The sequence below is a fragment of the Akebia trifoliata genome, chromosome 9, assembly GCF_017979445.1.
Source record: "Akebia trifoliata isolate Shusen 1 chromosome 9, ASM1797944v1, whole genome shotgun sequence".
Classification (NCBI taxonomy): domain Eukaryota; kingdom Viridiplantae; phylum Streptophyta; class Magnoliopsida; order Ranunculales; family Lardizabalaceae; genus Akebia; species Akebia trifoliata.
The window spans coordinates 23,080,257-23,224,435 of NC_141383.1; the positions used below are offsets into that span (position 1 = coordinate 23,080,257).

At 34.5% G+C, this 144,179-nt stretch overlaps 11 protein-coding genes and 2 pseudogenes across 18 annotated transcripts; 9 read left to right on the forward strand and 4 right to left on the reverse strand.

Moving 5' to 3' along the window:
* Positions 1-5,676: 5,676 nt before the first annotated feature.
* On the reverse strand, positions 5,677-6,708 carry LOC147394781 (RAF-like serine/threonine-protein kinase PRAF). The gene is made up of 2 exons (XM_086453563.1): positions 6,419-6,708; positions 5,677-6,291 (listed from the first exon to the last, which is right to left on the reverse strand). Exons 1-2 carry the CDS (start codon positions 6,579-6,581, stop codon positions 5,876-5,878), a joined length of 579 nt encoding a protein of 192 aa, XP_086309689.1. The 5' UTR covers positions 6,582-6,708; the 3' UTR covers positions 5,677-5,875.
* A 7,863-nt stretch (positions 6,709-14,571) lies between these two features.
* On the forward strand, positions 14,572-17,103 carry LOC147394782 (Concanavalin A-like lectin protein kinase family protein). The gene is given in 3 exon segments (XM_086453427.1): positions 14,572-15,819; positions 15,822-16,605; positions 16,608-17,103. Coding segments are annotated over 3 exon segments (1,959 nt in total). The 5' UTR covers positions 14,572-14,994; the 3' UTR covers positions 16,958-17,103.
* Positions 17,104-17,238: 135 nt separating this feature from the next.
* On the forward strand, positions 17,239-20,884 carry LOC147394783 (inorganic phosphate transporter 2-1, chloroplastic-like). The gene is made up of 3 exons (XM_086453428.1): positions 17,239-18,694; positions 19,491-19,682; positions 19,767-20,884. Exons 1-3 carry the CDS (start codon positions 17,966-17,968, stop codon positions 20,589-20,591), a joined length of 1,746 nt encoding a protein of 581 aa, XP_086309554.1. The 5' UTR covers positions 17,239-17,965; the 3' UTR covers positions 20,592-20,884.
* Positions 20,885-21,465: 581 nt separating this feature from the next.
* On the reverse strand, positions 21,466-26,935 carry LOC147394784 (Nucleotide-diphospho-sugar transferase family protein). The gene is given in 7 exon segments (XM_086453213.1): positions 21,466-22,450; positions 23,384-23,630; positions 24,415-25,203; positions 25,331-25,446; positions 25,449-25,501; positions 26,306-26,646; positions 26,780-26,935. Coding segments are annotated over 7 exon segments (2,034 nt in total). The 5' UTR covers positions 26,822-26,935; the 3' UTR covers positions 21,466-22,004.
* A 1,972-nt stretch (positions 26,936-28,907) lies between these two features.
* Positions 28,908-38,141, reverse strand: LOC147394785 (uncharacterized). Its single transcript, XM_086453212.1, has 9 exons — positions 37,683-38,141; positions 36,783-36,828; positions 35,572-35,991; positions 32,878-33,404; positions 31,971-32,030; positions 31,823-31,889; positions 30,703-31,741; positions 30,567-30,623; positions 28,908-29,226 (listed from the first exon to the last, which is right to left on the reverse strand). The coding sequence occupies exons 1-9, from the start codon at positions 37,977-37,979 to the stop codon at positions 29,181-29,183; spliced, it is 2,559 nt and encodes an 852-aa protein (XP_086309338.1). The 5' UTR covers positions 37,980-38,141; the 3' UTR covers positions 28,908-29,180.
* Positions 38,142-48,394: 10,253 nt separating this feature from the next.
* On the forward strand, positions 48,395-51,596 carry LOC147394786 (U-box domain-containing protein 52-like). The gene is made up of 4 exons (XM_086454245.1): positions 48,395-49,086; positions 50,304-50,422; positions 50,525-50,646; positions 51,210-51,596. The coding sequence occupies exons 1-4, from the start codon at positions 48,831-48,833 to the stop codon at positions 51,427-51,429; spliced, it is 717 nt and encodes a 238-aa protein (XP_086310371.1). The 5' UTR covers positions 48,395-48,830; the 3' UTR covers positions 51,430-51,596.
* Positions 51,597-54,994: 3,398 nt separating this feature from the next.
* Positions 54,995-60,461, forward strand: LOC147394787 (Tetratricopeptide repeat (TPR)-like superfamily protein). Of its 2 annotated transcripts, none has more exons than XM_086453660.1 (4): positions 54,995-55,547; positions 56,243-56,395; positions 56,522-56,727; positions 59,741-59,995. In XM_086453660.1, exons 1-4 carry the CDS (start codon positions 55,050-55,052, stop codon positions 59,826-59,828), a joined length of 945 nt encoding a protein of 314 aa, XP_086309786.1. In that variant the 5' UTR covers positions 54,995-55,049; the 3' UTR covers positions 59,829-59,995. The 2 variants fall into 2 exon arrangements, with proteins under 2 accessions (XP_086309786.1, XP_086309785.1); XM_086453659.1 differs by lacking the exon at positions 59,741-59,995 and adding an exon at positions 60,057-60,461 and having other exon boundaries at positions 54,997-55,547.
* An 18,091-nt stretch (positions 60,462-78,552) lies between these two features.
* LOC147394788 (Copper amine oxidase family protein) lies at positions 78,553-88,262 on the forward strand. Its single transcript, XM_086453565.1, has 12 exons — positions 78,553-79,132; positions 80,780-80,889; positions 80,982-81,287; positions 81,876-81,988; positions 82,107-82,437; positions 84,234-84,449; positions 84,557-84,793; positions 85,150-85,335; positions 86,172-86,312; positions 87,247-87,515; positions 87,720-87,801; positions 87,938-88,262. Exons 1-12 carry the CDS (start codon positions 78,901-78,903, stop codon positions 88,067-88,069), a joined length of 2,355 nt encoding a protein of 784 aa, XP_086309691.1. The 5' UTR covers positions 78,553-78,900; the 3' UTR covers positions 88,070-88,262.
* Positions 88,263-91,799: 3,537 nt separating this feature from the next.
* Positions 91,800-93,924, forward strand: LOC147394789 (uncharacterized). Its single transcript, XM_086454427.1, has one exon. It carries the CDS (start codon positions 91,975-91,977, stop codon positions 93,820-93,822), a length of 1,848 nt encoding a protein of 615 aa, XP_086310553.1. The 5' UTR covers positions 91,800-91,974; the 3' UTR covers positions 93,823-93,924.
* A 10,919-nt stretch (positions 93,925-104,843) lies between these two features.
* Positions 104,844-106,817, reverse strand: LOC147394790 (putative disease resistance protein At1g58400). The gene has a single exon (XM_086453331.1). The coding sequence runs from the start codon at positions 106,815-106,817 to the stop codon at positions 104,844-104,846; it is 1,974 nt and encodes a 657-aa protein (XP_086309457.1).
* Positions 106,818-117,752: 10,935 nt separating this feature from the next.
* LOC147394791 (putative disease resistance RPP8-like protein 2) lies at positions 117,753-119,730 on the forward strand (annotated as a pseudogene).
* Positions 119,731-124,692: 4,962 nt separating this feature from the next.
* On the forward strand, positions 124,693-131,895 carry LOC147394792 (ribose-phosphate pyrophosphokinase 4-like). Of its 4 annotated transcripts, none has more exons than XM_086453743.1 (7): positions 124,693-125,137; positions 127,257-127,572; positions 127,666-127,761; positions 128,322-128,441; positions 129,063-129,191; positions 129,900-129,999; positions 131,384-131,895. In XM_086453743.1, the coding sequence occupies exons 1-7, from the start codon at positions 124,773-124,775 to the stop codon at positions 131,515-131,517; spliced, it is 1,260 nt and encodes a 419-aa protein (XP_086309869.1). In that variant the 5' UTR covers positions 124,693-124,772; the 3' UTR covers positions 131,518-131,895. The 4 variants fall into 4 exon arrangements, with proteins under 4 accessions (XP_086309869.1, XP_086309870.1, XP_086309871.1 ...); XM_086453744.1 differs by having other exon boundaries at positions 128,322-128,390; XM_086453745.1 differs by lacking the exon at positions 129,900-129,999.
* Positions 131,896-142,078: 10,183 nt separating this feature from the next.
* Positions 142,079-144,113, forward strand: LOC147394793 (LOB domain-containing protein 25 pseudogene; annotated as a pseudogene). 3 transcript variants are annotated; one of them, XR_015181830.1, is made up of 2 exons: positions 142,079-142,408; positions 143,293-144,111. The product of XR_015181830.1 is annotated as an LOB domain-containing protein 25 pseudogene, transcript variant X2 (transcript). The 3 variants fall into 3 exon arrangements; XR_015181829.1 differs by having other exon boundaries at positions 142,080-142,408; positions 143,288-144,107; XR_015181831.1 differs by lacking the exon at positions 142,079-142,408 and adding an exon at positions 142,445-142,953 and having other exon boundaries at positions 143,288-144,113.
* Positions 144,114-144,179: the final 66 nt, after the last annotated feature.

The window sequence follows — 144,179 nt, forward strand, 5'->3', positions numbered from 1 at the left end:
TGATGTGTCAAGGGCACATTACCATAGATCTTTTTCCTGTGTATCCTAAAGAAAAAGATCTATGGTTATGTGCCCTTGCCACATCAGCAGCGTAAAGACCAGATATGATTTGCATTCATCACAACTCATAATTTATATAAGAGCAAAAGGATTTAAATCTCGCATAGACCACTAAGAAAATATTTCAATACTTTGGTGGACCTAACTAGGGCTGCAATTTGGGCAGGTTAACCCAAACTAAACCTAATTGATGGGCGAGATTGGCTTGGGTTATATGAAAAATGAGTTGAGCTTGGACTAGGAAATTTCTACCCAAATTGAATTCGGGTTGATGTTCGAAGCAACCCAACTCAACCTGAATCCGATGCTATATATTTTCATATAAATATTTTTATTTATTTTAAATAAAAAAAATTTCACTTCCTAAATATATTTGTAAAGTTAAGGGAAAAAATATTTTTAATGATTTTTCTTTTTATATTTAAATTTATTATTATATATGTTTAAGTATAATATTTTATATATTTTCGAAGGTGATGAGTAGTTTTTACAAAAAATTTGAAGAGAGAAAAATAAGTTCAACTTGTCTAAAATTGCCTAATTTGAAAATGAAATTAGGTTTGCTCAATAAGGTCTAATTCGCCCAAATTATCAAATTTGGGCTAATCCAAGCTCAATCTGATTTTAGAAGTTCAATCTCTGGTTGTAGGGTTGAGTTGAATTCGGATTGAGGGTTTTACAACTTGGGTTTAGCCTGGGTTGACCCTCCAACCCGTCCAAATCAGGTTGCAACCCTATACCTAACCTCAAGATGTGTATCCACTCAAAAAAGTCATTTTAAATTAAGATTCCGAAGATGAGAGGTGGAGGTAGTAATGGCTGACATTGTCATGCACGTCGTGTGGGTGTGGATGTGGATGTGGATGTGGATGTGGGTGTGGATGTTTCCTTGGAAGAGGTAAAACCCGCAATCATCAAAGACACCTACTGATTCCATTTCAAAATTTATCTATTTCTGCGCTAACAATATGTTAGGCTTGTGTCGCCCAATACAACAGTGCTCATTATTTTATGCTTAATGAATTTATTTATTTAATGTATTAAAAATTTATTAAAAGATTAATCTATAAAAATAAAAAAAAATTATATAAATTAGGGAAGGAAATGAATACTTACATATAAAATATTTTATTGTTTTAAATTTCTATATAATAAAACACAATGATGACCACTTGTAAAGGGATAAACATCCTATCTAATTACATTGACCTACTTTATTACTCCCCCCACTCCCCCCCCCCCCCCCCCCTCCTCTTTTTTTAATTTTATTGTCTTTACTCTCCTCCTCCTCATTTTTCTTCTTTTTCTTTTTTGATGGTAATCTTAAAATTTTACTATTTTTCCTTTTTTACCCATTTAATTTCAAAGTTTTTTTTTTTAATAAATTCATATAATTTTATTGTTTTTCCTCTTTTACCCCCTTAACCCTTGAAGAGGATGTCCATGCACTCTAGTTATAGATAAGTAGGGCTGGAAATGGGTCAGGTGTGGGTCGGATGAAGTTATTTTCATATCCTTATCCAACTCTATATCCGATTTTTTACCCACTTATTCTAAGGATATCCACATTTGGTTATTTATCCATTTTTTTAAAGGATATCCACATCCGACTTTTACCCAAAGTTCAAGCGGATATCCAAGTCAGATATATATACCTCATTGTGAAGATAATGAAAAAAATCTTAATTTTAATTTATACATATATTTTATTGTGAATTTATTGTATTAAATTCGGATAAACAGATATTTGGTTGGGTAGGACGTATATCTATATCTGACTTTAAAATGTTTAGATAAAAATAATTGGAGATGAATTTATTCAAATTCTTAATTAGATAATAAATTTGTACCCATATCCCAATATCTCGAATAAAATGGGTCAGGTAAGTAGATATAATAGATTAGGTAGCATTGGTCCAAAGGACAGTGGAATATATTCATTGCAAAATTACAATATTATTCTTAGTTGTTGTACTTGTATCATATTTTTTTACTTTTTGAAGAAGTTATTAGGTCAAAATTTCAACACTAGCATATCCGAATATTAAAAAATCTTTTATTTATAGAAGTCAGATTAAAGATGTTTAAGTGGGTGCTTACGTCTCATAGGTACAAATCAAGTGCTATTAAATATTGAATGATGATGAAATCAGCTGTGAAATGAAGTTCAAATGTCAAATACGGTGTATGAGAGGAGAAGATATTGTTAGGGATTCTTACCTTACCTAGAAGTTACCATTTGAATAATGCTGAAGTGAGATCATGCAAAATCTCATATTGCATTTCTTGACATGAAAGTGTACGAGAATCATAGGTGCTTTTCATCTTGATACGAGTGAAAAAGAATCTATGATTCTCATATACTTTCACGTCAAGGTGTGTGACATGAGGTTCCAGCTTGAAGGTCACTCCAGCACGACATTAATTCACAAAAAAGTATTAATTTAGTAAATTTTTTTTATAAGAATCCGTTTTGACCTTTTAAATGATGAAAATTTGTTTTAAATTTTTTTAAAAAAATTACGAATAAAAAATTCTAATTTTCTATCTTTAAAGGGCCGAATTTATTTTATATTATAATAATTCAATTTTCAACCGTTAAAGGGTTGAAATTTTGCGAAAAAAAATTAGAATCTCTTCAAGCAACTCTTTCTCTCTCTTTGAGGTTTATAGCAACCATGGCGTTTAAGCTTCTGTTTCTTCATCTCTGTCTGTTTCAGCTCATCTTCTCTTCTTTTCTTTTCATTTCAACTCAAAATGAAGAAAAAACAGACATAGAATCGCTTCTCTCCTTCAAAGAATTCTCTGAAAAACCCTCAAATTCTCTCTTCATGGGTACCTTCTCTTTCTCATAATCAATGGGATGGAGTACTTTGTAAAAATGATCGAGTCATCTCACTTGTTCTTCCAAGTCAATCTCTTGAAGGGACTCTTATCTACCTCTCTGTTCTCTCTTTCTAATCTCATTCTCCTTTATATGTCTAGGAATTGTCTCGATGGAGTGATTTTTGATCTTAAGTTGATAAAGACGCTAACTTTGGGTGATAACTAGTTGTCTGATGAAATATCAAGTGAACTCGATGAGTTAACTCAGTTGAACTCTAAAACTTGGACCCAAAATTGAAGGACGCAAAATTTCAACTCTTTAAAGGTCGAAAATTAAAATTTTTTATTCACAATTTTTTTTTTTATTTAAAATAATTTTTGGACCCTTAAAGGACCGGAATGGATTCCCATAGACAATTTCTACAAAATTGATATTTTTTAAGAATTAATTTTTTTATTAGGTTTTTGTTGATAATTTTCCATTTTTTTTTTATTTATCCCTTTTGAGATTAGAATTGTCGTTCATAAGACAAGGTTCTTCAAGCCAAGTCAATTGCATAGCGCATATACAACAAACAATAAAGATTTCAGTTCACTTCTGTTACAATCTAGAACGGTATCCACTTCCTATGGGAACAAACGGTGTCTAAGTGGCACTTTATAATTGGAGGTTCAATGCATTGGGTTGCGTGCTTAGTAAAAAATAGCTTGCTTGGGAGTTTTAGAAGTTCTTATTTTAATAGGAACGAAACTGGATCCTGATCCTCCTTTCAGTTTTCCTATTCATTTTCTACACGTATCTCGATAAAAATATCTATGGTGCCCATAAACTTGCACGTCAGGAAGTGTGATATGAGGTTCTAGCTCGAATCACTTTAACATTATTTTTTTTAGTACATATATATTTTTTAAAGTTCATAAAAATATGAATTTATAAAGTGAAAGTGTCTCTTTGAACAAATATAATGATTGTTGCTTCGACAATCATCTAAAGGATTCTATGCTTGTGTGGACACCAGAATCCAATTTTGACCAACTGAATATTTACACTCGGATGATCAAACTTTGTTTGGATTGACCAGACTTTGACCCAAAAAGTCTGATCATCCGATGAACAAGTGAAAAATATGTGAGAAAATATCCACTTTACGGGTTCAATCGATCGAGTTATGTCGATCGCACGACCCTATGTGAAGAAATTTTAAAGCAACTAAACAGATAAATTAAATTTTAAATTATAATTTTTTATAAATAAAAATTAAAAATATATTTTTTTTAACTCCAATCAGAAAGGGACAAATAATGTTTAAAGAAGTCTTTTCATTTATTTTATTCCTTCCACACTCTTCTCATTTGTTTTGTTGCTTCTATTATATACACCCAAAAAAAAATCAAAATGTAACTACAGTACACCATTTTATGGCCATGGAATTAAAAATATTAATATCTTAAAAAAATATATAATTTTTACCATTAAATTTTAATTTTAAATTTGAAAATTTGATGGTCATCCACTTTTAAAGGGATCAAATCCGAAAAAGTTACTTCTTTAAATTTATATTGTTGTTAAATATGATCAAAAAAAGAATTGCCTAAGGTAGTCAAATTATTTAAATCATTTTTTTAAACCTGAATGTTTTTAAAGGGTGGCCAACTTGGAGGGTGGCCTTACTCATTGAGCCCAACCATGGTTGATGAACTTTATCTAAACTTTAGTTTTTTCTCTTTCAATCATCCTTTCATTTTCAATTTTTCATCAAAAGATTGTTCAATTAGATCTTGGTTTTCCCATATTTTATACTTGTACGCTTTTTCTTTCCCATTATAATATATGAGAATTTGGCATCTCAATTACTTTCATCAATGGAACAGCACCTCAAAGACCATGGATATCTCCCAAAATGTATTAAGGTCATCCTAAAAGAGCTAATAAGTCCCTCTATTTGTCCAAGAATTCTACCCAAATTGGGTCACCTCAAGTCCGAAATTTAGATTACGACCCACCAACAATCAGTGGGAGCTTAACTTCTCATCCACGTCTCCAACTTAACTTGAATCTGGTCAAGAAAATAAAAACCACTCAACCAAAAGTTAGTCATGGACCCCCTAAATAATAAAACAGAATTATTCTACTAAATAATACGTATGAAACTATGAAAATATTACCTTACTTTCCTGGACCATGGCCCACACATGGTCATCTTTTTAAAACTCGTCCGAGACCGAGACAACTTGTCTAATTCGTCTACGTATCTTCCAGAAGCGACGGATTGACATATTGTCCCAAATCTGACGTGTCTCTCAAAAGTCAGTAGATTGTGTCATACTCTTGAACGAGACGACTCTGAGAAAACTTGGTCTCGTTCATGTCCGAACGGACTGATATGTGAAAACGAGTTTTAAAATCATACGCATAGTCGGCCATACATATTTAATCCTCCCAACTTTTATCATCAAACCTGCAAATTATTTCAAAAAAAAAAAGGAACAAAGAAATTAGAATATTAGTTAAATAATTAAATAATTAAAAAATTAAGGACACGTGTCAGCTCACACTAAAGAAAAAGCACTTATACGCAGTTAAACGGAAGGACCATCGATGAACATTGTAACAAAGGAACTAACGAATGACACGGGTACACGGCCCACTTGGCGCGCAATACACGCAACAGACAATGGTAACGAAAATGGAACACTTATCGTCAAGCCAATGAATGATAAACGGCGGCATTTAACGGAACCCTAACGGCGATTTGGCGCAAATTAGAAAGCAATACGAAGAAGGTGATATATTGCTCTAAAAAATTTGAGCGCCAAAATGAAACTGGATAATATTGGGATGAAATCCATTAATGGACACATCGATGCTCTGGAATCATTTTTTTCAACGATTTACAGTCCGAAATACATAAAATAATGATCTGTTCTTTTCTTACTTTTTTTTACTTAATTCTCCATATATTCTAAAATTATAAGTTTAGATCTTGAATTAGGGTTCTTGCCAGTGTTTCCCGTTGCTTGCAACGTAGACATATCTAGGGCTTATCTGAGGAAGATACGTGTAGTAAGGGAGCTTTGATCCGGACGATTTCTCAAAACTGATGGGAAATCTCACAGGTTTTGAGATCTGACCGACGGATCCATTGGCTGCCATGCCTGAAGGCGTCATATATCCAACGGCTGATGATGGAGGAGAGGTTTTTTTGAGTGATTTTGGAGGCGAAAGAAAAGCTCTGATCTTTAATGAAATCGATTTCACTCGGCTTACTCGATCGTACTCCTCAATGAGAATGGAGAGATCCTCATCAGAGGTGATCGAAACCAAGGCGTCTAGATCTTCTGTTGGCAACTGACACCTCAGACTCACAGACGATCCACACAACTCTCCAAGCTTCAACAAAAGCTCTGTTTCAAATCCAAACAATCTACACTCTTAAGTCCTTCCGAAACCCAAAAACAAAATCGAATCCAAGTAATCCTAAATCGAAACAGAACAACTTCAACAAAAAAAAAACATAATCGATGAACAAACCTGAAAACGAGATGGAACGATCCACAGCGAGGACTCTGGTTTCTCCACCAACGTAACGGAGCTTGCCGTCAGTTCGACGGGGAAGAATCTTGCCTCCATAGCTACAGAGAAACTTAACGGTTTTGACGGAGACGTCATTGGAGTCAAACGAAGATCCCACCATGCTTTTGGATACAAGAGATTTGGAATCAAATCGAAGTTGAAGATAAGAGAGGGAACTGGGAAGAGAGAGGAGAGAGGAGAGAGGAGAGAGATTTTACTCGAGTTCCTCCTTCAAGCCTCTTCTTGGTAAACTCGTCGCTTATTTATAGAGTTTCGTGAAGAGAGGACTGTAGATCCTATACTCCGGAGTTGTATAACGTTAACGTACATCACAAGTCACTAACCAATTTGACCCATAAACTTAAATAGAAAGTTTGATTGGTATATGCTAGCCATTCGATTTTTCGATAAAAAAAGTCGTAGAAATATAGGTGGGCCCAGCTTAGGTCACAGTGAGCCCCACGCGCATTGTTGGTTCATCTCCTCGAAGTAACCGCCATATGAGAACACGCATTACAAGTTTACCCTCTATGCTCCTAACGTGTACTGAGGATTATGCTCTCTACCACTATATGTCAGACAGCTGGCCTATCATAGAGATTAAGTTTGTTCAAACTTTAGGCCCACCTATTTATATGATATTTTGATGATCGTTTACTCACCAAAGTTTGTTCTGGAAAGAGGGTTTCTATGTAGGGAATTTTTGTCGTTTATGGCTTTCTACAAAGAGTCAAGATTTACGGACTCGAAAATTTTCACTCCATCTGTACGTGGTTGACGTGGAAAGGCAGAGAACCAAAGATCTTTTTCTTAGGGATACACGAGTCAAACGATCAACGATCCTATACGTTGCCTGCTTGCCACGCCATCCGAGTACACACCGAGGGAAACTTTAGAGTCAGTAATTATTAGCGTTCTACAAATTTCTTCTTCGATAGTTTAAACCGAGTTCAGCGATATTCAATAACTGAAGGCGCGGAAAAGGTAGTCCGTGGACCTCACTCTTGGAATCAAACCTTTCGTCTCTATGAAGAAATAGTTTTAGGGTTATTTAGAAATATACCCCTCTACGATTTGGTCAAAATTTGAGATACTCCCTGTAATTTCAAACTGATTATATACCCAGTTTGACCTTTGTTTTGCCTGAGAGATTAACATAAAATAACCAAAATGCCCTTGCTTCAACTTCCAGCAGAAACCCTCTCATCATATTGAAGCTCTGTAATCCTTACAAGAAAATGTTTCTAATATATTCACCCTTGATTTCAATTGGATGTTTTTAACCTTACATTAACCTCTAGTAGAAATAGTAAAAGAATACTAGAAATCTTAACAAAAGATACTCTAAGATCTTTGAATTTTAATTACAATTATATTTTAAATCAAATTAGGAAGAGACCAATAAGAATAGCTAACATGTAAAGAAGAAGATAATGATAAAAAGTTCCTAATCTAGGATTCTTCGAATTTATAAATAAAAAATTAAACACAAGTAAATGACTTTTGACTCGTTCTCTAATTCAACTGTTCTTTGTCTTCTTGCTATCTTTATCATCAGAGAATTTTGATTTGGAAAAATCTCTTATATTTGAGATTTTTTGCAAGAATCAGGTGAGAGATCTTTATCGAGATATGAGTCTAAGGGTGAGGTAATTCTTTTTTTCTTACACTCTATGCATAACAACATAAATAATAGGAAAATCCCAAGGGACTTTGTTTTCCAGTGCATTGATGTGATAGCCATAGATATGTTTTCTCGAGATACAAGTAAAAACTATCTACAATTATGTGTGCACCTCCACATTAAAAATGTGAGAATCACAATAAATCCTAATGTCACCCCAACAATGCTCTAAATAATTCTCTCGCACATTCTCATGATGTTCATTTGTATTTGTATTGGTAATGTGAAGTTGTGAACTATTACCAATCATATACTCTATATGTTAAGTTCTATTCATGATCACTTGCATTGATGTCATCACTTGAATTATTATATTCTTCATCTTCTTTTATTTCTTTTCATTTTATTCCATCCACATCTAATGGTTTTTTGACTTGTTCTTATTTTATTTCGTCATCATGTTCTATCTATGAGCCCTGACTATTTTAGGCCTTGCTCGTATGAACTAATTTCTCATGTTTCATGTCCAAACATGACCTATTCAATTTGGGAAAGGTTAGGTCCCTTTTAAACATTGGCTCATATGTTATGTCAATAACTTGCGAATGATTTGCTTTTACTTCATTAATTAAAATGGGATCTTATAATCCTATCTTTTCTCACCTCTATGGAATCCTTCGTCCAACCTTCAATTTTATCAAACGAACATCAAGTCATTAACAGGGGCGGAGCAAGGATTTTGCCCATGTGGGGACAACAAGAGTAGACAATTTTTTGTGGGGACAACTAAGAGTGAAAAAAAATAGTTTTGAGAGCAACTAAGAGTGAATTTTCACCCCTTGTCATTAAATTTCTTTTGTTCAAGTTGATTCATCATCTTGGTAAGACTTTGCATAACATTTAAAAATTCAAAATATGTTGAGTTATTTATTTATTTTCCAAAATGTTAGATTTTCAACAAAGACCAATTATTGCTTGTTTAAAAGAAGGGAAAATTATCTAAAGGACCTTGGTGGAGGGACTTTTTTCTAAATAATCCTTAAGTTTTGGGCAATTTCTTAATAGTTTATGTAGTAAACTTTTCCTTTCTTAAGAGTCCTTGGACTCATCTCCCACATTTCTCACGATTGAATGCTCTAACCGTTTGAATTCATCATTTCATTCAAAAAATTAAAATTTTCGCATCTCAATCGAGTTTCGAAGACTCCATTCCATCGGAAAGGGTTTAAGAAAGAAGACAAAGTCATTTTCAAAGAATTTTCCAAACATTTTTAAGATGCATGTAAAAAACTAGTTTTTGGAAGAAAATCAATTAAGAATGGCTCTTTTGGATTGAAGTCATTTAAATAGGTTATCTTAAGTTTTCAGTCAATCTTTCCATGTATTTTAGTTTTAAAAAACTCGAAAATTGAAAATAGGTGGATTTTATTAGTGTCGAATTCACCACTTTTTATTTTAAAAGTGGTGAACTCGATAGTAAATAAAAAACATCAAGTTCAACAATAAATAATGGTGAGTTCGACAATAAAAATTGTGAACTCGACACTAAATAAAAAAGCGTTAAGTTTCACAATAAATAAAAAGTGGTGAACTCGACAATAAATAAAAAAGCGGTGAGTTCGCCAATAATGTGGGACTATTAAGAAATAAAAAATTTACTAAATGTCCTATCAAGCCATCATGCAAAAGTTATAGACTATTTATAGATAAATCCCTTTACCAGGGTCCTTCAAGTAATTTTCTTAAGAAAAATGTATAAGTTGAAGGCCTAGAATATTCAAAAGAACATAGATAGAGAATGTGAAAGGGCATCTATCTCAATCCATGTGAAAACTTTTTCAATAAATAAATATGTGAATCTAGACATTATTAGTGTATGAACATGACTCACGCGTTCAACCAACCCCAAATCCTTGGTATAAAAACTTTGATTTCTATGATTGATTAGCATTTCATTAAAAGTCATGATAATATGATGCCCCTCTTTGACATATGCCCCTATCACAGAATCATAGATCATTTACCTTGGGATGCACAATAAAAAAGATTTATGATGAGGCATATATGAGAGAGGGGCGTCAGAAAATCAATACATTTCCATTAAAAGAGAATGCAGGAAAAAAAATATATTAGTCGTGATAATCTGACTTAGGCACGTGACATACTCAACTGACTTACCTGACGTGACAGGCTCGAAAATCATAGATGTGCTCTCTTTGAGATACAAAATTGCATCTTTTCATGGGGTACCGTAGTTTTGTATCTCGAGAAGAGCACATCTACAATTCTCAAGCCTGTCACGCCATATAAGTTGATTGAGTTGCCACGTGGCTAAGTCAGATTATCAATACTCAAAAATCATATATGCACCCCCATATATAAATTAAACAATCTTAATTTGATAAGTAAAAATTACATTTAAATACAATAATCAATCTCATCTCTTATATTTGGAGTCGACCTCATTATATGGATACCCACCCCTTACTTTTTATCTCCTTATCCCTTTGAAGAGGGAACAAATCAACTATTGGTTCACGTGGCACTCATTATTATCCTAATGTATTTAAAACAAGATTTAAAGTTTTTTATTTTAAATCTGAATTTCTTTTCTTTTCTATATTAGATTATTAAAGATAAAAGAAGGTATATGGTGCATTGGGGCCAAGAAAAGGACTCTTTGTCATCAATGATGTTATTTCATTTGGCAACAGCACTAATGACATGGTGTGAGGTCCTCCTTTTATCCACTTTCTTCATGTTTAAATATCAAAATCTTATCGAAAACATTTGAGGTCAACTAAACAAATCCTCTTGTTCATCTATTTAATTATATCTAAAATCTTTAATTAAATTATTAAAAGTGTGCTCATCATGTTTAATATCTCTCGTTAAAATTAGCCTTATTTTGATTTGCACAAGAATGCACCATCATCTAACACTTTTGTGTCTAAGTTGGGATGTTGGGGCGCTCTTATTTTGTGAAAATGATAGTCTCAAACGAGGTTTGCAGCTTTCCTGAATATGAGCGATTGGGATCAGAGGATATTCTCAGGGATTCGAATGAAAATCTATATTGATCCTTAGAAGTATTTCCAACCGATCTTCAAAACTCCTAATATAGACGTCGAAACCTCAAAATATAACTTCAACTAATCTTTATTTTTAAGAGATGACTTAAATTATAGAGAAAATAAATTTTAAAAGATCTGTCTAAATCAATATTTATCTATTTTAATTATTTATTTTGTTTGTTGTTTTTTTTTAAATAAATGTTATTTTTGGTCTTCTCTTTTTATGGATAATATTTTAAATGTCATTTTTGTCTTCGATCAATTTCAATTTTTTTAAGTGAATGAATAGTGATTTAAAGAGGGGGTTGGTTGGAGTTCAAAGTGGTTTGGAGGGAATCTCCATCTTCTAAAATATACGTTCATCTGGACCGTTTCTATGGAAATCGCTAGTAATCCCTTTCATCTCATCCATTGGATCATTGGCCACTAGAACTTTTTAGAGAAACTCTTTCCTTACTAAGATAGTAAGGAAAAAGGTCTTACTAAGCCTCATCCATCAAAAAAATGATATGAGATATGTAAAACAAGACCTTTAGATTTGTTACAAATCTCGATGACCTAATCTTTAGGCCTTCTATGATGGATGAGGCTTAGTAAAGCCTTTTTTTTCCTTAGTATCTTAGTAAGGCTAGTCGAACTCATCTTTTTACACGGGTCTTGTTAACGTGTGCCTCTCGTCAAAGTGTAATAAACTTTGAAAATTTAATTTTGTATCGTAAATGCCCTTTAAAAAACTATTTTTTATCAAAATACCCTTAGATTCCAATTTTCAAACTGTATTTATTGCACTTTATTAACAAAATCCTTTTATTACTTATGATATAGGGTGGGGTCCAACAATTAATATTTAAAAAAAAAATTGATGGGTAAGCTAGACTTGAACCCATGATCTTAAAATTGCTCTGCAATGTGTCAAAGCCCTTGTTAGCAATTTGGAATACGACAAAAATTTGATTCGTGAAAAATTCAAACGCTATTTGATTTTGAATTGTAAAAATTCAGTCTAAAATTTGGTCAAAAATTCGATAAATGAAAAATATGCGGCATATGCTTCATGCGTGTATTATTCGTTTCATTTAAAAAATTTGAGAACAAAAAATTCGGCCATATGATTGTGATGTTAATAGTGATGATGATGATGATGAAATAAGTGATGTTAATAGTGATGGTAATAACGATGATGGTGATAATGAGGACATTAAAGTTATTGTTCCATTGATTTTTAAAAAAAACTAAAGTCAAGAGACAAATCATCAATTTAAAAAATGAAGGTGTAATCTCAAATAAATGTAAAGAGTCGTGTTATTATTTTTTTATAGATAAAAGGAACATTTGTCACGTAAAAATATAGATTCCTCCAAAATTTTGAAACATGGCCGTTTCAAAGTCGACTTGTGTTACACATCACAACTTACAAGTTTACATTGTGCAACATACAACAAGTTAAAGTAGTATTTATTTCCACCCAATTTTATAAAAATTTGTAAAAATCATGTTTTATTCTTTTCAAACTTTAATTTCGTGAATCATTCAATATAGTTTAATAATCCAGAGAATAATACTTTCGTTGAAAAAAAAAAAGAAATCGTGAATTTTTCAAGAATTAAATGAAAAATTGCTAACAAAGGAAAAAACAACTAAACTATGGGTCTAAGCCCACCAGCTAATTAAATTGCTTCAAGACATAAAAGTGGTCTTTGGTCAAGTAAATCGCCACTAAGGACATTAGTACTAATCTATGGAATAAGAATATATTAAAATAGCGTCATGATTTTCTAACATTGTCCTACACCCCCATCACAGAAGCGTAGATTATTTGCCTCGGGATATGCATAATCATAAATCTTTTTCTTGAGTATCTCAAGACAATTGATTTACGGTTCTATGATGGGGGCGTGTGTCAGAGGATGGGGGCTCATTAAAATAATTTTTTTTTATGAAAATCTCTAGTAAACCCTAATATAATTCTTTGTGGGATGGGTAAGTTGGACTCATCCACAACCTCAAAACTTTGTTTTGCAATGTGTCAAACCAACTGAACTATGGGTCTAAGCCCATAATTAATTTAATTGCTCCAGGACATAAGTGTGGTCTTTGGTCAAGTAAATTGCTTTTGACTACGATCGTTTTTGTTAGCATGCACCACCGATACCATTGACTGTTCCCTGATGTCTAGTTGGAATCTCGAAGACATTTAATTGCATGGATTTGATGATGACTTTGCTACCTTTCAAATAATGTTGCATTATGCCTTACGAATTAGTTGGAAGTTCATTATCCTTCCCCCACTTGTTAATCGTAAAAGTGACCCACTAACCATAAGAATTGGTTTGATGGTAGCAAAACGGTCAAAATGAACTCCTCTTTTGACTTTTGACTTATTTTGGGCATCCCCACCCTTTCGATGAGACTAATCTCACGGTCACACACACTGCCCTCTCAAAAAGTCTTATGCGTAATTGACTGAGTTGAGGGTCAATCGGACCTGGAGGGTGGCTCTAAGGAATTCATTACTTTGTGGGGTTCAAAACATTTGGCCTGCCATTCGTAAGGAGCTCGAACTCCTCCTTTAAATGCACCTTATAAAATATCAAATTCAGTTGATTCATTTGGATTCAAATTGAGTCGAACCCAAAATTTGATGGATCCAACTCATCTAGTTAACACAGTTGAGTTAGCTAGAAAATGCACATAATCTGGTTAGAAGCTCGATGAGTTATTCGACTATATATAATATTTTCTTGAAAAACCAAATTTAAATATTTTATTTATCTTAAAATATTAAAAATTATCTTTAAAATACCTATAAAGGGTTATCATGGGGTGTTCAAGAAGAATGATTCATACAAAACACACACATGATCGGAAGAGTATAATAAAATCCATTGGTTAGGATTTATCCTCGAGAAGTATATTTGAGATGTGTGTAATTGAAATATAATCAAAATATGTATAAATCTCAACCATTGGATTTTATATTTACAGGCCAGGATCATGTATTCTCTCGTGAGTCATGAGTCACTAAAATCCAACTCATTTATAAAAAGCATACATTTTTATTTGAGTAACTCACAAGGTGCCGACAAGGGAAAAAACTCTAAAGCGGGCAGTCCACTTCAAAATTTTGAAGGAATCCTTTCCATTGAATTACACATGGCATTTTCAAGTTGGTGTTTCAAATTTTGTGGAAATGCAAGCGTGAAATGAGCCACATGTCTTGTAACGAAGAGGGTTCCTTCAAAATTTGAAGCAACCCTCTTCAAAGTCAGACTTGTCGATCAGACTCTAAGGACATTCGAGTCAAGCCGCGTTGAGTTTTAAAAGTTTGAATTTCACTTTTGGGAATGGGAGTGTGAATGAGTGAATAACATTAATAGATAAGAAAAAAAGAAAAATTGTTGGTGAAAAATCACTTTGGGCAATAAATTGAATTCCAAGAAAAACACCTAATCAAACACTTAAACTCACATTTTCAAAGGAATTCATTTTTCCACCTACTTTCTATGGCCTATCAAACACGCCCTTACTTTTCTGTACTGATCCAGCATACAGATTCCATCAGATATCTTCCATCCAACGGTCTTGGATCTATCGGATACCTTTATCGCAAATAGGAGCGGTGGTACCAGATAATTCTTCTGCTTAGACCATTCTACCTTCATTAAATTACAGAGAGACTTTTAAACAGAGAGACGGCGAAGCTAGACCGGTGGTAGTTACAGAAAAGCATCTCTAATTAGATCAAACCGGGTCAATAGACCGGTGGTACTACTAAACACCATCTATAAAGACCGAACCGGCCTCCCCCCATCGAACCCTCTCTCTCTCAAGCGACGATGTTACAGCGCCTCCTCCCCCTCCTCGTCTTTATCTCCTCCACTGTGGCCCTTGATTTCCTCTTTAATTCCTTCAATGCCACCGATCTCAACCTCATCAGCGATGCCCGAGTTGACTCATCTGTCATCCGATTAACAAACGATACCAACCAGTTCTCCATCGGTCGAGCTTTCTACCCTTCAAGAATCCCCATGAAGTCCACCAACATCTCTTCTTTCTCAACTTCATTCGTCTTCTCCATCTTACCTCAAATCACTTCAAGCCCAGGTTTTGGCTTCGCTTTCGTCCTCTCCAACTCAACTTCTCCACCCGGAGCCATCTCTGGCCAATACTTCGGCCTATTCTCCAACGCCACTGTACCCTCCATCGCTCCTCTTTTAGCGATCGAATTCGATACTGGTCAAAACCCAGAATTTAACGATCCAGATGGCAATCATGTCGGTATCGATCTCAACAACATCGAATCTGCAAAGACCCAAACCGCTGGATACTATAATTCCACTACAGGAGTTTTCGTCCCTGTTGAGATGCGCAACGGTCAAAATATTCGAGCTTGGATCGAATTCGATGGAACCCAATCCGAGATCAACGTCACAATCGCTCCTTTAGCTGTATCTCGCCCTTCAAGACCTCTTCTTAGTTACAAAAACCCTTTAATCGCTAATTACGTATCACCCGATATGTATATTGGGTTCTCTGCTTCTAAGGTCACTTGGGTTGAAGTGCAGAGGGTTTTAGCTTGGAGTTTTAGCGATTCAGGAAACGCAAGAGACATCAACACATCTAATTTACCAATTTTCTTGCCGGAATCTACGTCATCGAAATCGTTATCGCCGGAATTATAGCCGGAATTTCGATTGCCGCGGTTGTAGTTACGATACTCTGTTTTTCTGGATTTTATTGGTTTTATTGGAGAAGAAAGAGAGAGGGTTGTGAGGAAAACGAAGAAGAAGATAAGATTGAAGATTGGGAAGTCGAGTATTGGCCACACAGATTCTCCTACGAAGAGCTTTTCGAAGCAACCAAGGGGTTTTCAAAAGAAGAGCTTTTGGGGTCTGGTGGGTTTGGAAAAGTTTACAAAGGGTCTCTACCTAATAACACAGAAGTTGCAGTTAAATGCGTCGCTCATGATTCGAAGCAAGGTTTGAGAGAATTCATGGCGGAGATCTCAAGCATGGGTAGACTCCAACAGAAGAATTTAGTCCAAATGCGAGGCTGGTGCAAGAAAGGAAACGAATTGATGTTGGTGTACGATTTCATGCCCAACGGCAGCCTCAACCGTTGGATCTTCGACAAACCCAAACAACTATTAAGCTGGGAAGGCCGTCGAAGAGTACTAATCGATGTTGCAGAAGGTTTGAACTACCTTCATCACGGGTGGGATCAAGTGGTGCTTCATCGCGACATTAAATCAAGCAATATATTACTGGACAGCGAAATGAGAGGTCGTTTAGGTGATTTTGGTCTCGCGAAGCTGTATCAGCATGGGCAAGCGGCGACTACCACACGTGTGGTGGGCACGCTTGGGTATTTGGCGCCAGAGCTAGCTAATGTAGCGTCGCCTACGGCGGCTAGTGATGTTTATAGTTTTGGAGTGGTGGTGTTGGAGGTGGGTGTGGGAAGAGACCGATTGACACGTGGAGGGATGATGAGCCATTGTTGATTGATTGGGTGAGAGAGTTGTACGTAGGAGGGAAGCTTACTGAAGCGGGAGATGAGAGGCTAAGTGGGCAGTATAGAGTGGATGATATGGAGGTTGTGTTGAAGCTTGGATTGGCTTGTTGTCATCCTGATCCTGTACAACGCCCTACTATGAAGGAAGTTGTAGCCGTTTTGATTGGTGAGGGAGCGGCGACTAAGCCAGCTAGTTTGTTGTCAGAGCTTTCTCGTGGTCGTGATGGTGGTGGTGATGATGATGGTGATGAGGAGGAGGAGGAGGCGGCACCACCACAATCAGTGTGAATTATTTATTGATTTCTTAAGAGCGGGGACAGAAGGCGACACGTTCTTGAATTTGAATTCAAATAAGTTTTATTTCTTTTGTTTGTAAATTCATGATTACTCTCATTTCAAGATTTCAATAGTGGTATTGCAGAGTTTCTCGCTAAGACTTTCAAAGTAATGTTGATGTTTAAATCAGATTCACAATTATTTTTACTGGAAAAAATATACAAAATTTATTAAGCAGTATTTTACTTATATAAAATTATCCACTCTTTTGGAATCTTATCCTTCTTATCCTTTTGGTTTTGTTGTCGTTGCTCACATCTATTCTTCCTAATTTGGGGATTGCAATTCTCATTTTTTCGTGAACCAATTTTCTCATTTTGGCACTTATGATTCTTGATCCCATATTACAAATTATAATTTCTTGAAGAATTTTTCTCTGATGTGGTTCTCAATTTGAATCCTTAACTACTCTTGATCCTACAGTTGGAAGAATTTTGCACTAGTGGTCATTGTAGACTTCTTTCCTGTTAACTTCTACATTTCGTGCCAAATGAATTATGTTGTGGATTATCCAGATCAGCCATTTGATAGGAAACCATCTGGCCTTGCCACGTGGACAATACCCTCATCAATCAATTCCAATTTCCACTATATCTCCTCCCAACTGATTTGTATTTCCCCTTTATCTCAATATGAATTTATATTTGGTCCTCAATGAAGTGTGAAGCATGTGACCATCATTTTTTTTTTTTTTTCAAAATATTAGTAGTTGAAATTGGATAATGTGAATTTCTTTTTTGTAAGTTTTGTCTTTAGAGTTTGGACATGTGTGGATGATAATCTTATTATGAAATACAAAACCACCACTCGTTTCAATCGACCAAAACTAGAAACCAAATCCATTCTCTCTTTCTCCAAGAAAAAAATAATTAAAATTAAAATGCACATTAGTTCAATTTCTCTCCCTCACTCACTCTTTCTTCTCTCTTCTTCTCTTCAACCCTTATCAACAAGACACAGATGACTGTTTCTTATTGCTTCTCTTACTCAAGAAACTTAGTAGGAGGAGAAGCTCAAGCTTTCCTTCAGAATTTTCATCGATACCGCTTCAAACATCAATTTCTACACGAAACCCATTTCTCAAAGAGAGAAGATAAGCCTTTACAGATCAAATCTCAACCACCCAATTTGTCTTCCTTCTACATTCTAAGAGTAACGAGTCCTAAACTCATCATCCCCTTAGCAACTCTGTCGTCTTCTTTCGCCGAAGGTGAAGAACAACAAGAAGTGATCGATAACAAACAAGAAAATGCGAAATCTGACAACTTACCAGCAATGGCAAAAGCCTTCAACATCTCTTCTAGTACTGCTTCTGCCATATCTATCTGCATTGCCTTCGCCGCTCTTAGTCTTCCACTTGTTATGAACTCGTTGGGGCACGGGTTAGGGTTGAAGAACAAATTGCTTTCTTACACTACACTGTTGTTTGGGTTTTACATGGCTTGGAATATTGGAGCCAATGATGTTGCAAATGCGATGGGGACTTCAGTGGGTTCGGGTGCTCTGACTCTCCGACAAGCTGTGTTGACTGCTTCGGTGCTTGAATTCTCGGGTGCGTTGTTGATGGGTACTCATGTGACTAGTACAATGCAGAAGGGTATACTTGTTGCTAATGTCTTTCAAGGGAAGGATACATTGCTCTTCACAGGATTGCTTTCCTCGCTGGCTTCTGCTGGTACCTGGTTGCAGGTTCATTCCTTCAATCCATATCGCGTCTTGTATTCATTTTCTTTCCTAAATTCAAATATTTGATATGATCTTGAACCCTTCCTTACTTGTATGGTCTATAAAATCGAAGAATTTAATTTACCCATCAAAAGGAAAAAATCTAATTTTCTGTATAAAAAAAAATCAGTTCATGTCGCTTTTGTTGGTTTATGGCCCTAACTTGAGTTATATTTAGGTGTATCTTGGGCCAGGGGTTCGGGGGTCAGCAGGCCCCTGAGGATTGGGATTTCTTGGGCATTTGTACACTTCTGGGGGCATTAGAAAATGTGTGTTTCGCTCTAGGATGCCATATACATATTCAAAGTTCAGAAACCCTAAGTTTGTGTTGTATTTTCGCAGTTTTCATTAATAAAGAATTATCATCACCACTCGTGGACATAGGCAATCTTGCTGAACTATGTAAATCTCGTGTTGTATTTTGTTTTCTATGTTTGAATCTTCGTAGTTTATCAATCTTGATCGATCAAAGGAAGTTTTTTCATTACAGCTTTCTTACTAATATTTCATACCAAACAGCTAAAAGGGTCCTCCGTAATCTCATTGAGGTACATTAACTACTGCCAAAATTCCTATTTTCCATCCTAGCTTCAACTATATTTCAGTTTTCTTGTTAGAAGTAACTATATTTACTTTGTAGTGTATTTGAATTAAATTGGCCTACATATAGTATGTCCACTATAAATCTTGGGTTTCAATTCAATTCCCTTTTATTGCAAAACAATTCAATGTCACCAACGAATTTGCTAGTGTTAATCAGATTGCGTCGTATTACGGCTGGCCCGTGTCCACCACACATTGTATAGTAGGAGCAATGGTCGGATTTGGTCTAGTCTATGGGGGTGTTGGTGCCGTCTTCTGGAGTTCACTCGCAAGAGTAACTTCATCATGGGTGATCTCCCCTGCAATAGGAGCGGCTGTCTCATTTCTTGTCTACAAATGTATCCGTAGGGTATGTTCTTACTCTGTATGGAACACACGACGAAATCACTCTCCCAGTCTTTTTAACTTTTTTGTTTCCGGTTTCTTTCTCTAGTTTGTATACAGTGCTCCAAATCCAGGCCAAGCCGCGGCTGCAGCTGCACCAATTGCTGTCTTCATTGGTGTAACCGGCATTTCCTTTGTGGCTTTCCCTCTTAGCAAGATTCCTGCAATGGCTCTAGCCCAAGCCTTAGCCGCTGGGACCGTTGGTGCAATCCTAGTCAGTAGAGTCATCCACAAACAACTCGGTCACCTCCTCCTCAAGTCCGAAGTCGCACAATCAGACCCAAGGGTGGGTACATCCCATAACAAAACTATCGGCTTACTCTCTAACGTTTCAGGCCCCACCGGGACTCAGCTTGAGATCGTCTATGGAGTCTTCGGCTACATGCAAGTTTTGTCGGCCTGCTTCATGGCATTCGCCCATGGAGGCAACGACGTGTCAAACGCGATAGGCCCATTGGCCGCTGCATTATCTATCCTACATGGCGGTGCAAGTGGAGCTGATATTGTGATTCCAACCGACGTTCTTGCGTGGGGAGGATTCGGAATTGTTGCGGGATTGACGGTGTGGGGGTATAGAGTAATAGCAACAATTGGGAAGAAAATAACAGAGTTAACACCAACAAGGGGGTTCGCAGCAGAGTTTGCAGCGGCTTCAGTAGTTATGTTTGCTTCAAAGTTGGGACTACCCATCTCGGCAACACACACTCTGGTCGGTGCAGTGATGGGAGTTGGGTTTGCAAGGGGACTGAATAGAGTACGAGCGGAAACTGTTAAGGAGATTGTCGGTTCTTGGGTCATCACAATTCCAGTTGGTGCAATCCTTGCCATTTTATACACGTGGATCTTTACGAAGCTCTTGTCGCCTCTACTTTGAGTTGTGCATGAAGAAGAATGAAACAAATATAGTTCAATTTCAATACCCCGGGCGGGTTTCACATGTGGCATCAGTGTCCTGAGTCGACTAGGGCTTCCATGTAAATAGTTGTATCTGTTGATTGATAGAAAAAACACTTCTTTTAAATTGTGAAGAATGAATGGGTTAGTATATCTGAGAAAATTCTTCCCATTGAGAAAGGATGAACTAAGGGATTAAGTCATAAGATCTGAGATTCAATTGTGTAGAAGGAATGTTTTTGGGGGATTCATTGGACTATAGTTTTGAGGATACATTTGGGGAATGGGATGGACTTTTTTCTGTTTCGATAGCTTTTTATTTCATTAAAAGAAAGTGCGGTCAAGGAGATCTACCTAGATACAATCATTATGTTACAATCTACTGGCTCTAAGCACATAAGATCTCGTTTAAAGACAAAGTCTTCAAAGAACACTCCCTTAATTCATCAAAGAGCTTACAGCAGATAAACAAAAGGCCTAAAATAATGATAATCAATTCCTTCGGGGGGATTTCTCTTTCCCTTCCAAAAATCATTTTGTTTCTCTTTCTAAATTCCCCAAATACCACGAAAGTAGTAAATGACCACAAAATTCTCTCTATGAATAAATGCCAAGATTTCCGAACTCTAGAGTAACTCTAGTATACATTTTGGCAAGACGTAATAAGGAATAACAATAGAAAATGAGACCAAATACCCTCGACAAAAGAACAATAAATGAGAATATGATCCACCGATTAGCTATTGAGACTGAGGAGAGATCCTTTAAAGGAAGGTATCTAATGTTAGGTTCTTTCTTTAAGGTTTTCTTCCTTGTATGTTAAATGCCTTGTTTTTCTATGTATAGTACAAGAATTGAAGTAAACCTATATATTTCATTAAATTCAAAATTTTCCATTTTTTTTTTTCAAGTATTCAGGCACACGAGACATTTCTCTCCAAAATTTTGCACAAAAAAATGTGAATAATTCACAAACTTTGCAAGGCAAATCCTCACAATCTTCACTCAGTACATTGGTTTACAGTAAAAGTGTTAGATAGTTCTTCTCTTCTAAGACTTTAAGATGTCGGAATCATGACTTATCCTCGTTCCTCAATTGGTTCTTCCTTCTTGATTCTCTCTGAATGCCCCAGCCACCATGAAAGATAAAGTACCTCTCTTACAACATTACCAACATTCAAAAGTGTTTTTTATCCAAGCGTCGAGATCAAAATCCAATGATCTTTGGGTAAGATAATTTACTTGAAGCCTAGAACAATTTCTTTTGCTAGTTTTCTCCACTGTTCGGTGTGACTATCTTTATATCTTCATGTCCGGCTCTCTCTTCAGGGTCAATAAGGTTTCTATTGTTTTCTTCCACTCCACGAACCAAAAATCATCCAAGAAGAAGATATCAGAAAGAGCTTTTCCATTTGGTTCCATGCCAGCTCCGCAGACACATTCTTGTGCTAACATCGTACTCCCATAGACCCGACGACACCTGGCGTTCAAGCTTCTTCCTTCGCCCACTAATCCAATTGTTATGGAGTACGATGCACCCCTTCTTCTCGCAAGCCACTTTCACATTTACTTTCTCCCACAAACCTTGGTAAGCCCCATTCGGAAAAAGATTTCTGTCCAAGAAATGAACTGTAAGATTCGTTTTGGGTTCAATGCACCTGTTGTCACCCAAGCGGTTTACCCCACCTTCCCCACATAATACGTCGTAGAAGCTTGGTTGCTCGGATAGTGCTGAAGTTGATGCATGCTTCACCACTTTCTCCATTGCAGCAATTGTCACAACATCACAACGTGCAAAGTAGAAACCAGAGTTTAAGCGCCTAGGTAAGTTTATGGGTCCTGCAAACAAGGATAGATTCTCAGAATTAACAGAAAAATTATCTTATAAAATGATACAAGGAATCATGTGAGTAGCATGTTTTATTAAGAGAGCTGCTATTGGCACCCCAACTTTTACTTATTACACCCCAGTTTCTTAAATTATTTATCATACCCCAATTAAAGATTAAAACCAGGGAATTTTCCCAAAACGTGCGCAACTTATGTCCAAATTCCGGTTTCGGTACACTGTTGATTTTAATTCCCAAAACATGCATTTCGAGTGAATTCATCACTTTTATAATCATTGAATTCGCTGGTATATTAAAAGCGACGAACTCACTTGTAGGTTATAAAAATGATGAATGCATGATTTGGGAATTAAAATGAACAGTGTACCAAACTCGGAATTTCGGCATATTCAGCACACGAAATGGAGATTCACCCTTAAAACAAGTCTTCAAACATTACAAAGGTCTGGCTCAAATTATAATCTCGATATTACAAAACATAATAACACTCGTTCAAACAATTTCAGTAGTTGTTTACAATTATCATTCAACTCATATAAAATCCTAAACCCAACAGATAGAAATCAAACAAGACAAAAAAATATTGAGAGAGCTTCTATTGGCACCCCAACTTTTACTTATTCTCAACCATTCACTTACTTTCTTTATTTTCAATTGGGGTGTAATAAGTAAAAGTTGGGGTGCCAATAGCAGCTCTCTTTACTAATGTAATTTGGAATGTAGGCAGATTAGTATCTGGCAACACAGAGTCCATGCTAGAACAGAAGATCAGATAGATTAATCTCTCTGGTCAAATTGCTATATAACATTATCGACTGTACAAAAGAATGTAGTGCCGAATATCGTGGGTACCAGCTGTCTCATGTTCATTTTTATGCCAATGGAAAAGAATGATTGCTACCATGTGTAAAGGCTGATCTACCTGTTTCATTGTATTCGTCGGATTGTGCTACTAAAACAGCCGGGCCAAAGGAGCGAAGATATGGCAATGGACTTCCAAACCAGTAGACATCAACGTCGCTCATGAGTACATTGTACCCCATCTTTAGTATCTTCAAAACCAATCTGGACTTCACCTTGGTCACACTCTGAAAGCACTTAGTCCCAAAGTGGCAATCGTTTAAGCTGATGTTACTTGGAGCAAATGGGTCTTTGAAAACAGGCAAACCCTAGGGCACATACGCTTCTTTAGTCCAGCAAAACAATGAATAAATAAATGAGTCGTGCTGGAGTAACATTGAAATGTACATCGATTCTCACATTGCTGATGTGGAGGTGCACACATAACCATAGATGCTTTTCACATGTGTCTCGATTAAAAACATCTATGGTTTTGTACATACATCCATGTCAGCGACGTGAGAATCGATGTACATTTCAATGTTACTTCAGCATTTTCCTAAATAAATATATATGTTAAATTTAAGAAGAAAATGCAGAATGAAAAAATCCAAGGCACCGCCTGATGGCACACTCTTGTCACGGCCGTGCTCTTCGAGATAGGTAACCGTGCAGCGTTTGAAGGTTATGGCTTATATCACATGCGTGCGTGCCATAGAAGCACCAAGGTATCATACCACGTTTGGCATACAAAGGCTTCAGTTAGTTGGGCCACGAACTAGTGTACCGCACGGCCCCTGTATTGTCATTCCATGATTGTGACATCAGCACACTGGGTGTCCCAACCCAATTTGATTGCACCTGCTTATCAACCTAGGGATGATCTCAATCAGCCCATCTATCACATTCTTTTGAACAGTCACAATTATATGAATTTCCCAGGAAATGATCAGTAGATCAGATTGCTAAGAATTTTAGAATGATCCAAGCTATGGCCAACAGATGGGTGCTTTGGTTGGCTATAGAAGAATATAGGTGATGCAGAATGATTTAACATGTAACCCAGACCATGACAGAAGAATGAAGCAACTTAGACCAATGAAATAAATGTACCTGCAATATGGAAAACTGATAGATTTCGTTATCAAGAGCACAGACCACAAAATTTGAAATCAGTAATTGGCGTAAGCGGCACACCCAACTCATAAGCATGTCCCGGTAATTATTTCCCGCAACTGCAAGCACGATTGTTCTATCCTTGTCTGCAATTCTCGAAAGAAACGATTCCAAGGAGAATGGAAGAGACATTTGCGTTGACAATTCAAAGAGCTCCTTGAAGGAGCAATCCATGTTTCTATCCAATGACTTGAAACACTCCACAGATTTCATCCATTTCTTTTCTCTCCTAGAATGCAACGAACCCTGATCTTGATAAGGATGAGAAACATTTTCTGCCATGTCTAAGAAAAGATAACGACCGTCACACTTGACAAGCTTTACTAGCTTTTTGGAAAAATTGGCTCCACGGAAGTACAATGACCCGTATCGTGCCCCTAGAAGGGAATTTCCCGTGTACTCCCAACTTCTCCCCTTCATATCTCCCATGTCAGAACCTCTAGGAAATTGGTTTTGCGAATGGCTCAGATTTTCGGGGTAGAAGCTTGAGAAAGCTTCACTGGCATCAAATACAAATCTAAAATCTGACGATAAGGCCTCGTTGATGATCCAATGGTTGTGAAGGCCCTTCCCATATAAGAAAGGAGGGAGGACCCCGGCATGTAAAGGTAGCTCGCCAGTGTTCCATGCCATAAGCATTCTCCTATCACAATGGGTCCACTTTTGTTTCTGAGCTAAGAACTCCTGCAACTGATGGACGAGGGAGAAAAGTTTCAATGAATCAATCTCATGCGAGTCATCCAGTTTGAATCTGCGATAGGTTCCTTCATACCTTCCGGACTTTTATTCGCTTTCCATCCTCTCGTAGCCAATGCTTTGTTGCTTCGTCCAAGTGAAAAGGGAAATGAGAAACATTTGGTGATGTTGCAATGAGGAGCCAATCATGGTCAAGTTTGTTAATGAAATTCAGAGTGGACATGAAGTTGGGTAAGAGAACAGTCTCAGGGTCAATCAAAACAGAAATGTCTAAGTGGATGCCCGTGCTCTAGCGACCATGGAATGGAAGAATGGGGAACCTAGGAACCTAGAAACCAAAAGGGAATAATAAAAAATGTACAGTTTTTCTTTGGACAGTAAATCAAGAATGAAAATGAAGATCATGAGCATAAAAATTATTATTATGAGAATTTCCTGCAGTTTTATTTAGGATGGAATCAAACCTTATCTAGCAGTTTGACTTCATCTTCAATGAGATTCCATCACTTATTGATTTTTGTGGCACCTTGAATTAGCAATTACATAAGCAAAGCAATGTTTCAAAGCTTATTTATTTGTCTCAAACAGCGAAAATAAAATCCAGTACTTGTCCAAGAACAGAGTTTCGATTTAATGGTAGTGATTGTATAATGGGTAAATTCCCAAATAATTACAAAATTTATCGGTATTTCCCAAATGTTGCTAATGTTGACAAACTTATCGCGTAATATTGACAATTTGATAACATTTTGTCAACATTACGCGTCAGTTGTGTCAACACATGTAACACTTTCGGTATTTTTGAAAACTTTGGTAATTATTTGGGAATTTACCCCTGTATAATCAAGTGAACATTTTTATCTAAGGAAATTACTAAGTGAGATATAACCACAGTCCTGTTTATTACATTGTCTCAAACAGTAAATAAAATACTTCGATTGTTTACGAGTAGAAGTGAAAAATATAATCAAGTTAACTTTTTTATCTAGGAAATGTACAAGGTGAGATCTAACTAGAGTTTATCGAATCAAATAAAGATTAGAATCATCAACAAACACACTAAAAAAGATTACTTAAAGACCCAATCCAGCAAATTATTCAGAGAGAATAAATGGTTGGATCAATTGCTTACGTGAAATCGATATTGGGTTCTACCAAAACCCGAGAACCAAGAACACCTGCAAGAGAAAGAAGATATGGGTCTCGACCGAACAGAACGACCGTGACATCGGGAGATAAAGCGAGCCATGATCGAACCGCTAAGACCTGTCTGGCCCCAACCAAGCCAGTAAATGAGGTTGGGGCAGTAAATATAGTTATATTTGGCCTACTTGAGTCTTGGAAACCTTTGTGGGTAAGTTTGGGCTTCTTGATTTGATCCTTAAGAGAAGGCAATCTCTGTGTGGCGTAGAGGGAGAGAGCAATCAAGAGAAACCCAGAGAGCCAAACTAACCATAAACCCACTTGAAATGCCTGATAATCAAAAAATACGTTTTTTTATGAAAATTTATAAGAAAAAACATCAGAGATAAACAATGGGGGCAAAAAATTTGCAGAAATAGAATAGGAGGAAATGGAGTTTTGGGTTTTGGGTGATTAATCTGACCTTGTTGTAGCTCAAAGAAGCATAAAGAGATGAAGTCCTCATCGCTTCCTCTCTCTCTCTCTCTCTCTCTCTCTCACACACACACACACACACACACACAGACTGTAGAAATGGAACTTTAACTGAAGGAGAGAGAGAAACTATTGCAGTGGAACTTTAACTGAAAGGCGAGGTGTAGAGGCCTAACCCACCACCCGCCTACCGAGACCGAGTTTGATGCTAATACACGTGTCAACTCCTGCACGAGTTGCATCGATTTTTCTATAGGAGGAAGTTGCAGCAAAGTCGTGGGATCTCCATTCAGGTGATGGTGGGCATGTGACACTTGACGTCAGCTCGCATGGGGGCCCTTACACTGCAATGTCAAACTGTCAACTATTACTGTAAAGACGTCATTAACAAAAATTTGTAGAACTGCTATTGGTAGCCCATCTTTTACTTATCGCACCCCTATTAAAATGAATATTCACCCAACCAAATAGGGTATTTTTCCCAAAAACATGTGCAACTTATGTCAAAATTCCAATTCCAATACACTACTCATTTTAATTCCCAAAACATATTTTTCCAAGGAATTTATTGATAAATTACGAGCGAGATCTTGATTTGGTAAAATTGCTGATTTTTTATCAACAAATTCTTTGATAACAAAAGTGACGAATTCACTTGAAAAACATGTCTTGAAAATTAAACTAATGTACCAAACGCGAAATTTTGTCATATCCAACGCAAGAAATGGAAATTCACCCAAATACTGATTTTTTTTTTTTTTTTTTTTTTTTTTATCAAAAAAAAAAAAACTGATGCCAATAAAAACTCTCTTCTTTTTTTTTTCTTTTTTTCTTTTTTTTTTAAGATTTCTATTTGTTAGATTTTGGAATTCTATACAGGTCTAAAGCCTATTTCTAATTGTCTAATAATTTGAACCAAACATTTTTAATGTTTGAAGGGTGTGTTTTAATCTCAACGAGGGTGTGATAAATAAGTTAAGAAATTAGGGTATAATAGAGTAAAAGTTGGGAGTGCCAATAGCAGTTCCCAAATTTTAGTATAGTCTTTACATGCCACATTACCACCCTTGCCGGGTCCATTACAGCAACACAAAAAAACTAGCATTTTCATGTCTTTATCAAAGGTTGTGATAAAGACGACTAAGAATCTTTTGAAATTTTCAAACTTTAAGAGGCTTTGCTCTGTACTTGTTTTTAAAGGTCATGCCCTAGGCCTTGTGATAGATATTTTTCTTATGGAAAAATCAATACAGAGATTTCACAGATTGTTGTTTGACCAATCGTGTTTAACCGAAACCTTGTCTCCATTCAAAATGGTTACTGAACAAGAGACGGCCGTAACCAAAAGTCTTCCAAACATAACCGATAGAGATTTGGGAATGGTTGTCAATTAAACTTATGAAGGATCTAAGGTGTTCGATCACTAATAACATAAAAAAATATACACAAATTTTTAAGCATGTCATTATGAGTTCTAAAATCAGTAATAAAGTCGATTTAGACTAGACAGACCTAAGACTCTAATCTGTCAAAAAGTAATCACTTCAAAGTTCTAGGCAAAGACCCGAAGGGCTAGACTTGAACTTCTACTTTTAGCTCAAAAAGTAATTTTCTCTCTTGCCGGTCTGAGTGTAATACCGCTACCGCACTATGAATTTATACTTCATTTAACCTCGGCAAGGTTAATTGAAGGCTATCCATACCCCCCGGAGGTGAAACAGAACTGGAAGGAGGCCCTCACCCCGGGAGGGGGCGAGGATACTTGTGATTAGTCGATCTATGAGTAAGGAAAATCCGAGATTGACTTCTTTGTGAGCAAAAAAAAAAAAATTCTTGGCTTGTAAACACTATATAAACACAACACATTACACATTGATACTTGGACAGCCTCTTTGGTTGTCTTGACCATGCCCATTTCACTGCGAGAGGTATCCCAAAATAAAGGAAGATTACGTCAAGTTGACCGCCAATATGAATCCAGATCGTACATTTAATATGGTCGAATTAAAGGACATGATCCATTCATCCAACCACAAATTTTTGGGATGGGGCTCTGATGATGATAAAACTGTGGGAAAAAAATGGCAAAGCTAACAAATGAAAGTAGACTTGACATATAGTTTTCATTCAAAACTTGACTAATATAGATGAGGCAGCATACACCATCACCAAAATACCAAGAATGGCCACCAAAGCCTTATTAAACATCAACCACTCCAACAATAACTGAGTAACTGAAACCCAACCAATAGAGTTTTGAACCCAAAAAAAAAAAACTTTTTTTCCAAAAGAGGTCACCACTTTGAGTAGTCAACAGAGACAAAAGTCTCCATTACTAGAAACTCGTCACACTTCGCAGTGAAATCCTCCAAAATTTCTGTGCTCTAACATCATCTTCGCCGAAGGTCAGGCGATTTGGACCTTGACTCTCTTCCCCTGTAATTTAAGATAGAACAAGGCTCCAATAAAACAAAGTTCCAAGTCTAAGATCCAGAAAATTGGGATGTTCATTGTGTAATGATGCATGCTTATGCTCGAAACATTTTTATTTTATTTTAGAACACAACCATAAATCTTAAAAGCAGACAGCATGGCAACAAAACTCTTGGGCTCGAGAGAAGAGTAGGAAGAATGCTTGCTATGTGGCGACAGCGAAACTTTTCTAGAAATAAGAACATCCATCATATCGATCTCACGAGTTAAAAAGAGCATAATTTAAATCAATCAGCTTTAAATGAAATATAATATATTAAGAGTATCCCATCTTAGTATATCTACTGGATTACCTCATATTATGTCCATAGCATCTTAATGGTGTTAGCATCACAAAGGAATAAGGAAGTTTGGACATCGGAACTTTTGAGAGGAAAATAAAATTTCAAAATGATCAAACCATAATTCATATAAAATGCAAATCTTGGCTCGAGGTACCAAGCAAGCCAGCAATGTAATTGCTACAGCTTTTTAATAAAGAAAGCAATGCATCCTTAAATTTGGCTACTGAAACTGGTTAGTTGAAAACACCATTATATAGGAATGCTGCCCTAGGTTTCTAAATTATTGCAAAGTTTAGTACCATTAATAAATTTTGAATTCCAGGTTTGAAGGCAAGAACCAGAATTCACATTCTAACTGGACCTATGTTACAGGGTTTGCTAATGCAGTAGCAAACCGTGTACTGGTACAAACCGAACCAGTTTGAGGGTCGGTTCATAGTGAGTTCATCAAAAACAGCAAACCTTACGAACCCCCTTATTTTGGTGAATTTTAGAGATGCCCCCATGGTTTGGTCAATATTAGAGATAATCCACATTCTAGAAATCCCAAGATTTGGTCAATATTAAAGATACCCCTTTGTTTTTCAACTGATGATATGCCCCCTTGGCTTGAGTCTTCTTCTATGAGATTATAACATAAATGACTTAGATATCCGTCACTAACTACTTCTATGAACCGGGTTAGTTCAAGAGTGGTGAACCACACTATGAAACCGATTTGAATCAAGTGAATCAACGAACTAGGTAACATAGGTCTGGACCTATATAACTGACATGCCAAAATATTATGGGAAGCATTCTTCTCTACGAAAAAAATAATAAATAAATAGAATTGGAAATTGGTAGAAAAAACGCAAGCAATAGCCATTCATTGCAACCCGCATGTACTTCGAAGCAATATTTATAAGTAGTCTTGGTTTCAAACTACTTAAAAGCTAATGGTTCAAATCTTACGATAGAATCAAGCAGAAAAATAACTAAATTGTAGGCAAAATATACCTTCGCCTGGACTTGGTAGGTGGTGGTGACAAGCTACGTTTCCTTGAATGTCGGTTTCTGCAGTAAAAAACATAACATGAATGAATACATGAAGAAAAAAATAGAAAGAAAATGAACCAAGGTTTGAAATTTGGACCTTTTCGTTGATTCCTTTGAAGCTTCATCACTTGACTCATTAGCTTGATTTCCAACTGAATTGTCCTTGCTATTTCTACCCCTACTGTCAACTGAAGAAGAACGATGTCTCTTATGCTTGCTTGAATTCCTCGCATCTATCTTTCTTGATCTATCTTCCTTCTCATCTTTCACCCTTTCTCTTTTCCTACTACTATCATCCTTGGTGCCAGCGTTAGTTACTTTCTTAGTTTCTTTTATATCATCCTTACCACTATAATTTTTTCTAGAATCAGATTCATTTGCTTTTCCCCTAGATTTAGTGTCCTTATGTTGTACTCTCTCTTGTAACCCATTCGAATCATCTGTCTTTTCCTTTCTTACATGCCTTTCATCCCGTCCCCTATGTTCACTGGAACCAGAATGCTTCTCAGCTGCCTTAATCTTTGCGGCTTCTGCTTCTTTGACAAAGTCCTTATCATCGTTTTTGTCTGATTTTCTTCTGGTTTCCCTTCCTCGAGTACCATCTTCCATTGACTTCGTATAATTAACATCCCTTCGTGATAATTCAGAATTCATATTGATTTTCTCCCCAATGACATCCTTTGACACAAAACAAGTTCTAGCCTCCACCATCTTTCCACCACTAACATTAACCGTATCTTCGGTAGCTGGGAGGCTACCCTTCTCACATTTAAAGTCTTTATCCACCCCGTTATCACTCAAACCCTTGTCCATCATACTAAGATTATGCAAAGCGTCACCTGGGGCAGTTATATTGTGATCTCTCTCCACATTTGTTAGACCTCCACGGGGCCCTTTGATTTCTGCTTGCGAACTACCATTCTCAATAGCCTCACAATGTTCATCGTCGTCAGAAGCATAAGTTGCAAGACCCAATACATCTCCTGGAAAACCAGAACTAGATTTCCCACCATTACCTTTGGCTTCAATTTTCTTATCTTCAACTGGACTTTGAACCTCGGCTGAAGCCTTATGAGTTGGAATTGCTGAAGGAGATGGTGATACCTTATGGTTTGGTGGCGTAATGCCGTGGTCAACTGCCGCAAAGCAGAATGAAATCATAGAAATAAATTAAGGAAACCAAAAACTAAACTAATTCAAGAGAATATAACTTTTACCTTCAACCGCCATACCATCTTCTTCAATAACTCTGGTAGCAATCTCATCAAATAGCTCATCAGTGGCCTGTTTAACAATACAAACTCAGTAAAAGAAAACAGAGTAACAAACCATAGTGCTCTTCAGTTTTTTTTAAGTAACTTCAACCTTCGATAGAACATCAGTTAGGATCCTTTTTATTTCCCGAATGCTTGCAGCTTTGTCATCCTGTATGGAGAGAAAATAAGATACCGATTATGTATATGAAAGAAGTTTCTTCCTCGCAAACCCATATTAAGTATACATTATGATATTATCCTCCCAAAACACTTGAGATCCATACATTTATCCAAACATCCAAAAAGACAAGTCGGGAATCTGGACAAATCTGAAGGATGCCACTTGGCACACCACATATGGGATACAATTTTATTCAGTTTAAGTCTTATCATTGAAATGTGGATTACCCTTGATTTAAGTCCAAGTAAGTGTTCTCTAATTTATTATCTAGGAAATCCCAATACTTGTGCAAGGAAAATGATTGTAAATTGCGAAAAGTCCCAAGGACATAATTTTTGGATTCAGACGATGAAGCTCATATACTTGTGCATCTTCTATATCTTGTCCTTCTCATTCTCTCTCTCTCTCTCTCTATTTACAGTCAGATCTCGATTGTAGAGTGTGTATCAAGGCACCACTATTCTCTTTCTCTTTGTCTGACTTGCCTTTCCTTCCCAAACAATCCTCATGGCTTGCAGTCAGAGAAAATTTTCACACAAAAAGCATCATATTTTTTGGGGGAAAAAAAAGAAAGAAAGATAGTCCCAAAGATTCAATGTTCCCATTTTCTGCCTGAACACCTCTTGTAAATGATTCCTCAAGATCATAGTCTTCAGTGAGCTTAATAGGATCCTCTTCAGGATGCTCTTGAGAAGAGCTTACGGAGTATGTGTTCTTAATTATTTCCTCTCTAAGACAATTGATCACAGATGCCTGGAGATTTTTCACACAATACAAAGACAAGAAAAAAGTGTATTTTTTAACCATAAAACCAGAAGCACAGAAGCGTACTTACCTTTTCTGGGCTTTCAGAGACATTATAATGCCCATTTGCATATTCAGAAGCATGTCCAGGGTCCACAGATCCCGCAGATTCTGCTGGATCAGTATGCAAGCAATTGTCGCTCCTAAATCCCGGGGCAAACTCTAAAGGTCGATCAGAAGCATGTCCAGGGTCCATAGATCCCGCAGATTCTGCTGGATCAGTATGCATGCAATTGTCGCTCCTAAATCCCGGGGCAAACTCTAAAGGTAGATCAGAAGCATGTCCAGGGTCCATAGATCCCGCAGATTCTGCTGGATCAGTATGCATGCAATTGTCGCTCCTAAATCCCGGGGCAAACTCTAAAGGTCGATCACTTGGATCAGTCATAAATTCATCAGACTGATGCTCACAAGTAAACTGAGGTTGTTCTGCGGAAATAGATCTAGGATGAACAGATAATGTGGACTGGACACGGTTTTGTTGCTCCTGAGCTGAAGATAAGGGTAAATGTGAGGGATTCTGCAACATCTCACTCTGATCCACAACCTCCACATTACCTGCAATTAGAATGCAAGGTCAAACAGCTAAAAAAATCTAATAACAATAACAATTTGAGTCAGCCACATGAACCACGCAAACTATCTTCCACCTTCTAAACAATAATATGCACCGGTAGAAGAATGCAACAATCCTCAATTCGATGACTATCAATTGCAGCATAACCATTACACAAGCTTATAAGAATGATTCTTGATGAAAATTCACCAACGCATGGCGCATGCACACATATGTACAGGAATCTATAAAATCTACAAATCTAAATAAAATGATATTAGGGCAAGAAAAGATCTAGGAGATACAAAATTTGTTGACAAGCTCTGCTTCCCTAAACTGGTAACTACATCTCTATGGCTCTAAGTAATGCAATGATTTCTTCACAAGCCATGCTCTCTTGGGCCTCTTTCAGACCTTCAATGGAAGTCCAATCTTTCCCTTTTTCTCTTCCTCTCTTTTACACTTTCTCCTCATAATCCTCCCATTCATTAATTTCCTCCTCTATTTTCCTTTTTTCCCCTTATGTTTCCCCCTCTCTTCCTCGGGGTAGAATCATCCCCTATTTATAGACTTCCTCAATGGTGGTAGTTTAATGACTTGTTACCATATACTTGTGGGAAAGTTAATTCCCTTCTAATGTCTTCTCAAATTGGGGCTCATTTCCTTATTTGATGCTAAGAGCTGTTTTTCTGCTTCTTTCCGTGCTTTGTTTGAGAGTTGGCCTATCAAAAATATCCCCAAGAAAAGAAGAATTTTGTAGACTTTAACCCTGTTTGCCATTTGTTGGGGTATCTGGTTGGAACATAATAGTAGGGTGTTTGAAGGAAAGGAGCATTCTTGCAAGAAGTGTTTGTATCTATTCCGAGGCTTCTATTCTATTGGGCCAAGCAATTTTGTGACTTTAGGGGAAGTTTTTTTAAAGATCTTCTATTTAGATGGGAACTTTTTTGTAGCAATTGATTGTAGTGCTTGCCTTGTGTTATTTTGCCTTCTTTCTTTGTTTTGCCAAGTGACCATCTTGGCCACCTTTTCTTTTATTATTAAAATTTGCTTTGCCAATCAAAATAAAATGCCAATTTAGCTCTATAATGAGCTCATGGTGTTTTGTGCACAATTAATGTCCTCTAAACATGCGCTCATAAACCTTTGTGCATAGATAAATGCTTTCTCATGAATGAGGTTTTGGGGGAAGTTATTACCCTCTTAAATTCTACTAGAACCTTCCCACCTACGTCCTGACCTCTATTATTGCTAGTAAACTAATTCATTACTTGTCTTAGAGATACGGTCCTAATATCTTGATCGGAAATTCACATCTTGAGATGAAATGTGGTATTGAGGTAATATTTTACCCATACATTAAAACTAATTAATTAGCATTAATCTCCTTGAAGGAAGGGGATTCTTTTCAAATTCCCAAACTCCCTTCGTGGGGTAAACCTCCAATCTAATTAGTTAACAATCAAACATGAATCTTGGGCATTTAGAGTAGAAAGGTACGTAGTTTTGGCCTCTTAATATTAAATGTTCCACCTTGGGATACATGTTTGCAAACCTTGAGATATGTGTCAATTGAACCCACAAAAAAAAACCATTCAACCATGTGACACACAAAATCTAGTCTATCTTAGTATATACACATCTCAAAATGCCAGGTGGCCGACCAAGATTAATTACTCATTATTTACTCCAACAATCATTTATGCCTCATGCCCAACACTGGGGTTGGCAACATGAATCCTAATTAGAGTTATTATTCTTAACTTGGGAACAAACTACCTCTAGCTAGACATTGACACATGACGTCTCATGGCTCTCGTTATGAGAAAAAACAAAGGAAGATACTTGCCACACCAAGCTCTTTACATATTTAGTCAATTGGTACGAATTGGGACCTTTTATGAGTTATTATAAAGGTTTAACTTTCCCCAAAATGTTGGGATAAGGCTTTGATGATGATGGTAAAGATTCAACTTTATGTTATTAGTTGGATCGGAGCATCAGCATTATTTTATTGTTCATAATTCTTAATTATCGTTTCCTTTCCCTTTGTTCTTCTTACATGGTTCTTTAGCATTAAAACCAACGAAAAGCATAACTAAATGTGATAGCTGCAGTTCATGAACAAAAGCTTCACATAAAGAATTAAAATACTGAGTGAAGCGTTACCTGGAACAGAAGAATAGCTAGGAGGTACCTCATGCTGATTATCACATGAGTTCATTGGAATACTTCCTTGATGAGGAAGCACACCATTGGAATCGGCAGCCATAGTTGTATAAGATCCATCTGAAACATAAGAACAAGATTGTCCTGATATGAAGGGTATGGAATCTCGCATATAATTTAATGGTGGTCTGTGGGGATTTGCTAAAGGAACTGAGAACTGTTGATGGGTTGATGAAGGAAGCATCGGTTGTCGAGTGTCTGTATAACGAGGATCAACAATATGTTCATATTGATCATGATAAGCATTATTGTGGCCATCAAGTCTTCCAATATGAGTAAACTGTGATGGCAGATGTTGATTTTCCATAGCCCATTCTCTGGCCCAACCAGCCCAATCCCCATTGTTGGACATGTTTCTATCTGCCATTAAACAGTTATAAAATCAACATTGTCAAAGCCTTATCCCAAAATCTGCAGTCACTCATACAGATAATGAAAACCAAAAGCCAAATGTATGCTGAGGCAGAATGAATTCATAGCAAAATTAAATAAACATGAAAATTTCCTACTATGAGGACATAGTTAGCTGCATATACTAAGAAATTCAAACACTTCATTGGAAGATGCCGAAAATACCCTATAAACCAAGTTGACTACATAGAGAAGTTAGACTTTTCTTTTCTTTTCAAAAAATAAAATATATTTCCATATAGATATTTCTAACGTTTTCAAGCAATCTAGCACATTAAATGTAATTCAGTTCTTTGTCTTCTCTCATAAATACTGGGATGGCAACTATTTGATAGACAACAGCAAATATTTTCTTAGTGACAACATTCCATTTTTTCCCTTTTTAACCAATAATGTGACCTTAAAACTCATTTATTTTTATTTTTTTCTAAATAGAAACAATTAGGTCCCAAGTTGAGCCCCCAATATAGTAACCAAAATAGAGTATAACATGAATTTGACTTCTTTTAAATAATCTTTGGGTCTTAAATAACCACAAGAATTCAGAAAGTTGACAGAAATGGTTTGGTGTAGAAAACCCATAAGTTTTACTAAAGAATATTGGGTCATCTACTAACAAGATATGCTCTTGGAAACTGATTTAAGTACAGTAAACATGGCACACAGATGGTAAAAAATTGACATATTAAAATAAAGATGGATAAGAACTGAACAACACTAAGTTGCAAACCAGAACTAACCAGGATATTCCCAACCTTGGTGATGAACCCAACCATTTTCCCATGTCTACAAGCATTCATAAATAAATAAATAAATTAGTTGACATGTTAAACAAATAATGGGAAAAAAAAAATGAATATATATCACCAAGAACTACCTAGTGATGTTCTTGCAAAAAAAAAAAAAAAAACAGATCAAATAATCGGTATCTCATGTCCTACAAGATCGGATGATGCTTTACATAAACATTAGTAGATACACTTCGAAAGAATTACTTAACAAGAACGTGGTTCGTTTATAAATTTTAAAACACACAACTTTTCAAAAAACAAAAAACAACTTTAGTTCAGGTTAAGTGTGCAGTATATATAAAACTTATGTACATAAGCTGATTTAAATTAAACCCAAATAAACAAAACAAATAACAATTCAAAACAATGTATTTGAACAAATCTTGATTTGTTCGAATTTTGAAGAAGTGTGGTGGCAATCGGGCATTCACTCCCACACACCAATATGAAACAGTATCTAATACAACAAATTCTTATAAAATGTAGTTTCCTTGATAAATATTCGAACCATACAACAAATTCCCGCCATTCCATTGTCAAATTTCCACATCAAATTTCAAAAAAAAACTCCTAAAGAAATGGATTGAAATTCATCAAATAAGAAACAAACAAGAGATTTCAACAATCATATTAACATGGAAAACACTAGAGAGCAGATAAAGTTTGAATCTTGGATGCTTAAAATTCTTCCAAATTAGTCAAAAATATCATTTTTTTTCTCTTCTTCTCAATGGTTTACAAGTCATAATAGCTTGTAATCTCACTAAATTTCTAAAATCTTTAAAACCCAAACCCATTTGTTGAAAATCAGAACCAAATAAAGAATCAAACCTAAAACCCCAAGAATACCTGATGATTGTTGGATTGAGGAGTATAAGATTGAGAAGGATGAGAGTAGAGATGATGATGATGATGATGTGGTGGTCGTGGAGGGAGCATTTGAAAGTGGTTGTTGTTGTAGTGTTGTGGGGGCTGCGCATGATAAGGGTTAGGTTGCAGTGTAGGATAAGGAGAAGAAGAGTTGATGGATTGATGATGGTGCGACGGAGGCTGCATCGGTTGGTACCAATGGGCTTGAGAAGGTGGTGGTCGATGTCTCTGTGGCTGCTGTTGGATGAACCGTTGGGGTTGCAGTGGTGCGCCCATCTTCACTTTCTCTTTTGGGGAAAATTTGAGATTAAGAGAAGGAGAAGGAGAAGGGCAAGGGCTGTTTTACAGAAAAATTATGAAAGCTGGAGAAATTAAGAGCTGAGGTTTATTGGAGAAGACAATCTCTGTGTCTGTGATTTTGGGTGGATTTAGAATTAGCCCTCATATTTTGGAGTATATTTTAGATGACTTCAATATTTTTAAACTGATGACATGCCCTTACCCTCCTTGACCTTCGTTTTCTTCTATAGATGAAGGTAAAATTACCTAAATACCCTCATATTGAACCTCAAAAACCCTTATTTTTTCTCTAGTTCAAATAGACTTCAACTTCTATCTATGATGAATTATATTTAATCTGGGTTAAATTTCTAAAAGAGAGTTAAATTTTTTAATGAGTCCTGATTTTCTGACACACCCTCAAACACATGCCCCCATACGCCCTTGATGTAGAATGGGCTAGAACCGTAGATTTTTTTTCTCTCCAAATACATAATTGTACATCCCCATAAATATGTGTAGTTGTGTATCTTGAGTAAAATAATTTATGATTCTAACACATACCACATGAGAAGGTATATGGAGGTGTGTTTCAAAAGGGGGGCTCAAAAAATCATTATTCTATTATAATATTTTTAAAAAGAATTTATTTTTTCAAAAATTAGCATAAACGAATTAAGTCACTGGAAAATTCAATGTTTTAGTAACCCGTTAGGTTATCTTACATTTTAAATGGAGGCTAAATTGTTAGGGTGTTAAATTAAGCTATTAAAACATAGAACAGTTCAGCGTTTTAATCATTTGGAAGAAATTTTTGATAAAGTAATTTATTTTAACACATTAAAAGTTGAATTGTCCAACGAGTTACTAAAACACTGGACCATCCAACGAGTTATTAAAACGTTGGACTATCCAATGACGTAATTTGTTTTAGGTAATTTTTGAAAAAAATAGATTTTTTTTAAATAAATATTTAACTCTCTTTTAGTAATTTTCCCTTTAATCTATCCAACCTTGTCTTCAATCCATTATGTTCAAGCTTCGTAGAAAATCTTATATTTTCTATTCAAAATTTCATCATCTTTTATTTTTTTATATAAAAAAATAAAAAAAGTAAAAAAAAATAAAAAGTCTTATTTTACTTGTGAGACTTGAAGGTTGAAATAGATAAAATGTAAAAGTACTAGGGCAAAAAAAAAATTACCCAAGAGATTGGAGATTGATTTGGGGGAAAAAATATGGGTTTTTGACTAAAGGTTGAAGAAGATGTCATTTAAGTAATATTCATTTATCTTCAGAGAAGACCAAAGTCAAGGGATTAGTTTCATCAGTTTAAAAACATATCAGGGTATCTCAAATATTCACCAAAACGTCGAGTACCTAAATCACGTATTTTTGGAAAAACAAATTATTTGTTGCTTCTTTTAGAAGATGAACTAAAACCGCATTAGCCCTTGAAAACACCAAGGACAAATAGGGACCGTCAGATTGGTGGGCCACATGTTGACCATCAGAGATATCTTGACCATTTGATGCAGAGTTAAGTTATTAAAATGGAATAGTTGGTGTTGTTGAAGATGCGCATGTCTGCTCGATAATATCTCATGCACTAAATTAGCTATCTGTCCGTCCGATTCTCTCGTATTTCGAGACAAGTAGATAACACTGAATATTTTAAGAGAGATTCTATTGCCACACCAACTTTCACTAAGAGCACCCCAACAGGTAGGCTAATAAGTAATAATATCGTATGAATTGTGGTGCTGTTAGTAAAAACTGGTGTGTGGTAATAGAATAACTCTATTTTAATTACAAGATTATCTTATTCTTCTCGGTAGATGCCACGTCAACATTAGCCAAAGGTCAAGACCTTCAGTTGAGTTGGACGATATGAATCAAGATGACAGTCAACGACGCAAGATAGTGTCCGATAGCGTTGGACCTAATGCCACGTGTTTTTTTTTTTTTCAGACTTATGTAGCGTGCATTACTCATCTCATACGTCACTATCTTACAGTTCGTCGGATAAAAGACAATCCAACTACACCCAATTAATATTAAATATTGTACCGTGAGAAAAAAAAAATGGAAAGATAGTAGATGCATCGAGTCTCTCCCAACAATTTAATCTCAATCTTAATTGCAAAACATGCATGGATTTTGTTAAGGGCACACGTTAATGTGCATTAAATACACCTTGGGATTTGATTTTTACCCGAAGGTACTTATTTCCGAGGTGTATTTAATGTATTTTAATGTATCCGAGAAAATTTTAGATAGTAATACACAAAAATTGTTGACAAGGTTTGTCGTAAAAAAATTCTCAATTACATTTATTTATTTACTTTTTGCTAATCGAGTGTCTGGGTCAGTTCACGCACATCACGACTAATCTCGGGGAGGACTATCACAACAACCCACCGCCTTGACCCCCAAATTAAATCATGAGAAAAACCTAAGAGGAGAATCAAACCCGTGACATGCGCTTAACCCACACTTCACATGCTCGCCCTTACCACTTAGGCAACCCATGGGTGGGTCTCAATTACATATTTTATGTTTCCTAAGATTAGAAGTCGGTATATTAAAAGTTAGGTTCCTTATCTCTTCTATTTTTTTTTCTTTTTTTTTTTATATATTTTTTTAATATGAGTGATTTAATTATCTCTTATCGAACTTTTGTAGGTAGTTATTTTCTTTTTAATGTTTTCTCACATATGATTGTGAAATTTTGTAGGTAGTTATAATCCTTTCTTACCATATGCTCGTGACTTTCGTAGAGAGAGATGGTGTGATTTGTGGAGCTTGATGGTACTAGTTAATGAGGAGGTATCATCAATCAGGTCATGCATTCCACCGGTTGAGTTCAACCACCATGGAAAGAGGTATTGTTAATCATCGTTTGATAAGGAAGACGCATACGGTTATACAGGTACTCTTCATCCTTACCTTTATGGACTTTTCTAGCCTCAACCATCAACTCCATCAAATAGGCGATAGAGAAGCTAGTGACTTACAAAAAAATCATATCCCTAGGAAAAAAAATTGTATTAATCCTGCCAACAACCAATTCAATCATGTGTGTATGTTTACGTACAAAACTGAAGTCAACTTAGATAAGTTGATAAAGGCTTGTAAAGCGTTGATCTCATGACCTCGGTTCAAATCCCAGTAACCCACTTTCTCGATGACAACTAACCACTTTGCTTCTCTAGAAAAAAAAATAGTGACCTGCAAATGGGACTGACTAGGGAGAATTTAGCATGTGTGAGTATACAGAACTCTTGTAATCATATATGTGGACGCTCCAATTTGCATGAGTCCACATCGAGAAAGGTCTAAAAAAGTGTGTTTCGAGCCAAAATACTGACAAAAGGTTCAAAATCCCAAATGATCAAAAATCCATCCTTTTGTTCTAAATAAAAGTTCAATGACCTTTAATTGTCCTATGGGTCCACAATAAGTGTCACTTGGCAAGTTTCTCATGCATTTCTTAAACCCATTCACTCTAAACCCATCTCAACTCATACCAATTCTAAGCCTCATTTAAGGGTATCAATGGATAGATGAAATCCGAATTCGAATTCGAAAAATTGGATATTATCCAAAATTTTCGAATATCAAATTCGGATTCGGATGTCATTTTAACATTCGAATGACTTTCAAATACGAATTTGGATATTGCAATATCCGATTCAATAATATCTGCTCTGATAATAATATATATATTATGTATTTATATTTTACAACAAAACTTTTATATATGAAAATATATAGTGTCATGTATTCGTGTCATACAGCAAAACTTATTTTCAAAACTTTATCTTCTCAAAACCACCTTCAACACTAACTAGACGACGTTAATGGTGAGTTTCGATCGAACTCCGTAACCACCGTCATCTCCGACCGGTGAGCATCAGGTACATATTCTCTCTCTCTCTCTCTCTCTCTCTCTCTCTCTCTCTCTATATATATATATATATATATATATATATATATATATATATATATAAGGGGCGTTCAATGTCCAATTTTTTGGCAAAACATTTTTCAAAGCATGAGTTAGAGGTTTTGGAATGGGTTGATTTTTGGTGAGGATGATCTCTACGGTGAGGAGATCATCATCACCAAAAATCAGCCCATTCCAAACTTCTAACCCCATCAAAAATAGTTTACAAAAAATAGACGGTTCACGATTTTTCAGCTTGTAAACATGGGTTAGAAGTTTTGGAATGGGCTGATTTTTGGTGAGGATGATCTCCTCACCGTAGAGATCATTCTCACCAAAAATCAGCCCATTCCAAAACCTCTAATTCATGTTTTGAAAAATGTTTTGCCAAAAAGTTTGCTAAAAAGTTGGCCATTGAACGCTACCCATATATATATATATATATATATATATATATATAGGGTAGCGTTCAAGGGCAAACTATTTAGCAAACTTTTTGGCAAAACATTTTTCAAAACATGGGTTAGAGGTTTTGGAATGGGCTGATTTTGGTGAGGATGTTCTCTACGGTGAGTAGATCATCCTCACCAAAAATCAGCCCATTCCAAAACTTCTAACCCATGTTTACCGGCTGAAAAATCGTGGACCGTCCATTTTTTGTAAACTGTTTTTGATGGGGTTAGAAGTTTTTGAATGTGCTGATTTTTGGTGATGATGATCTCCTCACCGTAGAGATCATCCTCACCAAAAATCAGCCCATTCCAAAACCTCTAACCCATGTTTTGAAAAATGTTTTGCCAAAAAGTTTGCTAAAAAGTTGGCCCTTGAACGCCCCCCATATATATATATGATACTGAACTAGTCAGAGTGATATTTCGGATGAAATCTGTGGGCTTCGATTGTGCGAACTCTGATTAGATCGAATATCCGATATATTTTTTGGATTCGAATTCGAATGTTTGTTAGGGATATTCAATCGGATTTGAATTCGAATAGTATTATTATTTTTTTTATTCGAATTCGAATATAGTAGTATCCGATCGAATACCTATCCATTGACAGCCCTAGCCTCATTCAAACATCTTTTATCCACTCTGGCCCATAACCATTTATAAACCATTTAGACCCATTTCTATACCTAACCTAAAACCCATACCAATTCTAAAGCCTCATCCATACACTTTTTATCCAATCTTGGCCTATAATCATTTCTAAATCATTCTGAGGCATTACCCTAACCTAAGCCTAAATCACACCCAAACCCCAATGTTAGCACATTGACCAATGTCAAGACCTAAAAAGCATAAAACTCATGGTCTCACACATCTTTTCAAAATATGACACATGTTACCCCCTAATTGGTCCAAGTTCAAACCCTTACCTTCACTCTTGCCTTTTGATTTATTTACAAAAAAATTTAAGCATGCTTCTATCCAACTCTTCACCTTGCTAAATGTCGCAATCTCTCTTATTCTCCCTAAATCAATCCTCCAAATACTATTATTTCCTCCAAAAATCTATTTTCAAAAGTATCATCCTAACCGTCAATTCTCACAAGCCACCATGACACCTTTTTTTAGGTGACTTCCACTCAACCATAAAAGAATGCGATACATGGTACAACCCACATGAGCTTTACCTTAAGACATGGCTCAAGAGGCCTATCTATTCCTTTTCCCACTTTTACCCTTGAAAAACCCAAATGTCCAACAGAATCCTAAAAATTCATGTTTTTTTTGTCAATTCTTTCAAAATTGGATACTTTTAACCCTCCAAAAATCTATAAAAGAGTCCATTTCCTATGAGAAATGCTTATACTTACATGACTTAAGCCATCTTCTTTACCCTTACCTTTGCCCATGCTTACATACTTTCAATCCCCCCTCTTAATTTAAAACTTTACCAATTTTCCTACTGAAATATCTCTCTCTCAACCTTAAATCTCTGCACAAAAAACTTCTCAATTCTCAACTCTTTTACACTTAAAATCAATATTAAAAAAAAAGCGTTTTTGAAGACTAAAAAAAGAACAAAAAGAATGTAGACATGTGATTTTCTTATGAAAACATTAATACTACATAATTTGCAATCATCACCATTAATTTTTTAGAAATGAATAGGGATAGATTACGTTTTGGATTGAATAACAAAAAAAAAAAATGAGTGATGCTTGCGTGCATGAGAATTTGCTAAATGAAAATTATTAAGAACCCATGGGCCAACTAGTGGCCTTTGTGCTTTTATTTTGAACAACGATTAAGACTTAGAAATTTTGACATTTTAAGTTTTTGGGTGCCTTTTCTAAGTGGCCTCATGTAAATTGGGTGTCTGCAATGAAGAAACAACAATGTGAATTTATGATTTAAATTTAAGTATTGCATCCCCTCTCCTACTTCTATCTCCCCCTCTTTTATTTGTTTTTCTAGAAAAACCTAGGATGTAATGGACAACCTCTTCCATCCCGATAGGTTGGGCTTAGGTTCACTTGAAATGGTGGGGAGTAAAACTTATTAACCCTCTTGTATTGTTCATGCCCCATAATGTACACTATGTACCTATTATCACACATGTATGGCAATGATGGAAAATCGTGTCTCTTTCCTTAGAAGTTGAACTACTAAGTTCGTAGTCATAGCATGCATGCATTAAGGCCAAGGTTCCTATGGAATTTCTATCGTGGAATCTCTCCAAAAACTTAGGCCAATATTCCAATGCATGCAAAGAGTGTGGACCCATTTGGGGTATCATCCTCCATAGGATATCCCTTCATATCTCACACAAATACCAAATCCCTTCCATGAAGAGTATATCTCCACTCTATGCGCACACTCACTTTCTTCATGCATCTATGCATTTTACTTATTTTAAAACTATTAAAATGACAAATTTTTAACAAGATAACCCCTAAGGTAGAAAGAGTGGAGTGCCTAACACCTTCCCTACTCTTTAATTAGATTTTTTTACCCGGATTTTAGGTAAACAAATACCCTATTCATGTACGAGAGTCACTACGATGTTCAAAAAATGATTTTCAAAATTATCTTTCTGAATGGTCATTCACACCATTTTCTAAAAAAGAATGGTGGCAACTCCAAACAAATAGTAATAGATTTTTCATAGTCGAAAATCACATAGTTACAATATATAAAGTTATTGATCTTTAATTAGATTAGAAAACTTTTATCGCCATACCATTTTTTACTTATAGTACACTAACCTAAAAAACATGGACCAATAAAATGAAGTGAACTATCCCTCTTTTCAAGCATGTAATGGCTAAATGCCAGCACAAACTTGACATATTTCACCCACGTTTGAAAACTCTTGAAGAAGATCTACTCGAGAAGAAAATCCCCTTAATCATAAGTTAGATTTCACTAATCAAATATTCAAAACTAATTCTTTATATAAATAATGACTTATTTATAGAACTCTCTACCATAATGTTTATCAAACTAGATAAATATGGGGCCTGGACCCATAGCTCAATCGGTTGACAACATTGCAAAGCAACTTTGAGGTCGTGGGTTTAAGTCAAGATTTATGTCAAATAAATAAATATGAAAACTTTTACACATAAATAAAATGTTGAAAATTATTTTACTATAAATAATAGATACATTTAATTTTTTTTAATAAAAATACAAATTATTTTTTTTGGTGCATTGTTATCATCATCGCCATTATATCTTACCCTACAAATTGAGCTCGATTAAATAAATCATGTTCCTCCTTTCAGTTATGTCAAAAGTCATATCTTTTGTTAATTATAATGTGCCTATATTTATTATTGCTACTTCACTCCATGGTTTTATTTTGTTTTTTTGAATATTCGACCAGGATATTCCTTTTGTAGCTATGTAGATTTTAGTTAGAAAATCTTCACCTTACTTGAAATTTGGAGTCGCAACCATTCACTTATGTTAGGGTGTGACTGGTCACCCAAAAATAAATTTCATTTGAAAAACATTATTTAAAGGGAAGTGACTTAAATTGTCAAATCATTGAGATTCAGATAAGGGATTCAGTTGTAGAGTGGAGAAAGTGTTAAGCACCCTCCCCTATCACTAGGATGATTATCTACTGAACTTGGCTATTTTAAAAGACTTAGAAAAATTAATATAGCACATGGAGTTGAGATAAGGACACAATGTAGGTTCCATGTAGGAACCAAGTTAAATTTTATACTAACTCTTTGATGGATCCTATTAGTGTGGAAAAAATTTGAGCAAAGTTACCTTAACCTAAATACACAAAGTAAACACTTAGAAAATAGTTTTTGGTGCAAATGCAAAATATGACATGCTTGAACCTAAATACATGAAAATTTCAGCAATCTGGATTTTTGGCATATGAGCATAAATCATTGTCAAGACCGATCAAGTCTTCTCTAATTTAAGAGATTTTTGTACTTAGATGAATTAGACTTCAAGATGGCTCTATTAAAAAACAAGTCAACTCATTTGGAGACCTGATTTGGGAGTGTTATAGCTTAGGAAAGTCGTTGCCCTCAACTTTATGTCAGCATACATACATGCCCCTTCTTTAAGTTATAGCTCCTAAACTACTCCAAAGATTGCTAAGCTCTTTGGTGGGCAAAAAATTAACTTTAAGATGGTTCTTCTCTATTGCCAAAAAGATTTTCTTGTGAGACAGAATCATTTATTCCAAGTCAACCTACTATTTTGGGTGTGTCTATTATTTTGATGACATCATCCCATTAGTATTGGGGAAAACTTTAAAATGTGAAGAATGCAAGGAAATGATGAATGGGAGATTTTTTATTAAAAATTTATTTGGTTCAATTGGAAAGATGAGAGATTCCATAAGAGAGCCTTGTCTTTACTTTGGCCTTATGCAAGTTACACTATATGAATGTAAAAAAATTTCAATGGTGGGATTTTGATCTTGGCAAAGACAAATGTGTCTATCTCTGGAAAGAGATCCCCAGTCTGTTCATCTTAACATTTATGAATGAACTTGAAAAAAAAAAGTAAATTCTAAATTTATGATCATCCATCATTTTTCGAGTCCATTGCTCAAAAGTCTTCCCCAAGTAAAGTTTGGCCGGTTGATTTGGATGGAGTTGGGGGGTGATTTGCACACGATGCTTTTGAGTTACCAAAATTAAAAGAGATTATTAGAAGGAAAAAATCTTATAAAAGATGTCTAGATTACACTATATATTACCTTAGTTGTCTTTTTGACAAATTTGTAATGGTCTTCTTTTTCAAAAGGTTTGAGAGAGAGAGAGAGAGAGAGAGATGGAGTATTTGAGAAGATGAGGAAGAAGAGTAGAGATTTTTATAGAGTTTCTTAGTTAAGGAATTAGTGTTGAAAGCCTTGAGACCCCCCCCCCCCCCTCCTCTCTATTTATAGATTTTTTGGGGGCTCTTAATGATCCGCACATAATAAGTTGTATTTATTTTCAATAAAAAAGAGTGTGGGCTCCAATTACCCCCCCCCCCCCCCAATGATGTCTTGATGGTAATTTATTATTGAATAATGATTTTCTGACACCCCCTCTTACATACGTGCCCATCACAGAATCATAAATCATTTGTCTCAGGATACGCAGAACAAAAAATCTTTTTCTGGTGTATCCTGAGGCAAATGATCTACAGTTCTGTGATGCGGACATAGGGGGCATCAGATTATCAGGACTCTTTATGATTCTATGTCTCTTACTAATCCAAATGATCAAAGGATCGAATAGTAAATTATCCTCAAGTTTTCTAGAGTAATCTTTTGAGGATAGGAATGTCCATACTTTTGTAATAGCATGGAGTTGTCCTAAGCAATGAGATTGTAATGGTAATTTACCCCCTTGTGCTCTTAACAAATTAAAGTTAGTGTGATAAATTCTCGTTGAGAATTTAGTAGAGAACTTTTGAGGTTAACAAGGATCCAATTAGGGCTTGTTTGGAAATGGGAGTTAGAGTTACAACTCCCACCTTCGAATTCTAATTGGTTATTTGGTTTATCAATTACATGGAGTTGTAACTCTGAGAAGGTCCTCAAAAGTTCTAGAGTTCAAAGAGAAAAAATTATGAGCTATTGACTGTAAAATGTTGTCACGGGTTGTGAAATAGGATTTTTATTTCTTTTGTCAAATTTCAATAATGGGTCTGAGTCAGAGGCCTACAAAAATTTGAATATAAGTTTGAAATCTCGCGTAGAGCAGCTTATTTATGATATGATGCTTGTCGTGACCAAAGAGTAATAGAATAGATTGTGACCCCAACAACTCAAAAAAAAAAAAAAATGCCATATATAACAAATTAATCATCATCATATAATCAGAAATTCCATCAAATTAAGTTTACATTGTTGATTTTCAAGGTGATTCGAATTTTAGTAACTAATATGGATCAACAATTTCAACATGGTTCAATTCCTACAAGGAAAAGTTAAAAATATATAAATAAAAACAACTGGTGGAGGTGATGTAGGGAGGAATTTAGGCTTAGGGAGGGGTGGTCTGTAGAACTCACGAGCCATTAAAGTTAGATTTCATGGAGGTCTCTATCCCTCTTTTCAACTCTCGAAAATTCTCAAAACTAAGTCAACCAAAACAACATAAATGTTAAAAAGAAAGAAAAAGATTGCTACATATATAAAAGGGAAGATAATGAAGAGAGGTTGACATATCGTATCACATCCAAACGCCTGCAAAGCTTGACAAAAGAGAATCTCCTTTTCTTCTTTGTCTTTGGGAGCAACGACTCATTCCCTTTATGAAAAAAAAGATAAAATAAAACTGCCAAACTGATAATTAAACTCCTTGACACCTCTTGATATCTTCGCTTATTTATCTCCTTTGTGTCTGAGCATTAACATGAGGTGAGATAGACAAGAGGGGGGAGAGACTAGCTAGACTATTTCACTACTAATAAATCATGGAACAGAATTCGGGGTGGTCGGAGGCGTGGAAACATGGCTATGGGAGCATGGCCGTGTCGCCCGAAATCGTAGAAATAGAAGAAGAGAGTAAGAGTATTGTTAGCCTAGATGGAGGAGCCAACGATGTTTACGTCGCGATTGGTAGAGATGACTTGGATGTTCTAAAATGGGTTCTTGATCATGTTGTTGTACCGAGTACTCGTGTCTTCCTCATCCATGTCTTCCCTCCCATTAACTGCATCCCTACACCCGGTAAGAACGAGTTAAGTTCTCTTATTTGTCTTCTTTAAATTACGTTTTATCTTTGAAAATATGTGCAAATTCAAATGTTGTTTTGCTAAGCAAGCAAATTGTATTAAACAAATATGAACAGGATTACAAATATTCAAGAGACTAACCATATTAAAACGAAAGGATTCCAAAAACAAAGGAATCTAATTAAAACTAGCACTTTGAAATTGATTAGATTTCCTCAATAAAAATATTTCAATAACATTATCAGTTAATTTTTACAGTAATAATTGATTGCTCGTAAGCAAATTTATTTAGTTCTTGAACCTGTGATCGAGGAGACAAGAAAAGTTATATGTCTTGTATTTTTCTTTCTTTTGTGTTTTTGTGATTTTTTTTTTCTTCTCTCCTTATCTACTGTCAATCGTAAGGATTAATTTCAACAATTCATTTGTCATATTACCTAAGACAATTCTGGTAATAATTGCAACGTGACGTATTGTTTCTTAGCCAAAAAAGAAGTTTCATGAATTTCTTTACATGGATGAGGTCATGTACTTGAAACTAATGGCTGAATCGTTATGTTACATAGCTTAATTGGATCAAGGGATTCATAGACCTTTTTTGATAAATTTTGCACTACGCACAGTAGCGGGGGTGCAACGCCCCTTCCTAAGGGTGCAGGGGCCTCAGCCCGAATTTTTTAAGAAATGTGAAAAGGGCAATCATGTAATATTTTCTTAAAGGTTTTCTATTTTGGCAAGTTTTACATTTTTTGGTAACTCTCGATTATACAAATAAAGATCTCTAAGAGTGTAAAACTTATGAGAAAATAACAATTGTTCTTATTTTGTTCTGTGGACATAAGCACACTGCCAAATCATGTAAATCTTTGTGTTTGTGCGATTGTGTTATCTTTGTTTTTTCGATTTTTCCTGATACATTGCAACACTTTACCACCACGTCGAGGTGACACCTTGGACCCATTAATAGAATTAATATGACAATTAATGATTTTGACCCCTACCCTATGTTAAAGCATTACACATGCCTCCACCAACCCATTGATCAAGATCTAGGCACCTTTGTTCTGGGCAAAAAATTTTATGCAGGATCGATGCAGACGTATACTATTAGGTCTCTAAGGTCTTCCCTTACATTCATTGACCGCGTGTATTGTAAGTGTAAATAATGGGCTCTATTGTCTATTAAGTCGTACTAAACTTGTTTTGTGGCAGTTGGGAGGTTGTTGAGGAGCCAAGTGAGTCAAGAACAAGTGAAGACTTATATCAGAGAAGAGAATACTAGGAGGAGAAACATCTTGCAAAAATATATCCGTATGTGCACCGATGCCAAGGTTGGTTGGGCTGTAGTACTGCACTACATAAAAATCATGTATTCATAGTTCAACCTGACATCGTAAGACCCCACAATGAATTTTTTTGGTTTTGTGATTCAGGTCACCGTGGACACGATGCTTATTGAAAGTGATATGCCAGCCAAAGCAATTACGGAACTCATTCCTGTCCTTAATATCACCACACTTATCATGGGAACCAAACGATCTCCCTCTTCATTGAGGTACACTTATCATGGAAACCAAATGGGTCAGTTTGAGTATATCCATAATCAAATCCGAATTTCTTTATCTGTATTTGAATCCTACTAGATAAATAAACCATATCAGAATCATTTTGAATTCACTTAAATTGTATCTAGATCCGACCTGACTGAATTGCTTGATTTGGGTAGGATAATTCCGGATTGTTGAACATTTTTTCTTCCATACTTGTATGTTAATTGCTATGTTATTCTATTTTACCATTATAATCAGTTTATTTTATAATAATTTATGTTATCTTAAAGTAGTAGAAAATGATATTTTGAAAAATCTAAAAATATAATTTTCAAATCAATATATAATTTGGATCTAGGTGGATATAAGGATGGATTTGTATCCGACCCAGATCACGGGACATCAAACCATATTCGACCCATTTTTTATTCGGATCTACTCCAATAACCCAAACCTGCTAAATAGAAATTTCGGATCACTCAAATTTTGAATAAAATCCAACCCATTGTATGCCCTAACTTCATGTTTCACTTCGGTGCGTTTTAAAGGGTTGGATTATATATTGCAGGAAGTTGAGGAAGGGATTGGGAAAAGGCGCATTTGTACAGAAGAATGCACCAGACTTTTGTGAGGTCACCATTGTTTTCGATGGAAAAAAGGTTATAGAGGAACAACAGGTGGGACAAGAATCGCTTTCTACAGAATCAAGCGGCCGAAGAGCTGGGATGACTAAACTCGCTGAGAAGAATTTCTTCGATTGCGTGTGTTTTTCAGGAAAATTTGATTAAGAGTCAGATGTTTCTGGGATTTTTGTGTTCCACAAGTGTTGACAAAATCTTTCAATGGTGAACATGGCATATAGTACATAAAACAAATAGTAAAGTTTGGTTAAACAAGGGTCCTCAAAAATACTTGTGTACTTCAATCAAATGATTACCCGATCAAATTAAACATTAAAAACAGATGATTGCCCGATATGGGAAAGTAAAACATTCTCTCATAAGTCGATTATTGTCAACGACTGCTCTGCCACAATTTCATAAACTACATCCGATCAAAACCTCGCCCTTAACACCTTGCCTTCAATATTGTCGAAATCTCTAGGATCAATTCAAATTTTCAAGTCAATTATGGGTTTTATACTTCTCTAATTATGAAGGTTAAAGAATTTAGTCCTAAAGCAGCTTTCAAAAGAATATATGCTTCTTTAAAGGGAATTTTATGAACACCCTGTTTAAAATTGGTGATATTAGGTTTACCCCCTTGACCGTAACTCAACGTTATTTTTTCTTGATGATTCAATTTTGATATTTTTCAAATTTTGACTTAGTAATTTAAGTATTTAAAGAGCATCTTGAAAGAAAGAAAAAAAATCAAAATTTCACCATTAAATCATCAAGAAAACGCAATTTTTACGTGGAATGCTAACCACAAAAATTAGGCCCACAAAATATTAAAAATGTAAACCAACCCAGGCTTTGTTTTCTCATATATTGTCAACTATGCGAACAAAACAGCTAAATATTTGCCTAAGAAATATAAACAGAATATCATTGTAGAGGAGTCTCATTTCCTTAAAGAATTGACAAGTTCTTGTTTACCTTAATTAAGTTTTATTGTTAGATATTTTGGTTAAGGCTTTGATGATAAAAATGGATTTTTATTACCAACAAAAGGATAGAAAGATCATACCAAACTTGTTCTCTGATAGATTGACAATAACACTAATCTAAAGAGTAATGGAGCTCACTATAAGAATGATAGATTGATGATCAATTGTGTAATAACACATCTTTGCACCTGCAATGATGACAAAAACAAATGATTGCTTTTAGAAATGGAATTGCAAATGCAGTATAAATGTTTTCTAATCCGATCGAACCCAATGTAGTTAGGGTGAATTACCATTTCGTGAGCTGAAAATGAGTAATTAACTATTTCGTCTAACTATTCATTTTAATTATTAAAACATGAATGATCACGTTTTTGTTAAAAAAATTCAAAACAGTAACAAATTTGGCGGTTTTAAAATGTCTAATTCATAGGTTTAAAGTGACTAATTCCAATTAGTCACTTTAAACTTGTGAAATTATCACTTTAAAACCTCTGAATTCGCGATCTTTCACATTTTGGTAATTAAAATGAATAGTGAGCCGGAATTGTAAATTCGTCAAAAGTTGATTACTTTTTTGTAAATAGCCCATGTAATTATTCATAGATCATGAATTAAGATGTGTTTTTAAATCTTTGTGAAGAAAAGTACAGCATATATAACCCTGAGGAGTTGGTTCAATGACAATTTCAAATCCAATAAGTAATGAGAATCTGTTGATTGTGTGTTCGATACTCAATATGAGTAGTGGCTCCTAGTGGACACCCACGAGGGTGTACCCTCACTTACCTGGTGAGTGTGATGTGCGAGCATTACACGTGCCCAAAGGAGGGACCCATATGCCTTGGTCTTAGCCTTGGCTCACCCAGTACCACTAGTCATACGTTCAGATACCCCCTAAACAAAAAAGAAAATAGAGTAGACATTAATGTTGTAAAATTAGTAAGTTAGTTTCCACTTGCTTTTGAATAAAATTAGGTTTATTAGATTATCAAATTATCCATCTCTCTCTCTCTCTCTTTGAAAATTTTAATCAATCCAAAACTATGTTATATGGTAAAAGAAAAAGGGTCTTGTTACATGTGCCCAACGGACACACATGAAGATGCTTAAATACACCTCAAAACAAATTACTACCAAAAATACCCTCAAATACTTATTTCTAAGGTGTATTCAATGCATCTTAACATGTGCCTTTAAGTCACGCGTTAACAGTATAAAGAAATTAGATTGAAGTTGTTGAGATCATTGTTAACTTGATTGTTAAAGTGTTTTCGTAGGACCCCCTAGAAATATACAAGTTGAAGTTGTAAAGAAAGATAAGAAAACAATCATTTTTAATTATTTGATAATAATATTTTAAAGATTTAGGATTTGGTGGGCAAAACACGTGATCTCAATCGTTTAAATACAAAATCCAATATTGGAGATTTATCCTTGAAATAAGTATCTTAGTGTGTTATGGGGATATTTATCAATCTTGGTCGTCAAATTTTGTGTTTACATAGCAGAGATCCTATGGTTTCTTATGAGTCGTTCTTCACAAGGCATTAGAACCCAACCCTATTTAAAATATTTTTTTTTAATTATAATTCTTGACATAAGCAATTTTAGAAGTAGATCAATTCTAATTAGAATGGTTATATACATACATGAGAAATTAAAAAAAAAAAAAAAATAGATATATAAAACCCTAATTTGGTTCAATTTTTTATCAGATCGGGTCAAGATTAAATTGAAATTGATCCAAAAAAAGTTCGGATTTGCAAATTTCTATCTGAAAATCCAAACTTTAAAATTGATGATTTACTCTTTTGAAAAATACAAAATTAGGTTTTCCCCCTTGATTGTAAGTCAAACTTGTGTTTTCTTAATATTTTAACGGTTAAATTTTGATTTTTTTTTTCAAAATGCTCTTCAAATACTTAATTTAATAAATCAAAATTTCATTGTTAAATCATAAAGAAAGAAAAAACAATGTTAACTTACGAAAAAGGGGTATTTCTAAAATATCCAACTTTAAATCCGAGTCCTATTTTTGGATCAAATCCCATCAGGTATCAGGTAAAATAGTCTTCAAGAATACTTATAAAAGCACCCCATGAATTAATAAGGACAACTCACATCATAACCAAATTGTTTTTATCTTTTATGAGTTAAAAATTTCGAATTGAGTTGATTTTTTGTGATGATAATCTTTATAATGAGAAGATCATCTTCATAAAAAATCAGTTCATTCTGAAACTTCTAATCTCATCAAAATAAGTTTAAGGATCATAAATTATCTTTTTTTTTTTGTAAATAATTTTTTATGAGATTAGAAATTTTCAAATATATTTCCTCACTAAAAATCGATATAAGACAAAATAATTTGATTATGGTGTGAATTGCCCCTTATTAATTCGTGAGGTGATTTTATAATTATCTATTTTTCGAGTTTCGTGTCACGTAAACTTCCCCCACCAATTATGGAAAAATGTTACAAAATTTCACAAGCGATTTACACAGTTCCGTGTCCAATTTCAATGCTTGTTTCGTGACGGCTGAACACAGCGCCAGCCACGTTTTCCTAATTTTACGGTTTTACCCATACAAAACATCACTATTCTCCTCTCAAATTAATTGACTAATCTAGTAATTTAGAAAAAAGTGATAGGCATTTACGTCTTTTCGTGTTTAAAAATTCACAAAATATCTCACTTATTTTTATTTTCTTATTATTAAATCGGTCTCTGGAAGACTTGTGTGGATCTCTCTTTCTCTCTCTGAAGTCTGAACAGAGATACACTGGAAACCATGGCGGTTCTGCTTGGAAACCTGACATTGTTAGTAGACGGAAGCTCGCCTCGGACAGTATTACCAGACCGTAAATATCGTCCAGTAATTATAGACCTTATCTTGAACCTGCCCAAGCCTAAAAGAGATTCCAACAACATCTGTGCTTCTCTCGCTACCAAGAACTTCGAATCTGATGGAGAAACTAGAAATTTCAGAGTTGGTGCTCGAAGGAGAGCGAATTCGAAGTTTAATGGTGTTGATTTCGATGCAAACTCGAGTGACGAAGATAATGGAAGTAATGGGTTGGGAGATGAGGATGAAGGGTCGAATTGGGAGAGAGATATGAGTAAGAGATTGAAAGAGATGGAAGAGATGAAGGAATTGGAGAAGAAAGCAGAGGAGTTGCAGAGTCGAATGGGGGATGGAAGAGGTGAAGGTGAAGGTGAAGATGAAGATGAAAGTGAAGAACAGACGGAGGAGCAGAAGAGGATGAGAGTGAGAAAAGAGCTTGAAAAGGTTGGAACTTTTTCCCCCAATGTTCCTTTTCTTATTTAATTTCTATAACTTTGTGGAAAAATTTAATCGAATTGATGAAATTAGACTTATTAACGACTTAAATTCACTCATTTATGCCCTCGTAACTTCGGTAATTTGTTAATTCTACAGTGGAATACATTAAAAATAGAATTAGGGTTTGATCATCTTTTTTCGGGAGAAAAGAGCTCGAAAAGATTAGAACTTCCCCCGCAATCTAATTGTTCTTCTTTAACTTCTATAATTTTCTGGAAAAATTTAATCGAATTGACTAATTTATGCCACCTGAAGGTCAGCATTTTGTTAATTTCAGAGTGGGGTTTATTAAATATAGAATTAGGGTTCGATCATATTTTTCAAAACCTCAGTAAAGAAAAGGGTTTGATCAAATCTTTCATCTCTTTTACAAAATTGGACGATTTAGTTAAAAAATTTCTGTTTTGTTTCACTCATTTATGCCATCCTAACGTCAGTATTTTGTTAATTTCACACTGAAATTTATTAGATATAGAATTAGATTTTGATCATCTTTGTCAAACCCTCGGTAAAAGTGATCAAAATTTTCATATTTTTTATGAAATTGGTCAATTTTTTAGTTAAATAAGTTATGGTTTCTTTCTTAATGATGCTGTGATTAGTAGACAGTAAAAGAAAAGGTTTTGTTGTTGTGAGAGTAGGTAGCGAAAGAGCAGGCGGAGCGAAGAGCAATGGCAAAGTTGATGTTTGATTTGGGTCAGAAGGCTTACGGCAAAGGGATGTATGGTCGTGCAATCGAGTTCTTAGAGGGCGCCCTTACAATCATTCCGAGGCCTACTGTGTTCGGTGGTGAGGTTGGTTTGACCTTTTAATTGTGAACTGTATCTTTTTTTGTTTTTTTTTTTGTTCAGAATTTCATTGGGTAATTATGTTAAATGTGGTCATCAATTGACAAGACAAAGTATAATTGTGGTGTTCAGATACAAATATGGCTTGCTATGGCTTACGATGCCAACAACCGTCATGCTGATTGCATTGCCCTTTATAAGCAGTTGGAGAATAAGCACCCAAGTGTTATCATTCGACGCCAAGCTGCTGAGCTTCGCTACATCGTACAGGCACCAAAGTTGAAGATATCCCAAGATGAGATGGTCACAATACCATTGATCGGTTCTAGTTATGATAGGTAAATTTTGGGTTTATGTCCAGCTTTTTTTGTTCAATTGTCTTGATGTCGTGGGGTTCTTGTTATTGTTTCTGTTGACCAATACACGTGGTTTCAAAACTTGGTTTGACATCTCATCTCGTCTCGTTTGTGTACAAGACCGAGTTGTCTTGGACGAGTCATCTTATCTTGGACATGATAAACCAATTACCAGTTTACAATTACTTTTTAATATATATTTATATGCAAAAAAGTTATAATTTTTTATAAGATTAGAAGGTGCTTAGTCACAAGATCATATTTTAGTTGGACAACAAATATTTAATTTATTAAAAAAAAAAAATTAAGTATTGTAATAAAAAAAATAGAAAATCCCATTCGACTTGGCTGAGATTTTCAAAACATCGCCCCAGTCATCTCGGTTATCAAAGGAGACACCGTATGATACGTTTCAGCTTGAAAATCCGTCTCATGAATGAATGATACCGAGATGACTGGGGTAAGTCATCTCAGTCTCGGACGAGATTTGAAACCATGGCAATACTTATCTAGGAAATAATAAATCTTTCCAACTGAGTATATGCGGATGAAGTACCCCGCTTTAGAAATGCTGGAATTCTTAAGAGAGGCACCTTATATGATTATATACAAACTCCTTTAAGAGTTTTTTACTTTTTCAAATACAGTAAGTTCTCATAATATGTGATTCACCCAGCATGCCTTTACCTTTCAACAAATCAGTGCTTCCCTTATATCCAATTCATTAGTTTCCGGACATGAAAATGCATTTCTACTTGTCAAACTCTTCTTGTAATGTACATATTAATCTCCACATTGAAACCTGGGAGATCTATTCAGATTATACCATCTACCTATGCCCCACATAAAATATGTACCAGTATGGTGATAACTCCATTGATACCATTCTCATGGTTGTGGAACATGCATGCTAATAAATATTTTTGCAAACCAAGATGTCTTCTTAAGAAGCCAACTAATTTTTCGGGAACCACCACTAGAAATATGCAATTTTTCCTGGAACAACAATTCTGTTGGGTTGTTGTTGCGGACATCAAAGCTTGAAGAGTAAATTTTACTTTTATATAGTTTTTTTTAAGGCTTTATTTTTATGTTTTTGAGTTTATTTTCATGTTTTAGGCCCATGGTCTTAATATAATGTTTAGGGGTCATTTGACAAATTCAGTTTGTCTTTTATTTAAGTTATATAAGGGTTGAAAATTTACTAGAGAGAAAGTTCGAAAATTAGATAAATTATTTGGTATGTTAGTTTATTAGAATTCTTATATATATAATAGGAATTTTTAACGAAGAATTTGATGAATAAAGAATGAGTTTCTTGAAGTGAGTTCTCCATTATTCTTGGTGTGATTCCAAGAATCTATCCTTCTATCCCATCTCCTTTTTTTTTCTTTATTTTTTTTTTTTTTTAATTTTCTTATTCTTGATTTTCTTTTCTTTTAACTTTCTTGAATTCTTGAAATCTACAAACCTCAACCTTCAATCATTTTCATATTTCCTTAATCTTTAATCCTTATCCTACTAACCTTGACCCTAACACTTTCCTCTACCCTATTGAAAAATACAATAATTGCAACAACAAAAAAATCATTTTACCTTTGGGTTTAGCTTATCCTAGCCAAAATCCTAAACCAAATTCCCTAAGCTCCCAAATTTCCTCTTCTTCCCTCATTGTCCTACGTCAGTTGTTATGAGTGGCTGCAGTGCATTTCTTCACCTTGAGCTTTAAAGCTTCCAATTGAAGCTCCCTGGTAGAAGATTACAGTGCAAGAGAGCTCATGCTTTACTTTTAATGAACGGACCTTTTCCTGAACATTTACACTCAGAAATAATTTAGCAGTAGCACACATCTAATTGCATCCCTCTATGTTCACATTTGGTCTAAAGCAAATCCCACCTCATCCAACTGAGTAGAAATATGGTGAATTCATATTGATATCTTGCCTATGCCTTTGGTCCTCATGGATCATCTAATAAGTCACTCATCAAAGCAATGGTGCACCTCAACGGTGGACGGTGTGCACTTTTTGGGACATATGGAAAGTCTTGAGGGTTTTTTGGTTAGTGCCTTAGGTGTACACCTCACACACCTTTTTAAGCATCATTGTCGTCTACATGGTTAATGATGTCAATGTAATTTTACACTTTTTTTTACACAAACCATTGGAAACATCTAAGCAATCTATTTTGATATGCTATGGACTGAACAATTCATCTCAAAAATCAGTTCCTGACTCATCCTAGTGTTGGCTTCCACGGACCTTTCTAAAAACCATGCAAGTACATAATTTTCAACATGTATGCATAATACAAAGTCCTATGCAATATAGCAATTGAAACACTATCTTTCATTACATTTTCTTTTACTGCCTATAGAGCTAATGAGATGAAACTTCTAGATTAAGTTGCTGTGTCACAGAAATCTTAGCAGAATGGTCATTAGTTTTATACTTTTATGCTGACAAGTCATGGTATTCTGGATGTTTGGGGCTGATTTCTATGCTCGTGACTCTGGGATGGTTGGGGACTAATTTCTATGCTCTCTTGATTCTCTTTCCAATTCTCTGTTTCAACTATCAGAAAAGTCCTAAGATCTAGACCTAAGGGCTTTTCATTCGTGAATTGTCTTGTGATGGTTAGGCACAACCACTTGGGTGAAATTCAACAAAGCATTCATGAGATGGTGAAAGCCTTGTGTAAACTGTGGTCTGCAAAAATTAAGGCTGGCTTTTTACGAAAATTTCAGCCTCTAATTTTGTCCGGGTATTTAATACAATTGGGGAGTTCGTCAACAGTTTGTCCTTATTATTCTGGTCTTAAAATTGAAATAATTTGGTAGTATTTCACCAAATCTTTTATTATTTGACATGCTTAATTGAAGTGCAAGTATCACAAGGAAAATGCTAAAAACTTCACTAGAACAAGTGGGTTACTTCACCTAAATTTTCCCTAAATAGTGAAATTTGACAAAATTATGTTTGTGTGGAAAATACAGAAATTCAGCCATTGTTGGAGAAGAAGTTATGGGATTTGAGGCTGTCAACCTAACACAAACCTCATTGGTCAATCTTGGGACTAACTGATGAATGTTTTGCCCACCTCTCAGATGTATCGCACACCGTCAAAATCAAACTGGTTGGCGATTCCCAACCATTGGTTTTGTGTGTTAATCCATCGAAAGGATTTGTGAACGACCCCATGATATCATAATGCTCAATTTTTATATGTACTTTCGATGCACAAACATTGTGTGTATCTTCATTTTGCCACTGTTTTGTCGGGGAATGATAGAATGGTTGCTGTGTTTGCAGCTATGCAGGAACATGGAGCGACAAGAACAAATATCGGAATCAGAGTTTAAGTGGGGGAACGACCAATCAACTTCCATCATCGAGGGACTTTCTAGGTGACTTCCTCGTTTGGCGCCCCCCAATTGATTGGGAGAAGAACCAAACTTTCTGGGTAGCCATAACCTTGTGGTTGGGCCTGGTTGGAGTTGCCCTCATTATTCAAAGATAAGTGACAAAACATTCTTAGCACTTGGGTACGTGTACTGTGCACATCCGAACGGGGGTCAGATGCCACTCGTTTACATTCGTAAGCACACATGCATATCATTATACATAGGTTGTCATTATAGTGTTTCACAGTATATTGTGTTTGTTATAACCTCACTTGTATATTATTCTAATCTTGAAAAAATGTTATTGAATTTCCTTGATAGTGCTCTTAGATGAGGTTATCTAACATATAGGGTTTAAGATTTTCAGACATTGTCGGCAAAGCCTTGTCCCAAAAAAAAAAAATGATACCTAACAGTAACTGGGTGCAATGTGGACAGATCCAAAGTGAGCCCAATTGGTTCAACCCGTTCTTCGGCAGGGTGCGGGTTGAACTTTTACCATCTTGGTTTGGGCTAGGATTTTGGAGCTTGACCACGTCATATTGACTTGAGACCCGCACTATTCAAATTCCTAAGATTTTAAATGTCAGCGATTACTGATATAAAATGAGGATTTTGCGATTGTAACATATATTGGTGTAGATCATAAAATCACACACGCATATAGATTATATATCTGTTTTTACACAACACGACTCGTGTAAAAACAGATGATCTTATGTAGGCACAAAATCCATGTCTAATTTTCCATCCCTAAAGATCAATCCTTACAAGATTTCACATCATTTTGAGAGCTTCTAATTGTCACACCAGCTTTTGCTAATGCCACCCCAAATGAGTGTTAGTTCTTAGGTGATTTTCATATGAATTGTGGCGGCGTTAGCCAAAGTTGGTGTGGCAATAGAATCTCTCTTTATTTGACTAAAACTTGACTTCAATTTCAAGAAACTGGTTTGTTCATTTACATCATTAATCTAAGGTAATTTACAATTGTATGATCCCGGATGTTAATAGGAGCATAAATGGGTTGAAATTGTTTGTCCATCTCTGTCTTTGTGGGCGCAATATTAAAGTTCTGACCCTTCTGTTTTTGGGTTGGGCCGATTTAACAGTCTCAACTGACACTTTGAAAACATTGTCCGAATATATCACAAAAAGGGAGATTTGGAAAACCCTAATAATAAATATTCTCCCTCATATATACTCTATAAACTTTGGGCTAGTTCAATCCGGGCTTGGTTGAGCTCTACCTAGACAACCCTATACCTCTTTCGGGTTTATGTTGACTAATCCCTAGCTCAGACTGACTCAAGTTGGTTTTTAGTGCCAAATAAAATGATTGGAATTTAATATTTTTAATAAATAAAAAAAATAGTCGATTATTATTAACTTAATATATATATATATATATATATATATTTTATTAAAAAAATATTCATCTTTTTCAATTTATCACCTTTAAAATTGAACCCCAACAGAGCATAGTTTGTATTTATTTAATCCAATCCACCGGTTTGAAAAACTTTGCCAAATGATCATTGATAATCAACTATTGATTTGTTTTACCAAATGATTATGATCAGTTATAGGTGTTATCTTTTTGAGATAATGTATATTAAAAAAAAATGTTGGTTTATTTTATAAAATGCTCAATGTGTAGTGATTTATGACATTCATCGTAGATAAGTTATTGGTTTTTTATAAATATTAATCTAAATCCTTGGTCACTGATTGTTGATCTGTTTAACTAAAACAAATGATCATTGATCATTTAATGTACAATCATGTTTTTGATAGTTGGTATTAAAAAATGATTATTCGTCATTGATTAGTTATTATTTTTATTTATATTTTTAAATATTAATTTATAATCATTGATCACTAATTGTTGATCGGTTTTTACTAAAACAATTTGATAATTGATCATTTGGATGTACAATTGTGTTTTTGCTAGTTGGTATTGCAAAATGATCAAATCATTTTGATTTGGTGTTCTTTTAGTCTAATTCTTTTTGGATGTTAGGTTCTGTTTTTGTTATATTTTGTTTAATTTATATGAACAATAATGTTTTTAATGCATTGTTTTAAATCTCGTCCAAGATCAAGATGACTCGGGCTATGAACAATAATGTTTTTAATGTATTGTTTTAAATCTCGTCCAAGATCAAGATGACTCGCCCGAGTCATCTTGATATCGTTAGGCAACAGGATGGATATACATGTAGTCTCAGCCATCACACCATCTCGCAAGATAGAGATGTCTCAGACGATATTTGAAAATCTCGGTCAAGTCAACCGGGATTTTATAGATTTTGATTAAAATAATTATTATTTTAAAATTTTAAATATATATATATATATAGATTAATATTACTTATAGAGCTGGGTGGACCATCAGAGCCTGACTCCTAAACTTGAATTGGGCCAATATGGCCTGGCCCGATAATTAAAAGGGTCTAGTAACACTACACAAACCCGATCCATGACAGGCCTGGACAATACCCATTGACAAGCCTAAGGTTATCCCAACCTCAAAGCTTTCTTCTTCTTTTTCGATATATATATATATATATATATATATATATATATATATATATATATATATATATATATATATATATATATATATATATATATGGGTCAGGTTCAAAGGACAACCATTTCAACACACATATAGACAACGTGTTTTGTCTTATATGGGCAAAAATATTTGGAATGGACTGATTTTTTGTGAGGATGATCTCTGTGATGAGGGGATCATCCTGGCAAAAAATCATCCCATTCCAAAACTTGTAACCCCATCAAAATTGATTTACAAAAATTGGACGGTCTATAATTTTTCAACAAAAATTGGACGGTCTAGAAGTTTCATAATGAGCTGATTTTTGGCAAGGATGATCTCCTCATCACAGAGATCATCCTCACAAAAAATCAGTCCATTCCAAACATTTTTGCCCATATAAGACAAAACACGTTGTCTATATGTGTGTAGAAATGGTTGTCCTTTGAACCTGACCCTATATATATATATTTTTATATCTAGTTTATGTATCCCCACCCTTCGAGTGGGACTAATCCCGTAGTCACACACACCGCCCCTTCAAAAAATCCTACGTGCAACAGGTTGAATCGAGGGTCAGACATACCTTGGAGGGTGGCCCCAAGAAATTCATAGTTTCGTGGCGTTTCAAATGCTTGACCTACTCTTCCTCAAGAGCTAATCAAGGTTTGGCTTGCTACTAGGCCAACCCCTTGGGGTTAACCTCAAAGCTTACTTATTACTGGGAAAAAATGGAAATGAAAAGGGGAGGGAGTATGCTTTTAATTTTCTTTTGAAAAAAATTAATTTTTATTTTGTTTAAAGTTTTTTTTCCCTCCCTCACAATTATCATGCCATCTACTATGTTGCCCTAAGTTAACAAATATGTTCCACCTATATCGAATCATGAATTAGTATGAAATGAGTCATTTCTTGGTAAAATTCAGCATGGTTTCCTTTGGGCTATACTTCCCTCAGTTATTGTTTGGGGGGTGTGGAACGAGAGAAATAACAGGGTGTTCAATAATAAGATGAGAAGCCCTCACGACAGTTTTTTGGAGATCTTGGACTATTTGTATCTTTGGTCTAAACAGAACATAGACTTTGGGAGAACTTCTTTTGATGACTTTGTTTTTAGATAGAACTCTTTATGTAATATTTGAAGTTTTATTTTTTCTTTTTTCTGTTGCTTTTTGAGAGGCCTCCTCGGCCTCTTTATACTTTTTCCCCTTTTATCACTGGATTATACTTAATAAAAAAAAAAATTCAGCCTGGTTTCAAGAATTCTCCTAATGAAATGCTAATAAATTTGTGAATCCTATCATTGTCATTCATTGAATTTTTCCATTGGAATGACAAATTCAATGTAACGAAGAATTAAAATTTAAAGATACAATGTATTTACTCGAGAAATTTTCTTTGTTTTCTTTCATTTCGTTCTTTATAATTTAGAATTTTAACATTATAGTTGTACTTGTAACTTTATTGGATGTTTGAATTATATGTAAGCAAATCCAATTAGTTGATCGAGAAACGAATTATCTTTGCCTAACCTGTGTTGGAATTCAAGCACAGAAAAAAAAAATTTATAATCTCTAATCAATCAACTTGGCTAAGAGGCACATAAACGTTTTCTTAAGATAGTCAGAGCCACTCGTTTGTGCAAGGGAATATGATAACACTATCTTCGGGATTCAACTTAGTCTGGACTTGATCTCGTTCTTTTACAATTTTGCACTATTTGGTAAGAACTTGTACCTGTCTTTTTAGGATGCTCAAAAAAAATATGGAGAAAAAAGAAAAAATTCTCATAAATAGTAAAATGAATATTGAGAGATGTGATGAATGAGTGAGATGCCAAAACTAATTAGATTAGGGGGTTTATACATTATATAGTGTTGGAGATGAACTCGGGGATGTGTATCACAATTAATTAATACATGTCCCATAAATTCTTCTAATTAAGGCCCATCGTATATGTATTTATTAAATACATGTCCTAAAATCTTTTATAACCTTAAGTTCATGTCTAAATTCATTCATCTAGAGTTAATGAATGAATCTTGATCTATGAACTAACATAAATGTCACGAATCTTAATCAACGTACCTAAATCCATTAATTTGGGTTCATGAACTTAGGTTTGGACTAGATACAATGAACCTCTTTAATTCATATCTACACGCCATACATCCCCTTGGGAAAGAAATTTAAAATTCAATTTAATGTTTTAAGAAAAAAAGAATTTATCTATAAATTTATTTATTTAAATCATAAGTCAACATGATGAACAGGATTCATTCTAAGTAATGAACCAAGAGAGATGAATTAGTCAACATGTATTCCCAATTTTGACGAAGTGATCAGTCAGATCAGATTTATAAAATTAAGATTTATTTAGGAGGGATAATAATTGGGAAAATTTTTTTTTAAAAAAAAGCTAGTAAGAACAGGACTTGAAACCAGAGAAGTATGAGCAAAAATTACAAAAATCAACATAAATGAATAGATTAATGTTGGAGTGACCTCAGTGAGAGGACACACGGGGGACATATTGACGTGGTTGTGTGTGCATGCCCGTAGATATATTTCTCTGAAATACGAGTAAAACGCATCTATGGACATGCGTGCGCCACCACGTCAAGGTGTCCCCTGCTGAGGTCACCCCAATACGACTCAAATGAATATTGGATTAGTTATGATTTTGCCATGCTTTGGTCCCTCTCCCCACACCCACACCCACAAACATCAAAGCAATACAAATATCTAAAATCAATAAACTAAAAAACAATATTTTTAAAGAAAAATAAAAATCAAAAGAGGTCAAATTAAAAAAAAAAGTTATGAAGTATGGTCTCTTGTTCAAAATTGCGTCATTGCCTTAACAGGTCAAGACATAAAAGATTTCTCCAATAAGCATTATTGCATGAAGAGACCCTTAAAAAATAAAAATAAAAAGTGGATGATGATTTAAAATTTTATATATTTTGTGGTATAAATAACAATTTATAAGAATCTTTGTCGGTTACCCATAGATTTTCAAACCCATCTTTGTGACCTTATTTAATAATAAGAGATATTAAATTGGTTGGATTGTCACAGACGACTTAGGAATAGAGCAAAAGTTGAAGAATACAAAAGAATGACTAGGAACGATATTGTACTTTAGTTGTTGCCCACAAACAATATTCAAATGTCTTGTCCCAATTGTGGTCTTATCAAAATGATGAAAAAAAATAAGAGTCGTGATAAAATGGCGTCCCACTATAGAACCGTAGATCATTTGCCACGGGGATTCACAAAAAGGTTTGTGATTATGCATATCCTGAGACAAATGATTTACGATTCTATGACGGCGACGAATGTCAAAGGGAGGCGTTAAAAAATCATTATACAAAAAAAAATGTTAATAATTTTGTGATTAAAAAAATTTCACTCGGTTTGTACTCGGTTGACATGGCAAGGACATATGAACCATTGATCTTTTCTTGTGTATCCCAAAGAAAAAGATTTATGGTTCTATGCTCTTACCATGTCAATTAAGTACAAACTGAGTGAAAATTTTCGAGTCAAAAAACCACGGCTCAAAAAATATCTAATTCCTCATTACATTCCCATAAGACATATCTTTTGTTCTTGCTTCACTAAATAAATATATGAGAATTGTTATTGGCAATCCAACTTTTACTTATTGTACCCCAATTTTTTAAATTATTTATCACACCCCAATTAAAGAGTAAAACACACTCTTCAAACGTTACTAAGGTTTGACTCAAACTATAATTTCAATATTACAAAACAATAAAACACTCGTTCAAATAATTTCAGTAGTTGTTTTCATTTACGATTAATCTCATATAAAATCTTAAAGCCTAAAAAAAATAAAAAAATGAGAGAACTTCAATTGACAATTCAAAAAAAATTTCTCTCAAAATTCTTATAAATGGATTTCTTCCTCCTTTCTTTGAAGAGAGTATTTGGATAAAAAGAAACATGTTTGATGATTATCTAAGAGAGAACAAAAAATAGGATACCATCAAATAATAAATAAACAAAGAATAGCTATCTACAACCCAATAAACCATTAATTAACTCAACAGTGTTCGTATGTTATCAACACGACTCTTATTTTTTTTGATAACTGGGTGTCCACCCAATCCATAAATCATAGTCTTGTACAAAGGTAAGTCTTGGGGCACGTGCAATGCTTGCACATCACATGCATTAGGTAAGCGAGGGTATGTCCTTGCAAGTGGCCTCGGGGAATTAATGCTCATATTGAGTATCGAACTCATGATGGACAGACTTTCATTCGAAATTGCCATTGAACCAACCCCTAAGGGTTCACATTCCACCCATCGTTTTAAGTTAATGGGATAATTAATTGAGTCCTACTTCTAATTATGAAACAAATAAGTGGGAATTCTGCGCTAAGCAATTAGAAAAAGCAAATGTGACAACTTTTGTGGTTTGGGTGCTGTCCACGACCTCACAATTAGATGTTTGACTATTTTCCACTCATTCCACTATCTTTCCTCCAATTCGTACTTCAATTGGTCTCTCTGCCTTCAATTATTGGGTTAAACAGTCTGGATTATTGTGTTGGTGGGCCCATATGGCCATATGTGTGATTTGGGACTATTGAAGTTAATGGGCATAAAGTACCCCCCTCCCCCTTACTGTATTTTGCTTTAAGGTCAACTAGTAATGCTCATAATTATTTAAAAAAAAAATATATATGTCAATTAATATTACATGATACTTTTGTAATTTAAGAAAATAATTAATGTGGATTCGCATCAATAATACCCGATTACGTAATTCAGGGGTAATTTTTTTAACTTAAAAAGTAAAATGTGATTTCGAGCATAATTTTAATAATTGAAGACTCAACTTGACTCAAATGTCCACATAGTCAAATCAAGTAGGAAACTTTGGAATCAATTTGGCCAAGTCAATTTAAAGTAGAGTCATGATAATTTGACTGAGGCACGTGTCATATTCAATCGACTTATCCGACATGACAAGCTCGAAAATTGTAGATCTGCTTTCATCAGGATATAAAACTGTATCTTTTTATGAGGAATCGTAGTTTTGTATCCTGAGGAGAGCACATCAACAATTTCCAAGCTTGTCACGTCAAGTAAGTCAATTGAGTTGCCACATGCCTAAGTTAGATTATCAGCACTCTTTAAAAGTATTTAATGACTAAAAATACCTTATGCATTACGTGAAAACTGGAACATTTGACAGAAAAAATTGACAGACCAAGGCCCACGAATTTCATAAACTAAAATTTGACGGTCTAAGACCATCGAAATTCTAGATATGACGGTTTAGAACTGTCGAATTTCTCTCATCCTTCATTAATTTGACAGTTTCGACTAGTCGAAAAAAAATTTGACAATGAAAAATTCAACCCTTTTGTCCGTCAAATTTTATGAAATTTGACGGTCCAAGACCATCAAATTTGGCCTTTTTTCACATTGTGATGGTATTGCCTTTTATCCTGAAAAATTATCATTTTAAGATCTACTCCTCTTACTTTAAGTTTGTTCTCCTTTATAATCTTAAGATTTACTATTGCAACCCTTCAAATTAACTTGCACAAGATGGAGTTTTGCGAGATCTAGAAGAAGATGGATCTTTTATGCACAAAAGGGTTTGTTGTAGGAAGTTGAAATCGATAGATTTAAGATGAAGTTTAATTAATGAGTTAAAGAACTTAAGATGATGGGTTTTTCCTTTAGAGTAATCAAGGGTCATATTAGAGAGGTTGAGGTTGAAGGTGATGGATTGAAGAGAAAGTTCAACAAGGTTAAAGAGCTTGAAGATAACAAATGTTTTAATAGAAAAATCAAGAGTTTTTATTCAAGAGATTAAACCAATGGTTTGAAAATGAATTTGAATGGATTGAAGAGCTTGAAGATAGTAGATTTGGGAGAAAAATAGGAATTTGAAAAACTATGATTGGCTCAATACCTCTGACTCGATCGAGTTGATTTTTTGAGTTTTGAGTTCGATTCATCTCGAAATCCAATTGAGTCGAGTCGATGAGCTTTAAAACTATGATACCAAGTCAATGATACTCACCCTTCTCTCAATTGCCTAACCTTTCAATTGGGTTGTGGTCGACAATTAGTCGGTTTGGACCAACATCATGGTAGCGATACTTAAAAATCTTACAAAAATGGTTTAGTTGGCACACCTTTGACAACATTGAGGGTTTTGTTCTTTGGAAAAAGATAAAAACAAAACAATTTTCAAGTTTTAGCAATTTTCATTGAAGATCGAATTTCAAACATTTTTCAAATTTTCATGGGGAAAATCATTTTTAAAAGTGAGTTCATATTTTCACATCAACTTTCATTATAACACAACAACATGAAATAAAGAATGGCATATAACTTAGAATTTTATTTTTCAATACACTTCTTGTTTTTCATTTGTTCTTTTCTAAAATTCTTTGATTTGGGTTTCTACTTAGAAAAGAAAAAAGCTCTGAGAATTCTACAACAACTAACTGTGAAAGCGAGGGAGTAATCGAAAGTTGATCGTTACACTATGTGAAAACTGAAAATTTTGATAAGAAAATTCAACAGGTCAAAGCTCACAAATTTTAGAAAGTGAATTTTGATATTTTTGATGATCCCCAATTCGATGGCTTAAAGTCATCAAATTTCCCTCACCCACTATTAATTTAACGGTTTCGATCCATCAGGAAAAAAAAAATTTTGACAATGAAAATTTTGACAGCTTGTTCTGTCAAATTTTATGAAATTCTTTGGACTATCGAATATAGGTTTTTTTTTCACATTGTGTTATATGATTATAGCACCAGTTCACTTCTTTGTATTTCTTTCCCCTTTTTTATCGGTTGTGTTTATATTCTTATATTAGGTGAATTACATATGATTTATTTATTTATTTATTTGATATCTTGGTATTCTCTTAGATAGTGGATTAGACCGTGACCAAGCTTTGCCTGACTTGTTCATTCGACACACCTCATATCCGACAGGAATAATCCAAGATTTTGTGCACCGATTTACACAGTACACACAACTTTTTTATTCGAGGGTGTGAAGAGACTCAAAGTCACGACCTGGGTATAAGCCAACCCGCTTCTTTACCATAGCGGCAAGCCCATCCTTTCATGTATCATCAAACAATTGTTTGAGAGATAAGGAAAAAAACCAAGATTTACTAGAAAATCATCAAGATTTCTTATAGAACTTTATGGCTGGCACTTCGGTTCACTCAGCTGTTGAACCGGTTTACTCATACTTAAACCAGGGAGAAACTCAGTTGGTCACTCTCACTTAAACCAATTGATTCTCGATCATAAAATATAAAAAAAACCAAACAGATGACTATAAGGTCTTCTCTTGTACTTTGGGACTTTCTTCTTAAACATAGATAACAACATCTTGTATGATCCAAGTCATCCAACCGTACTTCTTAGCTAATAAGAACAAAATAATAACTTTTTTAATGAAAAAAGTTACATGGAGAAACAATAATAGACAAAATAAAAAGGTTATGGGTGGGCCATGGTGGGTAGGTGCGACTGAGATGCAGGTCTATTGATTATTAAAGACAAGAAGGTGTCCTTATCAACTAAATGTATGTCAGCTAGGTTCCCACCAACATGACTACCCCATGTATATTGATCTTGATAGGAGAGAGAGTAATATACTATTGAAGGGCAAGAGTAATTCCTTTTTTTTTATTTTGCTATTATTTGAAGTGGAAAGCATAGATAACTGATAAGAACTTAACAACTTCGCATTTTAACATTTGATAAGGTTTCATTATTTTATATGAATGTTAAGGTAGAATATATAAACATTGTCACCCATCAAAGACCTACGAAACTCAAATGAAATATATTGGTTATACACATTATGTGAAAATTGGAAAATTCGACAGAATAAATTGATGGGTCAAGGCCCACAAATTTTAAATTTTGAATTTTGACAGTTTAGGACTGTTGAAATTCTTGATGCTCCCAGATTTGACGGATTCGAACTGTCGAATTTCTCCCATCCTTCATTAATTTGACAGTTTCGACCCATAAAAAAAAAATTGATAATGAAAATTTTGACGCGAATTCGACCTCTTAGTCCATCGAATTTTATTAAATTTAACGGTCTACGACAGTCAAATTTGGGTTTTTTTTTTCACATTGTGCCACCTCCCTCTCAAATCCTAGAGCTCGTTTGGATACACATCAAAAAGTTTTTTGTTTTTGTTTTTATTTTTTTTAAGAGTAAAAAAGACTTTAAAAAGTAAAAAAAAATCATATTTTTTAGAAAGTTAAAAATAATTACATTCTATGTTCAGTAGTAGAAATTATGAAATAAATTTTCAAAACCCGATTCAAGAAACCTCTCTTTCTATTCGTTCCCACCAACTCTTTTGTGGATTAAATTCTTAAAGAAAAGTCTTTTTTTATTTCAAAATTGACGGTTTAGACTTTACGATACAATTCAAAGCTAAATTAGGTATCCTTGCTCCTCTGTTAAAGGAACTCTAGTTCGTCTTTTTCAATTCAGTTTGAAGACGTTTTGTGTAATTTTTTCTCTTTTTATTACTTTCAATGAATGATTTTATCTGTTTCGATACTCAATAAGAGAAATTGGCTTGCTTTTCTTCTTATAGAGATTCGACTCAACGAGTTTGCACCAATCTCTGATTTTTCCTTGTAGAGAGAGACAAATTCGCCCGAAGAGGATTCCTCTGTTGACTAAGAATACTGAGTTCGATAAAGAGAGATTGGTTGCAACGCTGTTAGAATGTAAGACATGTATGATGTTGAACAAATCATGATTTCTTGTAGAGTGAGAGAAAAAGAGAGGAGGCTCCGTTGGACCAAAAAATTGCATGAATTATATTATTTTTTTGTTGTTTCTTCCATAGAAATATGTAAAGTGTTTACAAAATACAATTTGTGACATTTTTAATGAAAGAAGTTTTTTTCTTTTTAAAAATATTTTTTGTCTAAAGTTATTTTCTTCAGAGTTACTTTCTACTTTATATTCAAACAGGTCCTTAGTTTCACAACTAGTTTTAAACCTCGCCCTCTGAAATATTGAAACCTTGTTCCTAAAAGTGAAGAGCCAACGCTATCTATTTTTGTTTAGAATGTTACTATTGCCACACCAGTTGTGTGCAATTCTTTAGTTATTTATATAGGAATTGATGTGGCATCAGTAAAAGTTGGTGTGGTAATAACAACTCTCTTTTTAAATATACTAAAACAAATGGGATTAGTATATATGTTTCTTATCTTCACAATTATAATGAAAGAAGATGGAGTATAAGTCATTGGACACCAAAATTTGAATGGCCATAAATGCCCTTACATTTTATATTTAAATCTAATAATATAATCAATGTCATTGCACCCGTTGCTTAATTTTTTAAATTACAAAAATATCATTTTATTATGTCATCTTCAAAAGTCCTTTATCAATAATTTTAATTATAAATAAATCCTTTTTGTCCATGTGCGTTGCACATGCCACTTTCTATTATAGTGTTTTAAAAGACAATGGCTACATAATGACATTATTACGGCTGGAGATCATTTGACACCATAAACATGTTCGTGCATATAAAACTAATCATGTTTTGGATGTCCTGTCTTTTTGTCTTGAAATCCATCACTTTTAACAATAGTTATTCTATTATCTAAAGGGTCTTTTATTGGGTAAGCCCTGAAGTGAGGTACCATTTATAATTCTCCCCTAAAGTTGTGCTTACTCTTTTAAAACTTAATCTTTTTAATTAGGTTACATATTCTTCCTTGGTATGGACTACAAAATATCATTCATTCTTAAATGATTGAATTATGTATGTACCCTCGTATAATTTGCAACCTATTGAGTGAAAAGAATGACTATTTACTAATGAATCATGATAATCTAACGCCCCCCTCTGACATACTCCCCCTACGCCCCCATCACAAAATTGTAGTTCATTTGTATGGGGATACATGAGAAAAAGATTTATGATTTTGTGCATCCCGATGCAAATGATCTACGGTTTTGTGATGGGGGTGTCAAAAAATCATTATTCTTACTAAATTGGTATAAATGATCAAAATATCACCATTTGTACTTGATTGAAGCAAATGAGTTCTCCATGTTTATTAATTGGTATCCAACCATGTATTAAAAATACCAAAAAAGATTAGTATAGTGTGTGACATCCTACACCATCACACTTCCAATATAAATACCCACAACATAAAATGGTAATTATAATGTTCAATAGCAGATTAACACAACGCTCCGTGAAAATATCATCCATTGAAAATATTTTAAAAAGATAATTATAATTTGTCCATGAATCTAATACTATTAGTCATCCAACATACGATCTTTGTTAAAAAGATAATTATAAGATTTTAGTTTTACTAAAATTAAAGAAAAATGTATACATTGTTGTTCTCTTGCTTCTATTAATGATGCGGATTTTATTACTAAACATAAAAATAAGGGTATGGACACCAATTACCCAATGTACTCAAAACCAATTAGTTGGTTTTGAGTCTATCATTATGGACCTAATCATTTTTTTCGGTCCAATTATGGATAACTATTATAAGAATCCGATAAGAATCGATCTCATTCAGGTACCTGAGTAGTAAATTTCTCTATTAACATTTATAGTACAATTAATAATTTAAGTAAATATTAACAAACAAAATTATCTTGAAGTAAATATAGTTGGACTAAAATTAAAATATAAAGAGAATTTGAAGTGTTTAATTTTTATCTTTTCTCTACTTAAACATCCATTCATTTTGTATTATACAATTTGACAAACAAACGACCCGTATCATAATTTTCGACTATTTTATTCTCAAAATTTTGAATTGCTTGGTTAAGCTTCTTTCAAATTAGAAATTACAAGTTAAATTATTACATTTATAAATAATTGTCAATTTTCCTAGATACTTATCTTCTTCGTTCTTTTCTTAAAAAAATATTATCTTTCTTAAAGGGTATGGGATATTTGTAGGGGTTGGTTCTGGTTTCAAAGATCTCATCCTAAAATCGAAATCTTCAAGAGTTGGAATCAAAATTTTATTTAGTTTTCAATTTGGGTATATGTGGAACCGACCCAGAATCGACCTGTTGACACCCTTACATGAGAATGAGAAAGAAAAATGAAGGTTAAAAGGTATATAATATGTTTAAGAAGGAAGAGAACTTGAGAAGCAATTTAGAGGCCATTGGATACCAATTGAGATAGAACTCTTCTTTTAAGGATTTTGGACATCTTGTATGTGATGGACAATATAATAATATTTTTTTTAAATTTCTTTTAAGGTTTGTTTGACTTGGGCATGGAAAATGATTTTTCATAGAAAATGTAATTTTCAAGTTTATAATTGTATATTTCCCTAGAATTCATTTTCCTTCCCAAAATGATTTTCCCTTGCCCAAGAAAATGGTTTCCTACCCACTCTACCCTATGTGAGAAAAAATAATTTTGCGAGAAATTACTTTTTAAAATGTTTAAAAATGAGAAAGAGTATTTCTCCAATCACATAACAAAGCACGTATTATGATTTTAAATTGTTTCACTTGATACAATTAAATTTTAAATTCTTTATTGGATTTATTTTTTATAACATGTCCATCGATATCAAAAATTACAAATACAACTCTCTGTCTCTCTCTCTTGAGAACATTAAACTTCCTCTCATTATATCTATTTGATTATCTCCATCTTCTTTTGTATCTTAAATTTCTTAAACTATATTTACAAAGCACAATGGTTTAGCTTTGAAATAATTTATATTAGAAATTATAAAATTCTATCATTTGATTGAGATTTGAAAATTACTTTTTTGTTTTATAAGGTAAATGGGGACTTATGTGGGCCCCCACCGACTGGACTGATAGAAGCATAAGCTTACTAGGCTACAAGACAACCATTGCATCCTAATATGTAATACCCCTCTCTTATTCTGACTCATAAGATTACAAAGAGTAAGATTTAATAATAAAAATAAATAAAATATAATCTAATATTTTTATTTAGAAAAGAAAATATCTTGGATGTGAGAGTGGTGAAAGAACATGAGTTGGCTTAAAGGGCCAATGACCCCACAGTCTAATTCAATATAGCTAATATGCATGGGTAGCGTTCATTTACCAAATTCCTAGATAAAGTGTTTTGTCTTATATAAGTTAAATTTTTGAAATGGACTGATTTTTATTGAAGATGATCTGTATGGTGAGGAAACCATCCTAACAAAAAAAAAATCAGTTCATTCTGAAATTTCTAACCCTAGTTTATAAGTTCAAGAATTGTAGATCGTTAATTTTTAATTGTTAGTTTGTAACTATTTTTCACGGGTTTTAAAGTTTTGGAATGGGCTGATTTTTTTGTGAGGATAATCTCTTCACTATAAAGGTCATCCTCACAAGAAGTCAGCCTATTACAAAAATTTTAACGTATATAAGACAAAACTTTGTCTAGGACTTTGACTATTGAACTTAACCCAATATGCACGTACATGTCTTCACTATTATAATTAGAGAAGGCGGAGTAAAAGTGGTTAGACCCTGAAATTTTAGTGACTATAAATGCCCCTACTTTTATATTTATATTTAAATTTAGACTAATTATAATCTTACTCGAAAAAAATGACCCAAAATTCACTCGCTGAAGTACATATCTTTTTCCTTATGTATCCTAAAGAAAAGAAGAAGATCTATGGTTCTGTGCACATACCACATCAACGAGTGAATTTCGAGTGACTTTTTTTAGAGTTAGTTTATCATGACTCTTAAAATTTAATATATTCTAGGTCTACTTTCAGTAAAGAACTAAAAAACACTGCAACCTACCAATTGTACCATCATGTTGCTTGATTTTTATTTTTTCAAAATTACTAAAGTATCTTTTTACTATGTAATTTTCAAAAATCCTTTAATCAATATTTTAAACTAGAAATAAGTCCTTTTGATACATGTGCATTTGCACATGTCACCTTCTAGTAAGTAATAAATTCCAATGGTGGCCTTTGCACATGAGGACAACAGTGGAAGTAATCACTCCAATTGGTTCAATCATGTGCCAACCACGGATCGAATTAAGCCTACTAATTCCCATGTAATCAGTTTGACCTAATAGTTGTAACTTGTAAAGTTGTACAATTTTTGGGTATTAAGAGTGGGAGATTGAACAAAACTCCCTACAACAAATGGTAGACAAAGATATTTGATGCCAATTCCAATATTTAAGAAGCATAGATCATGATGAGGACAATTTTATTAGAAGGCTAACTTATTTGAAAGAGTTCAAAATATGATACACTTATGGGAAACTAAATATTCTTGTAACCTCCCATCGAGGGTTAGTTGAGATGGTAAGAAGTGACTGAGTGTATTTCCCAGATCATGACTTCGAATCTTTATACGTCCCTCCACAGTAAATGTGGCTACTTAAATGTCATAACACATGACTTGATGGGAAGGTGTATCTGGCCTCAGGGAGATTAGTCTCACTAAAGGTGGGATACTCCCTGGGTTTCCCAAAACAAAAAATATACATAATTGTAACCATGGTTTTTAGTATGAACTAGTGTTTTAAGTAGGCAAAATAATTTAATGCATTCAAATGTAGCCTTTTTAAAAAAAAACTATATATGTAATTAATCTAGTTCGTAAAACGTTTTCAACTAAATACACATTTTGACCTAAAAGCCATTTAAAAACACCATTTCATTGACAACAAAAATCAAACTCACATTGTTGGATTAAAAGTCTTGAATTAATATCTTGGTGGTACTTTTAGAAAATACCTAATGCAAGGGATTCAAGGTAGACCCTCCTAATGAAATTCTAATAGAGAATTTGCGAACATTTGAGCACGAGATCTGAAACAAATGTAATCTAAGAGTGAACATTTGAGCACGAGACCTGAGACAAATGTAATCTAAGAGTGCAATGTCTACCTCACCATAAGAGAGCTTAGAGAATACATATCCCCTCCTCAGACATCAGGGTAGGTCACCCACTCATGCAAGCATATTGACAATGTAATAATAAAAATGTATCTGCCAAAGTAGATAAATAAACAAAGTAATTGACATACTCAGATAGAAAGTCTAAAGCCACATGTGATATGATATAATAAGGTGTGTTCTCGTCTCATAGGCATGTGATGTCATACTTCATCAATAAATTCCAATACAGTTAGGCATGGAAATTGAACTTCATAAATATGGAATGTCATTTCATCAAGAAATTCCAATACAGTTAGGCATGAAAATTGAAGTTTATAAAAATGTATTCATTCAAATGTAAATATATACAATTTTTTCTTAATGGAATCAAAACCTTCCCAAAATTTTAAGTATTTTTTTGCCCACCAATAACAAAAGAAAAAATATAGATTCATTCAAAGGTAAATATATATAATTTTTTTTAATGAAATTTAAATCTTGCCAAAATTTTTAAGTATTCTCATTAATCGTCCACTAATGACAAAAGAAAAAGGATAATGCTGAAGTGACATTGAAACGTCTTTGAGAATCATAAATGCTTTTCATCGAAATACAAGTGAAAAACATTTATGATTTCTATTCATTTTCATGTCAAGAAGTACGATAGAAGAATCCAACATGAGGTCATCCAACGTGACTCAAAGAAAAATCAAGAGGATTTATACATACTAAACATTTTCGTTGCATAAATGCATCAATTATTTTGTATTGAAAGTAATAACGAAGCGAAGTCAAAACTCAAGTTACACATGAGTGTGATTTCTTCCGGACACTTTTCTCATTTTATTAAGTTTTCGTGACATGTGCATTATACATGAATCGTAATAATCTGACTACCCTATGTGACATACTCAATCGACTACCTTACCGTGACAAGTTTGGTAATTGTATATATCGCTCCGCGGGATACACAGATGCACTTCCCCATAACAATGTGTTTCTCGAGGGAACGATGTGCCCCAACTAGCGACGTATCATCATCTCGTATTCAAATTCACAACTAAGTCAAAACTCAAGTTACACATGACAGTGGTTTCTTCTCTCAACACTTTTCTCGTTTTTATAAGGTTATGCAATATTTGTCTGTCAAAAGATATTATTTGTGCATTTATGTTGCACATGAAACGAAACCAGTACTAGACATTATAGTCGGTGCTACTCCAAAGCGGATGGACTGTCGTCTCTAGCGTATAGAAGTAGATGTTCATCGAGATTGAATTACTGAAAAATGATCCAATAGTCTGAATCTAGTGACGACAGTCAACCGGTTTGACAAAAGTATCTTTTTCATTTAATTACGTATACATCCAAATTCTAACCTTTTGTGACAAGTAGATGCACCTATTACCCTTCAAATCTCACCCCTTATCTCGTTTGGTTCGCGATAAGTACATTTCAATTTTAAAGAAAATGATATTATGCTTCTCTATACTACCGAAACTAAATTACCCAAATTTCAAAGTACCACGTGGCAGATAATTAGACAATCCATTTGTGGTCCCACGCACTAAAATAATCCATCTGTTTATATAAGTTTAAATGTAAATTTAGAATGAGAGTTTAGTTAGCTGATATCAAGGAGAGAAAATCGGTCAAAGATTAGTGGACTTGATTCTCCTAAAACTGATTCCACGTGGCATTTTTTAAGGAAGTGGTGTCACCGTTTCAGTGAATAATTAAGAACTACTGGATTATTAGATAACTTTCTAAATCTTAAAAGGAAAAAAAAAAAAAAAAATCGCTCTCATTTTATGAAAGTTTCTATCATAAAGGGTGATGTGCACGTGAAAATCTTCCCTATAAGATCACGACTTGAATGGAGTGATAAACACGACTCGAAGTGAAATCGAAGCGATCTCCCAATTTATTTTATTGCGAGCGAGAGAGAGAGAGAGAGAGAGAGAGAGAGAGTTTCCTAAAACCCTAGATTTTTCTGAAATCTATAAAGACCTGAAAACGAACCGTCTTTCAATCTGCACTTGTGCTCTGATTTGATCTCATCTGGTTTTTCTTTGAATCGTTATTAGGGTTATTGAAGGTTTGAAATAGAGAGATAGAGAGAGGTCTAGAGAGAGAGAGAGGGAGGTTTGGAAGGAGAGGTAGTACTGAGACTTGCTGTATGTCAGCAGATTGCAGTGAGAGTTACTACGGCGGATTCGGTGAGCTTGCAAACCCTTTACAATGGCCACAACTTCGGAAAAAGCGTCGCCATGTTGCATTGAGAGCAAATCTGCTCCAACGCGTCGCGAGGCAGCTTCCGCATCTGCAGAGATCTTGCAAGATTGGATCGTCTCCACCACTAATGATCGACGAGAAGATCCTCAGAAGCAGAATAAGAGAGTTTCGTCCATGGCGACCTTGATTCGCCCTGTTGATTCCCTCCCTGAACCTTCAACAAACGCTTCCACCAAAGGTACGATCGATCCTTCTGTTTGAGTTCAATCTGAATGAGTTTGATGTAGATCTTGTGTGTTATTTGCTGGATGCGTTTTTTTTTTCTTTTTCATTTCGATTTGTTAAAATTTATTTGGTTCGTGTCAATTTCTTGTCCTGTATAAGACATTTTTGCAATGCTCGAACATTTGTGTATGTATTTGGGGGATTTAATTGAAGGAAAAGAAAATTGAGGATATTAATCATTAATGCTCAAGTTTATCCAAGTTTATCCAAAATCTTCTGTGTGTGTGTGTGTGGAATCTTTTACATTAAGGGATAAAGGATGCGAAAGAGGAAACGAAATTATTCATTTTGGTTTTGTATGTACTTTTCTCAACTTTGAAAGAGGATTTACTTGTCAAGGATTACTGTTTATTGTCAACACTACTTGTTTAATTAGAATTGTCTTCTTATTGACAATACACGCCATACTAAATCATAAAAGTAGCTGTTTGATAATCTTTTCGGTTGAAATTTGGGGAAGTTCACATAGAGTTTGTACTTTCTTGCTTTTCAGTTCATATTCTATCTCTCATATATGTGCAATTTTTTCTTTTCGATTCCCACACAAAATATATGAATTGGTGATGGAAAATTGTCATGATCCTTGACAATTTTTAATTGAATGGTGATAATATCATAGTGAGGTGAGTCAAGGAATAAAGTCCAACGTTTGTACAGGTTGAATCTTTTAATCATGGCTTCTGATCCAGGTTTCTCCTTCATCTCGAACGATCTAAACCCTTCAAAATCGATTTAAATTTATTTTATATAAATATGTATTTTTATTTTTTAATAAATATTATTTTAGTTGTAAGTTCGATCAATAGGTTCTCAATCGCTCATCTTTTATTTTTATTTTTTACATGGATCACAAATTCTTAAAAAATGATTATTTTATATGAAGAAAATAAAATCAAAGCTAGTTGACTTGGCCAGAATGACTTGTATCTTGAACTGGTTATTGAGACTTGCAATTCACAGTTGATATCTCACTTAGATGGCTTTGAGATGGAGATGACTTGCCCAATTCCTCTTGGTCTCGCGCTAGTTTTAAAACCACGCTCTCAAAACCACCTTGGGAAGTGTGGACCAAGGAAAACTTTTGAAATGTGAATACTACAAACATTGTAGGTTTTTCAGAGAAAGTTTTTTTTGCAATATGCACAAATATGCACGCACATTGTTTTTTTATTTGTTGTTTTCATGCAGGTTGATGCATAGTGCGATTTGTTTACTCATTTTGTTTATGTTACATCTTTCTCTTGTATGTTAATCGTGTAACTATTACTTCCTAAATTAGGACTACTTAACAGAGGAAAAGCTATATTTGGAGGTCTGTAGGGACAATATTTTACAAACATAAATATAATAATATTTATCATTTTACCATTAAAGTTTTCGAATACCTTCCCATGGTCTTCTTTCATGGAAACGTTGTTTTGTGCTTGTTTAGTAAAGCTTTTTCTTCTTTGTGAAGTTTTATTGTGAGGCATAAGATTGTGTTTGTTTTGTATGCCTTTTGGTTGGAAGCCGCTTGACCATTTTCTTTCTTTTCTTTTGATTTTATTATTAGTTTTGTTGAATGTTTTGATTGATTCGGTTTGTTACTATGCTTTTACAGGAATTCCGATCATGATGAGGGCTCAAAGCAGCCATCCTTTGGACCCTTTATCATCTGCTGAAATCTCTGTTGCTGTTGTGACTGTCAGGGCTGCTGGAGCCACTCCTGAGGTTACATTATGGAATTTTTTTCTTGGAAACTAGTTTGATAATTTTGTTGCAAATTCTTGGGCATCAGTGATTTAATTATTTTTCAATTTCAGGTGAGAGATAGTATGCGGTTTATTGAAGTGGTTTTGTTGGAGCCAGAAAAGAATGTTGTTGCGTTAGCAGATGCATATTTCTTCCCCCCTTTCCAGCCATCATTAATTCCCAAAACAAAAGGTGGTCCTGTCATTCCGACTAAACTACCCCCAAGAAGAGCTAGACTTATTGTTTACAATAAAAGGTCAAATGAGACGAGCATCTGGATTGTTGAACTAACTGAAGTACATGCTGCAACTCGAGGTGGCCATCACAGGGGAAAGGTCATTTCATCACGAGTTGTTCCAGATGTACAGCCTCCCATGGTATATGCCATTTCTTTGAAAATATATTGCAGTTTTCTAAGGTTCTTCAGCAAGTTTTCATATTCACTCAACGGTTAAAGGCTCAAGCATAAATTTGAACTCAATTGGTACCCAAGGCTGAATTGTGGAGTTCTTTGTTGGGTAAACTTAGTTTTCCAGTGAAGAATTGTTTCATGAGCCTAAAAATAAAAATTAAATTCCTGCTCATTCGTTTTGCATAATTCTCCAGAAATGTAAAAAACCAAAAATGAACAACTGAGACCATGAGGCATTAAAAGGTGCACACCTCATAGTGAGGCATGCCCAAGGCGTGTGCCTTTTGACCAAAGCATACACCTCACATGTTAATTTTATTTTTCTCTGTTTTTTTATTTTATTTTAAACTATCTGTTAACTACATTTTCTATTTTCTCTTTTCTTCATATTTATATTCTTTTCGTTCTTCTCTTTTATTTCTCTGTTGGTGTCTGCGTGCAAAATAATTATGACATTTAAATCAAATTTAAACATAAATAGATATACACAAAGAATGTTGTTCAATTGTTTTGGTTATATATACTTATACTAATTTTCATTTTTCAACTGCAGGATGCTGTGGAATATGCTGAATGTGAAGCTGTTGTGAAGGATTTTCCACCATTTCGGGAGGCAATGAAGAAAAGGGGCATTGAGGATATGGATCTTGTGATGGTAGATCCCTGGTTAGTTAGTTCTTCATCTCTCCCCGCCCATGTCTGCTTGACTTCCTTGGAGGATATGTTGCTAATTTAGATTTTACTCTCTTATTTATTCTTTTTTGGCATACAAATGTTTTTACAGGTGTGTTGGTTACCACAGTAATGCTGATGCTCCAAGCCGTAGACTTGCTAAACCACTAATTTTCTGTAGAACTGAGAGTGATTGTCCGATGGAAAATGGTTATGCTCGCCCAGTTGAAGGCATCTATGTTGTGGTTGACATGCAAAATATGGTGGTGGTTGAGTTTGAAGACCGTAAGCTTGTTCCTCTTCCTCCGGCTGATCCGTTAAGAAACTATACTTCAGGTGAAACGCGAGGAGGTGTTGACCGTAGTGATGTGAAGCCCCTACAAATAATTCAGCCTGAAGGACCAAGCTTTCGTGTTAATGGGCACTTTGTAGAATGGCAGAAGGTACCTCGCAGTTTATATAAATGCCCTGATTTTCCTTAAATATCCTTAAAAGACATTATTTTTTCTTTTAGTGCAAAAAGAAAAAAAAGGTATCATTGTCGTTTGTGATGTTATTTTTGTAAATATTGAAGACCTCAAGAAAGTTATTTACAAAAATTCCATTGCACTGACAATGAAACCATTCATCTTTTCTACTAAAAGACAAAATAATGAATGCTCTTCAAGGGATTTTGTGAAAATTCAACAATTATTTAGCTTGCTAACATCCCCATGGATTCTTCGACATTAGCATTCTCCATATATATGTTTATTTGATAAGTAAAATTTCATTAATAAAAAGAGGCCGGAAATTAACTTGAAGAGTTTACACTAGAAAAAAAAGCCCCAAAATTGAAACGATCTCCTGAAGCTAGTGCTCCCAACCCTCAACGATGTGGCGATACCTATCTGTCCACATTCTTCAACAAATGAAGGGGCTTAAATTTCACAAGATCCTTTTGGAATGTGAACAAGAAAATCCGAGAGATTGCCAACCCTCAAACATAGTAGCAAGCAAACCATGAAAACATCAAAGGATGCTAAAAAGGGATAGGAAGTGATACCAGATTTCACAAGCTAACTTACAATGGATCAATGTACACATCATCACCTTTGCACAAAGAACACAAATTTGGAGCGATGAAATCCTTCTAAATGACATAGTCCATCATAAGGATTTTGTTCAACACATACAACCAAATGAAAGAGATTTTCTAAGGGGCTCTTAGACCTTAGATAGATGCATATGGAAACCACATTAGGAGATGATTGAAATAGTGAATTATAGTAGGACCTGCCCGTAAAAATCCATCTTCATTGATTTTTCAATCATTAAACGCTCGTCTAAAGCTAAATTCCCAAAACACGTTACCCAAACTTATCCTTAATGCCCGTCCTCCACATCTACTATGATTTGAGCTAGACCGCTATGGCCAATTTCCCAAAAGAGCAAAATTCATGGATCAGCCTACATAGGTCACCCCCTTGCTTCTTGACTGGACAAATACTCCTCCCTGTTAACAAGATGAGACTGCTTATTATGTTTTCGAACCACTGAAAATCCTAAAATAACTTGTACAATTTCACTTTGACACCCTTAGGAATTGCAAACAAGGAGAGAGAAAAAGCTGGAGTACTTGCTAGAGACTAGAGTGCTAGTAACCGGTCATTTTGACCTATTTTGAAAGGTATCTCATCTTCCGAGGACTCAATCTACTACTCACCCTCTCAATCACCAGATCCCTAATGACATTACTATTATATATGACCTCCATAGTTAAGTTGATATATGAAGGAAATGAGCCCACTTGACAACCCTGCTACACTGCTAAAACATCCACATTTAGGAACACACTCAACTGCAAGCACCTTACATTTCTGGAGTTTCACAATCAACCCTCGCCCTACCTCAAAACAATATAAGAGCTAACTGAGAAACCTTAACTAGTCAAGTGCAACATCGAGGAATACTAGGGTATCTTCTGCAAACAGGAGATTCAACATCACCCTCCTACTAGACCCTACAGTTAAGTTCGATAAGTCCCATTGGCAACAGCCCTCGACATCATTCTCCCCCGAGGTTTCACAACAATGATTAAAAGGAAAGGAGTCAGAGGTTCTCCTTACCTTAGACCCCTGAACTTATGAATTTTATGTTCTAAATTATCTATTCATAGGGTTTATAATCTTAATTTTCCTTGGTTTCTAAATTCTCTATTTATGGTGATTAACATCTTTGTTTTATTGCTGGTTGGCAGTGGAATTTTCGGATTGGTTTCACTCCCAGGGAGGGCCTTGTTATATTTTCCGTTGCATATATTGATGGTAGTCGGGGTCGTAGATCTGTGGCCCACAGGCTGAGTTTTGTTGAGATGGTGGTGCCTTATGGAGATCCGAATGAGCCACATTACAGGAAGAATGCTTTCGATGCAGGGGAAGATGGTCTTGGTAAAAACGCACATTCACTCAAGAAGGTCAATATATTTCTCTTCTTGGTTTTCTTTCTGTTGGGTTATTTTAAATCTTATACTTTTTCTTTAAATCCAAAATCGTATTGTCTAAAATGTCGTTAGCATTGCAGGGATGTGATTGTTTGGGCTATATCAAATACTTTGATGCTCATTTTACAAATTTCACTGGTGGCGTTGAGACAATTGAAAATTGTGTTTGTTTGCATGAAGAGGATCATGGTATCCTGTGGAAGCATCAAGATTGGAGAACAGGCTTAGCAGAAGTCAGGCGTTCTAGACGTCTCACAGTGTCTTTTGTTTGTACTGTGGCTAATTACGAGTATGGATTCTATTGGCACTTTTATCAGGCAAGTTAGAATTCTACTGAAAACTGAGTTACTTGTATTAATATTCATCAGTAGATTTTATTGATAGTTTTTTCTAGAGCATTAACTTTGCACATTGTTGCACCTCTTATTTGCTTCATTCTTTTCTCTCTCTCTCTCTCTCTCTATTTTTTTTTTTTTTTTTCCTTTTTGATCTTATTGGCAGTTAGCTTTCTTGCTGTATTCTTTGTGTGTGTGTCATGCATGATAAATAAAATTCTAGGATGACCAGGTTTTATGATTTCTTGTTAGTTGTAACAGGATGGAAAAATTGAAGCCGAGGTTAAACTAAAATTCTAGGATGACCAGGTTTTATGATTTCTTGTTAGTTGTAACAGGATGGAAAAATTGAAGCCGAGGTTAAACTTACAGGAATTCTCAGTTTAGGAGCATTGCAGCCTGGTGAATTCAGAAAATACGGCACAACCATTGCTCCAGGATTATATGCACCCGTTCATCAACACTTCTTTGTGGCTCGCATGGACATGTCTGTTGACTGTAAGCCTGGTGAAGCATTTAATCAGGTTCGATATTGTCACTGAGATTTTTCATTAATTAACTACCAAGTTTGGGCTTCAGTTTTCTTTCCTAGATATTCTTACAGAAATACTTCTTGTTGTTTTCTCTTGCGTACTTTCATTTGATTCTTGTTGATTACCCTAGGAACATAGGTTTCCATCTTTAGATGCTTTGCCTAATTGTATATTTTATCTCCAATTTGTTAATCATTTTCTTTATTACATATTCACTCAGCTAATATCATTAGTATTTATCTTGGTCAATGAAATTATATTGAAATACTGGTCTCTTGATCCCTTGAAGATAGTCCTTTTTGTATAATTTGTTGATGTTGTCCAGTGGTTGAACCTGTTAAAGTTGATGAAAATCAAGAAGAGGTTTCTTTTGTATATCTGTTTTTCAAGACAATCCATTCTTTTGCTGTGGCTTCATTGAACATAACCTACAACTACAAAGCCGTTCTTTTCATGGTTTGGGTTAAAGTCTCAAATCGTTCAACTGACACAATAATCTGAAAGACCTACAAACACATAATTTTCTCTTGAATGATTTAAGTAAGGTCATGCAGTGGGTAAATTATATTTCTTATGATATTTTTTTTTATCAAGATATGATTTGATGGTTTGTAATGAAATGGGTCTTATCATTATTATTTTCCCTTTATGAATATTTTCATGTATATTACTTATCGGAAATATATATTTGTGTTGTATGTTAGTTTGTTTACGATTGATTGATGTTTCTGTTTTATCCCATTAACCAACAAGGTTTGATAGATCTACAAATATTGTTTTATATTGTTAAAATGATATTAATAGTTTTGCATTGTCTGTTTCTAAAGGTGGTTGAGTTGAATGTTAAAGTTGAAGAACCAGGGAACAATAATGTTCACAGCAATGCATTCTATGCAGAAGAGGAACTGCTCAAATCTGAAATGCAAGCAATGCGTGATTGTAATCCTTTGTCTGCTCGCCATTGGATTGTAAGGCATCCTTAACTAATATTGGAAGTTATTCTTGCCTGTTGTTTGTTAGGTTCCTTTCATTAATTCTGTTCTTTCTTTTATTTCTTCATTTTTTTTGACAAATCTTTTTCTTGAATGTTACTAATGTTAAACTGCATTATATCTTGATGTTGTTTTAAGATTTGAATTTCTTCGGTTCTTGTAATCTTTTCCCTCTCCATGGAACTGGTCCGTTAGCTACTTCAGCCATACTTCTATAATGTGTTAGTTGTTGTTACTTCCCAATATATAATACAAATCCACTTTTTTTTTGGTTGTAAATGTTGCATTTGGCAGTGAAGTTAGTTTTGTGCTTTCAAACTTTCTTCTGTTTTCATAGTAAAAATTACTGCTAACGTACATATCACAAAAACACACTAATGTGCTCGTGTTTACTGGTCTGTTTTTAATCATGACCTATCATTCATCATTAAAATTTCTACCCTCAATTTTCTCAATTATCATAATTTAAATCAAGTCTAGACTACTTTTCACTTTAGAAGATGTTGCACATCCTGTTTATATTTGCCTTTTGTTTAGCACCAGATTGCCCCTTTCATGAGCTATCTTCAACTCTGCTGTGCTTTTGGATTGATGGTGGATCTAATTTCGTCACTGACATTATCACATGTTTGCTAAGCATTGTTTTCATTTTTTTGAAGCAATTTAGATAAGACTATATATATTTCTAGTCAATGAAATAGCTATAATTATACATTTTTAACGAGTTGATGCTGTTATTTGCAATTTTTACTCTCAGTTAAGTTCTGAAAGACATGCTTTTGATTTTGTGCCAGTCTTAGGAATTTTTTTTCCAGCCTCAATAGGTTAAGCAGAGATGTGTGCTCTATATTTGTGTTTGGGACAGAAGTGTAATTGTTTGATTGATGATGCATGCTGTACATATTTTCAGGTCAGGAACACAAGAACTGTGAATCGAACTGGGCAGCTAACTGGCTATAAGCTGGTGCCTGGTTCAAATTGTTTGCCGTTAGCTGGTTCTGAGGCCAAATTTTTGAGAAGAGCTGCTTTTTTAAAACATAATCTTTGGGTTACGTCATATGCTCGCGATGAGATGTATCCTGGAGGAGAGTTTCCTAACCAAAATCCACGTGTCAGCGAGGGATTGGCTACATGGGTTAAGAAGGACCGCCCTCTTGAAGAAACTGACATAGTTTTATGGTTAGTTTCACTTACTTTAATGCCTTTTTTGTTGTTGTTTGTGTGTGTGTGTGTGTGTTACATGCAGTCTAAAACAGACTGACAATATTTAATTATGAGACTTGTTCTAAGAAAGTGGTATGTTCTTGCTATTCTCAATTAAGAAGTTTGTATTTAAAGCTTAAGGTGATACCTATTTGTTTTTAATCTTTTATATTATTGCAGGTATGTATTTGGAGTGACACACATTCCCCGATTGGAAGACTGGCCTGTCATGCCAGTGGAGCGCATTGGTTTCATGCTTATGGTATATTCCACTAGTCAATTGTGCCTAAACCTTTATCGATATATTATGACTTTTGTATAAATATATATATATATTTTTCCGATTTATTATTAAATGTTCTGATCCCAACCAATGCTTTTGATGTTTTTGGTGGCAGCCACATGGGTTCTTTAATTGCTCACCTGCTGTGGATGTACCTCCCCCTCCCAGTTCATGTGAATTGGAGCTCAAGGAAAATGGGGTTTCGAAGCCTATTCAGAATGGGAATGGGCTGCTCGCAAAGCTTTGAAGGGGGGGTTGTCAGAGTGAAGGCTTTTCATCAGTTACACGGATATGGGACAATAGTGCAAAGCAATTCTCTCCCTTGTTTGGTTTTATTTGTCGACTCTTGTCACACCCGTTTGTTTATGACCATAACTTAGTTTTTCTTTTGTTTGCTGAACTTCCAACATTATGTTTGTAGTGGAGCTTTTTTTTATTTATTTTTTAATAAAAACTGTTTGGTTTATTCTCTCTCTCTCTCTCTCAGTCACTCACTCAATCTTCTTGGGTCGATATGCCAACTTTTATTTGCCCAAACCCTTCACTTATTCCATGCACATTAAAAATTAAAATGAAGGATTCTTTATGGTAAGGCTTTGTTTAGGAACGTCTGATCCACTAAACAGGAGTTAAGTTGAAGACAGTTTTGTGGTTTCTTTCAAGGGGGTACAAATTTAGTAGTTCAAAATATTTATAGGTATTAAAAAGTAGAGATTGAAGAGATACATTTGTTGTTTATATGGGTTGGTTTTGGATTCAAGCAATGATTCTCTTTCTTGCAACCTTGTAGATTAAATTTAAGTGACTTTTGAACTTGGATGTGGAAACCTCCATTGCAACTTCAGTGGTTGTCAAGCTCCACTTTGCTATATAGTTCATTTCTGAATCCTATTGATTCAACTTCAGTAGTAATCGTTTTTGTCTCTAATCTTTCTTCTCCATAAACATACTTGATTTACAACAGTTTTTACCTAAACATCTTCTCTACCAATTCAAATATCTTCACAAGATCCTTAAGCAAATATCTTCTCTTCATATACAAAAACAGTGCCATCTTGGAGTCGCACGGGTCTCTCCTACTCATATGTTTCATAATTATTTTTGTAGAGGAAGAAAAAAAAATGGGATGAGCGGAAATAATAAAGTATCTACATCTCGTAGTTATTTTTATAGAGGAGGAAAAAATGGGATGAGAGAATAAATAATAAAGTATCTCAGTAGAAAATAAAAATGATTGTTGTTTTTGAAGTAAAAGTTGGTTGGCAATAGAAGTTCTCTACTTTATACATCATTCATTTTAATTTTCGAAACATGTTTTCTCAGTGAATTTGATGCTTTATAATCAACGAATTCATTGATAAATTACCAGTGAGATCGTTGCAAATTTGTTAACAATAAAAGTGACAAAAGGCTTGATAGGAAAAATTGATTTATAAAAGACTTATGACCATGTGAGTTGGGAGTTCTTAGAATATATGATGGGGATGATGGATTTTGGCTCGAGGTGGATAAGTTGGATAATGAAATGTGTTACAACGATATCTTACTCGATTTTTGTCAACGGGAGCTCGGTTGATTTTTTTAGAGGGTCAAGAGGTTTGAGATAAGGGGATTTGTTATTTCCGTTTTTGTTTCTTATTGTTGCTGAAGCTTTGGGGAGGTTGTTTAGAAGAGCGGGCGACATAGGTAAGTTTTCGGGGTTTAGGGTGAATGAAGGACTGTTGATTTCTCACCTTCAATTTGCAGATGATACCCTAGTATTTTTAGAGCATTCGAGGGACCAAGTGAGGGTGCTTCATGCACTATTGTGTTGTTTCGAGGCCATGTCAGGATTACATACTAACTTGCAAAAAAGTAAACTGTTCGGAGTAGGGGAGGTAGAGGATATTCATTTGATGGTCATAACTCTTGGTTGTGGGTATGATACCTTGCCCACTACTTATTTGGGCTTACCGTTCGGAGCACCTTACAATAGTTCCAAAATCTAGGATGACGTGATTGAGAGGTTGGAAAGAAGGTTGAGCACGTGGAAATCCAATTATTTGTCGAAAAGAGGGAAAGTGGCCTTGATAAAAAACACCTTAACGAGTATTCTAGTTTACTTTCTTTCTCTATTCACGCTCCCGAGGTTCGTCGAAATTAGATTGAAAAGGCTCATGAGAAACTTTTTGTGGAATGATAAGAGCGGTAAAAAGAAGTATCATTTGTTTAGATGGAAGGCGATTTACATGCCCAAGAAGAACGAGGGTCTGGGCATTAGGGGTCTTAGAATAACCAATAAAGTGCTTCTAGGGAAGTGGTTTTGGAGGTTTGGCGAGGAGAGGGGTAGTTTGTGGGGGAAAGTTATTAAGGCTAAATAGGGGGACATGAGTTTAGGTTGGTACAACATCAAGTCTAAAGTCTCGTATAGGTGCAGTGTTTGGAAAGGGATTCTCAAAGTTAGCAAGGATTTCGAGTAAGGGATTAAATTTAAAGTAGGCATGGGGGACAAAATCAGATTTTGGGAGGATAGTTGGTGTGGCTCTTCGTCTCTAACAACTCAATTCCCATCCTTATACACTTGTTATATTAAGAAAAATCGTTCAATCCAACAGTGCTTGGTTCGCAATGAGTCCGGTTCTACTTGGGATTTGGGGTTTAGGAGAAATTTTAATGATTGGGAGCTAACTGAGATTACATCTTTCCTTGATCTCCTGCATACATGTCACCTCAATGAAATCGAACATGATATGTGGGAATGGACTAGAGTGAAGGATTCGAGATTCTTTGTAAGGTCATTCTATAAGTGGCTTACTCCTCTTGTTGAGTGAGCCATCCCGGGTTCTATCATTTGATCAAGGTCAGTGCCCTCAAAATCTCCTTCTTTGTTTGGTTGGCGTCCCTTGGAAAGATTTTTACGATGGATAACTTGATTGTTTGGGGTTGGATCACTCCCAACTGTTGCCCCCTTTGGTTGTTGGAAGGGGAATCAGTTGATCATATTTTAATTCATTGCTCATTTTCCTATGAAATTTGGTCAAATTTTCTTGGTTTATTTCGTATTAATTGGGTCATTCCTCGTAAGTTTTCTTCATTGTTGGATGAGTGGACCAGTAATGTCTTTCACATTAGAAAACATTACCTGTAAGCTACGTTTCCTTCGACTATTGCTTAGGGGATTTAGATTGAGAGAAATAACAGGGTTTTCAACGACAAGATCAGAAGCTCTAATGCAGGTTTTTTAGAGATTTTTGGTATTTTATACCTATGGTCTAAGCAAAACATAGAGTTCGCAGGGATTTCTTTTGATGATTTTATTTTTAGATGGGACTCTTTATATAATCAGTAATATTGTTTGGTTCTTTTCCTTGTTGTTCTTTGTGAGGCTTTCTTGGTCTCCTTGTATTCTATTTTCCTTTTTGCAATATATTATACTTTTCAAAAAAAAAAAAAAAAAAATGACAAGCTCACGAATTTGTAGATTCAATGGAAAAAGATGTATTAGAAATTAAAATGAATAGTGTATCAAATTCGAAATTTCTTCATATTTAACGCATAAAATTGATATTCATCCTTCATCCTCTTATATAAAAAGAGAGCTGCTATTGACACACCAACATTTACTTCTACCACACCTAACTATTTACAATTTTTTCTTACCTTCTAAAGGGATGGTGTGTTGTAAGTAAAAAAATAGTGTGCCAATAGAATCTTCCCTGCCAAAAAATCTCTTTGATTTTTCTATCGTATATTTCATCCCGTTTTATTCCTACTTGACATTTAATGGTTGAAAGAGATTGGAGATTGATTAGTTTTGGGAAGAAAAGTCAATGATCATTAGCTAGAAGATGAACACCTATGAGCATCTCAGAGAAGTCCGAGGTCAAGGGAGGTATTTAATCAGTTTCTTCGAAAATACAGTGGTATCTAAACTATTTACGAAAACATGGAGGGCTAACTCCACAAATACTTATTAAATATATCTCAGTTAGTCGACTCTTTCCTCTGACTTTGGATAACTAAATCCCCGAAAAATTTGATAACCAACCCAGAAAATCAAGGATAACTAATCCAGAAAACTGAGCTACTAAAAGAACAGAGCTTCAAGCCTTCAACTACAAATTAATAATAAAAAAAAAAAAAGAAAAAAAAAAAAAAAGAGAAGAAATACCAATGATGGCTAGAGAAAAAGGTAGCATAGAAGAACAACTCTCGTTCCCAATCTTACTAGAGGATCGGATCCGTCAAGACGCATTGAAAGCCAAATCGTTCAAATTCGAGTGCTCTGAAGTGAGTAAGCGAGTGAACCGTCTCTCCCAAATGCTTCGATCCCTTATTCTCTTATCTACCACTACCCCCTCACTCTATGAACCCCCAATCCGTCGAATCGTCTCTCAAGTCTTCAAGAACCTCATGCGTGCCCTAACCCTAATCCGCAAATGTAAGCGAACCATCATAATTCGTCATCTCGTCACCATCACTTCCTCTACTGATTTTCTTAAGCTCTTTGATCTTCTCGATTCATCAATTGCCGATATGAATTGGCTTTTCTTCATCTTCGATTACTCGCCTTCGGATTCTTCAGGTATTGCTTTCTCTTCATCTTCAATTACCAAAATTGATCCGATTCTCGCTTCGGTTTGGTCGTCTATAGCTGCAATTAAGATGGGTTCGTTGCCCAATCGTGTGAGGGCGGGTAACGAACTCGCCGCCCTCGTCCTCGATAACGATCAAAACTGTAGAATTGTTATCGAAGAAGGCGGTATTGTTCCATTACTGAAATTATTGAAGGAAGGAGCTTCGGATGATGCCCAAATTGCTGCGGCAACGGCACTTGCTAATTTAGCTACTAATCAAGAAAGGGTTCGATTGATTGCTGTCGAACATAGTGTTCCGATAATTGTGGAAGTGCTCTCTAATTCTACAATGAGGGTTCAAATTTGGGTTACAAATTTGATTTCGAGGATGGCGGAGAATGATTTGGCAGTTAAAGAGCAATTTGGGAAGGAAAACGTGATTAAGACGCTTGTATCGTTATTGTCGTTCTTGATTATTTTGGAAGATCCCAAACCTCAATTGGATAAATCTGCTAGTATTCATTCTTTGATTTGGACTAATAAGGAGGTGGGGGGGAGTTTTAGTTCAAATTCGAAGAATTTGTATCGTCACGACCCTTATTCAAGTTCTTCTCCTTCTTTGAATTTAGAGGGTAGTGGTAGAGATGGGTACTATGGTAAAGTGAGGGAGAATGAGAAAGATGGGGTGAAGGTCAAGCTTAAGATTAATTGTGTCGAGGCGTTGTGGGTACTCTCGAGAGTGAGTGTGTTTAACTGTCGGAAGATTACTGAGCCAGAAGGGCTTCTTTGTTTGGCGAAGATTATTGAGAAGGAACAAGGGGAGTTACAATTAAATTGCTTGATGACAGTCATGGAAATAACTTTTGCTGCAGAATCCAATGTCGATCTTAGACGGGCAGCTTTTAAGATCAATTCTCCTTCCGCGAAAGCTGTTGTAGAACAACTTTTGAGGTTGATTCGAGAGGAAAGCAGTCCATCACTGCAAATTCCAGCTATAAAATCGATTGGGTCATTGGCTCGTAGCTTCCCAGCAAGAGAGACTCGAGTCATTGGTCCACTAGTAGCCAGGCTTAGTCATAAAAATCCGGATGTTGCCATAGAAGCTGTGATTGTCTTAGCGAAGTTTGTATGTCCAGAGAATTTTCTTCGTGTGGAGCACTCGATGGCAATCACCGAATCTGACGGAGTTCTACCTCTAATGAGACTAATGAGGGTTAGCAAACAAGCTCAGTTGCAAGGATTGATTCTTCTATGTTACCTAGCGATGAACGTGGGTAATAACGATGCTCTGGAGGAAGCAAGAGCATTGACGGCTCTTGAGGTTGCATCTCATTCTGTTGTTGCTCAACATCCTTCTTTGAGGGATTTGATACCTAAAGCCATATACCACCTTGAAGTTTATCGTGAAGGGGTTCATCCTCACCAACAATTTTATACTATGTAATTCCCACTTCGTTAGCTTGCAAACCCAATCATTTGTACATAGGGGGTGTTAGATTTTAATAGGATCGCGTCGATAGGTTATGAACATAAATGTGGATAGTAGTTTTTTACTCACAATGGGGAAGAGTCGGACAATATGAGTCAATTGTTGATCTTAGCTTCACATTTAGTTTAGTTGCTTGTGTTCTTGAAAGATAATAAAAGTACCAAATTGTTGTTGCCATTTTATTTTCATTTTCTTCTTATTTATATTGTTCCCTTTTTTGTTTGTATTTTTTTTTCTCTCCTTTCGACAGGTAATGGTTTTTACAAATAGTAGCTCGCACATTATTGGATGATGCCGTGTAAGTTTTACTTATTTATCTCTTTCGGTGTAGCTTTTTATTACTCCTCTAGTTCTTCCTAAACTTGAATAGATTTGTGTTTTGGCCTCAAGATCAGTATTGTTCATGACGTAATTCATTTTCATATTCTTGAATCACTGTGATGTCCAAAACTAGTGAGAAACTAATAAATACTACCTATGTTTACACTGCATTTAGCTGAGATACGGTGTTATTCAAAGTAATTGCTGTTCTTTATTTGCAATGGTGATGTCTTTCCCTAATGAGTATTGGATAAATATTTAAACAAGAATAGGGAACGGGTCTAATATGACACATCGTCATCACAAAGCCTTAACCCGAGTTTTTTGGGTTGGCTAAACGAATCATGTTCCTCCACGAGGTATGACACACGGGATATTTTCTTACTGCCTCAACTTTTCAAAATGGTTCGCCCATGTTAAAGCTAGACTGGTTAAACATTTGTTTTATTTTCTTATAATTGTTTGCTACGAGTGAGTTGAATTACTGAATGAATATGTATATTGCTTATTGTGGGTATCCTCACCATTCGAGTGAGACTAATCCCACGGTCACACACACCGCCCTTCGGAAAGTCCTACATGCAACTGGTCGAGTCAAGGGTCAACAGGTGGCCCCAAGGAATTCATTGTTTCGTGGGGTTTCAAACACTTGACCTACCCTTCCTGAAGAGCTCATCATGGCCCGGCTTGCCTCTAGGCTACTGAATGAAGATTTGCCTCAATACTTTCGTCTATTTTTTGGATTGCATGGATAACAGCTTTGGATTCCCTGATTGCCCTCTAAGAAATCCTTTCTTCAATGGTTTCCTGAGTTTCACTTCTTATTTGGTATACCTTTGTTCTAGCTTCCTAGCAGGAATAGACATCCCCTTGCATCTACTATTACTATAATACAAAAGTAATGTAGTATATTAAATTATCATCTGATGACGTTTCATCATCGTCATCAAGTCTTCATCAAAACCTTATCCATAAAATATGGGATCAACAGAGTGAATTCTGTTCCTCCATTCAATTATAGTTGGTTCATTCCCTTGCTCTTGTTCCAATTCCAGGATTTATTAATTTTCACCGCTGCCGATTTATATTTTTGAAATCTTTCGCCGAATATCACTGCCTATAATCCTTTTACGGCCAGTTACTCTAAAAGGCATATCTGTGTTTTGTAGGTACTACATTACTTTCATTTTGTAGAGCGTTTTTTATCCTTTTTATTTTGAATCGAACATTTTATACAGTGATGGTTTCTTCAGTTGTGTCTTCTGGTGTCTATCAGCTTGGCATTCTTTGGATTTTCAAGAAAAGCTGTGTCTTGAGCAAATTATTTTGGTAAGGATGTGTGCTTTGATTAGATATAGGTGTTAACTGTTTTATAGATTTTTAGTGTCATAATTGTCTTTCCAAATGCGTTGATTAGAAATTTGAAGGTTGAAAGATTGGTTCTTAAGCTATATAGAAACAAGGGCTAAGATTAAACCTCCACGCACATATCGCTAATGGTGCGAATTCATTGAAATCCTACCACTGAAGATCACTCTTTTTTTATTATTTAAAAATAGTTTTTTGAACCCATTAACCCTATATATAAGCCAAATCTTTTGATGGATCTATACCAAAACATTCAACTTGATTGTTGCCTTGAAGGATTGGGTGATTTTTCATGATTGATTCTTAGTATGGAGGTTCATTTTTGATACTCAAATCTAACCTCTGAAAATCACAAATTATTGTTTTTTCGAAATGTAATACTACCATCACACTTTTGGAGAAAATTGTGCGCTCAAACCCACTCTGTCCTTTGTTTTGTAATGAGTAGGTGAGTTTTTAGTGGGGAGACTGGTGCAAATTAATGGATTCACTTTAGAAAATATAACATTGTAATTGATCAATGGGTTTTGTTAACGTGTGCCCTATGGTCACACATTAAAGTGCAATAAATATACTTTGGAAATTGGAATTTGAGGGTATTTTGAAAAAAAATAATCGTTTTTTTAAAGGCATTTTCAGCTATGGTTTTTAGACTCGGTATCACTTCTTGTTTTGTTTAACTTCGATACCGAGTTGACTCGGACGATACGTCTTGTCTCGTTTGACATTAAGACGATGGTTTTTAACCATTTTAAAAATCTGAAAAATTTTGAAAAAATTCAGAAATGATTCCCTATTAAAAAATCAACCCAAAAAAAATATATAAATAAAAAAAAATTCATATTATATTTATCAATTATTTGAGGGTGAAATAATCGAGGATTGAGGCAAAACTAGTTTGTCTCGGTTAACTCGGACGAGATTTTGAAAATCTCGTCCGATACAACTCATTTATCTCGCGAGTTAAAATAATACCTGCACTGTCTTGTTTATCTTGTTTGTATCGTCTGAGTTTTTTGAAAATATCATCCGAGACGACTCGCTTATCTCACGATACGCAGTCGTCTCATGACACATTGTAAATTGGTCTCATTAGGCTCCGATACCGAGTTAACTTGGACGATACGTCTCGATCTCGGACGAGTTTAAAAACCAAGTTTTCAGTACAAAATCCAATTTTCAAAGTGTATTTAATACACTTTAACGTGTGCCCTTAGGGCACATGTTAACACAACCCTTAATCAATTACTTGCTTTGATCAATTAATTAATTCAACTTTTTTCGATTTTGGCCAAATAAAAGTAAAATATTTGATAAATGTATCATCCATTTTGAGGTATATGGGGATCGGTGTATACACATATTCAACATGATCCGATTTGGAGAGTGGATCCTCCGCAATACTTTTTTTTTTTCCTGCTGTGGGACTTTTCACTTTCAAAATCTTTGATCTTGATTTTAAGGAGGTTTTTTTAAAAAAAAAAAAAGAAAAAAGAAAAAAGAAAAAAGAAAAAGTATATCCATCATTTGGGTGTAGAAAAAAAGTATATCCGATCAAAATCTAGATGATTTGGGTGTTATTGTTTTTCAAAGTAATTGAAAAAATCAATCGAATGTTTTGATTTAAAAGAGGAATGCTCACTTCCAAAAAATCCTTAATTTTTCTTTAATTCCATCATTTGACACTTAAAAAAAACAAAAAAAACTTATCTTTACTTGAGGTTTGAGAGTTGAAGTAGACAAAATCGTTAGATTGAAGATGAGGGTACGTAAAATTTTAAAGAGCTCAAAGATGATTAGATTTAAAAAGAGATCAAACTAGCGTTTTTGGCTAGAGGTTGAAGATGAAGGCATTTGGGTCTTTTCCCATTAATCTATTAAGAAGACTGAGGTCAAGAAAGGCATGTCATCAGTTTCTAAACCTAGTGGGTATCTCTAATATTCAACAAAAAGTGAGGGTGCATGTCTAAATCACCCTAAATTCTTTACTCAACCTTCATACTAGATTAACATCCATAAATACCCATTAGGATTCATATAATAATCATCCAAGTTTTTCAATAAAGCCTATTCGAGAGAGAGAGAGAGAGAGAGAGAGAGTAGATCCAAGTTAAGCAAACAGTAGGATTTTTAACAAAGACACAATCAAATAAAAAGACATTTACTTGTAGATTATAGAGGGAGGAGGAGGAGGAGGAGAAGCAGACGTGGCCTTGACAGTACAAGGAGGAGGAGGAGCTGACGTGGCCTTGACAGTAGAAGGAGCTGGAGGAGCAAGCATGGCTTTGACAGGATTGGCAGTAGGAGCCCTAGGAACCAAACCACCAGACCTACTTGGAAACCACCTATCTGATTCCAATACCGCTTCTCTTCCATTCAAATCTCCGTCGTATCCAGTTTTTCGTCCAACGATCTTCTTCACATTCACCTCATCATGTGAGTTTTTGTTCAAGTTAACGGAGATTCCCTCTGTCTTCAACGGAAAACCGCTAACAAAGAAGAACACTACTACAAGACCAACTAAAACCAGCTTCATTGATTCAGACTTGAGAGAGAGAGAGAGAGAGAGAGAGAGAGATGGAGACAAGACAAGAGGATTGCATTTCTGTTAAATAAGAATGTAAGTCTTTATCTAGCTAGGGTTGATAGTAAGGTCAACTTGATTCGGTGGAACTACGTTGTAACAAAATTATAGATATATATAGGTGGGGTTAATGATCTTTCAATGGATTATTAGTTGAAAATCACACCAATCAGAGATAATTAGTAATAACATCATTGTGGGCCCGGAGTATGACATGTAAGGTCAGGACCACCAACCCCAGTGCACCAAAGGAAAATGACCTGTCTTCCATGTGAAAGTAATGGGACTAAACTTTAATTAACAAAGGAATTAAAGTATCAAATTAGCTATTATTTATTTATTGAGTCGTGATAAACTCACACTCTGAAACGCACTCTCTGATGTGACAGTGCATAGAATCATAGATCTTTTTCTCGGGATACACAAGGAAAGAGATCTATAGTTCTATACACTATTATGTCAGAGGGCGTATAAATAACATTAGTTTTAGAGTGTTAGTTTATCATTAGTCATTTTTTAAAAATCTTGGATGAATTTTTTTATTACTCCATCTTTAATCAAAGTCCTCGTCAACTCATCTTCCTTATTATTATAATGAGAGAAGTGCAGTAGAAGTGGTTTGACATCAAATTTTGAATTTCACAAATGCCTACCCCGTTACATTTAAACTTTGGGCAATGCCAATTAATTGATTGTGCTCGACACTGAGTTGACGTAACTATTTCTAGAATCATAGATTTTTCATCTTGTATCTCGAAGAAAAAATGTCTAAGGTTCTTTGAATCTTGCCACATGAGCATAGTGTTGAGCCTAGTCAATTTAGAAGAACTCTTAAACTTAATATAATAAAACATTTTGATTAAAAACCAAGAAACTTACAGCCCACTATGCTAGAATGATGGTGGATGGTTTTCAAAATTACAAAAGGGTGATTTAGACATAACCCCTACATTTTGTTGAATATTAGAGGTACCCCCCTATATTTTAAAATTAATGACATGCATTTCTTGATCTTAGTTTTCTAAATAGATGAAGAGAAAAAGATTCAAATGCCCTTATTTTCAACCTCTAATAAAAAACTTAGATTTTTCTTTTTAAAATCAATTATCTTTAATTTCTCCAGCTTCCATTTTATATCTATTTAAACTTAATCTTCAATTCATCATTTTCTAACTAGAACTAATCATTTACATAAAATTCTAAATTTTTCTATAAAAAATTTCATTATTTTCAATTTCCTCAAAAATATTATTTGTATTTTCTTCCCAAATCAAGTTATCTTCAAACTCTTCAACTTCTAGGGTAACTTTAATCTATTTAACCTTATTTTAATCCATCATTTTCTACCTTGTATTTTTTTTGTAGAATATCCTAGATTTTATCTTAGATTTTTCAACCAAATATTTCATCATTTTATACTTCCTAAAAAGTTCTACCTTGCCTTGAGATTTGAAGGTTGAAGACTTAAAGTAGATAAAATCTTAAGATAGTTTATGAGAATTAAAATTTTTATCCAATGAAGTTTAAAATGATTTGTTTTTAGAAGAAAAATCCGAATTTTTTATTAGAGATTTAATATGAGAGTGTTCAAGTATTTTCTCCTAGTCTATGTAGAAAAACCGAGGTCAAGGGATGCATGTCATCATTTTCAAAACATAAGGGGCTATCTCTAACATTTAACAAAACATAGCGGGGCATATCTAAATCATCCATTACAAAAATATCTTTTTCAGTATGTAATATTAAAAAAATTCTTTAATGAATGTTTTAGATTATAGATAAACCCTTTTGATAAATGTGCGTTTGCACTTGTTACTTTCTAGTTACTATTATAATGAGAGAAAGAGGAGTAAAGAAGATAGGCAACAAAATTAGAAAGACCATTTTTGTAAAAAAAAAAAAAAAAAAAAAAAAAAATAAAAATCCAATGATTCCTAGAATCACAATTAGTTTATTTATTTATTTCTTTAAAAATTATAAAAACACCTTAGTTAATATTAAGAAAACCCTTAACATCCCATGATCATTTTATTATATCATCTTCAGAAACACCTTAATTACTATTTTAAATTACAATTGTTATAAAATTATACTTTAATTATGTTATCTTCAAAATCACCTAATCAATCTTATAAATTATAAAAAGACATTAAAAATTTACAATAAAATAAATTATAAAATATGACAAAAATTAAATTATTTACTTAAATTTTTTTTTTTTTTTTAAATAACATCGTAAAATAATTATAAAAATTTAAGAATATATAAAGCTTCATGTTTATAATGTGAATGCGTTTGCAAATGCCATTACTAGTAATAACATACAAACCAGGATTTTGCATAAAGTTTTAACTTTTAATATGGGCAATTTAGACATACCCCTCCAAATTTTGGCAAATGTTTGATATATCTTCTATGCACTATGGCCTTGACCTCAATCATCTCTGGTGGATTAACGAAAAATGATCTGGACACCATCATCTTTAACATGTAGCCGAAAAATGATCTAAAAACCATCATCTTTAACACCATCATTTTTTCACTCTTATATACTTTAACTTTCAAAATTATAGAGTGAGTTGAAATTTGAGAGATTCTATCGACATGCTAACTTTTACTTATAACAATCCTTCAAAAATTACTTTGTTGATTATAGAGATATTTCTCAAAACATGTGCAACTTATATCAAAATTTTGGTTTCTGTACATTGTTTATTTTAATTTCTAAAACATGTTTTTCTAGTGAATTTGTCACTTTTATAATCAATGAATTCGTTGATAAATTATCAACGAGATCGCTAATGATAAAATCACTGGTATATATTTTATCAACAAATTGATAGATTATAAAAGTGACGAATTCAATGGAAAAACATATTTTGGAAATTAAATGAACGATGCACCGGATTCCGAATTTTGTCATATTCAGCGCACAAAATGGAGATTCACCCCTTTATATGTAGAGTGGAGTGTTATAAGTAAAAGTTGGTGTGCCAATAGAAGTTTTCAATTTTTTTTTTGGAGAGGTAGATGACACACTTCAACTGGATTGTAATTATTATTGCAACGAAACAGAACCAAACGCGTTTTATGAAAAAAAGTCCAAGTCAACTTCAATTAGGACAAAAGTCAAGGTTTAAATGCCCAACCTTTTCTAAAAGGTCAACATCAACCCCTTGTTCCCTAGCTGCTTCGCTTGCATTGACCCTCACTTTCATTTTTCTTTTTCTTATTTAAATTTATACAAGTGGGTGGAGATGTGTTTTGGACCAATAAAACATGGAAAATTCAAGTAAATAAGGGAAGATATTCTATTTGTATTTACAGAAATGGGTATCAACTTAGTAAAAATTACAGAGCAGGTATGAAAAATTAATTACGAAATGAGTATATCCATTTTCGTAAATAACCTTTTTAAATGGATAACGTGACAAATTCATTTTTGGGAAAATTACTTAAAGGACCTTGATGGAGGGATTTCTTCCTAATTAGTCCATTTTAGGACTTTTTTTAAAGTCAATTTAGTAAAACTTTTCTTTCTAATCAGTCTTGTAACCCACTCTCCACATTTCTCATGATTGAAATGTCCGAACTTACCATTTTTATCCAAAAAATTGATTTACTAGCAATCCAGTTGAATTTTAAAGACTCCATTCCGATGCAAAGGATTTGAGAAGGAAGAATAAGCCATTTTCGAGATTGTTTCAAGCATTCTAAAGACATGTAAAGATTTAGGATTTTTTCAAATTTTTTTTTTTTACTTTGCTTTTTGATGAACAATGACCAAGGATGATTATTTTGGTTTGAAATCATATACACAAGTCGTTATGTCAAGTTTTTAGTTGATCATTCTATGAATTTTAAAAATTGTCGTATTCAACAACAAAAAATGTCAAACTCGACAATAAATTTAAAGTAGTGAGCTCGACATTGTATAAAATTTTGGACTCTCAACTTCGTTCTTCATTTTTGGTGTAAATCATCAAAATAAATTAAAAAAAATAATCTAAATATTCAAAATTAGAAGTATATCATTTCCATTCATCATTCATGGTAAAAAAAAAAAATCGTCGAAAATGATTGCAATCGTCGTTGGAAAATCCAAGTATGTGAAAAAGATGAGAAAAAAAATGGTAGTTTGGGTATTGCAAAAATGTTATAACATGAGATAGGGTTGAGGGACCATTAAAAATAAAAAAGTTTACTAAATGGACAATCACGTTATCGCCCATAACTTAGGGACTATTTATAAAGAAATCCCTCCGTTAGAATCCTTTAAGTAGTTTTTTTTTTTTTTTTGTCTGTTGAACTTGTAACTAATCTAGAGAATTGCAAAATTTTACTAAGATACTATTAAAATAAAACCAAAATGCAAAAAAATAAGAATGGTTGATCCGCATTGCCATTCCAATTGGATTTTTGTGAGTTATACCAAAAGCATATAACATTATAATAAATAGACATTATGTCAAAACGAATGCTCTGATTCGATGAGTATTGGATTTCGCCTTTTTTTTTTTCAAAAAAAAAAAAAAATGGAACAAATTTTCCATTTCACCCATTTTCATAAAAAAGTGTTATTTACAAAAAAATGTCTATATTGGTAATTTTTATTTTCATACCATTTATATAGCTTTTTAAAAAGTTCATATCCATTTTTGTTATTCTCTCTAAGAAATATATATTGGTAATAAAATTTTGTAGGCGTGCAATCCCTCACATGTATGTGTGCATATACATAATATGCCCCTTTTAAGAAGGCTTTGCAAAGAAAATTAGACTACTTACAAATTAGGGTGAACAAGAAACTGAAAAAAGCCAAAATAATTTTGCCACATATGCCCCCCCCCCCCCCGGTTTCCCCCCGTTCCCCCTCCTCTCTCTCTCTCTTGGACAAACCCTCCCAAACTCTCCCCATGTGACTGTGCAAAGAACCATATATTTTCCTCGATATACACAATTGCACATATTTATGGGGATATGTGCAATTGTGGATCCTGATGAAAAATCTATGGTTCTATGCACAGTCACGTGGGGAGAATTTTTTTTTTTTTTTTTTTTTGTGGAAGGGGGGGGGGGGGGAGTTTATTAGAGGGGGAGTTAGAAAATCATGACTCTTTAAAATACGAGTCATGATTTTTTGACTCCCCCCTCTAAAATACTCCCCCATACTCTCCTAATGTGAAATGTGCTAGGATCATAGAATTTTTTTCCTCAGGATACACAACTGCACATCCCAATAAACAGCTGTAGTTGTGTATCCTGAGAAAAAAAAAAAAAAACTATGGTTTTAGCACATGCCACGTCAAGAGAGTATGGGGAAGTTTGCACAATGTGAAAAAAACCCATATTTGACGGTCCTAAGACATCAAATTTCATAAAATTTGACTGATCAAATGGTTGAATTGGCGTTAAAATTTTCATTGTCAAATTTCTTTTTCAACGGTTTGAAACTGTCAAAATAATGAAGGATGGGAGAAATTCGACGGCTCTATACTATTGCATCTTGGGAACATTAAGAATTTTGATGGCCATGGACCATTGAAATTTGATTTCTAAAATTCGTGGGCCTTGCCCATCAATTTTTCTTGTCAAATTTCCAGTTTTCATGTAGTGATGGCCGGGCGGGGGGGGGGGAGTCAGAAAATCATTATTCTTAAATGGCCGGGCGGGGTGGGGGGGAGCCAGAAAATCATTATTCTTAAAATAATTAGAAGATTAGTATATATGTACAGGGTAATGAACATTTTACAAGACATTGAGGATTTCGAGGTTTACAGGGAACTCATAGATAAGGATGCAAGATTGAATGTTTGTCCTTCCCATTTTTTTGGAATTTTCCTTCTCATGAGGCCCTGTTCATAAAAATTACACATACATACATTGATCACTAGGATTCACCTTATAGGCTTCACTTAAAATGATGATTCAGTCTTAAAAATCACCAGATCAATTCTTTTTTTTTTGAAACTAGGCTTCAGTAATTCATGAATCTGTTTGAAGCGGTGTTCATTAATATATGAACCGGATTTGGTTAAGGAATTTTATTTGGCATAGCGACATAAAACTGTTTAATAGAATGTAAAATATGGAGAGAGATCTCTCTCTCTAGAGAGACCGATGGGTACACTCATTTTGGATGGATCTCGGGTTTCAGTGATCCAGTTGGTTAGAAATCGGCCAAGAAACCATGGTTTTTTGTTTGAAAAATGGGTTGATTAGGATGTGGTCAAGGTATGATTTCTTGAATTTGGTTTGTAGAGTGTTAGTACGTAGGTTATCTTTGCCAAATTTAGTTATGAACTCTGCTATATAACTAAACTTTCTTAGTCTTGAGGTTGAAGAAGTCCCTACCATTGTTCATATAAACAATTATCAAGGATGAAAAAATTGAGATTCAAACTCAACAGTGTCCGATGCACATTATGGTTGCATCTGATCTCAAAGACATGTACTTACAGGCACATTTTTGTGTCTGTTGTATTGGTTTCCTATATGCCATTCAATGCAAGAGATAAAACAAAGAAAATTTATATTTAACAAATTCATACAACAGGAGACTAAAATATAAACTTACAAATCCGAAGAGGAAGTACAACTTAATAAAACATTAAAGTGTCCGATACACACACATTATTCTCAAAACTCTTCGAAGTGTCCGACATGCACACATTATACTTAAAACTCTTCATGGATTAATTCATCAAGGCGATTTAAAGAGCTGTTCCAATGTGAAAGTTGGAAGGAACCTTATAAGTGGGATGTGTTCGATCTTATGATTTTCTTCGCCTCCATCGGGCTTCAGTCTCTTAGCATGATCATCAAGCAAAGGAAGCAAATTCAACTGCTGGAGCGTGGAGACATATGGCAACCCTTCAGGGAGTGTCCTCAATTTCAAACAATTATGAATCCCGAGGTGTTTCAAGCTTGGAAGTGACCCTTCTACAAGCTCTGTCCATTCCTCTAGAACACGAGAAGCGATGAGAAGAACCTCAAGCTTCGGAAATCCACCTTCCTTGCAGAACTCTCTCCCGATTTGTTTTGCATCGTGTGCATGCCAAAGGCAGAGATGTTTCAAGTTGGGTAGGAATTGAAGGACCGAGGCTGGGTTCTCGGATAGATGGGAGAATCCTAATCTTAGCTTAATGAGGTGATCCATCGAGCCAAACCAATTGGGTACCTTTTCTAGTCGTCCTTCAAGACGAAGTTTTTGAAGAAGCGGTGGAGGTGAGAATTGCTCCAAGGGAAGGAGTGTTCCCTCAAAGCCATTAGATTTTGCCTCTAGAGATAAGGAGAGAAGTCCCCCCATTTTCATGATAGAAACAAACAGCTCACTTGCATGATCTTCTGCTAAATCCATCACTCCTAGTCTTCTGAGTTGCGTCAAGCCACCTAACTCGGCCGCAATGCCACCACCAGCGTATAAACCCGTGAAAGTTTGCAGATTTTTCAATTTCCCTATCCCTGCTGGTACTATCATACCGCAGACACCCATATTTTTGTACATTTTAAGGTGCCTCAGATTTTCGAGATTCAGGATCTCCTTAGAAAGTTGTGTCAATCTTCCATTCCATCTTATATCGAGAGTTTGTAAGTTTCGAAGATTACCTAGACACTCTGGAAGCTCATCTAAATTTGATTTCTTCAAACCCAGATACCTAAGGTGTATCAGATCTCCTAATTCGCCCGGTAAACTCTTGAACGTAACGTCTTCCAAATCCAACACCCTTAAAAACTTCTTTCCATGAAACACAGGTCGTAAGCAATCCCATTCGGATTCAGAAAGGCTTTTAATTGCAAACATGAATAAAGATCGTATTGGAAGGTTATTCAAGTTTTTCGGAATGTTTTTAGCATCAGAATTGATTGAAATACGATGGGCAGTAGGATTGATATGAGAATCTGAACTAGTACACGGAACAATAAATTCTTCTTCCTCTATTATACGGCCCAAGAAATCTCGATATTGGCTAGGGACTTTGAATTTATTTCCTTGGACACGACATTTGCCTACCACATGAAGCATTCCCAAGTTCATCAATTTTTCGATATTTTCTTTGGCTATATCCTCCATGACCTCTCCTGGTCTTTCTTGTATTAGACCTTCAGCTAACAACAGTCGAACTAGTCTTCCTTTCGGTATCGAATAATTCTCAGGGAAGATACAGCAATACATGAAGCAAACTTGAAGATCGTATGGTAAATTACGATAATTTAAATCAAATGAAACGGAGTTTGATGTCTCACCTTCATCAACACAAGGAGAGCTCTCCTTGACACTATTGTCTTTGTCCTCATCGACCGTGGTTGGATTATCGTGTTTAGGAATTCTTTTTACAGTTTCGTCGAGTCGAGCATCTAACTTCTCCAATCCACTCTTGAAGTGAGTGATCAAGGCCGTTCGATCAGACCCATTTTGGATTTCCATCTGAATGACGAATTCATCGATGTGATCATCCATGTCATGGATTATAGCTCTCAATTCTCGAACCCAACGACGGATAGAGCCGTCATCGTTTTCAATCCTTTTGTCTAAGTTCTCAAAGAACCATCCAATATCACAGAGTATGCTCTTGGGCCATAGAATTTGATCTTCCAAACCTGCAAAGGTTTGAGTTTCTTGAACTAAAAGAGAATCTAATCTCTGTAGGAAGAACTTTACTAAAGCCTCAACCATTTCTTACATAAATAGGGAGGTGAAAATGAATGAAATTCAGCTCATTCTCTATTGAATTCAGAGACCTTTGTTTCCTTAGATCATAAAGGTAAGATTATATAGAGGTTTTTATGTGGTATTGAGTCAAGCAAACCTTGGAAATTTCTCGAAGTTTTGTCCTTAATTCTTAGTATTTAGTGTTTGGTAAGTTCCCACTGTCCAAAGACAAACATTGTAATTGAAGAAGTATTTTAATAATCGGAGGTTCCAAAGTGGAAATATAGAAGCTTCCTTTTCTTTTTTATATTTTTTATGATTTTTTCAATTAAATTTACAAAAATTTTCACTTGTACCCATATTATTTCTATTTGTAGATGTCGCTTTGGAAAAAATTGAATGGAAGAACAAGATTGATTCAGCTGACCCCAAACATTTGAGATAAGGCTTCAATGATAATAATGAGGATGGCAGTAATCTATTTGTGCCTTATTGAGAAAAACTCGATATCCCATTGTTCCCATCACCGTTAGATAGACAATCATGCACTTCAAGCAGGGATGATGATTGAATGTGAGAAGGATAGATGGTTTGTATTAGTTATACATGACTTATTTATAGGGAAAATTTATCAAAACATGCACCGAAAATCGAATATTTCCCAAAATGGAGCATTATTTAGAAGAAATGAGAAGTATAGAATATAGGGGAGCAGATCCTCATGTTCTTTTGTTTGAGAAATGGGTTGCTGAGAGTGTACTCAAGGTGCCAAATTTAGTTATGAACTCTACCATGATATATAGCTAAACTTTCTAAGTGATCTTGAGGCTGAAGAAGGCCCTACCGTTGTTCATATAAACAAATATCAAGCATCAAAAAATTAAGATCCAAACTCAACAGTGTCAAACGCGTGTTATGGTTGCATCTGATCTCATAGACATGTACTCACAAGTCACAAGCACATTTTTGTGTCTTTTGTATTGGTTTCCTATATGCCATTCAATGCAAAACAAAGACAATTTATATTTAACAAGTTCATACAACAGGAGACTAAAATATAAACTTACAAATCCAAAGATGAAGTACAACTTAATAATAAAACATCAAAGTGCCCGACACGCGCACATTATTCTTAAAACTCTTCAAGGATTAATTCATCAAGGCGATTTATGGAGCTGTTTGATTTTGTGGTTTTCTTCGCCTCCATTGGGCTTCACCATCTCAGCATGATCATCAAGCAAAGGAAGCAAATCCAACTGCTGAAGCATGGTGACATATTGCAACCCTTCGGGGAGCGTCCTCAATTTCAAACAATTATGAATCCCGAGGTGTTTCAAGCTTGGACGTGAGCTCTGTCCATTCCTACATGAGAAGCGATGAGAAGAACCTCAAGCTTCCCGAAGAGATATTTCAAGCTGGGTAGGAATTGAAGGAGCCAAACCAATTGGGTGCCTTTTCTAGTCGCCCTTCAAGACGCAGTTTTTGAAGAAGCGGTGGAGGTGAGAATTGCTCCAAGGGAAGGAGTGTTCCCTCAAAGCCGAAACATTTCACCTCTAGAGGAGACAACTAGATAAGTCTCCCCATTTTCATTATAGAGAAACAAATAGCTAACTTGCATGATCTTCGGCCAAATCCATCACTCATAGTGTTCTGAGTTGTGTCGAGACACCTAACTCAGCCACAATATATACCACCACCGGCGTATAAACCCGTAAAAGTTTGCAAGTTTTTCAATTTCCCTACCCCTGCTGGTACTATCATACCACAAACACCCAAAATTTTGAACATTTTAAGGTGCCTCAGATTTATGAGATTCAATATCTCATTAAAAAGTTGGTGTCAATTTTGTATTCCATCTTATATCGATCGTTTGAAGGTTTCCCAAGTTTACTTAGACACTCTGCAAGCTCATCTAAATCCGAATTCTTCAAACCAAGATACCTAAGGTGTATCAAATCTCCTAATTCGCCACGTAAATTCTTGAATATAACGACTTCCAAATCCAACACCCATAAAAACTTCTTTCCAAGAAAAACAGGTCGTAAGCAAATCCCATTCGGATTTAGAAACGCTTTTACTCTCAAACACAAATAAAGATCATATCGGAAATGATTTAGCATTAGAATTGATTGAAATACGACGGGCATTAGGACTGATATGAGAATCTGAATTAATAATTTATGATGCGTTTTAGTTATTTTTACTCTAAAATTAATTAGTGTCGTGATAATCAGACTACCCCCCATGTGACATCCTCAATCGACTCCCGTGATGTGATATGTGGGAAAACCGTAGATCTGTACTCCTCAGGATACACATGTTCACATCTCCATAAAAGTGCAGATGTGTATACCAAGGAGTACAGATCTACGATTCTAGCTCATGTCACATCAGGGGGAGTCGATTGAGTATGCCACATGGAATTGTCAAATTATCATGAAAATACAGAGGTATCTCAAAATAAAGCAAACATGCAAGAATGTCAAAAAAAATTCTGTGGGGGCAACTCTCCGCCCCTGGTCGTGGGTTCAAGTCCGGACATTGGAGGTTATAAAGGGAGGTGGAGGAACAGACATGGACGTGCCGCCATTGGCCGTTGGAGACCTAGGAACCAAAGAGCCAGACCTACTTGGAAACCACCTAGCTGATTCCAATACTGCTTCTCCTCCATTCATATCTCCGTTGGATCCAATTTTCCGTCCAACGAACTTATTTACAATCACCTGATAGTGTGAGTCTTTGTCGAAGTTAACGGAGATTTCTTGTGTCTTAGATGGAAAACCGCTAAGGAAGACGAACACAAGAGCAATTAAAACCATCCTCATTGATGAAGACTTGGGAGTTTAAGAGAGATGGAGACGAGAGATTGCATGTTTGTTACTTAAATGAAGATATGTATTGCAACTTGCAAGGGAAAACATCTACGATTCTTACATATGCCACGTCAGTGAGTTTTTGAGTTAGGCATTCAGAGTTGAGTTTGCAAATGATTACATATCTTTTTTTTCTTGTGTGGGGAAGAAAAACGATGCATGGTTTGGTGCACTGCCACTGGAGTCTCAGACTCAAATTATAATAATAAAAGACAATGAAGACATTAGTGCAGTACAGCTATTTCAATGGAATATTAGCTAAAAATCACACCAATCAAAGATAAGTAATCACCTGATGGTGGGTAAGGAGTATTCAAGAATGACCACTTAGTTAAGTGGGAAGACCTTCTCACTCCACAAGCATACTAAGATTAAGTCAAGAGAAACTCATCAGTTGAAAATTAGGAAAAAAGTGAAAGAGAGAGAAAAATAAGATAGGGTGTAGATAATAATAAAAATATAATTCCCCTTTCTACTCTCCTTTCTCTTTTATTTTATTTTATTTTTAGATTAGACTTAAGATATGATGCAAGCCCTTCTCTATTTTCAGTAGATTGAATTTCGATTTGAACAAAAAGATGAAAATTAAAAAATTCATTTCAAATAAATATTTTCTTAAAAATCTACACTAGTGCATGCAGCATAGGTTCAAATCCTTTGAACCCCTTCTTATACTAATGTTAACTTTAATCACTACCCCTAAAAAAAGTAAGGCTAATGATAAAACGATGCACCTACACATACACAGTATATATGTGGCAAGGGCACAATCGTAAATTTTTCATTAAGTATTTCGAAGAAAAAATCTATGATTCTGTACTTTGCCGCATATAGATTGCGTACATTTATCACGACTCTTAACTTAAATACATATGGACCACATAACCATATAGAATTCTATAATTCTATGCACTTGCCACATCGATCGAGTTCAAACCGAGTGAAAATTTTCAAGTCAAATTATCATTAGTCAATAGAAAATGACCTATCATCCATGAAAGTCAAGAGACTAAACTTTAAGAGAGCTTTTGTTACCATCTAGAGATATACATTCGGGTAAACCCGAACCAAACTGAATCAAATTTTCGGGTTAGGTCTGGGTATGACTAAAACCAAGACCAACCCAAAAATCTTGGGTTTGGTCTGAGTTCAAATATCAAAGGTCAAACTCGAACCGAAATTTTTAAGGTTCGGGTAGAACTGAATCTCAAAGGTTTGTATTGAAATATTTTCAAATAGAATGTGATTAAGGGAAGTTGAACCTTGGATGTGGCATAATCATCGCGTCTTACCAACTCGCTAAGTGCTAGTTTGTGTTAAAACTAGTAAAAATATATATAACATAATAAATCGATTTTTGATTCAGGTTTTGGTCCTGAAAACGGGTTTGATTCGGCTTTAAAGGGGTAAACCCAGGCTCGAACCGATATTTATTGGTTTTAGTTTGGTTTTTTCCCAGACGGTTTTGGTTCGATTTTTTATCTAGGTTTCGGGTTCTGGGTAAAATGTATATTCCTATTGCCATCCCAATGTTTACTTATTACATCCCAATTTCTTCAAAAGATTAAAATACACTCTTTAGACCTTACAAAGTTTTGACTCAAATTATAATCTCAATATCACAAAACATTACAACACTCATTCAAACAATTTCAGTAATAATTTACAATTACGACTGGGCTCATATAGAATCCCACCCTCTCAAAAAAAAAAAAAAAAGGGAGAGAGAGAGCTTCCATTGGCACCCCAACTTTTACTTATTTTATTTATTTTTAATTGGAGTGTAATAAGTAAAGTTCTTATGCCAATAGCAGCTCTCACCTTCAATTTATAAAGGAATTAAGGCATCTAAAGCCCTAAGCTTTTAGGAAGATTCTTTTGGGCGACCAGCTTTTACTTTCAACTCACCAATCCTATGAAATTATTCTCTTCTCAGCATATAAATTGGTTTGTTATGATTAAAAGTTGGTGTGTTAATAAAAGCCCTCTTTTAAATTTTCACCTTTTTTTTTTTCTTGTCAATCGAAATCCTTGCCAAGTCGAAATAAGATAATATTGATTGAGTGGTGGTAATGATAGCAGATTAGGAGCCGAGCAGATTGGTCCTTCTCTGCGATCTCATTGGTCGTCAATCCGTCGGTGTTGATTATCAATCGATTTTGATTCCAAGAGGCCTTTTCTAATTGGTCCCAATAAAATGAAATCAATAATCAATGTTTTCAATTTCGATTCTGGTACAATTCCGATTATATGGGTACCCATTCAGCCCTAGATCGGATGAAATCTTGGAAATTAAAACCATTATAAATGGTTAAAAATCATACATTATAGCAAAAAGGATTACTTAAAATTAATTTTAACATGGGTGATTTAGATTTTAGACATACCCCTCCACCCACGTTTTGGCAAATATTTGATATACCTTCTACACCATACCTAATATGGCATGCCCATCTCTGATAGATTAAGAGAGCTGCTATTGGCACCCTAACATTTTCTTATTACACCCCAAATTAAAAATAAAGAAAATAATTGAATGGTTGAGAATTAACAAAAGTTGCCGATAGAAGCTCTCACAATTAATTTTTTTGTTAGATTTCTATTTTTGGGGGTTTAGGATTTTATATGAGCCTAGTCATAAATTCGTAATTGCGAACAACTAATGAGCTTGTTTTAACGAGTGTTACAATGTTTTGTAATGTTGAGATTATAATTTGAGCCAAACTTTTGTAATATTTGAAGAGTGTGTTTTAATCTTTAATTAGGGTGTGATAAATAAGTTATGAAATTGGGTGTAATAAGTAAAAAGTTGGGGGTGCTAATAGTAGTTCTCGAAATTAATGAGCTCATTTTTTTGTCATGTCACCTGCCATCAGTGATTTTTCTTCCCCAAATCAGTCATTTTCAACCTCTTAGACAAAATTTATATTTCCCTCATCTTCAACATTAGGATTCTATCCATTTCAACCTTCAAAATGGAAGAATAATAAATGATTTTTGAAAAATTAGATGACAAAATTTAACTGGATTGTAATTATCACTGCATGTGGGCTTGGTACGCTGTTGGATAGGTGGCAAGGGTACAAAATCATAGATCGTTTTCATCGGGATACACAGGAAAAAGATGTGTGATTGTGTGCCCTTGCCACATCAGCTGCATACCCAACTGCCTACCAAGACCGCGTGCCTTAATCATTATTCGTCTTTAAGCAAGCGAAACAGAAGAGATAGCAGTGAACGACTAGAAGTCCGGAACCAAAGTCACCGTATAAATGCGCATCCTTTCCTAAAGGGAGTTGCTATTTGCACCTAAAGTTTTACTTATTACATCCCAATTAAAAATAAAGAAAATAAGTAAAGGGATTTTCCCAAAATATAAGTAACTTATGTCCAAATGCCGGTTTCAGTATATGTTCATTTTACTTCCGAAAACATACATTTCAAGTGAATTCATCACTTTTATAATCAATGAATTTGTTGGTATATCTATGAATTTGTAGATATTAAACTCACAAGTTTTTAGGTTATACAAATGATGAATGCATGCTTTGGGCATTAAAATGAACAGTGTACTAAACTTGGAATTTCATCATATTTAATGCACGGAATGGAGATTTGCCCATAAGTGAATGGCTGAGAATAAGTAAAAGTTAGGGTATCAATAGATGCTTTCTAATTTAATTTTTTTGCTACATTTTTATGTTTTGGATTTAAGACTTTATATAAGTCTAATCATGATTGTACACAACAAAAATTGTTTGAACGAGTGTTATAATGTCTTGTTATGTTGAGATTACAATTTGAGTTGCCTTTGTAATTTTTGAAGAGTGTGTTTTAATCTTTAATCGTAACTTGATAAATAATTTAAGAAATTGGGGTGTATTAAGTAAAAATTGGAGGGCCAATAGTAGCTCTCTTTCTAGAAGGACAGCAACCTTTTGGCCCCTTGCTGCTTTGCTTGCGTTTACCCTCACTTTCATTTTTTTTTTTGTTCTTTCAAATTTATAGAAATGGGTGGAGATTCGTTTTTAGAGTTTAAAACAAATAAATTACAGAACTGGTATGAAAAATTAATGAGTAATGATTTTCTAATGCCCTCTCTGGCACACACCCCGTCACTGAATCATAGATTATTTGCCTCGAGATATATAAAATCACAAATCTTTTTCTTTTATGTCCCGAGGCAGTTGATCTATGGTTTTATAATGGAGGTGTGAGGGGTGTGTGTCAGAGACGGGTCATTTTATCATGACTCAAAATTAATTACGAAACGGGTATATCCATTTTCATAATAAGTACATTTTATTTTTTAATGAACATGGATAAAATGAAATTTTTTTGTTTTTTGTTTTTTGTTTTTTTTTACTTGAAGCTAATCTAGAAATAGAGATTGAATAAAAAATTAAGCTCTAGTTAGATATTTAGCTGCTTTGAAATAAAAACGAGAAAAAAGTTGCAACTTCACCCATAAATAGTGTTATTTACATTAATGTGTACATATACATTTTGGTAATTTTGATTTTCATACCATTTATGTAAACTTTGCAAAAGTTCATAACCATTTTTGCTGTTCTCTCTAAAAATGTATTACTTGTCATAAACTGATTTCAAAAAAGCCATTCGAAATTCACTCACTGATGATCTTTTTCATCAGGATACACAAGGAAAAAGATCTATGATTCCGTACACACATCCACATCGGTCAGTGAATTTCAAGTAGTTTTTTTCGTCTCACTTTATTATTAGTCAAAAAATGTCTATTAATAGTAAAAATTTGTAGGAGTGCAATCCCTCACATGTACGTGCGTACATAGATTTATAACTAAAATAATGATCAATTGAGTACTCTCCTTCTACTCTCTTGATGTGGCATGTACATAGAATCATAGATTTTTCCTCAGGATACACAATTGCACATCCTCATAAATATTTGTAATTGTGTATCTCGAGGAAATATATATGGTTCTATGCACATGCCACGTCAAGAGAGTAGAGGGAGAATCAGAAAATCACGAAATTAGCGTTACATGTAGTTATTTGAAAAAGAAAAGTACAAAACAGGGCACACAAAAAGTCAAAATTATTGTGCCATACTCGCTTTAAAATATTGGGAAAATTACATAAAGGACCCTCACGGAGGGACTTCTTTCTAAAAAGTCCCTTAGTTTTTAGTGGTTGTTAGGCAAGACATTTAGTAAACTTTTTGTTTCTAAATGGTCCCTTGACTTCATCTCACACATTTCTCGTATGAACTCATCGTTTTCATCCAAAATTTAGTTTTTTGACATCTCAATTGAGTTTCAGAGACCTTATTTTGTCAAAAATGATTTAAGAAAGAAGAAGAAGTGATTTTCAAAGGTTTTTTTTTTCTTCAAATATTTTGAAGATGTATAGGGTTTTTTCAATTTTTTTCTTAGTTTTTGGATGAAAATCGATTAATAATGGTTCTTTTGGGTTGAAATCATTTAAACAAGTTGTTATCTCAAGTTTATAGTCAATCTTTCCATGTATTTTAGTCGGAAAAACTCAAAAATTAAAAATGGGTGGATTTTATCAGTGTCGAGTTCACCACTTTTTATTAAAAAAAAACAAAGAACTCGATAGTAATTAAAAAAGTATCGTGTTCGATACTAAATAAAAAGTTGTGAACTCGACAGTAAATAGTGGTGAGTTCGATAGTAAAAAATATGAACTTGGCACTAAATAAAAAAGCGTTGAGTTTGACAGTAAAAATTATGAACTCGACAATGTGAAGATGGATCAGACATCGAATTTTTCATTGTCAATTTTTTTTTTGGACTGACCAAAACCATCAAATTAACGGAGGATGGGAGAAAATTAATGGTTCTAAGCTGTCTAATTGAGAAACATAAAAAATTTCAACGGTTGTGACCCGTCAAAATTTGACTTCTAAAATTTTCGGGCTTTTGGCATGTCAAAATTTTCAGTTTTCACATAGTGTCCTCGAGGATCCTTCAAGAAATTTTTCCCTAAAAGATTTAGAAGATAAGGGATATCCCTAATAAAAGAGAGGATTTTGAGGTTCATGGGTTACTCAATAGATACGGATGCAAGCTTGACCGTTAGTCCTTCCCCTTTTCTTTGAATTTCATTCTCATGAGACCCTTATTCATAACAATTACACATACGTACATTGATCACTAGGATTCACCTTACATGCTTCCCTTAAAATGATGATTCAATTTTAAAAATCACCAGATCCTTTCTATTTTTTCTGCACTTGTAAGTGTATTTATTTGAGACCAGGCCTTAGTTGATGAATGGTGTTCGTTAATATATGAACCGGATTTGAGATAACGATGTAGAACTACTCAGTAGAATGTGAATTGTGGGGAGAGAGATCCAGATGGGTACACTCTGCTTGGATGGATCTCGGGTTTTGGTGATCTGGTTAGAAATTGGGCAAAGAAATCATGTTTTTTTGTTTGAGAGATGGGTTGGTGAGGATGTATCTTAAGGTGTGATCGCTTTAATTTGGTTTGTATAGTGTTGGTAGTTTTATCTTTGCCAAATTTAGTAATGAAGTCTGCTATGATAACTAAATTTTCCAAGTGTTGAGGCTGAAGAAGGCCCTACCATTGCTCATATAAACAAATATCAAGGATGAAAAAATTGAGATCCAAACTCAATTGTGTCAGACGCGCCTTATGGTTGAATCTGATCTCATAGACAAGTAGTCAAGCAAATTTTTTTTTGTCAGTTGTAGTGGTTTCCTATATGCCATTCAATGCAAGAGATAGAAAAGACATTTTAAATTTAACAAGTTCATACAACAGGGCTAACATATAAACTAACAAATCCAAAGACAGAAATACAAGTTAATAAAACATCAAAGTGCCCGAGACACGACACATTATTCTTAAAACAAAATTATTCAATGTCAATAGGATCTTCTTGACATGAGATCTGAATTTATTTTTGTACATTGTCAAAAGGATCTCATTGACACAATATTTTTTTTAAAATAAAATTAATTAATGTCAATATAATTCTCTTGACATGATGTTATAATTTATTTTTGTACAATGTCAAAATGATTCCATTGACAAAGAACATTAAAAAAAAATATTCAATGTCAACAAGATCTTCGTAACAAAGATCAATTTTTTTTTTTTTTTTTTGTACGATGTCAAAAGGATCTCATTGACAAAGAATATTTTTTAAAGAGTACTTTAAACATTAAAAATTAAAAATTTATTGTTTATATTTTTACTATTTTGATAAAAAAAATAATTCTTAAAATGGTAAGTTACCGTTTTCGAAATTAAGTTATATAATATTCCATTTTGGGAATTATTCGATTTTTGTTGCATTTTTTGATAAATTTTTCTTTTAAATAAGCCATGTTTAACTAATACAACCCATCTCTCCTCACATCCAGTCATCAATTCTGCTTGCAACTCATGATTGTTCATCTATCGGCGATGTGAACAACAAGATAACAGAGCAATTTAGACATATATATATATATATATATATATATATATATATATATATATATATATATATATATATATATATATATATATATATATATATATTAGTCATCGAAAAGATATCGGGTTTTTCACGATGAGGCACAAATAGATTATTGGCATCCTCATTATCATCATCGAAACCCTATCTCAAAAGTTTGGGGTCAGGTGAATGAATCTTGTTCCTCCCCTCAGCTTCTTCCGGAGCCACATCTATAAATACAAAATAATATGGGATCATGTGATCAATTGTTATAACAAAATCATAAAAGAAATTTTAAAAAGAAAAGAAAAGAAAAGGAAGCTTCTATTCCACTTTGGAACCTCCGATCATTAAAATAATTCTTCATCAATTACAATGTTTGTCTTTGGACAGTGGGGACTTACCAAACACTAAGTACTAAAACTAAGGACAAAACCTTGAGAAATTTCCAAGGTTTGCGTCACTCAATGCCACATTAAAAATAGAGAAATTTATCAGAACGGCACCTCTATATATTATTACCTTAATGATCTTAGGAAACGCAAGTCTCTGAATTCAAGAGAGATTGAGCTGAATTTCAATTATTTTCACCTCCTTAATGTAAGAAATGGTTGAGGCTTTAGTGAAGTTCTTCCTACAGAGATTAGATTCTCTTTTAGTGCAAGAAACTCCAATCTTTGCAGGTTTGGAAGATCAAATTCTATGGCCCAAGAGCATACTCAGTGAGATTGGATGGTTCTTTGAGAACTTAGACAAAAGGATTGAAAACGATGATGGCTCTATCTGTCGTTGGGTTTGAGAATTGAGAGCTATAATCCATGACATGGATGATCACATCGATGAATTCATCATTCAGATGGAAATCCAAAATGGGTCTGATCGAACGGCCTTGATCACTTGCTTCAAGAGTGGATTGGAGAAGTTAGATGCTCGACTCGACGAAACTGTTAAAAGAATTCCTAAACACGATAATCCAACTATGGTCAATGAGGAGAAAGACGCCAGTGTCAAGGAGAGCTCTCCTTGTGTTGATGAAGGTGAGACATCAAACTCCACTTCATTCGATTTAATTTATCGAAATTTACCATATGAACTTCAAGTTTGCTTAATGTATTGTTGCATCTTTCCTGAGAATTATTTGATACCAAAAGGAAGACTAGTTCGGTTATTGTTAGCCGAAGGTCTAATACTAGAAAGACCAGGAGAGGTCATGGAGGATATAGCCAAAGAAAATATCGAAAAATTGATGAACTTGGGAATGCTTCATGTGGTAGACCGATGGCGTGACCAAGGAACTAAATTCAAAGTCCCCAACCAATATCGAGAATTCTTACTTCGCATAATGGAGGAAGAAGAATTTATTGTTCCGTGTACTAGTTCAGATTCTCATATCAATCCTACTGCCCATCGTATTTCAATCAATTCTGATGCTAAAAACATTCCGAAAAACTTGAATAACCTTCCAATACGATCTTTATTCATGTTTGCAATTAAAAGCCTTTCTGAATCCGAATGGGATTGCTTACGACCTGTGTTTCATGGAAAGAAGTTTTTAAGGGTGTTGGATTTGGAAGACGTTACGTTCAAGAGTTTACCGGGCGAATTAGGAGATCTGATACACCTTAGGTATCTGGGTTTGAAGAAATCAAATTTAGATGAGCTTCCAGAGTGTCTAGGCAATCTTCGAAACTTACAAACTCTCGATATAAGATGGAATGGAAGATTAACACAACTTTCTAAGGAGATCCTGAATCTCGAAAATCTGAGGCACCTTAAAATGTACAAAAATATAGGTGTCTGCGGTATGATAGTACCAGCAGGGATAGGGAAATTGAAAAATTTGCAAACTTTCACGGGTTTGTACGCCGGTGGTGGCATTGCAGCCGAGTTAGGTGGCTTGACGCAACTCAGAAGACTAGGAGTGATGGGTTTAGCAGAAGATCATGCAAGTGAGTTGTTTGCTTCTATCATGAAAATGGGGGGACTTCTCTCCTTATCTCTAGAGGCAAAATCTAACGGCTTTGAGGGAACACTCCTTCCCTTGGAGCAATTCTCACCTCCACCGCTTCTTCAAAAACTTCGTCTTGAAGGACGACTAGAAAAGGTACCCAAATTGGTTTGGCTCGATGGATCACCTCATTAAGCTAAGATTAGGATTCTCCCATCTATCCGAGAACCCAGCCTCGGTCCTTCAATTCCTACCCAACTTGAAACATCTCTGCCTTTGGCATGCACACGATGCAAAACAAATCGGGAGAGAGTTCTGCAAGGAAGGTGGATTTCCGAAGCTTGAGGTTCTTCTCATCGCTTCTCGTGTTCTAGAGGAATGGACAGAGCTTGTAGAAGGGTCACTTTCAAGCTTGAAACACCTCGGGGTTCATAATTGTTTGAAATTGAGGACGCTCCCTGAAGGATTGCAATATGTCTCCACGCTCAAGCAGTTGGATTTACTTCCTTTGCTTGATGATCATGCTGAGAGACTGAAGCCCGATGGAGGTGAAGAAAATCATAAGATCAAACACATCCCACTTATAAGGTTCGTTCCAACTTCCACAGTGGAACAGCTCTTTAAATCACCTCGATGAATTAATCCATGAAGAGTTTTAAGAATAATGTGTGTGTGTCAGGCACTTCGATATTTTATTAAGATGTACTTCTTGTTCGGATTTGTAACTTTATATTTTAGTCTCCTGCTGTATGATCTTGTTAAATATAAATTGTCTTTGTTCTATCTCTTGCATTGAATGGCATATAGGAAACCAATACAACAGAAACAAAAATGTGTTTGTGAATACATGTCTATGAGACCAGATGCAACCATAACGCGCGTCTGACATTGTTGAGTTTGGATCTCAATCTTTTCATCCTTGATATTTGCAAACTCAGACGTATCAAAAGGTTTTTAACCAAAATGAACCTGATTATATTAAGTTTAAGAGTTGTTCTAAACTTACTAGGCTTAACATTGCACTGATTTGGCAGGACTCCCAGAACCTTAGATTTTTTTTCTTCGAGATACAAGGAGAAAAATCTATAATTCTAGAGATAGTGGCATGTTAGCTCAGTGTCGGGCGCAGTCAATTAATTAGCTTTTCCCTAAGTTTAAATGTAAAGGGGTAGGCGTTTGTGGGATCCAAAATTTGGTGTCGAACCGCTTCTACTCTGCCTAGGGCTGCAACTTCGGTGGGCTAACCCGAACTCAACCCGATTGATGGGCAAGCCTGGGTTGGGTTATATGGAAAATGAGTTGAATTTGGGCTAGGAAATCTCAATCCGACTTCAATTCTTTAGTAAGTCTAGCCTTACAAACTTAAGGGTTGTTGAACTCCCTTGTGGCATTCAAAAACATGATCCCATGCTACATGAATGTGGAGGACAAAATTCTATGAACTTAAAAATTATTATTTTTAACCGATAAATTTTAATTATAAATTTGGGAGTTTAACTGCTGTTCATTTTCCAAACCTTGGATCAAGCCCAAAAAAATTATTTTTTTGAATTTTTTTTTTTGGATTTGAGGTTTTTCCATGAAATATAAAAGGTTTTGGTGTTGGATTGCCAATTTGAAAATCTGTTTGAGCTCAACGACTCTAAGAATTGAAATCTAAGTAAGGAAAGTGTTTCTCTTAATTCTTTGGTGATTTCATATGAATTGGGGAGCTCTTGACAAAAATTGGTGTGGCAATGGAATCTCTTTACTTTTAGAAACCCCTACATTTTCAAACTAATGACAATTGATCCCCTTGACATTAGTCTAGGATATGAAAAATGGCTTCTTGTTTTATTTTTTTTTTCTTGGTGGGGTTAGTGGTTAGCATAGGAAGGGTTCAAGAGATTTGAACCTAAGACTTTGGGAACAGTCTCCACAGGGTCTTACCCCTTAAATCAGTGGTCGTTCTATGAAAAATGACTTAAATGCTCTAAAAACACTTCAAAAGTTTTCTTCCCAAAATCTTAGAGAATTTTATCCTCTTGGGGAAATTTTTTTACCTTCATCATCAATCCTAAGATTCTATCTACTTTAACTTAAAAAAACTTCAGTACAAAATACATTTTTGGGAATTTGAAAATGATAACTTTGGGTAAAATATATATATATATATATATATATATAGGATTTTCTACAAAGGGCAGCTCGAGGTTAAAAATTGAAAATAATGGATTTGAGGTAAGGTTGAATAGATTAAAGACAATATACTCTTGAAAAGAATTTGAGGGTGACCGATTTTGAAAAGAAAAATCAAGTTTTTTCTGCTATAGATCAAAGACTACATATTTGGGCCATTTTACTGATTTATTAGAGAAGATTGAGATCAATACAACATGTCATCTAACACACAGGGTGTCTCAACTATCCATTTCATCTAAATCACCCCATAATTTAAAGGGTAATTTTTTAGGTTTATTTATTTATAATTTACCCTTGAAATTATAATTTGAGCCAACCTTTGTAATGTTTGAAGAGTGTGTTTTAATCTTTCATGGGGTGTAATAAACAATTTAAGAAATTTGTGTGTAATAACTAAAAATTGGGGTGTCATAGTAACTTTTTTTAATAAATGATAATTTTAATTACTTCTAAATTGAGAGAGGGTAGTTTCATCTTTTTAAGGCTTTTATCTTGGAGAGATATTCGGCTATCAAATTACATTAATTGAAAGGAAGATGAGAGGGTAGTTTTTTCATTTCTAAAGTAAGTTAAATCTCCCATTTAGTCTATCCGTTGTCTTGATGTGCATACTGAAGTCAAAGGGCATATGTCATCTTATTGAAAACATAGGGGGTATAAAATAATTAAAAAAAAATCTAAAAATGATAAATTACAATTTTCGAAAATAAGTTCAATAGTACTTAGTTTTGGAAATTAATCCAAGTTGATGCTCCGTTTTGATAAATTTCTTTACTTATAACATGTTCTATGTGGAGAAAGAATTTGAATTTCTTCTCATAAGTCATGCCCAAAGATCTTTGCCCAAGGGTGGATATCGACAAAGATACATCGATGTTTAAGTTAGACAGTTTATACTGTAATATTCAAGAAAGGTCAATCGAATAAATCTTTAGTTAGACAATTCATTTCTTATCAATGGATGATGCATGTATGTTGTAGATGAAATCACACTTTCGTCCCTACAATACCTTAGAAGAATCCCAAAATGATGTAGCCCCACCTCATGTCATATGCACCATAATGTACTTCACCATGGAATAGTTCACTCAGGTGTCATTCCATGTAATCTACCAAATATAAAATTTTGCACTCGTATTGAAGAAGGAGAAATAATAACTTACTTCTTTACATCTTATTATATTATTTCGAAGATGTTTCTCTTAGAATTTGAAGATAAATTTATTGAAGAAGAATAATATAATAATATGAGGAAGGAAAATGTTATAGGTGAGTTTGGTGAAGGAGAATAATAAAATGAGGTTGTTGAAGAACAAAAACAAGATAAGCAGAGAAGGAATTAACCATTTGAGTTTGTAATTATTTGCTTTAGTTTCATGTGTAGTAACTTCTCATATTTGAAAGTACTTGTCTTGATGTATGTTTCTTGCAAATGATGTAATGTTAATCGATGATTCACACAAAATTAGAAGTATGGAAAGATGTTGGAGTCCAAGGACTTTAGAATAAGTATAACCAAGATTGAATATGTATAATGTAAATTTTATACGGACATCAGTTTAGGAAGAGTGTCTAGCAAAAGTTAATTGTAAAAAATACATAAAAAAATGCCCAATTTTGTTATTTTATACATTATATATAAGGATGGAGTGATTGAGGAATATTTTTCCTACAGAATTAGAACTAGATGATTAAAGTAAATGTGTGCTTCCTGAATGCTATGTAATACATGTTAAATAATCAAATAAAAAAAAAAAAATCTATAAATTGGTAGTAAGTCCAACTATACTTTATATAAAATTAAATATTGGATGATTAAGAAGCATCATGTAAATAAATTGAATGTAAAATAGATGAGGATGTAAATATGGATAAGTAGAAAAACTAGCAAAGATAACCCTGAGAAATTGGTTTAATGGCAATTTCGAACCGATAAGCGATTAATTAACAATGCCCATACGTCGTGAGTTCGATACCTAATTTGAACATTAATTCCTTAGGAGCTACCTATGAGGGTGCACCCTCGCTTACTTGGTGTGTATGATGTGCGCACTTTGCATGTGCTCCGAGACTAGTCATTGGATAAGACCATGGTCTATGGACAGGATATGAGTCCAATCCGTTATCCACAGGGATACCCAATTATCCAAAAAAATAAAATAAAAAACTAACAAAGATAAAATTACAAAAAAAATAATCCATTTGAGAAAATGTTGGAATAACTTCAATAGGTAATAAACTAAGATAAAGTCGAATAAGATAACTTGGAGATGTTCCACGAAAGTTATTACTGTTCCAATAAAAAAAATGTATCCAAGTTGAAGGTCCTAAAAAATGCGAAATGAAGACCCAAAAACATGAATGAAGAAAATGATAATAGATATAAGCTCACTGTTAATAACAAAATTCTTGGTTATGAACAAAATGTAAATGGAAGAATAACAAGTGTAATAGAGGAACACGATTAGTATAGATGACCTTAAATCTTGGGATAAGGCTTTGGTATTTTTAATCTCATGTTAGAAAAATTCATTTTTTTTTAATATTTATTTCTAAGTGAAGGTCCACAAATTTTGTACAGAAGAATCACCGTTATCGTATGTTGGTTACACAATATTTTATTTGGATAAGATAAACACATACGATTTCCCTTTAAAATTCTGGGGTGTTCTTGATGGACAAGTTCTAATGAAACTTTGAGATACTTTATGTATTTGATCACATGTTCTATTGATCACAATCTTCTCTAATAAATCAGTAAGATGGACCAAATACGTAGTCTTTGACCTATTCTTACGAAATCACCAAAGAATTAAGAGAAACACTTTACTTACTACCTTAGTACGGTTTCAAATCTTAATGAGGGTCATTGAGTTTAAATAGATTATCAAATTAGTAATCTAATACCACAACCTTCTAGATTTTATGAAAAAACTCCAATTAAAAAAATAATAATAATAATTTAAACTTAATCCAAGATTTTAAAAATGGACGATAATTGAACTCCCATCAAACTTCCAAATTTATACTTAAATGTAACGTTGGTCGATGAGCCTATGAAACGGAGTGGGTCAAAAAAGTACTTTAAAACAAGGGCATGCAAACAATTATATAAATATAGAAGGGCTGATGAAAAAGATCTATGGTTCTTTGTCCTTCCCATGTCATCCGCGTACTCAATCACTTACCAAAATCATGTGCATTCATCGTGATTACACCCGATTGTGTGTATCTAAATGAAAAAGATCTATGATTATTTGCCTGTGCCACGTCATTCACGTATCTAATGTGATGAACGACAGAACCGCATATCTAAAATTTTGTAGTGTGTATCCCGATGAAAAAGATCTACGATTCTTTGCCCTTACCACGTCATCCGCGTATCAAAACCGCGTGCATTCCTCACGATTCTTTTCGAAATCAAAACTCATCTTCCACAACAACACTCCCATTCCCATTTTTCGCGCTTACAGACGACGCGATACTGTATCCCGCCAAATGGCGGCAAATCCGTTGAGTATGCCTTCATACAAGCTCGACTTCGAAACCCTAAAACCTTCATCTTTGTTTTTAAAACCCTCAGAACTTAGATTATCGAAAGATAAAAACAAGATCAAATGCGAGCTAAACAGCTTCGGAAACCCTCAAAAATGGAGTCTTGACCGCGTCTCTGAAACTGATCATCTCCATATAATTCAAAGCTCGATTTCTTCTTCTGTTCCAATGGTCACTACTATGTTAGATTCTTCTTCACAGAAGAGTTCAAAGAAGGTCTGCCTTTTCTACTGCGCGGAGACGAAATTGCTCGCGGAGAGAGTCGCTTTGGAGTCTGATTCGATTGAGCTTCGAAGCATAAGTTGGAGGTAGTGTTCTTATCGTTGTTCTTTCGTTGATTTGGTGTTTGAATTGTTAGTGTGTGAAGTTGAGAGTTTATTTATTCGATTATTGTTTCTTTGTGATGGATTGTGGAAGTGAAATCGAATCAAATGCGAATAATGTTTTAGTTTTTCGAACTCTGATGAGTATTCATGAACCAATTAATTGTGACTCTTCTGTAGTTTAGTTAGAAAAGTTTCTATTTTTCTTTTGTTCATCAGCTATTGAATGGTTGATCATAATAGTTCAATGAAATCTGACTAGTGTAGAGTGAAAGAATTAAAATCCCTGTATTTAACCTATGTGTTGTACTTTAATATGTTCGTGATGTGTGGTGAGAGATTTGGGATGAACTCCCAAGATGGGGTAGTATCTTTTAGAGCTTTGATCAAGAAGATGAGATTTGTGATGATTTCTTAGGTGATATTGGGTATGATTTTAATAGTGGCTGTTATAACGATTTTGAAGTTAACACCTTTTGTTATGGTTAAATAGCACCCCCAAATATAGTGTGGAATATCCTCGAAAAATGACCCCCCTCTTCCCCCCCCCGCCCGCGGCGCAAACACCTGGATGACTAAGTAAGGCCAGTTCTAGGCCTACTTCATGAATTCCGGATGCTCGCCGAAGTTTCCACATAGAATAGAGTTTCCAAAGGGGCGTAAGCGGGCTCATGCGGAGCGGCACTAAGCGGCGGTATAGGGAATGGTTTATGACGTCTACTAAAAGAGGGACGTGTGACGTCTCTTGATGGTTTTAGCGGGATCCATAAACCAACAACAGATTTAAAATCTTCAATGAGTGCCTTTTGGGTTAGTCTTCTTGCGGCGGGTAGCAGAGGACAAGGGGAATCTCACACGGAGGTAAGTATGATAGGTCTGCTACCACTTAAGCTGATCTCCACTTCCATGTAACACTCACTCTGTTTTGGGGTGTAAGGAGAGGTCATTTAAGGGATGGTTGTTTCAGAATACTTTGTTGTAACTAATGTAAAGTTGGAATTTGGAAGTTTCAGAAGTTGATGATTGTTTGAAAAATGTTGCCTTTGGTTTGTATTGGGGTGCAAGGAAAGAAAGAAGTGAATGTTTGAAGATGAGTATTGTGTCAAAGAGGAGGTCTTATAATGGATTATGGTCTCTTTTCTGCATTATGTTTCCATCCTTTAGGAGTGCATTGGTTTTTTTTGTTTTGTTTTTTTGTTTGTGGGAATCGCTATGTTTTCTCAGAGAAACTCTTTCTAGGCATGAACTCGAGTTAATGTGGGTTTTATTTTTGTATCACTAGTCACTACTGTGGTCAGGTTCCCTTTAGCTTTGCTCTTTTTGTGGGCTTCCTACTACATTCTTTTATTATACTTATCCATATAAAAGGTATTCAAAGAAGAATATAGTAGCATTTAGTGTGAACAATGGTGAAAAATCAAATATGCAATTCTTAATCAAATTTTAGTGAAGCTTAAATTATTGGAGAAGCAGTGAGGTCCATTATTGTTGTTCATTTGCTAATCATGGTTCTCCTGGAGTGGTTAAATGCAATACAAGCAAGAGCATAGTCTTTGCATGCCCTCTTTGTAAGTCAGTATTGAAGTCCTAAAGTAAGTGCTTGGTTTATGAATTGTGGAGGGAATTCACTCAATATTGTCTAACGTGTGAGCTGTGAGATGATGGAACCTACCTGGTTAGGAAGTGAAGCCTGTGAGTGGTAATAGCATAGACCTGGGATCAAAACCCTGGCTTTACCTATTTACCTATCAAGAGAAAAAAAGTTGTAGATTTCAACTGCCCCGGGTTTATTTGTACCCTATTCTTGTAGAGGTGAACAAGGTGACGACTTTCCTGTCTAGAGATTGTTACAGAGCGGTTTCGAGATTTTGGATATTATTCATGGTAGCTATTACAATAGTGTACATTTCTGCTTTTCTATATAGCATTTTAATTAGGCATAACCTGGTCACCAAGCAAAGGGACTAAGTTGTGTTTCAATAAAAGGCAATTTAAAAAATGCGAGGTCCTCTAATCTCATTGCATTTCTGTGTAGTTCCAATTTATAAAGTTAACCTTGGTTTTTCTGACAAATATATTCCATGATTTCCATCTAATGCTTTAGGACATTCGAGGATGGGTTCCCCAACTTATTCATTTCTAATGCTCATGGCATTCGTGGCCAACATGTAGCTTTTCTGGCATCATTTAGTTCTCCAGCAGTAATTTTTGAGCAACTTTCTGTTATATACGCATTGCCGAAGCTGTTCATCTCGTCATTTACACTTGTTCTTCCATTTTTCCCCACGGGCACTTCTGAGCGTGTGGAAGAAGAAGGAGACATTGCAACAGCATTCACTCTCGCTAGGATCTTATCAAATATACCAATTTCAAGGGGTGGACCCTCCAGTTTAGTGATTTTTGATATACATGCTCTGCAGGTTGGAGCCAGATGTTTGCTATTAACAGTGCTGTTAGTTATTTTCTCATGTTTCATTCAGTTACCAACTTCTTTGCTGTCTCATTGCTTTCAGGAGAGATTCTACTTTGGTGACAATGTTTTACCATGCTTTGAGAGTGGGATACCGCTACTTAAGAATAGGCTTCAGCAGCTCCCTGATTCTGACAATGTAAGATAGGTTCCGTTTGACCATTCACAATCCTCTGAGTAAAATAATGAGTTGTCATCCTACTTGGAAGGCATGGAATTTCAGAAATGACGTTGAGAGAGTTTTTTTTTTCTCTGAAAAGGAGTTTCGAAGCTGATGGTTTTCCCATGATCTCTTTTTGAGATCGTTATCTTAGATTTTTCATTTGAGTGTATACTTTTCTCGTGTTTAAACTGAAAGCCATTTCTCATGGAGACTTCTCTTGCTCCTAATAAGTTCTTTTGCTCGTGCTAATCAAGGATTAGATTTAGGTTTAATGTTATTTGAATTTAGCCTTGTGGCACTTTGAATAATTGAGCCTAGTATATGATTTTGTGGGATATCTAACATAGAAAAATGGGAACAAAATTACATGGAGAAACGAGTAACTGTATATTGGATAAAATCATGGGATTAACTGGAATAATTGGGAAATTAGTGATAATGGCAGAGTTGCTGCTGCTTAGTTTTTTTTTTTTTTTTCCTTCATTTAAAAATTTTAAAAATTATTTATTATGATTGTGTTGTTATTCTGCTCTTAGATATCCATTGCTTTTCCGGATGACGGTGCATGGAAACGATTCCATAAGCAGCTGCAGCATTTCCCGACAGTAATGTTCTTGATCTATCTTACAAGGATGTGGTACTTCAAATATTTCCATGTTGGTACTAGAGTTGCAAAATATCAGCAATAGCTGTTTGCACTTTGCTCAAACATGTTAATGTATCGTCATTTATTTTTTAATTTCTTTACATGTGGTGGCAATGGTGCCATGTAGATAAATACTATGGTTCTGATTTATATTCTATTTGAGCAAATTTGTTTTTTGTCCTGTCTATACTCTTGTGGGACATAGAGAGGAGTTTGTCTAACTCTTCATTTGACCATCCTGCGAAGGAGACCTACATTAAATATTGACTTGCTTGGACTGAGTATAACATAGATTTACATGTTACTTCAGCCATGTGGCACCTTTTTCCTGACCATTTCAAAGGAATGGTAAGATCAGACGGTTAGGATCATATGAGTAGGTTGATTTTTGCTGCAGGGGATCGTTCAAGGGGAGGACGACCCCCTTATCAGAAAAAAAAAAGAGGGGGGGGGGGGGGGGGAGGGGGGGAGGAGGGCCCCATCGAATGGAAAAGTGTAAATGCCATGTGTCCATGTCTTTTCTCCACCACCATCCCTGTCTTAAGTCACATTGACAAACAAGTCTGTTGTTTTATTGGGAGTTCTAGTTTTCCATTTCTTGAGTCTCATAATTTATTACATTGCATTTTAGATTATTTGTGGCAAAGTTCGGGAAGGCAACCAACGAATCGTACGCCTCAAGGAGGGTGACCCCAGAGGTCGTCATGTTGTGATCGTTGATGATCTTGTACAATCAGGTGGTACTCTGATTGAATGCCAGGTATAATGCTTCTTTGAGACAAGTCCATTTTTTTTTATTCTAGTGATTTTCTGTTCCTTCTATAGCTATTGCTCATGTACTCCATCAAAGGAAAACATGTGATTCTTAATGGAACAGTTATTTTTGAGTTCAGGAGACCTTGGGGTACTATTCAAGAAACCCTGGGGACGATCCATTGGTTTTGATCAACCATACACTTAAATGGTCGATTGGAACAATCTAACGTACAAATGGGCTAAGTGGAGTAGCTCAAGTTGAAGTTCACAATGCAATAAATGAGGTGAGATAAAGGAAAAACAAATGAAGAAAAGAGGGGAGTGAGGATGGTAATGGGATAGAGACAAAAATGTTTGTAAGGGGTCTATCATTAAAAATATTTTCAACACTCCAAACCATCCCCTCAGTAAAGAACAAACCCTTATATATGAAAACCTTAGTTGCTACCATTAATAGAAAGGATAAAAATATCTGAATACAAAGAAGGAAAAAGACAAATACCCCAGGAAGAATAGAGAAGACCCTAAGTTGCTCCTCATGGGTGTGCATTCTTTCCTCAACTATATTGGATATGTGACCTGTGTAGGTCTTTAAGTTACTGATCGTTTTATATCTTATATTTTCTTATATTTTCCCATTTCTAATTGCATCTGCGGTAAAAATTAATCACCAAATACTGTTCTCTTACCCTTCCACTTTTAAATCTTTTAGAAAGTTTTGGCTGCACATGGAGCAGCAAAAATCAGTGCTTATGTGACGCATGGGATCTTTCCCAATAGATCATGGGCACGGTTTCAACATGATAGTGGAGGTATGCATATAACTGCTTAGTTCTATTTTTACCCTCTAATCTAGTTACTTATAGTTTAATCCTTTTGTACAAGGGGCTTCTTTTCTTATTCCTTGGATCATGGTATTTATTTATGGGCATCTGTGGAACCTTTGAAAGACTATGGACGTTGTGGATGTATTCCCACTATCTTTTTGTTGAACAAAATAGTTTTTTTCTTTTTTCAAACTATTTGACTTTGAACCATTGTTCTAGCATCTCTTTTTAGGTATACATAATATTAGGAAGGGAACACATAAGTTTTATTTTCCTTCCTATTTGAAGGGTCCTATTGAAGAATAAATGAACTCCAAAATAAGGATTTGTTTGATACTTTTAGGATTCTTCCTCTATATGCACTATAATTAGAAGGCCCCTTGTTTTCCATCCAGCATTCATAAGGTAGACTTTTTTCCTTTTTCGAATGGTGGTAACAATGGATTACAGTTGAGAAACTTGAGAGGATCGGCTGAACAAACTTCAAACATTGGCTGTTGTGTGGAAGCATAACAAGAGCAAAAAAAGTAACTAAAGAACACAGGATTTACATGATTTGGCAAATTGCTAATGTTCACGGAGGAGAGGGAAATGAATCCACTATCAATGATGGTATTGCAAGCTCTCAAACCTCTGTAACCCTCGTAGCCACTGAAACTTTATGGAACAATCAAAAATAAAACTCACAAAACCCTAACCCAAAAATATGTATGGCCCTGTTTACTTCTGAATTAGACACTTCAAGCCCAAGCCCAACTTAGGAATACTAGACATCCCCCTACGTCAGCAACGGAAAATATTATATATTTAACTATACTAAAACTTAATGGATTAGACAACACTTTGGATGATGTGCTTTTCCTTGGTAAAAGACCTTAAAAAGAACTAACACAGCAGAAGATGCTGACCTAAGAGGTTCATAGTTAGTTCTTTGATGTCAAAATTGAAGATGAGTCCAGTTATGACAAGTTCAAGAATTTCAAGTCCTAATAACTAAAGATAAATGCTGAAAAATGATCATGTCCAACAAGTGGCATCCATTAGTGAGAAATTTTCATCACAGAAGGAAACAAGTTTTATTTTTTTCTTTCCTTTTTGGTTTCTTGATTATATAGCATCTCTTCATATATGTAATTTATTATGTTTTTAATATTTTGTTTCTTACTTTTAGGATTATTTATATCTATTGACATTGGAGCAAACCATTGTTTCCCCTAAGTGATAAGAGTTTTCTCTCGCTTGCCTAACCCAAAAGATCGTCATTTTTCGTCTTTTTTGTTCCTCCACTCTTGAAATAAGAATAACTGAAGTTCAATGGCTGCCCCCTCAAACCATATTGTCTAATTCCATTTATTTTCTTATTATTCAGGGTCTCCAGAGAATGGGCTGACCTACTTCTGGATCACAGACTCCTGCCCTTCGACTGTGAATGAGGTTAAGAACAGACAACCCTTTGAGGTCATCAGCCTTGCCGGTGCCATTGCAGCTGCCCTTCAGATATAACAGTAATCCATGTGCCAGCATCTCACATGCTGATTCCATGTCAAGGAAAATCTTTTCTTCTGTTTTCGTTTACACTCATAATTTTTAGAGATAGAAACTATGGAATAACTAGAATTCATTCATTTGTGTTCTGTTTTCGGTTTAGTGCAGATTTATTCAACCTTAGTTTTGGCCAATAAATAGGGGTATCAATCTAGGGAGAATGTACAAGTATTTGCCAACTTTCTTGTGGTTGGGCTTTTGACCTCTGTTTATCAGCAAATCTATATCACATGGGTTGCTTTTTTAACATTATTTATGTTCATCAACATCATTGTAATCGTACAAGACTAGTAATAAATGATACTAGATTGGAGGACCAATCTGATTTAGGCGTTCTATTTTATCTTGGGATGTTACTTTGTTATGGTTCGTATACTCAATCTCATGGTGTATTTTCTTACTACCTCCAATTTTATGTTGAACTTCCCACTTGGGTCTCTTAAATAGTTCTATATATGTTTATATCATCTCAAATAGTTTTTAAGAGTATAAGAAGAAAGGGATTCAAGTACTGAAAATATGATGGACTTTTGGTGGACGGACTTCACGCAAGTTGACATGGAAGTACATGACTTATTAAAAAATAAAAGTTTTTCTCTTGCCGGTTCTTTGCCTACATATATACTTTTTTTAGATTTCAAATCTTTAAAAGGATTGTTGGGCCCACATTGATTATCATATTGACAATCCAGTAACACAAGCATCTAGATTTCGTGAAAATATTCATATTTAAAAATATATATATAAAAAAAAATATTAAAAATAATTATTTTTCGAGTTTGATCCATGGTGTTTAAAATAGACGGCTATCAAACACCCACATTTAAAAATAAAATTCAACAGTGAAAAGTAACTTTTTTTTTATAAATATTTTAAAGTTCATATAATTTTATCCTCTACTATCCCATTTCATTGGATCATGATTTTGAATGTCACAAGGTAATCAAATTTGAAAGTTTCTTTTTTTCATTATGGGCAGCAGAGAGAACTCTTTTTTTTTTTTTTTTTTTTAAATAAGTGATATGTTACCATGTCAGCGTATGTCAAGTCCATCCACCAAAAATCCATACAATTATCAACACTTATTATTAATAGGCAGAGAAATGGATTTGACAATGGTCTAACTGACTGATTTGTCTTGAACTCAAGCTTAAATGTAGTTTTGAAAGATTATCAGAACTTGGGAGGCCCATTTGCTTAGGCTATGTTCAGTAACATTTCTAAAGTCTGGAAACTAAAAATCAAAATTAAGAGTTTCATCCAACGTCCCTCATTGTTGATTTAAAATTTTTGAATTTTGTTTTTGAAATTTGAAACAAAATAAACGAAAATAAAACTTCTGAAACTTGAATTTTAAAAGTGGGTCACCTCAATTTAGACTTTAGAAGTGTTAACAAACACTCTTAGTGTGGGAAAATTTATTGGATGAAATTTGATCCATAGAAGTGAATCTCCACTACTCCCTAGGAAATTTGACTGATCTCTAAGAAATACATGTGTTTTTTCTCGGAAAAAACTACGATTGATGAGAGCCTCAAGCCACCTTTAAGGGTAGAATTGTCCACATTTAAGAAAAATCTGTACGACACCCGAGGAAACCGGTTTCTTTTCTTCCATCTTATCCGTACGATTGATGGAATTAGAGAATTAAACGTCGTTTGAGGATAGAAAAGTCATAACTGATGATATTTGACCGATATAACTGTACTTGAAAATATTTCGGTTGGATATAAAGTATCTATCAAATAAATTAAGAGAGATTCTATTGCCACACATACTTTACTTAATTCCACCCCAAATCTTATGCAAATCAATAAATCAGAGATTCTATTGCCACACCAATTTTGCTAACGCCACCACAGTTTTTGTGTGTGTGTGCGCGCGCGCGTAAATCACGAAAGAAATAGCACGCATCTTAGGGTGACGTTAGCAAAAGTTCGTGTGACACTGGAAGTTCTCTAAATTAATTAATAATTTTAATGACCCTAAATCCAAGTACTATTTATATATTAATCCCTAGAGTTGAGAAAACACTCATACAACCTCAACACTTCAACTTCATGACAGATACCTACCCCCCTCAAAACAAAAATAAAACTTCTTTTTTTTCAAAAGAACTGCTTTTGAGAACCCAAATTTTGCATGTTTGACCCAATCGAATTTAAAAAAATTAAAAGGTGAAAATATCATTCTTTCACTTTAGAAAATAACACTAGGCTTGGATATATTTATTATTATTTTTTTAATAAAGAGATATCAAAGAGCGAAGAACATGAGATCAATATCAAAGGTTGGAGTAGGCCGATCATAGTAGATGTCAACTTATTTGTTTTGATGGGTTATTGTCGATAGTGGCTACTCATGAATTTTTTATTTATCTTGCGCAAATACTATAAAGAATATTTTATTGTGGAAATGTTTGCCTATGCTCAATTGGGTTGGATAAATAATTGGGGTGTAGCAAGTAATAGTTGGGGTGCCAATATAATTTCTCTTTTTAAAAGGGAATTTAATATTAGCTTTCTCATTAAAAATCAGAATCATGATTCTTGACTGAAGACGAATTACGAGTGAAATTTTGAGTTATTCAAAATATACTTAAAAATATTCTCTTAAAGAAAATTACTAAAATTTCATGTGGGTCCAACAAGCCTTAGTAAGATAGGGAGTGTGACTATGTCAGTCAAGCTAGCCTAACTCTATATAAATGGTACGCGGGTTTATCGTTCTAGGGTTTGTATCTGTTTTACGTACAGTAGTAGTGTTCGATGTCTCAGAGGTGAGGTCCCAATCTACAAGCTACTGCTATTCGAATGGTTGTCGCTTTGTTTTCTTTTTGTTGTTGTTCAGAAGTTGAGGACAAGAAAGCAACTGTTGTAGAGAGAGAGAGAGAGAGAATCATCTAGTACCCCTTAAGAGAAGCAAGAGAAAGAAGACGAGGGGAAAGGGCTAAAGAAAGTTGCACGGGTAAAAAATTATTTCTCTTTTGTTGTTGAGAAGATGGAGACAAGAAAGGAACTGTTAGAGAGAGGGAGAGAGAGTCTAGTTTGAAGTTACAACTAAAGGGAAGAAAGAGAAAGAAAACATGGAAGGAGAAAGAGGAAAACAAGTTGCATGGATATAAAAATAAATTTTCTTTGTTTGATGAGAAGATGAAGACAAGAAAGGAACTGTTAAGTTGTACGATTGGAAGGAAAAGAGAATTTCTATTTTCACACCATTTTTATATATATTTTTATTATTTTATAACATTGATCAATTAATGGACTTATTAAAACATAAGTCACCGAATAAGAATAATAAATGAATATTAAATATTCTTATCTCTTAGTCTTCTTTTTCTAGATTTTCTCCTCATAAAGCTTAAAAACAAAAAAATAAAAATAAAAATAAAAAAACAAAAAATCCCATTTTCTTCTTCAATAATAAGAGAGAGGTTTGAATTTGATTCCAGTTTCTTAGGTCCACTACCAAGAGATTCCTTTAGAGATTACCTCCAACATTATGCATCAAATGATGTGTCCATCTGTTAGTCGTATTGCATACTTTTTTTTACTAGGAAATTGAGAGTTAAAAATCCCAAGTTAAAATAAACATCACTTCTTGATTGGTCATTTGAATCAATCTCAATTAATTTGTTAAAGTGAATATCAATCTTACACTAGAGTCACCACCTACTTCACTTACAATTTTTATTTTATTTTTTCCTTTTAGAATCCTTAGAGTCCCTTTATTCTACTTTTATGATTCCTTTCTTTCAAAGAACATCATCTATCAATGCTCTCCCCCATCTTTCTCTTTTTCTTTTCTGTAGAGCTCCTTTGAATATTCCTACAGGGGTTTCTCTTCTTCAAAAAAAATAATTTCTATGTTCTCCGTTTCTTTTTTGTTCCTCTTGGAACTCTTAGGACCTAATTAGGATCATTTTTCAATTCTTCTATTTTGTTCTTCAAAGAAAATCCTCTTATCACTCTGCCCTCTCACTTACTACTCTCCCTTCATTAGTTTTGGGTTTGAAGAAGTAGAGATGGGGTATGACATATTATGGTGGAAAAAAATTATATTTATTAGCAAAAAAAAATCATAGAATAAGGGTACACAAAGGCTTTTCAGCGTATTGATCAAAAGAAGGCTAAAAGAAAGGGTAAATGTGTATGTTGTATCATAACTTCCGGAGGTCATAACTTTACGACCGTAAGTCAAAATCATTATTAGAATATCTGTATGCATAACTATCAACGAGCACGAACATGTTAATAAATTATCCAAAATCTTTAATTCCAAATGAAGTAGGAAAATTCAATCACTTAGGGGGTTAAATTGAACATTTTTGGTAATTTTCTTTTTAGGAAAGTTATCTTTTTATTGATTTTAGCGAGTTTTTCGATTTCATTATTTTTAGAATGTCTTTATTAGTAATTTTAAGTGTATTAGAAGGAGTCATTTTTTACTTACATAATTTTTGCTCACAATGAGTGCTTGCCACCGTCAAGTATACAAGGGTAGTTCTATAACTAGCGAGGGTAATTTTGTAAATTAAGAATGCCAGTCAATATACTTGGGTAAATTTGATTGGTCGATTCTAGATGATTTTTGTGAGCAAAACATTTTTTGTATTAGGAGTTTTTATTATTTTTGAAAAAAAAAAAAAAAATCTTTGAGGTATTTTTGGGTCTTTTGAGTCTATAAATTTATGAATGTAACGATTTAGAAAGAACTTTTGATCAATAAAATTTTCTTTTAGAGAGTATTTTTATTGTTTGGTATTTGGTATGAATCAACAAGTTTTTAATATCCAATTATTTGATATTATTTTGAGAATTAAAGAACTAGTTGAAAAATTATTCTCCTTTTTGCACCATCAAACAATCTTGACATCTATTTAATTATATGATTGATGTTTTAAACAATAAGTGCAATAGAAATTGTTAAAAAAATAAAATTGATTCTTTAGATCCATACAAACTGTTTTTTCATATTGAAGTTTTGATTCATCTCAAACAAAAATCTAATTTTTTACAAGTCAATCAAATTACACTATTGATTCTAGGTTGGTCTCCTTCTTGTTATTGAATGAAATACTATTTTTCAAAAAAAAAAAAAAATTTACACTATTGATTTGATCCAATTTTTAGAATACAAGAACAAAGCTTTATCGCAAAGATTCATCCTGGTTGGTAAAATATTACATTTAGATTTCTAATGACATGCTCGTCAACTGCCCATAGCTTCAAATTTGTGAAGCATTATTAGTCTCATTATTACCTTATAAAACCTGTCTTTTACTCATTGATTTAGTGTGATGTGCAGAGCCCATTATTATCTTCTACTGTGGTTAATTTACCAATACGTTGAATGTCAGGCAGGATGAACATAAACAATGAGCACTTTAATGAATCTATGAAAAAGCCTAGCTTTTAGGCGTGTAGGTTGACGTATTAGGTTTATGAGTGGTTAAGAATTAGAATCTTGCACACTGGTGGGGAGAATGATGTTTTCATCCTTTCGGTTTTTAAGTCTTGTTAAGGTCCCATCACTTTTGGCTTAGAGGTACCTTTGATTTGGAAGGGAACTCTAGAATATGAGAGCGACCCTCAAACCGTATCACTTCCCTTTTCACTTTCCCACTCCTACACTAGTGGGGAATTCTTCTCTATTGGGATAAGTTATAATATCAACTCAATCAATACATCAAAAATACTATTGCCAAAGGTTAAACTCCTTACCTAATCGAGTTCATAACTATGCTTTGTAGACCAATGACAATATCACCTTTGTATTGAGTGGGCATCCCCAATTAGGCTTTGTGGGATTAGTCATATGGGATTCTATGAAATTTCATAATGACTTTTTTGTGAATGAAAATTTCTCGCTTTGGTAGTAGAAACTAGTGACAACAAACATAATTTTTGATGGCTTTTACGCTTACCTACCCATTGAAGTCCTTGATTTCTACGTTATGCTAGTTTTCACTCTATAAAACAATTAAATAAATGGGTGCTTTTGGTGCTTTTGGTGAATGGTTGGATTGTTTATGAGCATGGAAAGACCTTTCCCTCATTTGTTGACCCTAATACCAATTAGCTGTTAGTGGCGTCTATTATGGAAAGTTAGCTTCTTACCTATTTGGGTTCCTAACAAATTACAGTTACCAACTTACCAGAAAGGTGCTTTCGAGGTCCATTATCTAACTAATTTCCTCAACCTTCTCAAATAATTTTGTTGAAAGTCTAAAAGTGTCTTTGAAATAAAGTGTACAATCAATTTAATATATTAAATTATTGATAACATGTCAAGTATCACCCATAAACAGATCTCTTTCAAAGTGTACGATCAATTTAATATATTAAATTATTGATAACATGTCTAGTATCACCCAATAAACAGATCTCTAATCATTGATCTGACCCACCATACAGGCCCGTAGGCGTGCAAGAATGACAATACCCTTCAAGGATGAAGAAATAAAAATATTAAATACCCATTAAAGGATATCTAAGTAGCTTAAAGTTTCTTTCAGGTTTAAGCTCCCATACCATGAAATTATAATAAATGAGAGATGGTTCTAGTTTAATTGATCTTTGTATAAACTTTGATTGTAATGATAATGGAATTATATCCATTGTAATATATATTTTAGTAGATGACATAAAGTAGATTCCTGTACCTTGGTTCTTTATTGAGAAAAAAAAATGAATATTTATTTTGATTGGGGTGTAACAAGTAAAAGTTGGGTTGCCGATAACCACCCAACACCAGATCTAAGTTTTAGGCTTTTTTGGGGCCCACTGGCCCATGAGTTTTTCAGCCCATTCTTTGGTAGACCTTCAAAGAAAGATGAACCAGTGGGAAAATTCTAGTCGGTGGATTACTTAATTAATTAGTTACTATTTTTTAAAATTTCTTTGTTTACATCACGAGTTTGGAACCCACTCATATCATGCGGTTGTTCATAAAGAAATATTTTTGAAACCAATGGCTAGAAATCACCTATCAATATCATTTTTAATGCACAAAGGTAGACCAAGGGAAGGACTAAAAATTAATGGGAAAGTCAATCCAAAAGACCCTAGTCCACAGAATGTAGAGTGTGAATTGGATATATAGCTACCCAACTCTCAGAATTAAAGAATCTGGACTGATTTCATATATTTGTAAAATAAGATACTCAATATGTTTCTGATTTAACAAAGTTAGGTATACATATTATTCTTCCTTTAATGAAAATTTCACATTGAGATATGGTGGGGGTCATGTGTGTGCTCCAAAATATTCTTCCACCATATCACCCTAAACAATTCTTCTACAGAAGATAAGTTTGACATAATCCCCCCACCCCACATACACACACAGTTTTTTCCCGTAGAGTGTAGTTGATAATCAATGTATATAGTGTCAAATTAGTTGACTAAAGAGAAAAAAAAAACATGAGATCCCAAAGTCCAACAGTTAAAATTTATATAAAGATCCTATTGGTACTTATCTTGAGTCGTTTTTTGTGAATCCACATATACACATATGGATCTAGATAGAAATGAAGGAGGAACAACTTATCACAAATTTTAGGGATAAGACTTAGATGATGATGTATTTGTGGCCAACACTTAATAAACTCTATGTCAATTTAAGCATATTAGATTATTTGTTGTGAATTATGTATGTTTGAGTTTCAATATGATTGACAAGCTTTACCTATTTTTGTGAATTCTGTCCAACACAAGTTTTATGTACTATCGATAGATTTGAAAATAATGTAAATTATGCCAAAAAATTCTACTTTCTATTAATAAATTACAGTATTGATAGATTTAACTGCGTACCATTCTTAGACTAGCAAGGTCAAACTTTTTTAGGAGCAAATACTCAATTATAAGATGATACCAAAAAAGGTGCATGAGATACAAGGATAGCTCTATTTAAGGGTGGAATAAAATATTTGAATTTTCTACATACATAGGTTGTCTGCTTTTTTTCATTTCCTTCATATACTATTTTTACTTTTTTTTTTACATTGTAACATACTTCTATATGATAAATGGAATTTATATGGGTGCAATTTGACAAATTCACTTTAAACATCTCCTAAAAATAAAAACACAGAGAAGTAGAGAAGTAAACCCCTCACTCCAATGAAAGGAACTAAAATACCATGTTTGCTTTCCGTTGATCTAAATCACTTAATTAATGTTTGTAGACCTATAAATTAGAGTATTCATATTAAAGTAGTTATTATTCTTCAAGAGTAATTTTTAGGGTGAATGGCCATTTCGTGGGCTGAAAATGAGTAATTTGCTATTCCGGCTAACTATTCATTTTGATTACCAAAACGTGAACGATCACATCTTCGTTAAAAAAAAAATTCACAATGGTAACAAATTTTGTGGTTTTAAAGTGACAATTTCACAGGTTTAAAGGGATTATTTCCAATTAGTCACTTTAAACATGCGAAATAGTCACTTTAAAAAGCTCTGAAATCATTATCATTCACGTTTGATAATTAAAATGAACAGTAAGCCAGAATCGTAAATTCGTCAAAAGTTGATCACTTTTTCATAAATATCCGTAATTTTTATTTAGGGATTAGAACTCAGATGGCTACAAGTATAAAACTATGGTTATGCATGATTCAAATTTAATCTGATTTTAATGAGTTTGTTCGTTTAGCTTGGTATTGAACATTGTATGAAATTGTGAATTGACAAAAATTTTAGAATTTTTGATAAGTTTCTCTTTTACTAGAATTTTGGATATATATATATATATAGGGTCCTGTTCAGCACCAAACATTTTGGCCAACATTTTAGCCAACCATTTTTATCTTACATGGGTAGAAGTTTTGGAATGAGCTGATTTTTTGTGAGGATGATTTCTATAGTGAGGAGATCATCCTCACCAAAAATCAACCCATTCCAAAACTTCTAGCCCCATGTTTACAAGTTGAAAAATCGTGGACCGTCCATTTTTTGTAAACCATTTTTGATGGAGTTAGAAGTTTTGGAATGGGCTGATTTTTGGTGATGATGATCTCCTCACCGTAGAGATCATCCTCACCAAAAATCAGCCAATTCTAAAACTTCTAACCCATGTTTTGAAAAATGTTTTGCCAAAATGTTTGGTGTCCAACATTTCCCATATATATATATAATGCCTTGCCTTGCCTTAAGGCTTTGACTAGAAAAATGCCTTGCCTCGTTTGCATCTAAAAACATTGGATTCACGTTTTCCTTTTCAGTTTTAGTTTTCCTCTATAAAGTTTGAATATGGTTATTCCCCTAAACTCATCCAAGAATTATAAATTTTACCATGGAAGAGAGTAAGAATTTTGCTAATATTTTTATTGGATTCATTAATTTATATACATTTTTATAGGTACGAAGTTTTCATTAAAAAGTAAAAAAAGACTTTGGAGAAGACCAGATTGCAAAAGACAAAAGAAATAAAAAGGTAAAAAAAAAAACAAGGCTCCAAGATAACTCCTTGTTCATTACTTGATCACATCTAAACAAAAAGTCTTCAAAAGAAAGAAAAAAAAAATCACAAACTCCTTGGACAACTTACACCAAGATATGCCCAAGAAAATTGTGAATGGAATGAGACTCCAAAGAATTCCTTTGCGAGATGGAAAGACATTGGATCTCAAACTATGGAAAAGCCTATAAAGTAATTCAAGACAACCTAGATGATTCCCATGAGGGATAGGAAGGAAAACCAAAATTGACCTAGAAAATAGGCAATGAATAAGGCTGTGACTTCCTAAGTCTCCATTGACTTGACATAAATGGTAGAAGTTAATCGAAATAAGTCTATGAAACATTATAATGTTTATAGTCGGAATCTTATCCAAAGCGGTTGTCCATCTGAAAAAACCCCTCTTTGAAGGGACCTTAATTCTATCCCCAAAATTTTATATTATAATAATAATAAAAAAATACTATTCCATTAAACCTAGTGTATTTTTTATGGATGAATTATCATTTCGTGAGTTGAATTTGGTGAATTTATGATTCCATCTCACTATTCATTTTATTTACCAAAATGTAATCGGTTTAAATCGTAGGTTTTTCAAGTGACGAGATCATAGGTTTAAAGTGACAATTCGTTGATTTTTCTCCCCAAAAGTAACAATCTCGATGGTTTGTATGATGACAATATCGCTAAAAGTAACAAAACCTGCAAGATAGTCACTTTCAACTTGGAAAATTGTTAGTTTAAAACCTCTAATATCATTAACGTTACATTTTGGCAATTGAACAATGAGTCGAAATAAGAAATTCATCAAAAGTTGATCATGTTTTCATAAAAGTCTATATTTTTTATAAGTTTTTTGCCATTTAATTTGATCTTCCAATCATTGGTTACCATATTAAGATGGCCCCTTCTGTAACTCATATTCTTATTTTATTTTATAATTAAATTTAAATAATAAGATTTTATTTAATTTCTTAAGCTACAAGAAATAAGGGAGAAGGAGAAATAAGGGACATCCCACAGCCCTGATATTATTATAAGTGCAGTGTCATAGTCATCCTTTTTAGAGTACTCCCCATTTATTACCCTTGTCTTTTGCCTCCCATTCCTAATTCACACACTATATGCTATTTGCTTTCTCTCACATCTTTTCCGCTCTATGTCACTGAATTTGCAGGCCTTTCCCCTCCAATTAGGGTTTCCCCTTTGAGAACTCAGTCTCTTCTAATAAAGGCTCAAAAACCTTGTGCTTTCAATGTCTACAGACTCTTTGATCTTGGAAGATCCAAAGAATAAGTGAATAACTATTGAAAGAGCTTACACTACAAGAGAAAAAGTACAGCCTTTTTCTGCTGATCAAAGGAGTCTAGATCACAAACAGGTAAACTCATGCAGCTATCTTTTTTTCCCCTTCTTTATCACTTTTCTTTTTCTTTATTTTTGTTTGTTGGGTAAGCCAAAGATATACCACATATGTCTTTTGGTTCATGTTCTGATCCAGGGTTTTGCCAGATGGGGCTTTACTCTATGGGTAGAGTAATTGATGTTCATGTCATCTTACTACAGTGTTGCACCAATTAGATTCCATACTCAAGTAACGTCACAAGTATCCAATTACTACGTATATAGCAAGTGTGTAACTAAATTATTTCTTTGAAATCAAGAATTCTGAAGATGAGAAAGAAAAAAAAAGAGAATTTTTTGTTAACTTTAAGAAAGAAAGAGGAGGAGGAGAAAGAGAGAACTAAGAGGAGAAAATAAACAAAGATAGAATTTTTTCACAAATGGGAAAAAAAGCAAAGAGAGAGAGAAAAAATAAATTCAGAAAGCTTGGATGGGTTGTGGGCCGTGAGTACACAAAAAAAGGAGGAAGGAACAAAAGCAAAATATTTGTCTCCAAATTCAAGAAGGGTTGTGGACATTAATGTAAGAACAAGGCTAGACAAATTAAATTTTACTTCTAATTCAAGAGAAAATGCAGAAAACTTTGATGGTCTGTTTGTTCGGTGTCCTGCAACTAACCCTAACCCTAAATTCCTTGAGAACTCTAAAATATAATATTTTAAAAAAAGTAAAATGGAATAGCAGTAGAAGTAAGTATTTTTAAGGTGCAACTGAGTTTTACATGAAATCTCAGACATTAAAAAAAATCTTTCTTTAGTAAAATATTTTTCCAAAAATTTAGAGAAAACTAGCAAAAAAAAATTTTCTTTTTTTTTAAATTTGGTTCATGGGTGTAGTGAGTGATTTCTTTCTGCAGTGTAGATGGCCTCTTCAAGCTCTTCCAACCCTCCCTGTGCTGCCTGCAAATTTTTGAGGAGGAAATGCATGCCAGGTTGCATCTTTTCACCTTATTTCCCACCTGAAGAGCCACAAAAATTTGCAAATGTTCACAAGATCTTCGGTGCAAGCAACGTAACAAAACTCCTCAATGAACTCCCAACACATCAAAGAGAGGATGCGGTAAACTCCCTTGCCTATGAAGCTGAAGCTCGGATAAAGGATCCGGTCTACGGTTGTGTTGGAGCAATCTCAGTCCTACAAAGACAGGTTCATCGACTTCAATCAGAACTAGACGCTGCCAATGCCGATCTGATCCGATATGCATTCAATGAAATTCCATCCGCATTGCCCATGTCACCGGGGATAGGTGTTGCACCTATGGCGCCCCGCCGTAGGTCTATGGATTATGGTAGAAGGATGGGAAATGAAGCAAGTTCTTTCTATCAAACACCTGGTTTGCCTCTACCTTATCCTCCTTCATGGACTGATAATACTTCAGGAGATGTCAATGACATGGGGGGTGAAGGTGGAGGTGATATGTGAAAATGAATGGGTTTAGAAACAAATTTAGGACTCTTCTCTATTGTTTATTTTTCTATGGATTAAGGTAAGAGGAACTTTTTCATGCTCTATGATGGTATACTATTTTGTGAAGTCTTCTAATGATGTTTCATATATATGAAATGTTCTTTAACATATTCATAGGTCATGAGTTAGAGAAATTTAAAATTTTGGTGACCATATGAGTTCAATATTCTATATATATACTAGAGTTTTGAATATTGGATTTGGGGATTAGGTGAAGATCTTGAACATGGTGAGGACTTGGTTGTTTAATTTGATCTTCAATAAGTGCTATATATATTCTA

Bases quoted from the DNA above. Each gene is read 5' to 3' on its own strand.
- LOC147394785 (XM_086453212.1), bottom strand. From the start codon at position 37,979: ATGGGCGCACCACTGCAACCCCAACGGTTCATCCAACAGCAGCCACAG. The intron at 31,742-31,822 runs GTAAAAGTTATA...GCTTTGCGGCAG, and splicing joins AGATGGTATGGCGGTTGAAG to TTGACCACGGCATTACGCCA. The intron at 29,227-30,566 runs GTATATTTTGCC...CTTAAATTACAG, and splicing joins CCTACCAAGTCCAGGCGAAG to GGGAAGAGAGTCAAGGTCCA.
- LOC147394788 (XM_086453565.1), top strand. From the start codon at position 78,901: ATGGCCACAACTTCGGAAAAAGCGTCGCCATGTTGCATTGAGAGCAAA. The intron at 82,438-84,233 runs GTACCTCGCAGT...GCTGGTTGGCAG, and splicing joins ACTTTGTAGAATGGCAGAAG to TGGAATTTTCGGATTGGTTT. The intron at 87,802-87,937 runs GTATATTCCACT...TTTTGGTGGCAG, and splicing joins GCATTGGTTTCATGCTTATG to CCACATGGGTTCTTTAATTG.
- LOC147394783 (XM_086453428.1), top strand. From the start codon at position 17,966: ATGACTGTTTCTTATTGCTTCTCTTACTCAAGAAACTTAGTAGGAGGA. The intron at 18,695-19,490 runs GTTCATTCCTTC...AGTGTTAATCAG, and splicing joins CTGCTGGTACCTGGTTGCAG to ATTGCGTCGTATTACGGCTG. The intron at 19,683-19,766 runs GTATGTTCTTAC...TTCTTTCTCTAG, and splicing joins TCTACAAATGTATCCGTAGG to TTTGTATACAGTGCTCCAAA.
- LOC147394787 (XM_086453659.1), top strand. From the start codon at position 55,050: ATGGCGGTTCTGCTTGGAAACCTGACATTGTTAGTAGACGGAAGCTCG. The intron at 55,548-56,242 runs GTTGGAACTTTT...TTGTGAGAGTAG, and splicing joins TGAGAAAAGAGCTTGAAAAG to GTAGCGAAAGAGCAGGCGGA. The intron at 56,728-60,056 runs GTAAATTTTGGG...CTGTGTTTGCAG, and splicing joins ATCGGTTCTAGTTATGATAG to CTATGCAGGAACATGGAGCG.
- LOC147394781 (XM_086453563.1), bottom strand. From the start codon at position 6,581: ATGGTGGGATCTTCGTTTGACTCCAATGACGTCTCCGTCAAAACCGTT. The intron at 6,292-6,418 runs GTTTGTTCATCG...GATTTGAAACAG, and splicing joins TCGTTCCATCTCGTTTTCAG to AGCTTTTGTTGAAGCTTGGA.
- LOC147394789 (XM_086454427.1), top strand. From the start codon at position 91,975: ATGATGGCTAGAGAAAAAGGTAGCATAGAAGAACAACTCTCGTTCCCA.
- LOC147394790 (XM_086453331.1), bottom strand. From the start codon at position 106,817: ATGGTTGAGGCTTTAGTAAAGTTCTTCCTACAGAGATTAGATTCTCTT.
- LOC147394792 (XM_086453743.1), top strand. From the start codon at position 124,773: ATGGCGGCAAATCCGTTGAGTATGCCTTCATACAAGCTCGACTTCGAA. The intron at 125,138-127,256 runs GTAGTGTTCTTA...CTAATGCTTTAG, and splicing joins CTTCGAAGCATAAGTTGGAG to GACATTCGAGGATGGGTTCC. The intron at 128,442-129,062 runs GTTGGTACTAGA...ATTGCATTTTAG, and splicing joins GGTACTTCAAATATTTCCAT to ATTATTTGTGGCAAAGTTCG.
- LOC147394786 (XM_086454245.1), top strand. From the start codon at position 48,831: ATGGAACAGAATTCGGGGTGGTCGGAGGCGTGGAAACATGGCTATGGG. The intron at 49,087-50,303 runs GTAAGAACGAGT...GTTTTGTGGCAG, and splicing joins TAACTGCATCCCTACACCCG to TTGGGAGGTTGTTGAGGAGC. The intron at 50,647-51,209 runs GTACACTTATCA...TATATATTGCAG, and splicing joins CGATCTCCCTCTTCATTGAG to GAAGTTGAGGAAGGGATTGG.